Genomic DNA, 144,179 nt, shown 5'->3' with positions numbered 1-144,179 from the left:
TTCTGGCCACAGCTTAGTGACCTGTTAAATTAGATGCGATCTAAAGCAAAACATGGCAATCAAGATCATATTTGGATCAATGAAGCCTCCATTATTGTTTATTGTTTATTGTTTATTGGGTGGTGCCCACCAACAGCACTAGGCCTTCTTGGGTGGTGCACACAAAAAGGAGCCTGAATATGTACAAGTACAAGACGAAATAAAATGTTTTACCAGCGCGTTCAGTTCATGTCACCGACATATTTCAAGGGTACCATTACAGAAGTTTCAACTACAATGGGCAGAAAAAGGGCTTTTCTGGGTTGGAAGGCCGTAAACTGCATCAGTTTAATGCTTTGAGATCTTACCATGGTTCCCGGCCCACATGGGCAGCGTATGACCCGTTCGCAACCTCAACGAGGACGCGGACAGGGCGGCGAGGGCGCTAACCGGACGCCCCGTCGGCCCGCGCGCCGCGTCATCTCGTGCGGACAAGGAAAACAACGACGCCAGAGACAACGACAACGACAACGCAGAAGACGAGGGGGTGGAAGAACAGGAGCCCGCACAGATTACAACGTATGGAGGGGTCGTGGAATGGCACAGGGAGCAACGTAAACGCTACCCTGCGCCGCACCCGGACCTCACCCGGCAGGAGGCGGCACTCCTCCGACAACTCCAAGTTGGAGCGACGTGGACCCCGGTGTGGGCCGTGCATGTCACGCCCGAACAATTAATCACGGACCAGTGCGCGGTGTGCGGTGCCGCGAGGGCGACCATGACCCACATGATGTGGGAGTGCAACGACGCGGAAGCAGAAACGAACATACTACCGCCCCACCTCGCGCGTGCGGTGCGCGAGACAGACAAGGACGCACAGAAAGCCGCCGCGCAGTTTGCGCTGCCGGCGATCACACGCCAGCAGTCGCGACCGGCACGCCCCTCCTAGCGAGAGAGTGAGAGCCACCGTGACCTTTTAGCCGGCAAATAAAGATGTTGTCCCCCCCCCCTCTTGGTGGCGTATGGAGAGAGGCCTGGTTTATTTTGGAACGACATCCGAGTAACAAAGCAAATACTGTTTAAGGAATTAGAACATCGCTTCTGGACTGTCTTGGTCTGAAGGACGGAACAGAGAGTTGTCAGTGAGGTTACAGCCTTCTGAAATCTTCCGCACGTTCCAGAGAGGGAACGCAAGCCGGAAAAACATATCTCCGAGCTCCACCGTCACGGTCAGCTAGCTCGGCGACCGCGGGAAGAGGCAGCGCTTTTGAGGACTATTACTCTCGCGTAATCTATCAACAGACCAAATTAAACCACGTTCCCGCAAACGTTCTTTAAGAGATACCAAGTGTTTATGAAGATCCTAGAGAGCTAAGGAACTTTCCCATCACAGCAGGAAAGGTACAATTTGAAATTAAACAGCATCTCTTAAACAATTCTGCAGGTCCACACGGGATTGTCAGATAATTTTATCATGATTTTCAAACATGTTCAAGCCCGCTCTTCGCAACAGTCCTTGGGAACAAACTTCAAAAGAAGCTGCTCCTTCCTTCAATGCGAAATATCCAACTGGTTATCCTGCCGAAAAGAACATTATCCGGTTCAACCCCAGGCACATCTGATTAATGCGGATTTGCTTTTCGTCGTCACCCTACCAAATCCTGGCTGGGATACTCGCTCAATGACACGAGGCAGGGCTTATTTAACCAATCGCAGTATCACTCCAAACTTGCGATTTTAAAGACCGAACAATGCACTTCAAACTTGCGTTGGATGAGGATCAGTTGTGAGTCGGGAGAGCTTGGGTTACCTCCATTGGCGATGATTTAGCTAGACCTTAAGAAGGAATTCGCCAGCGTAGTCGAGCCATTCCTGTTCGCACTTCTATGACACCTCGGAGTAGGAAACACCTTGATGGAGGGTAATCAGATCTGCTATCGAGAAATCATGATGGCTCGAAACTTTAATAGGCAAGTAGGAATCCCAATCATGGTACATTGGAACCCCGATGACATAAGTTTCAAGGGACGGAGAGAAAGCGTCGTATGACCGGGGTGTCATTAAACCGGGGGTGCGGGTAAAAACCGGCTTAGTAGATAGTCTCACGCGACAGGAGGGTCAGTAAACGTATTTAAACAACTAAAATTAGCGCGTTCTCGTGTGATTTACAAACGTTTAGCTATAATACTATGTTTTAAAAAATAAACGCTTATTTTCTGACCCCCGTCCTTTCCCCGGTGTCCGATCTACCCTGCCAGCCAAGCGCCGCTGGCAACGTCACACCGTATTGTACGGCGCTATTTATACCTTCCCCGCGCGAGATATAATGCCGACGTGGTAGAACGAATTGAGAAGGTAAAAGGCGAGTGTGACACTGCCAACGCCAAGCGAAACAAACGGTAGTACAAGGCGGACGCGAAAAAATGGCATTCTTGTACTGGGCGGAGACACCATTTGAACGGCCCCGTGCCGTCAGTATTGGGTCGAAGTGCTCAGCACATAGCTGTTTTCGTTTCCCACAAGGCCCAGCAACACAAAATAGATAAGATGACTCAAACTTCGCGAGTTAACCATGTTGCACGACAAATTAAAGCACGGTCTTACTACAGTGACTTGCTGCGGCGGACAGCGAGAGACCCAAAATGGTGGTGCCAACGTATACGTGTCTCAACCCTTCCTGTTAACGCGTGTAATTTGCCACCCTAGCATGGAAAAGCGCGGAGGGACAACGCGCCTTTGAAGGACACTGAAAAGCAAAGATAGAGGAAGAGAGAGCTTTGTGACAGGAAGGAACGTAGATCGAGCGGGCGGGGAAAGCTGGGTTCGGTCATCGCCGTGGGGTTGTGTTCCGTGAAATCTCGATATAACAAACTTTCGTGGACTGCGGAAAATTTCTTGTTATTCCTAAAGGTCGTTGTGGTGAAAATCGCAAAATTTAAGAGAAGAAAAAAACATTTCAATGCCTAAAAGGACCTACCTGTAGAGATGTGCATCCTTGAAGTTATTTTTCAGAAATATTGCACAAGTGGTCGTGAAAAAGTGTACCTTTATTTAAAGTAATTGTCAATTTTCTCCTGGTTCACGCAGCACAAGCTTCCTAGGACTAAAGACTCAAACTATTCCAAATTCCAGTAGACTGACTCCGTGGCCGCCCCGTTTTCCCAGCAAATGTGCGAGTTTATTACGCTGTCTAGCACATCCGCAGTCGTCACGTGCTGGTCGCAGTATTTGAGTGGAGTGCTGCCGCGGCTCAATCAGAGGCATCGTCGTTAATGCCGTCCTCGCTGCCTTCTTCATCCGGAACGCTCATTCTCTGAAGATTGTCCTCTGTGGTCAGCTCCGCTGATGTCCGTGAAGATCCAGCAAGCAACCCGAGCAGCGACAGAACGTAGAAAAACTCGAGGTGGGGCGCGAATAGTGCGCCCGTGGCTTTCTTGACGGAGGAGACTCCCATGCTTTATTTTTTTTTCTACTCACCACGACGAAGGCAAATGACGAAGAAGTCACGAATTTTGTGCTCTGTGCTGGTACGACCTTTCCTGGATATTATACCGTTTCTTTGTTTTATCCGGCCGTTGCATCAAGAATATGAACGTCTGCAGTCAAGCGGGTGAGTGGCTGCTAGTGCGAATTGTCGGCTGTTAGGTTTTTATTGACTGAAATCGGCAGTCAGGCTTAGCAGCCGTTGTTTGCAATACCTTCGGCTACCCCACCACCGCTATACAGTTAGCCAGTGATGGAGCCCTTAAATCGAGCAACAAGGACTGTGCGCCAGGAAACGCTTCGATCTGCGTTATCCCAAACTTCTGCTCACGCTGAGGAATGTGACGAGACACCAGCAGAGGGACTCAGCAGTCACAGCTCGGATCATTCCCTCATAACCACGGACTATCTCCCTCATGATCCGCATCAAGATGTCGCGGGAAATCCCCCTGGTAGCTCTCAACACCGCCTACCGCGGACAAATGAAGATTTTATGGCCGCAGACTCTCGGGACACCACGCAAATTGGGAAGGAGCTTTTGAGTTGCCTCTCGGACAATCATTATAAGGTGCCGGTAGTTGTGCGAGAGAAGGTGATGGGCTTGTTTTTTGCTATGCAAGCCACGGTTGTTGGTTTGCAGACTGATCTTGCTCGGGCGGAAGGGTGCATTGAAGAACTACGCAAGCAGGTCTCTGAAGATAGGCGCCACCAGGATTCATATTCCGCTCCTGATGGCGTGTCGCCACCTCAGGCCAGCCATCTAACGTTTGTGAAAATCCTACAGGGCCTTAATCACGCCACAGAGACTACCTCTGCCCACTTCACAGCTCTGCTGTCCGCTCCCACCGCACCTCAACGTTCTGGTTCTTATGGTACACAGCCGTACATGTCCTATGCAAACAACCCTAACCATGTCCTTTTCGTGACCCCGATTCATCCGTCAGCAAATCCAGGTCCTGACACCATAACATTGCTGAAATCAACATTCGGTAACGACCCCTCGGGGATAGGGGTTAAACAGGTGAAGCTCATTCCATCTCGCTCGGGTCTCACTGCTGTCTCTGCCGACCGCGAGTCGATCGACAATCTAGAAAAGGCGATTTCTTCGAATGCACAAATTAAATCTGCACTCAGGGTTACCCGGCCTCCACGTCTCCTTCCGAAATTCAAGATTTCTGGCGTCGACCCCAGCATTGTTCCCGGAATCTTGCGGGCTAACATAAACGCACGCAACAACCTGGACATTCCTGAGGAGGGCTTCCATCATCGGACCTACTTCAGGGATTGTGCTGGCAACAATGTGCACATAATTGAGGTCTCTCCATCGGTATACAAAGTACTCAAAGACCAGGACCGACTCTTGATAGGCTGGACATCCTGCACCATTAAGGAGAATTTCTACGTTGCGGCCTGCCAGAAATGCTGCTCTTACGGCCATGTGGCAACCCGATGCCCAAGTGAACGTGTAAGCTGTCCGTATTGCGCAGAGGCGCACACGGCAGATGCTTGCAACCTAGAAAATAAAAACAACGTGGTGTGCCGGGAGTGTCGTGCTTCTGGGAAAGAGCGTTTCAACCACACCTTTAATGCGCCGTGCTGCCAGGTCTTGACAGCTCGCATTGCAAGACTTCGCGCCAAAACCATTTACGAGGACACTCTGCACGCTTCCCAAATTACCGGCTCAACTTAATGTCACCTCACAACTGGCATCACTACGTTTTCTTCAAGCAAACCTTGACCACACTCGTGCTGCAACTGAACATTTCGTCTCATATATGGAAGCCACAAACATTGACTTCGCGGTGGTTTCCGACCCGTATGTTAGGGGTGGGACTGTGCCAGGCATTCCGCCTCGGTGGTTTATATTTCACCATGCCCAAACGCCGCGTTGCATGGTTGTTTCCCGGTATGTATCTTTGGACCTGATTCCCATTCACGTGTCACCTTTCGTGATCGCCCTCACTTTAAACGCGCCTAACCTGTCAATACTCTTTATTGGAGTGTACGCTGCGCCATCTGTGGCTCTAGACCATATCCTTTCTTCCGTTGGTTCCCTTTTGTACAGCAATAACGCTGACAATGTGGTCATTGCTGGTGATTTTAATGCTAGAAACCCCCTTTGGGGGGGGGTGATGTATTGAATGCGAGAGCACAGCAGTTGTCGCAGTTCGTTCATTCCCGTCAACTTAAAATTTTAAATGACCCGGACTCCCTTCCGACTTTTGCCACCGAATATTCCCAAGCGTGGATCGACGTCACTTTGGCGAGTGGAACGGCTTGGTCTTCCAGAGTTTTCTGGGAAATTCGGGATACTCCGACGCTTTCCGACCACCGTTACGTTGTCTTTGGCATGGAAGATGCCCCCGTTGCACGAAGGAAGCGACTGACAAAGGCTTCTCAGTCACGTTTGGTCGAGGATCTTGTCCAGGATCCTTGGTTTGAAACAGTGCCTTTCAACAGCATCGAATCTCCACAGAAGTTGGAAGACACCGTTAACACGTTTTATGAAAAAATGGCCCGACTGCAGAAGAGATTCGAAAGTGTTCCTAAACCATACAAGGGCAATGCATGGTGGTCGGATGATCTGGCGAGAGAACGGTCGTTCGTGAGATCTTTGCGGCGCAAGTATCAAGCGTGTCGTCATCCGCTACTTCGTGCAGACCTCAGATTCTGCTATTACAGATCGCTAGGTAGGTACAGGCGTCACATTGAGAAAGCCAAGAATGAAGTTGTTAGAAGAAAATTCACCAACACATCCCAGAAGAACTTATTCGGCGTCCCTTTCAAAATTGCGTTTCATGTTTCACTTCACCTTCCGTGTTGCCCCCTCTCCGCTCTCCCGATGATTCAACTACCTCCTCCACCTTGGAATCTGCAGCCCTGCTATTTAGAACCCTTCCGCCGGCTGACGACTACCGACATGACACCCTCGCTCATCGAGCTTTGAGGACACTGATTGTACAAGTTCCGTACGTTCAAGCATCTCAAGACTATGCTTTCACCTGGCATGAACTTCGATCAGCTGCTCGAAATATAAATCTCAAATCAGCTCCTGGACCCGATGGCATAACCGGTAATATGTTGACCCTCCTGGTCGGACGAACTTCTTCATTTCTGCTTACCTTATTCAATGCGTGCCTCGCTCTTGGTCATTTTCCGTCAGTGTGGAAGGAAGCGAGGGTGAAGTTTCTGCTAAAACCAAACCGGCCTCCCGATGATCCTTCATCATACAGGACCATCTGTATTTCGTCCTTGCTTGGCAAGCTTCTGGAGCGCATGCTCAATGGACGCCTTTACTTCTTTCTACACGAGTCGGGTCTGCTACACGTGAACCAGTACGGCTTTAAGCAAGGACAAAGTACCACCTCGGCGCTGCACTCTCTGCGCTCGCGCCTTCAGGCTTGGCGTGACGAAGGATCATTGGTCCTCCTTATATCTTTGGATTTCAAGGGGGCATTTGATTCTATCTGGCACCCGTATTTGCTGCACTTTTTGCGAACACACGGGTGCCCTTCGAACATTTATAGCCTGCTCCAGTCATTTTTGCACCACAGGGTGGTTCATTACAATGGCTATGCTGGGTGCGTGCAGGCGCAAACCGTGAGAGGCAGCCCGCAAGGCTCGCCGCTCAGTCCCCTACTCTGGAATATTGTGATCCACGACCTACTTTGCCTTCCTGTATCGCCGGATGTGCACCTGCAAGCTTACGCTGACGACACGGTCGTTGTAGTCAAGGGTAAGACGCGGCGGGCCATTGAGCATCTTGCCAATGAGACCCTTGAGCAAGTGTCAAAATGGACACGCACGGCTAAGCTGCAACTCAACCCCACCAAATGTACTTTCCTCCTGACTTCTAGGGGAGAGCGGGGAGCGCAGCGGAAGCCGACAATCAAGCTGGGCGGAACAACATTGCAGCAGGTCACAGAATTAAATCTACTCGGAGTTGTCTTGACATTCGTTGCCCACGCGAATCACCTCCGCGGCCGAGTTGAAAAGATATGTACTGCACCCATCGCATTTGCGAGGTTCCACTCGTTTTTAGACCGAAACCACCTCCGGCTCCTCTACCACCGCATTATTCTGCCAGCCATCACTTACGCAGCACCGGCATGGTGGGGTGACCGGCAGCATTACTCGCTTAAGGCAAAGATTCACTCCTTGATGCGCTCTCCGCTTTTTTAGTGACTGGCGCTTACACGACAACCCGTACCGCAGCGCTAGAGGTGTTGGCCAATTCACTTCCCTTGTCCATTCTTTTAGACATTGAAACGCGTCTTTTCAATTTGTTTCACCTTAAACGGCCTGTTGATTTACCCAATACACGTGTTTCTCCAACAGAGGTGGATCACCCTCTAGACTGGACGTGATGTCATCCTGCTCTTCGTTTGGGAATCCCGCACAACAGAATTGACTCTCAAACGGCTTCACGACTCTTTACAAGTCCAGGGTTACACGAATATAAGGACGGTTCCTTCAGTATGACATCTGCTGGTGCCGCATTCGTCGTGTTCAGTTGTCCGGACCTTATACTAACGATCCAACGCTTGCGGATTAGCCCTCCCACAAGCTCCTATGATGCGGAAGCGATTGCTCTACATCGTCTATTCCTCTACCTTCAAAATAACACGCCCTCGAGCATTGTTTTTGTCTATACTGACTGTTTATCCCTTCTCCTTCCTCTTGAAAACCCCCTCAACACATCCGACACTATTCACCAAATTCAGAACTGCTATCGATTGTTGGTTTCCTCTGTTGCCGTTTTCCTTTTTCACGTTCCTGGACACTCGGGGGTGTGGGGAAATGAGCTTGCCGACATCGTTGCCAAAGCTGCGGCGACCATTGGTGAAGAGGTGGGAGCGCGTGCCTCAAAGCACATCGTCAGGAAGAGATTTTCGAGGGCCGGTCGGTTAGAGTGGCAGGAGCGATGGAACACCCACAACGCTGACACTGAGTTGTTTCGTTGGGTTCCCAGCGTGCTCGCTATACCGCGCTGCTTTCCTCCGCTCAGACGACTCGCCCACATATTTACCGGACATGGCCGTTTCCCACACTACTTCCACAGGATCGACTTGCTCCCTGAAAACAGATGTTTTTGTGGACAGCTTGCCTCTTCAGTGAGCCACTACCTCCGGGACTGCACAAGGACAGCCTCGATTATAACCAGACTTAACCATGTCGTCCGCTTGCCTATGGAACCTCCACATCTGCGACAAGTCCTGGACATTTCTCGGGCCGTGCACATCCTCATCGAGCTTATCGATTTTGTGAGCAAGAACATGCCGGACGTTTCGCGCTCATGAAATGGTCTCCGAAGCGATGTGTGTTGTTTGGGGGTGTAGTGCGAGCATCTGTGATTGTCAGTTCTAGTTTGTGGCCTCTCCTAAGGGATTTTAAGGTGCTGTGAGTGGTTGCTACCTGTGCTGAATTAGACAGCTTGTGCTCATCCTCACATCATCGCGTTGGTGCTGTTCTTCGTGGTGAGCTTCTCTGCAGCCGGACTCTGTGGTGGAGACAGACTGCCTGAATTCGGAAATGCGGATACTGCCTCTAGCATTTGTATGTGTTAGAGTTTACGACCTCTTCAAACTGCAGTGTGGTGCTCCCGTGCTCTCTTCGTGTTGTGATTTTTATGTATTTTGGTGTTTTTCTTATTCGGGTATTTGTTTTTTGAAATTTGCATTTTGGGCGCATGCCCCTGTTCATTTATATCTGATTGGCTGCAAACCTGCCATAGCTTTGCTGGTGCGGGTGTTGTTCCCCCACCTTTTTTCTTGTTTTATTTTGGAAAGGGGAACACGGAAATAAATTGGAAATTGGAGTGCTGCCGCGGCTCAATCAGAGGCATCGTCGTTCATGCCATCCTCGCTGCCTTCTTCATCCGGAACGCTCATGCTCTGAAGATTGTCCTCTGTGCTCAGCTCCGCTGATGTCCGTGAAGATCCAGCAAGCAACCCGAGCAGCGACAGAACGTAGAAAAACTCGAGGTGGGAAGCGAATAGCGCGCCCGTGGCTTTATTGACGGAGGAGACTCCCATGCTCTATTTTTTTTTTCTACTCACCTTTTTTTTCCATCTCTCGCATCCGCTCTCCCATTCCGCAGAGCAAGTTGCAAGACATTCTCTTCTGCGCTGCGCTTTGCCCCCTCGTCTGCTAGTAAGCGGCTCCGGTTGCCGGGATTGTTTAACAGAAAACTAAGAATCCCCGGCTTTGAAATAATGAGTTAGTAGTACTGAGGCGTTGTTAACATCACACGGAACTAAACAAAACGAGTGTTATTTTGAAACGTCCGCTATTCTGAAGTACGAAGTAGTGAAATATTTTACATTAATACTATAAGCAGTCGGCGTGGAATTTCTTCAATGCTCAGTAACCTGAAAAGTTCGTTAATGTGGTTTTCGTTGTACCGAGATTTTTGTTGTACCGAGATTATAGTAAATGTTTTTGTGTTCGTTGTGGCTCGGTTGCAGCTTCAAATTCACGGTCCATGTGCCACATAAACTTTGACTTCCAGCAGTTGGCGCGTTGGCATACTGCGGCCGTCTGGTGCCATCGAAGGTTAACTTCCGCTCACGAGTACCGGCCTGTTTGCTTGCATCTGTTCCACAAGTGGTCTGGTCCGTATGCAGACCTTTGGACATCAAGCCGTATCAAAGGGGGCCAAGGATGAAGAAATCTCGGGAGGCGGCGGCGAACTGGTGTTTAAAATATGAAAAGAATGGCGGTTTATCCGCACCAGGGTCGGTCGTATGAAGCAGACTGCGTGCAGCCGAGCTTCATATCATGGGGGTTTTTATACATTGTTTCTAACGGGAGATTCCTTTCCTTTTCCCGTCTCAAACCACAACCACCACCAGATTGCCAGGACCACGGTGGTCTGTCATAAGAAGCGGGTTGGCGTAAGTCCGGATGATGTATCAGCGGGGTTCCTATGTAGAATGCGCGGTTTTCCAAGGTTTTCTGATGTCCCCGCTGCTTTTTCCTTTTATGTGAAACATTCTGCTGCATGGTGGCGTCTTCGAACAGAATCTAAGCCATCAAAACAGATAACTGAGCGAGTTGTTTTACACTCATGTTCACTAGACGGAAAAAGACACGTACGAACAATCACGGCGCCACTCACAATTGCGGTATTCATAACGCACGAGAAACTTCTCAAAAGCGTAAAGGCGTGCATAAAAGAACGGAGTAGAGAAACCAAGTTTATGGAAGGATGTGCCGTTAGGGTTGGTTTATTTATTGAGATTTTGTCTGAAGACGTAGGATGGATGATTATTCCCTGGGATGAAACTTCGTTTGTGCAACACGCCGGAGTATGCATTAGTTCCAGTGTAGCACGCGTTTTGAGCAGTATTTCGTCTTGGCATGGTAGATGCCAATGTAGAGGCGTCGGCTGGGACCACAAAGAAGATTGTTTGCTATGTCGATGACTTCTGTGTAATCGTAGAAAAGCACAAGGTGACAATGTTGTGGAAAAAATTACGAGGTGTTTTTATAAAGTGTGGCCATGACCTTCGTTGCCTCCTTGGACACCCAAAGGAGGAAAGCTACAATTGTTTAATACATTGCTGCGAATGGAGCCACATCATGTGTACTAGAGTTACAACCCAAGGGACCGCCAGCCCTCTGAATTTGAAGTCCGTCCATTAAAAAATAGCGTAGTACAGTACTGTGTAAAGGAAACGGGGACCACTTTAGGCCGGCACACATTGATTGCTAGCCTTAAAGAGCGGATGGCGGGTTAGAGTGGTGCAGATTATCCACAGCACGTACTAAGGCGAGTCAGCAACACAAACGGCCAGATGAGTGAAAGTAGGGGCAGAAACGTCTTTCCCGGTTCAGGAAAATAAAAAACAAACAGGCACACGTGTCTATTCTTTTGCACACCAATTTTCACACGGGCTGAGCAATGCAGTGGCAAGATGTAGGGTAAGAGTGGGACAAATCGAATGTTGGGAGGTATTAGCCATCAAAAAGAAAGGGGAGACTAAGGGTGCAACTCGAAGCGAATGCTGTGGCACAAAACGTCAGCCCCACATTGTAAGATGGGCTAACGGGGTGGTTTACGAGATTAGATAACCAAGTCGAGAGAGCTTTTTCGGAAAAATGGGAAGATGTGTCAAGGTGTGACTAAATTTACATGAACGGGCCATCAAGAACAAAGACAACCTCTCCGAGTTGGCAATGATTGTAAATGCAAGGCGAAGTTTAGCGCTACCACGTGCTTGTACAAACATAGAGATCAGAAAAGGGAACATAATACTTGAAGCCCAAGCAATCAGAAAGCGAGGCGACAAATGCGTCAGCCAGACGATCATACAACAGTCCCAACAAGGAGTGTTGTATTTAGATAAAAACATGAGGCGAAATTCGTAGCACCAATGTATGACATGCGCCGAGAGTGTCTATATATAATAATAATAATAATAATAATGCTTTATTGGGCAAAATACTAAAAAAGTACAAGGAGGCAGGCCTGCCAAAGCCGCGTTGGGCTTGAGCTGCAGCACCTGGCAGGCAACGGAAACCGCAAATATCAAATAAACAGTGACACAAGTACAAATCATAGTATAGCAGAACGCTTAAGTATACATACAAAGAAAAAAAAGGGAGAACAAGTTGACTTACAACACAGATTACACCCGACAGAATACCAACACTCGAGATTTATAATACCAGCTTGTTTCCTACACGGATCACAGCTTATCAGAAATTAGTCTACAAGAGCTCGAACGTCATACAACTCACAAATAGCGTTTAGCACACACCACCTGATATGGTTTGAAAGAACGTGAAGTGCTGATTTAAAAAATGGAATTGTAAAAGTTGAATAGTAACAGGATAGAAAAGTCTATAGCATTCCTTTGAAAGCTGAAGGCATAAACACAATTTCGGCAAGACTAGACCCTAAAATGCAAATTATGTGTTTACACGACGTAACACCTTCTTCAATTAACGTTTCGTTTTTACAGAAAAAATACTGTTTGTTCTTTTCAAAATAAACTTAAGTTGTTAGTGGCGCCGTGTGTTTATAGCTAAGTATAATCCTCTGTCTTCTTGCACCTATTCAATATAAAGAATCAAAGCCTTCGTTTTGAGCGGACAGGAGCAGAGTGCTCGGATATGCCGGTGAGATTCCTGCTCCACTTCCACCCAAGCTGGAAAGCTTCTCAACCTGTCGCACGCACCAGTTCGGCAATTTATCTCGTGCCCAGCTGAACCTCTAAAAATCAGTGTGGGCCTGGTTGAGGAGCTCAAAAACTAGACCACGCAAGTGCTTCAACATGTGGTGGGCGGAGTGAGTTGATTCATATCTACGATTAAAGATCGGACTGGGACAGATGGTGCCAGCTAGATGGAAGTCAGGCGTCAAGTGGTAGAATGGAGGCGTCACGAATAGAGAAACCAGAACAAATTTATTTACACAAAGCGCCTTTTGTGCAAAAGGGTCCTTTACCCGCCTTGTGTGCAGCGCGTGTTATTACCATCGACGCCGGCTGGGTACTGCGGTTACAACGATCGGAGAAAATGTTTTTTTAGCGGTCCCACTACGAGCCCAGGCGCCACACCAATCGATTCTAAAGCATGTAGTCTGGAGGCATTGGATTGATAAACGCAGGACTTAAGCTCGTAGTCCAGCGCTGCTTCGATTTCCACCAACATGTTGATTTGTTCCCTCAAGCGGACACTCAATGTATAGGATACTTTAACTTTCGGCCATCGCTTCCAACGTCTGTTGAGCATGGCTACCGCATAACCGTATTATACAAGGACTTACGAAGCGCGGTGGCTTCACTGTCGATGTATTTCTCGTGGGAGTACCTTCTTGCCGTAAAGCCCGGAAGGCTTTACTTGGAAGTGGCGCTACAGACACTACCACGCTAACTCTTTAGCGTGAGCCTTTTGGCCCTAAGGGAGGAGTGAATGTGCTCAAGCGCGTGAGGGGATCGCCAATTCCAGTCGGCACCAAAGGTGTTTTTCCTATTCAACTCGGCAGTGTTGTCAGTGATGACCCGTCAGCAGAAGTGGGGCTTCTTCCTTCCCTGGGCGCCAGAGTTGCTGCGGTGGGGAAAGCGGGGGACTGCCGAACATGTTTTCCCCGACTGAACCACTGTTTGAGATGAAATCCAATCATGCCTGTGGACCTCACGGCGAGTCACGTATTGTGCTTAAAGTTTCTATGCGGGGCGGCGGAAGACCCCGTTTTTAGTGACTGTGTACCCGCCTAATGCTTCCACTCCCTTTGGAAACCTTGATTAGATGCAGTAAAGTGCACCCTCCACCCACAGCCCACGTGGCAAAATTTCATAGGGAAAGTACACTGGGCGGTTAGTGCACTACGTAAACCAGGCTCGGACACGGAACTGCGAAGAATGCTCGTCGGAGACAGCAACGCACTTTGGAAGTACAAGACAAGCTATGTGAGGCGCAGACATGCACACCTCTAGGCCCACGAAAATGTCGAGATCGTAACGGGTTAACGCATTCCGGCTTTCTCTGATCATTTCCACTGATAAGTTGTAAATCTATTCGAGATTGACAGAAAGTAATACGGCCCATTGAATTTTCTTTCTTCATATCATACATTGTCGTGGTTGCGGTTGTCAGAGCTCTCCTGTTTTAGTGTCGTCTTTCTCAAGTGATCGAACAAGCCACTTCGGATACCAGAGAATAATGCTACGTATTCGTGAATTAGGTTCCCTTTCCTTGTTGTGTGAGGGATGTTATATGGTTCTTATTACCAAAAGTTGTAAGTAAAAACGTCTGATTTCGTAACTACTTCTAAAAAGTATTGAACGAACTAGGTACCTTGTATATCGCGCATATTTAGTGTTTCGATTCTACTGTATTTTTTCACCGCTGCTTACGAGTCCCGGGGGAGTATCGGCACGGAGAAACCGTTCGTCTGCTAAGAACAAACTCCTCTGGGAGTAACCTTTGATCCTCTCGCATTTCCTCCGTAAGAGAGCATTGGATGTGACAGTGCAATTAGTACATATAAAAGTGAATGGCACTTCCCCATGTACTGTTTTGGCTAAGTGGTTACCTTTAGAAGATATGTTTGCATGTTTAATGGTGACAACTTTGGTTTAGGTCCAAATGGTTTTCTACAAACAAGCTTTCCAAACCCAGTTTCGGAAGCAAGGGCTTGTAGCACTCACTTCGTTAACCATACAAATCGCATATAATGTGCTGTAATACTTAACTGTCTTTAGCACTAGCTCATGCGCAATATGAAGTTAAACAAATGGTTTCCTACATTGAACCAGGCAAATACTTGTGCGGTGCACACATGTCTCGAACTGTCAGGCGAGAATTATTTCTTATCGAACTATGCAAACCCCTGGGTAAGGACATCACACCCAAAAAAAGAAAAACAGAAGTATGGCCACTAGATGTGTTTTTCAATTATACGTGATGCGTCCCTTGGAAGATAGAAAATAACTGGCACTGCAATGTGTCTAAGTCGAGTACTCCTAAATGCCCTCGAAACAGAATTTCTCACACAGGCACGAAGCCAATATTTACCCCAGTTGTACGAGCTCACATAGCATAGGCGTCTCGAGGCCTTTAGTGTTCATCTTAGTTGAACATGTATTTATCAAATGCATTTCCAACGACAAGGGCGTTCCAAGCATTAAATACACGCGAAAAACGACTTTTATGATGGTGGTGTGTCACGTTCTTGTTCGGCTCGAACAGGTGTCGTCTCAAGACGGGCTTTGTGGCCGTGCAATGCACTTCGAAGTGGCGGTCGTCTTGACGCAGCTATCCCCCAAGTAGCGCTATCTAAATGGTACAAAATAGTTACGTTTTAAGAGAAACATGCGCAAATTACTTGTTTTACGCTCCACGGAGTCGTGAAATATAACTTTATTCACGTTGTAATGAAAGTTGGGCCGGGCCGCGTAGAAATTCACGAGCCTGGAGTACGTCCTCGCACTCGCACACACAACATATATATTTACTGGATAATGTACAAAGCCGGAACAGACACTATAGCACCCGAACGAAGTAGATGTGGGAACTCTCAAGTGCGGAAGATAGTAAACAAAGTCATGAAGAAAGTAGTTAAATTTCTCCTCTCCATCTTCTCGGCGAACTGATGGAGACGAAATAGGGATGTTCTTTTGATGGGCGAGCCGAGAGGACGATCTCGACTCGCTCGGATGACCGACGACCGATGCTTGGAGCGGGTGAGCGATGAGGACTGCCTTCCTTGCTGGATATTAGGTTTATTTACACTATTTACATTACTCCAAGTTTACATCAGGTCAGAGTGACGGGTACATTGTCACTCTGCCAGCAGCAGCCTGTTCGGCCGAGATCTATACTGAATTAGATCCGTTCTCGACCGACCTTCGACAAAACCCAACATTCCGGATTTGATACCAAAAACCCCGCCTCCAAAAAGGGGGCGTTCAAGAAAGAGAGAAAAACCATTCAAACAAATAATAGAAACCATTGATTGGCCACAGAAACCAGAGAATCACACATGTGTCCCCACCTGCGCGTCACGTGACCCAGCCCTCTCTCTTATGCACTCATAGTGCGTTTCCCACGCACTCTGTTGCACCCGACAAGCAAATACAGGACATCTGTGGCCTAAACTGGCCACCCCATAACGTTCAGCGGGAGGCATCTCCTCGAAAGCCAAGCGGAGGGCTTGGAGCGATCTTCGCGCGGCTGACCGCCCTCCGCGTCCTCGACCTGGCGGTTTCTCTGCGCGCGCGCTGGGACAAAGAGGGAGTCGTTGCTAATCCCCTCCCAGATTAAAGGGGCGCCGCCGCCCGCCTGAACAGATGACGGGAAGAGACGCTGCCAGCCCAGGCGACCATCGTCGAGGCGAACGACCCGTCGAAGAAGAGCGCCCGGCGCTGGCTTCGCAAATTCTAAGAAACTTACAACGTGCGCCTTTTCGACACTATGAGACACACCATCATCCAGCTTCCCGTCAGCTTGTCATGCCGAATGACCCAGCCACCTCCGGCGCGACAGAGGTACTCAGGCTAAGCACCCCCGTCCTTTGACACACAAAAGGACGGGCACAACACACGCTCTCCGCGGCTCCGAACTTGGCGTCCGTGCGGCTACATGAAAGGGACACAGGATCGTAGCTACCAGCGGAGGCGACGCCAATACATGGGCCACCGGCGGCATTCATTAATTGCATGCGGAGCCCGAACTTAACACCTCTGCACTAAGAATGTTGTCCGTACACTAGCGGTACGTACAACATTAACTCTCCCTGCAGGTTCTGTCTTACTGCAGAGTAAGAACTAAACAAAACACGCTCAGAGAGTTACGCGAGACCCACGCGCAACCCCCTGGTAATAGCAACGGTAACAACATTCTCCGCCGCCTAAGACATTACCACAATACTATGGCACACACCAACGCTACCAACACCAACAGCCGGCCAACTGCACCAACAACAGATACCACATGGCACACTTAGTGCCTTGGCCTAGCCGTGACTTCCGCAACATCAAACAATAAACAAAAGCGCTCAACTACAGGGCCCGTGAGAACAAACTCGTGGCACCCTCTACCATAAAGGCAAACAACCCCACGAAGGGTATAAATGTTCAAACTTTACAACTGAATGAATGACACCATCCACTCTTAAACGTTACGTGCATGCAGGAGCATTCTTTCACCATAAGGAAAGGAACAGACACCCGAACAAACCCAAACGCACAAAATAAGGCTAGTCCTGTACAAATAAAAAAACGTCTAAGACAGTTCAGCGTCTCTTCACGCACTCGCGGACGCGTGTTCTTTCAGAATGCACCACAGATTATTCGTCCCAGCTGCGAATCACTTGCTGTCCACATGTGATGTGCTCAAAGTTCACTTTTCAGTACTCAAACACTAGTTCGCACATAAGCGCCACAAGGGCGCCCTACTTGCACATTCCATGGCCCACCATTTCCACATGCCAACGAACGCAAATAATGAGAGACACTCACCTTTGTGCCCAGAGGTAAACTCCCTACCGCGCTGTAACAGCGGCTCGGCTCTATTTCTCAAGGAGACAGTTAAAACCGCCAAGCTGCGCTACTCGTAAATCACACACCTTACGACAGCTGAACACAACCAACACATGCACAAACACACAAAAAAACTAACAAGGGGGAGAACGACAGTACAGGAAACTAACAATAATTCTCATCTGAGCCATCTCTACACACCCATAGAAAAACACACACACAAAAAAAACAACTAAGTGTGCGCCAACCAACACTTAACTGTTCTCTCTAGTACTGTACACTATTCAGCGCAAACGCTCCTTTCCACGGCGGCACACACCGACCATAGCAAGGAAGCTGATGCCGTTTCATGCGCCACCAGCTGATTCTACACGAACCCTGGTTCGGCTCGCGGTGTCCTGTGCTCCTGGGAGAGAAGGAACACCCTACGCGGCCGTAACGCGTACGACGTTGTCCCACCTGCGCCGCCAAACCTGCCCCCGCCTTCCGCGTTCTTGGGTCCGTCGGAATCGACCTAGGCGCAAGACGCCGCGGGCCGCCTGCACCTTCATGCTTTGCACACGGAAGCTCAACAGTTAGGCACGCCGTTCCGCTGCCCTTGCATGCCCCTTGTGCTGCCTCGGCGACAGACGGCTGTTCATTGTCCTCCTCCACAGAAACAAGTTCGGCAGCTAAGACATCTGCCTCGCGAGATTCCACGATCTCATCTGTAGCAGTGGGAATGCTACGGTGTTGCTCAACAACTAGGGTGGCTTCGGCCACCTCCACTGCATTTCCACTCTCCTTATCGCGTGGCGTCCGAAGCGCCCACGAAGGAACGAACACTGTAAAAACATTGGTATCGTCTTCGAGTCTACCAATCCTGAGAAGCTTCGCTTTTTCGTAAGCGATCTCCGCTCTCCCTTGGGCTAATTGAGCGCTAAGCTCTTCAGCTGTCCAATCGGACCAGCTACCCACGCCCCTGCTACCTGCTAGCCTTGCTTTTTCGAAAGCGTGCTGCGCATTTTTGAGAGCTATCTCTGCTCTCAACTCCTCAATCTCAAGCACAATGGCACTAACCTTTCGGTCGGTGCACGACATCCCGTTAGCATAGTGGCCATGGTGAACCCGGAGAAAACAAATCAGGCCCAACTGTGCTCGCTCCGGGTTCGGCCGGGTCGCAGTGTCGCTGATGCAGCAGCTCGTGGACCCGATGCGCCGCTCTCGCCGCTGGGATGGGGCCGTGCTCCCTGGGCCGGAGCCCACCAGGCCTCCCGCTGAGGTGTCGCCCCGTGAAACCGCGGCTTTCGCCGCTCTTGGCCAGGGCCCACGAGGCCTCCCGCTGAGGTTGTGCCCTGTTGAACCGCGGCTTTCGTTGACCTGGCCGGAGCCCACGAGGCCTCCCGCTGAGGTGACGCCCCGTTGAACCTCGGCTTCCATCGCCCTGGGCCGGAACCCACGAGGCGTCCCGCTGAGGTGTCGCCCCATTGAACCGCGGCTTCCGCCGCACTGAACCGGAGCTCAAAAGGCCTCCCGCTGAGGTGTCGCATCATCAAACCGCGGCTTCGCCGCCCTGGGACGGAGCCCACAAGGCCTCCCGCTGAGGTGTCGCCCCGTTGCCGTTGAATCGCGACAGCTGCCGCACTAAGCCGGATCTCACAGGGCCTCCCGCTGAGGTGCCGCCCCGTCGATGCTTGGAGTCTGGCTCGTCGTTGGTCGGAGCCGAACCTTGCGTTGAAGGAGTCTCTCCAGAATGCCCCACCAGCTCCAGCCGATGGTCGTGGTCATCCTGCCGACTGCGCCAGTTAAAGTTCGCCTCTCCATCTTCTTGGCGAACTTATGGAGACGAAATAGTGATGTTCTTTGGATGGACGAGCCGAGAGGACGATCTCGACTCGCTCCGATGACCGACGACCGATGCTTGGAGCGGGTGAGGGATGAGGACTGCCTTCCTTGCTGGATATTAGGTTTATTTACACTATTTACATTACTCCAAGTTTACACCAGGTCAGAGTGACGGTGACATTGTCACTCTGCCAGCTGCAACCTGTTCGGCCGAGATCTATACTGAATAAGATCCCCTCTCGACCGACCTTCGAGAAAACCCAACACTCCGGTTTTTATACCAAAAACCCCGCCTCCAAACAAGGGGCGTTCAAGAAAGGGAGAAAAACCATTCAAACAATTATTAGAAACCATTGATTGGCCACAGGAACCAGCCAATCACACATGTGTTCCCACCTGCGGTCACGTGAACCAACCCTCTGTCTTATGCACTCATAGTGCGTTTCCCACGCACGCTGTTGCACCCGACAAGCAAATACAGGACATCTGCGGCCTAAACTGGCCACCCCATTACGTTCAGCGGGCGTATCTGCTCGAAAGCCAAGCCGAGGGCTTGGAGCGATCTTCGCGCGGCTGACCTCCCTCCGCGTCCTCGCCCTGGCGCCTTCTCTGCGCGCGCGCCGGTACACTGAGGGAGTCGTTGCTAATCCCTTCCCAGACTAAAGGGGCGCTGCCGCCCGCCTGAACAGATGACGGGAAGAGACGCTGCCAGCCCAGGCGACCATCGTCGAGGCGAACGACCCGTCGACGAAGAGCGCCCGGCGCTGGCTTCGCAAATTCTCAGAAACTTACAACGCGCGCCTTTTCGACACTATGAGACACACCGTCATTCAGCTTCCCGTCAGCTTGTCATGCCGAATGACCCAGCCACCTCCGGCGCGAAAGAGGTACTCAAGCTAAAGACCCCCTTCCTTTGACACACAAAAGGACGGGCACAACACACGGTCTCCGCGGCTCCGAACTTGGCGTCCGTGCGGCTACATGAAAGGGACACAGGATCGTAGCTACCAGCGGAAGCGACGCCAATACATGGGCCACCGGCGGCCTTCATTAATTGCATGCGGAGCCCGAACTTACCAAAAGTCATGCGCTCACAGCCGCCGATCGCGCGATGAGACAGTCACTGATGCGACGACGCGGAGGCGTACTTCTCTTGCTGGCCACGGAGCAGGTTGCTGTCGTCATTGTGGAGGTGTCTCAATGTACAGCCACGTGATGGTGGCCGATGGCTAGCGACGGGATGGAAGGGGTTAGCCCTGCGCCACGGCGAGGCCTCTCTGCCCGCGCTCCACGCCACCGGAACACCGCTCACTATGACGGGCGCAGCAGCGCCTTGTCGTCCCGTTGTCGGCTGTCGTCTCGTTGAGAGCCCGAGTGGTGGCTCGGATGAAAGAGCCGGCGACGGTCCTCAGGCCTACACCGCGATGGTGGCCGTCTTGCTGCCTCCGACAACGAACAGCTTCCGACGTCCTCCCTTTTCTCCTTCTCGTTTTTTGCCGGCCCTTGCTCTTCGGCAAGTGCTACACCACTGGTTCGGCGGATTGGCCACGAGGCCTGCATTGGCTCTTCACTACACTACCCCCTCTTCAGAAAGTTCCTTGAAAAAACTATTCTAGAGAAGTCGATGATGGAGTCAGTGTAGCAGAGGGGTCTAAACACCAATCTATTTCGAAAAGTCACAAAGAACAGGAACTAAGTGCGAGTTCCTAAAAAATAAAAGCAGTTCACGCACCAAAAATGCGTGCAAGTCACTATGAAAAGTTCTGATGACATAAACAGAGTTGGTGCTGTTCATTCAAGCTAACTCACAAGTCCTGTTACGCGTTAACTCGAAAATGTTTCTAGCTAACGAACGGAAACGTCTACTTCCGAGAAGTTTTAAGTGCACGAGAAAAAGAAAGCACACGGAGCTATATACAGCTGGGAGTCGTTATTCAGAGTCATTACCATGACCATGCAGCGTGTTTCCAGGAGAAGCTTACGGTTGCCTAAGAAATTCGGCGCTTCTTCCCCGTCGGGCAGCATGACACTTTGCTGTGAAACACCCCCTGAATTTCTTTTCAGCGCCTCTTAGGAGCGTGTTTGTGTTCTGACGATCCTATAGCAAAAGGGCTGTTTTGAAATCTTGGGAACATATTACGCTGTTTGCGCCTTTGGGGATTTTTTCTCTATTTGTGTCTTCTTCTAATCGGCTCGCCCAAAGTCTCGGTAGAGGGGTTTTACGCTGAATAACACTTTGCGCCGAAATCCGTACAGCAGTGTTTGGTCCTGCATAAAAGATGCCCAACCTCACACTTTTACGGAGTAATGAGCTTGTTGAAAATCTCTCCGCTTGGCGCGTCAAATTACATTTGTTTTTTCGGCTCAGTTTAAGCACACAGCTATTCTCGCTACGTTTAAAAAACCCATGACACCCTTGCTGTTGGGATAGACAGCTATGCTGCACAACAGATGTTTGTGTGGGCGAATGCATTGCAGACTCTTTCCGGCTCTTTTGTTTCCACGATAGTGGTTGTGAGATCAGGAACGCCTCATTGATGCTTGGAAGTCTTTTTGCATTGCTGGCTATAAGGTCACTGTTGGAATACGTTTCTGGAATAAACGACCCTGCACCTTGTCGGTCTCAGCACCTCCTACATTTTCGCCGTTAGTTTGGGGTGCTTGTAAATCAAGCTCTCTTTGAGCAGGCACTGGGTGGCTAGGTTTGGAGCCTGGCACACGTACGGGGGGAATAGCTGGGTCGTTAGGATTAACGAGACATGTGCGCCATTCCAGAAGGGCGATCTGTTCCTTGAGCGCAGCTATCCTTCGTTCATCCTCGTGTTTCCACTTCTCATACTCCCTGAGTGCCTCCTTTCCTCTTCATCCTTGTTTTGCTCATATTTCCTCGCGACCTCTTCTTTGTGCAAACCCCTTTGTCTTAATACAGTAACATCGACACCAAGTCGCCCGGACTCTCTGTTCACAGCTAACTCCCCTTTAAGTTTCTCGTGCTCGGTGTCAAAGTACTTCCGAAGCTATTCGCCGGTCAAGGCTAGTCTCTGTCCAGCTTTCATTATTTTTGCCAGTCCCGCAATGTACTTTTTGGTCTTTGGCGATATGCGAGCAGAAACAATAGCAAGGCTCCTCTCTGCAGATGTTAAAATGCGGATCATGGCAGGCTCGCCACTTTTGTAATGAATGTTGGGCCGGGCTGCGCAGAAAGTTACGAGCCTGGACTACGTTCTCGCACTCACACACAGAACATATAAATTAACTGGATAATGTACAAAGCCGGAACAGACACTATAGCACACGAAGGAACCAGATGCGGGAACACAAGTGCGGACGATAGTAAATAAAGTCATGAAGAAAGTCATGCGCTCACAGCCGCCGATCGCGCGATGAGACGGTCGCTTATGCGATGACGCTGAGACGTACTTCTCTGGCTGGCCACGGAGCAGGTTGCTGTCCTCGTTGTGGAGGTGTCTCACTGTACAACCACGTGACGGTGGCCGATAGCTAGCGACTGGACGTAAGGGGTTAGCCCTGCGCCACGGCGCGGCCTCGCTGCCCGCGCTCCACGCCACCGGAACACCGCTCACTACGACGGGCGCAGCAGCGCCTTGTCGTCCCGTTGTCGGCTGTCGTCTCGTTGAGAGCCCGAGTGGTGGCTTGGAGGGAAGAGCCGGAGACGATCCTCGGGACTACACCACGAGGGTGGCCGTCTTGCTGCCTCCGATAATGAACAGCTAACGACGTCCTCCAGTTTCTCGTTCTTCCTTCTTGCGGGCCCCTGGTCTTCTGCAAGCGCTACACCACTGGTTCGGCGGATTGACCACGAGACTGCACTGGCGCTTCATTAAACACGTGTCCAGCTTGGGAACAAAACTAAAATTTGATTTCAGGCATACCACAGACTTTTGCATTCGATTACCCAGTTCGGCCCATTGTCAACAATGATTCTCAAAACGATCGGAATCCAAAATGCCCACCTAAATCCACATACTGTCTTCCATTGCAAGCAGAAACCAGCAAGGCTAAAATACAGGCATACCGCACAAAAGCTGAGTCGCTTGTAGTTTAATCACCTGTGCTTTGTTACGGCATTCGAGTACCAGACCATAAAAAACTCTATACAGGTCACACATAAAAGCGACGCTTGTGACTATGGTGTCCATAGGTCGGGGCCTGGTTTTACCTGATAAAGTTTTATCTTCCCGCTGTTGGTTTTTTAGCCCAAAAAACTTACGTGAATGACCGGTCTGTGCACATAGTAAAAGAAGCATTCTAATGCGGGCAGAGATAGTGTTTGGAATACGGTCCAAACACGAAGAGGTGTACGTATGCCTTTTGTGCAGGGCTCTTACTAAATTGTGAAATGAACGGCACGCCCATGCTTTATGCAATCAATTTGTATGAATATACACGCATGCCTTGAGATCAGGTTATTTAGGAGGTGTCCATATTGCCGATGCCAGATGACACCTCTTATGTTACTATACCTAACAGCACCTCTGTTTGCTCAAAGGGTTGGATACCTGATTAACTCCTCAGTAGGGCCACTCAGATTGCCCGCGGCCACTCTACCGAACTAAAGAACAGTAGCATCGGCTTTCCCCAAGCGCCTTGAAAAGACGTTTTTGTTGTCCTTACATCTCAGAAAGCATCTTCTCTGTGTTTCCAAGTGGGCTATTCTTTTCCACTACATATATTCGCTGAACTACGACAATAACCATTTTTGGCAGAGGCAGATAACACTGGAGAAGACCAAAGGCAGATATACCTCTTTTATAACCCTCCTACAATCACTCATTCGTAATTGTTTCGCCTGTGTCAGTCGAGCCCCAGCCTGGGCTAAGGGGCTTAGTAGTTGTGCTGCTCAAATCTGGAGCCCAGATGCGATTGTAAGGTGGCGCCATGTTTTTCGTGGGAGCGCTAAAGAAAAAGTTCATTGTCGACGGTTTTAATTATGAACTTGCGGGGATAAAGTGATTCGACATCCCTCTCCTACAGCGCAACTTCGAACGCGGTTGCAGCTTCGGCTTCTGCGGCAACTAAACTTTGCAAAAAAAAACCTTCTCGCAATATCTCTACAACGCGTTAGACAGACCTCCAAAGTTTTTTTGCAGGTGCTAGACACCATTAGTCTTGTGGCATTGAGGTGCTTCGCTCATTTCTGATTGACGAGTGTACACCTTTTTTGTCATGCGGTAAAATGAAGGTCAAAATATCAACCCGCCACCAGCAAAAATGTGCTCTCATATCTCAAAACTACACGTATTTGCCGCAGGTATGCCAAACCGAATTAGAGATTTCCTTTGTGACAAGAAGCATTGGGGATATCCAGAACAATTTCCAACTTTTCTTTTAAAAAAAATTTAAATCCTTCAAGAACGGCGTCTACATGCGCGTCCAGTAGAACGATTAGCAGGCCATGATGATTGCACGGCAAAGACTGCTCTGCGCCTCTAAGATAAATGAGCTTTCACTCAAAAATGTTTTTTCTCGCAATCCTTCATTTATTGCTTTATTTTTTATTTGGTCTTGTTTAGTGGCAAAAGAACCCTACGGCTTTTAAATTGGTACAATAATAGGAGCAAAAAGCTTACGTTATTGAAATAATGCCGTAGGCACAAGCCATAAACTTTTTTCGAAGACAAATTTGCATGTACAGAAGAAACTCAACCTACAAATTTGAAAACGTTTTTGTAGATCAATACAGAACATGCATTCATTTCTTCACCCAAAATATAGCATTAGCCGAAACCGTAAACGCTCTGAAGGAGATTAGCTACGTATCCAGTGGGGCGAAAATTACGCACTGGAGTGTAAAGCTTTTAAAATATGGTTATTTCACGCTCATAAGAACGCGTTTTATTTTTTGCATACTTGAGAGGCGTCAGTAGATAATATTGCTGGTTATTCGTCTAGTTATTTTAATTTTAACAGAAAGTTCATTTTGTAGATACATTCTAAAAATCTCAAAGAAAGCAAAAAAGAAACCTTAGGCCGTACCTGCTGTGAAAAGCAACTTAGCCTGGGCGGCTTTGAACGGTACTGAATAAAGCTATGAAGGCCCAAACCAAAGAATGGAGCCGTCTTTGGCAGCCTCACAGCACTTTGTAAGAACGGTACCAGCAGCTGGTATGGCGAGATTGACTGATTGTTGTATTTGGTAGTATTTGAACGCGTCCTGCAACTGACACACAGATAAGGGCATGGGTAACTACGCAGGGTGTCCGTGATTTTCTCCAAAACATCACAAAGGAGAAGAATTGGAATTATACTTAACAAAACCACTGCGATAACAAAAATTGAGGTTGAGCGCACAATTGATGCAGTGTGCAAGTACACACCAATTGTTTTATGGGAGCGAACAGTCTTCCAAGAATAATAATGTAGCCAGGGGATGGGATTGTGAGCCCGTCTTATGAAACATTGTTCACTGTTTTTTTTTCAGAGCGCTGCTATCTACACCAAAGTAAATATTCCATATACATTTGGCGACGCTGTCAATGCCATTTCGGTAAGTACGAGTTTCTTAAAACAAGTTGATATAAGTGAATCAGAAAGTTCTCAGTGTGGAAAATATCGGCACGTCAAAAAAGTATATACATCAGCAACCTCTGGTTGTATTTATGTCCGGGCGTTGCAGTACGTTTGATTACTGAGAGAAACTCCCCTAATATACTATTGAGAGTGTTGTAGCCCCCCAAATTCGCAGAAAATAGCCGCGTCTTTTCGTAATGCTCTATCTTGTAAAGCTGATTTTTGTTGGCTGGTAGTGCAAATAAAGATGAATAATTAAAAAGCAGTCCCTGCATTTTCGCAAGCCGCCTCCTTTTATAAGGGCTATTTCCCGTATACGCCTGGTGAACTTCCGATGGATTGTAGGCGTTCTAATGCGGTGTGAAACTTTTCGCATCAACATTTCGCCGGGTATTGTATTATCTGTGGTGAACAGCTTTATTTTGTAGCACATTACCCTTGATCCGTCTTTCTTCTGATGACATGCGCGGTCACACAAATTTTTTTCTTCACCTTTTCTTCGCCTATGTTTTGCACAACGGACCGCAAGTTGTGGTTAGCTTTTCTAGGCGATCGAGGCTTCTCTGAATTTTTACCTTGCTTCCTTTCGATGTTTCCCACCGCTGTGGCTCAGTGGCTGAGGCGTTCCGCAGCTGAGCCCAAGGACGCCAGTTGGATTCTCGGCCACGGCGGTCGCTTTTCTGATAGCGGCGAAAAGCGAAGAAGCCCGCATTTTCGTTATTTGGGGGCATACTGAAGTTGTCCAGGTGGTGAAAATTAATCCGCAGCCCTCTACTACGGTGTGCCTCATACACTGTGAAGCGTCGCCGGTTAAACCTCATATTGAATCAATAAACCAAAGTTCACCAGCTTTTTTGTAAAGCCGCCAGGTTTGTTTTTAATGGCACCTTTCTAGTACAGTTTTTGCAGGTATGTTAGTTGTATTTCAGCACCTGTGATGTCATACTCTGAATTAGCACATTACCGAAAAACTTCAACACGGAAATGTGATAACTATCTCAAGCAAGTTTCTTAGCATGTGAAACAAATGAATGTTTTAAAATTGTTATTTCAACATGGTGTTTTTTTTACTTTCCGCTCTAGGACTGATAAAGTGTAAAATTACAGATTTTGTGTCTGGCTAAAAATTCTTGTCGTGCGATGATGATGATGATGATGATGATTGGCTTTCCCTCTAATTGGGACGTCGGTTGTCAGCAACCGACTTGCCAGTTTTATTACGCCTACTTGCCCTACTCTCAGCTAACCTAATATATTTGCATCCTCCCTCCCATCTCCCTCTCTTCCCTGTTTAAAAACTCATCGCCCCCCCCCCGTTTTTTCCTCCCCTCGCTGTTCTAAATTCTCGTCCGTATGATTACTGCGCCTGCGTACTCATCTCTTCGCTACTTTTCCTCTAACACCACTCCAGTCGCCTCTTCGTCACCTCTATGGCCTTGAAGTTAAGGTTATCCCTCGCCCCAAATCCCAAAGCTTCTACCAGCGTCGTTTCCCCCTCACCCAGTGGTGGTCGTATCTCTGTGCAGTTCCTGGCAATATGGTCTATAGTTTCCCGATCACTGCCGCAGCACGCACGTGTTTCATCCTGCTGCCTATAGCTACCCGTGTATGCCCGGGTTCTCAGGCACCCTGCGCGTGCCTCGAAGAGCAAAGTACTGCCTCTCGTATTGTCATAGAATCCCTCCTTCTTAATTTCTCGTTTCTCTGCCCTATAAGTCCCCAGGGTTTTTTTCGCTTCCATGTTCTGTGCCCACTTCGTCGTCTCTGATGCCTTTACCTGCTTTTTAACTTTGGTGTAAACCCCGCTTTCCCCTACCGACTTTCCGTACCGCTTGGTCAGCTGTCTGGTCCTCCGTTTCCACCGCGTGTCCACGCTCCTCGTATGCAGGTACTTAAACACCCGCGCGGCCCATTTTTCGTCCTTCATGTCACGACGTCGCTCCTCAAACTTTATCTTGCTCTGCGCCTCCCTTGTCTCGAAAGACGACCAGCCCATATCCCCTTGTACCGCTTCGTTTGTAGTTTTGCTCCGGGCCCTTAGGGCCAATCTGCCTACCGCACTCTGATTTACCTCCAGGCTGGCTCGGGTCTCTGGCTTCATGCACAGAAGCGAATTTGCGAAGGTTAATCCTAGTACAATGACCCCTTTCCAGACTCCCCTTACCACCTCGTATTTGCTGTATACCCAGAGGGCTCTATGCTTCATTATGGCCGCGTTCCGTCTTCCTTTCGTCTTAAGGTGCGCCTCATGCGCCTGCGTGTAATCTTCGCTGTCGTTCAGCCATACTCCTAAATATTTGTACTCTTTCACCAATGGTATTTCTACTTGCTACACTGATACTGTTTTGTGCTCCGCGCCATCGTTAAAGACCATGATCCCCGATTTTTCTCTGCTAAAGGATAGCCCTAGGTGCGTCGCTTCTTCACCGCATATATCCATCAAGCCCTGCATACCTATCCGGTTATCTGCCATCAATAATATCTCGTCTGCATACATTAGTCCCAGAACCCGTTGTTCCACCCGAGCGTACTGACTTGTAGCTTCTTTTCTAACCCCGCCATGTAGATCATGAACATCAGCGGAGAGAGAGGACATCTTTGTTTTAAACCCTTTTAGGTGTATACAGGCCTATTGTATGTTATCCCCTCCCACACTATTTGAACTTGGTTCTCCCGGTATAGCTCCGTGAGTAAGCTAATGAATTCTGCCGCAATTCCCTCGTTCTCCAGGATACTCCATAGCCTCTCCCTGTCTACATTATCATACGCCGCTTTAATGTCCAGAAAGACTAACCCCAAAGGTAGGTTTTGCATCTTCGCCACCTCTATGCATTGGCTCACCACAAATACGTTGTCGTCGAGTCTTTTGTCCTTTCGAAACCCATCTTGAAGTTTTCCTAATATTCTATTTTCTTCCACCAACTGCTCTAGTTCGAACTTCACTGCCTGCATTGCTAACATGTACAGCACTGACGTGACGGATACTGGCCTATACGAACTCGGGCGTGTCTTGATTCCTTTGCCCTTGTACACCAAGTTCATCCTGCCTAATTGCCACGCGGCCGGTATTGCCTTTTCTTCAGTCCTTGTTCTGATGGTTTGTAGTAGCTTTCCCTTGCTCTTTGGTCCTAATTGGTTAATCAACTCCATCGGTATTCCATCTGTGCCTACCGCGGTATTTTTGGGGACCTTTTCCTCAGCTCTTTTACATTTCATCTTGTCCCCATCTATCTCCAGACATTCCGGCCTACCCATCACGACATCTCTGTGTCGCTGCGGGGCCTCTTCATCCATCTTACCGAACTTCACCGTGATGATTTTGTGTAGGTATGACAATGCTTCCTCTCCCTTGAGCATCTGTCCCTGCTCGGTTTCTATAGTACCGCCTTCTGTGGGACTGGTGCGTTTCTCTAATGCCTGCACATGATTCTAAAACCTTTTCGGTGCGTCTCTACCCCTCCCTCGTATTTGCGCTAGCCATCGCTCGCTGTCCCCCTTTATTTTCGCCTGCACTAATTGCTGCACTTCCTGTTTCATTTGCTTATATTAATCCCATTTGAGGTCCACCTCTTCCTGCTGTCTCCCTGCCCTCTTGCCCTGTCTGTGATCTCTAGACGCCTGTTTGCGCCGCTCTATCGCCTCCTTGATTTCTTTGTTCCACCAGCTTTTGGGTGTTTTCTTTCCTCTCCATCGATTGGCCCCCTCTGCATTGAGTTTTTTTCCTGCATAGTTTTGATGAGCCTGTCATATTCCCACTCTTCTCCAGGATTTCTTTCTACGTCAGCCTCTATGCTTTTGGCTATAACCGCAATTTGTTTGCTGTTTAACTTTGTGCGCTGGCCCGGTCGACCCGTTTTGTCGCCCCCCAGTTTTCCAAAACCCAGGTTTATGGGCTTGTGGTCACTGCCCAGACTGTGGCCCCCTTCCTCATCTATGGTCATGCCATCCAACCATTCATAAAGTCCTACCCGAGCCCTTACAAAGGACAAGGCAGGGCAAGGTAGAGCTGCGCCAGTTGCAGCGCCATCTATCCATGATATTCTGCCTTGTGGGACTTGTTTGCCCTCCAATCCTTCGCAAACTTCCTTTGAACTGTGGTATTATGGGTAACGAATACTGTCTTCCGATTATAATTTCTTTAGATGTCTTCCGATTATAAATTTTATTTTCGTTGCCCGGAGGTTGATGTTTCCTGCAATATTACCTTTGTTTTTGTATAGCGTAGGTAACTTACAATATTTCTTCTCAATGCATGGTGCCAAGGGATGTGATCGGCTGTAGAAATGTTACAGTTTTGTATTCGCAGTGGTATGACGTCGTCAAGTTTTATGGGTTATGTGAAGTCGCACTCATGAGAAAGCCGATGTGCAAGATTACCATAAACGTCGTTTTTGCAACACCTGTACATACGTATGTCGGAAATTAGGCAAATCACTTTTGAAATTTATTGCAATTGATTTTTTCGGAAGTTGGCTTTGCTCTTGTACGAGCGTTCATAAGTTATCGCTACTCAATCTCTAACATTTAACTTTGTACTTGTAATTTTGTTCACGTTATTGGAATGCATTTGCGTGTTTTTTATGGCTTTATCTCAACAACTTCAACGCCAGCGGCAGTATTTCGTTCAATAATTTATACGTTCCTGACGTCGTGATATTCACGTTGTGCTTCAATTGAATAGAGGTATTGTGTAGAGTTTTAATATACCTTAATATATGTCTTCAACTTGGACACTGAATTACCTCTGTCAGTCTGCGTCTAGTAGAACCAGAGTAGAATAACAACCAGTCTTCTTCAGATCAGGTGGCAGCAGTTGGAGTTGCCTTACATATTTTAATGAAACGTCCAAGGACCATTCCGACGTTGTAGAACAAAGTTTGCCTATCTCGCCTTTTCGGAGTTTAGTATGATGCTACTGACCTATACGGACCATGCGAACTTCAGGAAATATCACCGGGTCTAGTTTTAGTACCCCCGAAACATTATACCGTGTTCCACTCTAAATATGGCGAGTGAAGCTTTTTGGTATACTACATAAAGCTGACGATTATTTAAGGTGACAGGAAAGGGGAGAACGTATTGCTCTTCAGCGTCGACGTGGCCAACAATAAGACATGGGCATACCCACAAACACTTCTATTTTTTCTGCAGTGATGCGGAAACTCCCGCCTACTGGCATATAATCGACTGAAGCTGCATATTGCCGCGAACCATACATTGGGTTTGTTTATTTGTGTTTTGCTTTTGCCGCCCGGCTGCGCCGGTCTGTGTTATCTCCGTGCCAAGGGAAGCGCGTGTTCCATTCCTTCTTTCTGTGCCGCATGTGTTATCTGTTTTGATAGGGAGAGCATTCCGATTTACGTGAACAGCCCGGAATAATCTTCTTGCATCTACAATGTTCTCGATGCGAATCGATGGTTCCAGAACCACGCGCGCCTAAAGATAAAAAGCCTGCAGAGCAGACGCCGGTGCATTCGATTCTGCGACGCTCGCCGACGCACGTACGTCACTTTGTTGACCGCTGCCTAGCCGCCTCTGTATTCTTTTCAGTTGTTAGGGGAGCACAAGCTCGCTCCAATAAACTTGTTTCTTTTCCAAACAACTGCGTCGTCCTTGGCTTCGTGACATCTGGTGGAGGTGCTGGGTACGCACCCTTCATGCCCACTACAACCTCTGGAAGCCGCCAAGCCAGTCCAACAAGAGCCAGCCTCCGCGTGCAAGATTTACCACCCGAGTTCGGTCTACTACCGGAGAAGACGAAGAAGAAAGACGTCGCAACCAGCACCATGCTCAACCAAGCCAATCCTCCTGTCGTTCTGCAGCAGCCACGGGGACCGCCATCATTCCGAGGAGCCCCCGCAGAAGACCCAGAAGAATGGTTGGAGAAACTGGAGCGCGTCCGGAAATTCAACAGGTGGGACGACGCAGAAACGTTCCGGCATGTTTTCTTTTACATGGAAGATTCGGCTCGCACTTGGTTCGAGAACCACGAGAGCTCCTTGACAAACTGGGCTCAGTTCAAAAGCGAGTTCACTAAGACCTTCACTACCGTCGTGCGGAAAGAAAGAGCCGCCCTTTTGTTGGAAACGCGCACGCAACACCCCAATGAAGGCGTCTTGATCTTCGTTGAGGAGATGAAGCAGCTATTTCGCCGCGCGGATCCCGAAATGACGGAAGAAAAGAAGCTGCGGTTCTTAATGCGCGGAGTGAAGGAGGAACTGTTTGCCGGACTTGTCCGAAATCCGCCCAAAACCGTCGCCGAATTCGTTACCGAAGCCAGCACCATTGAGAAAGCCCTCGAGATGCGTGCTAAGCAGTATGACCGCAACTTTGTTGGCGCGGACAATGCGAACGACTTTGGCAGCACGCGGATCCCGGCCGACAGCCTACGCGAGACTATCCGCGAAATAGTGAGGGAGGAGCTGCGGAAACTGCTCCCGACGTCGCCGCAACCACAAGTCGCTTCTCTTACCGACGTCATTAGAGAAGAAGTGCAGCAAGCGCTCGGAACTTCAACGACGCCAGTAGCACCTCGCGAGCCGCAAGCCATGACCTACGCAGCTGCTGTACATCGCCCTCGCCCACCTGCACCCTATCGTCACGAGGCTCCGTACCGTCGTCCCCTCTCGCCGGCCCGACCACCTGCGGCGCAACCCCCTGCCCCAAGGAAGACCGACGTGTGGCGAACGTCAGACAATCGTCCGCTGTGCTACCACTGCGGAGAGGCCGACCACGTCTACCGTCGCTGCCCCTACAGGAGGCTCAGTTTGCGAGGGTTCTCCGTCGACGCACCCCGCCCCCGAACTGGCCAGCGCCCATCGCAGATCGAAGAGTACCTGTCCAACACCAGCCGTCGACCAGCAGGTTTCAACCGTTCGCCGTCGCCCTACCCATACCAATCGCCGAACCGCCGTAGCAACACTGACTTCGCCCGTGGAAGGTCCCCCAGCCCACGCGGGGGAAACTAAAAGCAGCAACTTCTGGAGGTGAAGTTGCTCTACGATGACAATGATTCACGACATGCCCTCATCAAGACGACCCGACCTAACCCTGACGAGACTCCCGAACACGACGACAGCTATACGCCGCGACGCGTACCCGACCTGACCGAGACGTCCGTTGAGAAGACGACGACCACGACGACGCACAGTGCCCGACCGCCAGCACGCACAAGCCGAGATACGACGCCCCGACGAACCCGGAACTCGAGGAAGACTGTGTCTGACGTCAAGGTGTCCATCGACGGCTTTGACGTAGTCGCGCTCGTAGACACGGGAGCTGACTATTCGATAATGAGCGGACCATTTGCGTCTAAACTGAAGAAAGTTATGACCAGATGGGATGGTCCGCACATACGCACAGCAGGAGGCCACCTGGTGACGCCAAGTGGAACGTGCACATCGCGCGTCACCATAGACGGCACGACGTACCCTGCGGTGTTCGTCGTTTTGCCCAACTGCTCCCGCGACGTAATTCTCGGAATGGACTTTTTGACGGACAACGGCGCAATAATCGATCTGCAGACGAAGTCGATAACTTTTTCCTGCGACCACTCCATGACGCCGGAATCGAACCCCGAACACCGTGCAGCTGTAAGAATCGCCGATGATCACGTCACCCTGCCACCCCGCGCAAGCTTGATGATCACCGTCCACTGTGAAGGTGCTGCTCCCGACGTCGACGCTATCGTGGAGAGTGACCAAAGGTTGCTTCTTGACCGCGGTGTGTCTGTCGCAAGAGGCATTGCAAGGTTTAAGCAGCGCAAAGCCCACGTTTTGGTCACCAATTTCACCGAGGAGTACCAGCATTTAAACAAGGGCGCTGCAATTGCGTTCGTCGAAGAAATGCAACAAGCAAGCGACGTGTTAGCAGTCGCCGACTTTGAACGCGCACCCGACGATACCACCAAGCTTCCGCACCCCTTCGACGTGAATCCGGCGCTACCGCAAGATGAAAGGAACAAGTTATTGGCTTTGCTGCGTCGGTACAGCGAGTGTTTTTCGTCGAACTCAAAGTTACGTCAAACACCTCTGGCGAAGCACCGGATAATAACCGAGGATGCAGCACGACCTACCCTACAGTCACCGTACCGCGTCTCTTCCCACGAGCGTGAAGCCATCCGGACTCAAGTCGACGACATGCTCAACGGCGACATTATACATCCATCAAAAAGTCCGTGTGCTGCGCCGGTCGTACTCGTGAAGAAAAAAGACGGCACACTGAGGTTCTGCGTTGACTACCGGCGATTGAACAAGATCACCAAAAAGGACGTGTACCCCCTGCCACGAATCGACGACGCCCTCGACCACCTCTGCCATGCGAGGTACTTCTCATCGATGGATCTGAAGACAGGCTACTGGCAAATTGAAGTGGACGAGAGAGATCGAGAGAAGACTGCATTCATAACCCCGGATGGCCTATACGAGTTCAAGGTGATGCCGTTTGGGCTATGCACGGCACCAGCAACGTTCCAAAGAGTCATGGACACTGTGCTAGCTGGCCTGAAGTGGCACACCTGCCTCGTATACCTCGACGACGTTGTGGTATTCTCTAGGACTTTCGACGAACACCTCGCAAGGTTGCAGTCTGTACTCGAGGCCATCCGTACGTCGGGGTTAACGCTGAAGCCTGAAAAGTGCCGCTTCGCGTACGAGGAACTGAAGTTTTTGGGCCATGTCGTCAACGCCGCGGGAGTCCTGCCTGACCCGTTGAAAACTTCAGCCATAGCGAACTTCCCAAGGCCGAAAGATAAGAAGGGCGTGCGCAGGTTTCTTGGACTGTGCGCATACTACCGGCGCTTCGTCGCAAACTTCGCACGCATTGCAGAGCCGCTCACGCGCTTGACGAAAGACAGCACCCCTTTCAGCTGGGAAGACGACCAAGAAAAGGCATTCTGCGAGCTGCAAAAACATCTGCAAAGCCCGCCCGTGCTCGCGCATTTCGACGAAAACGCCGACACGGAAATACACACGGACGCCAGTGATATAGGCTTGGGTGCCGTCCTTGTCCAAAAACAAAGCGGGTGCGAAAACGTAATCGCCTATGCCAGCCGTGGTCTGTCGAAGGAGGAGAAAAACTACTCTGCCTCCGAAAAAGAGTGCTTGGCTATTATATGGGCCATTTCAAAATTTCGCCCATACGTGTATGGCAGACCGTTCAAGGTTGTAACAGACCATCATGCGCTGTGTTGGTTCGCCAATTTGAAGGACCCCTCTGGCCGTCTTGGGCGGTGGAGTCTGCGCCTGCAAGAGTTCGACGTTACAATCGTTTACAAATCCGGGAGGAAACACTCCGACGCCGACTGCCTGTCCCGCGCCCCTGTCGACCCGCCACCACAAGACTCCGATGAAGACAGCGCGTTCTTCGGGGTTGTTACGGAGAGCGACCTAGCCGCCCAGCAGCGTGCCGACCCCGACTTGCGCGTAATGATCGACTACCTCGAAGGACGAAACGTCGCCGTGCCTAGAGCGTTCAAGCGTAACTTACCAGCATTCAGCCTTAAAAACTCCGTCCTCGTGAAGAAGAATTTCAGCCCCGGAACAAGAACGAATTATCTACTTGTCATCCCCGCAGACCTTCGTGACGAAATTTTGGAAGCGTCCCACGACGACCCGTCTTCCGGACATCTCGGCACAGCTCGCACTATTGCAAAAATTAAGGCGAAGTACTTCTGGCCCCGCCTTACATCCGACGTCACCCACTACGTTCGGAGTTGCCGGGACTGCCAGCGACAAAAAACGCTGCCGACAAGACCCGCCGGACTTCTGCAACCGATCACCGTCCCGTCGAGGCCCTTTCAACCGATTGGAATGGACCTCCTAGGCCCGTTCCCGACGTCACGATCGCAGAACAAGTGGATTGTCGTAGCGACAGACTACATGACGCGCTACGCAGAGACCGCCGCTCTTCCGCGGGGGACTGCACAAGAAGTCGCCAAGTTCTTTATAAACCAAGTTGTGCTGCGACATGGAGCCCCTGAAGTCTTAATCACGGACCGCGGAACGGCCTTTACCGCGGATCTGATGCAAGGAATCTTACGCTACAGCAACACGGATCACCGAAGAACGACGGCGTACCACCCCCAAACGAACGGACTAACGGAACGTCTGAACAAGACGATGGCGGATATGCTGTCCATGTACGTCGACGTTGAACATAAGACTTGGGACGAAGTCCTCCCGTATGTCACGTTTGCGTACAATACAGCGACGCAGGAAACTACGCGGATGACACCGTTCGAGCTTGTCTACGGAAGACGACCGACTACGATGCTCGACGCCATGCTTCCGCATCTAGAAGACGACGACCTCAACGCCGACGTCCAAGGGTACCTTCAACGTGCGGAGGAGGCCCGCCAGCTCGCTCGAGTTCGTATAAGGGACCACCAGCTGGTGGATGCCGGCCGCTACAACCTCCGACGCCGAGACGCCGAGTACCGCCCAGGGGACCGTGTGTGGGTTTGGACTCCCATCCGACGACGCGGACTCAGTGAGAAGCTCCTGCGACGATATTTCGGACCCTACAAGATTCTACGACGTGTTGGCCAACTTACCTACGAATTGATCCCCGATGGTGACTCCGGCACGTCACGACGACGTACGCGGCCCGAAGTAGTCCACGTGGTTCGCTTAAAACCTTTCTACGGACGATGACGAACTTTTATTTTTATTTTCGGACTGTCGCTTATGTTAGCATCGGGTCGATGCACTCTTAGAGGGGGGGTAATGCCGCGAACCATATATTGGGTTTGTTTATTTGTGTTTTGCTTTTGCCGCCAGGCTGCGCCGGTCTGTGTTATCTCCGTGCCAAGGGAAGCGCGTGTTCCATTCCTTCTTTCTGTGCCGCATGTATTATCTGTTGTGATAGGGAGAGCATTCCGATTTACGTGAACAGCCCGGAATAATCTTCTTGCATCTACAATGTTCTCGATGCGAATCGATGGTTCCAGAACCACGCGCGCCGAAAGATAAAAAGCCTGCAGAGGAGACGCCGGGGCATTCGATTCTGCGACGGTCGCCGACGCACGTACGTCACTTTGTTGACCGCTGCCTCGCCGCCTCTGTATTCTTTTCAGTTGTTAGGGGAGCACAAGTTCGCTCCAATAAACTTGTTTCTTTTCCAAACAACTGCGTCGTCCTTTGCTTCGTGACAATATGCAAGTGATGACAGACATAACCTTTAGGTAAACATCGTACTTTCGAGAGTCAATAACTTTAGTGGTGACCCCCCCAGCGTGTAAATTACACGCCGAAGAGTTCGTCGTCAAACGCCTCGCTCATTTAAAACAGATCGCGTATAAAAACAAGTAGAGGGTCACTACTTTTAGTTCCCGGACGTAAAAAATCATGCATATCCGGCCATCCAAGCTTCACTTATTAATAAGAATTACCAAATATTTGTTTTACTTCGTTCTTTCTAGTCACTCAGAAGTCATACTTATGTTGGCCAGGTACACACATGTACGACTTGTGTTTAGGCAATGTGCCGACATATGAAATACTGAAGTTGAGTTAATTTTGCCATAAACATCCGTTGCCACGTCCATAACGCTTTTTGTCTCTTTGCGTTTCAAAAAGGGCAGCCTTTATTGGCTACAAAAATTAGAAATGTTTGTCTGTTGGCAAGTCTTTATTTGTGTCTGTGTCCCTCGATTCAGATGCCCATTGAAAATTCAAAAAAACATAAAAAGGGAGACGTGCGTATAGCAAAATATTTTATTCACTATAATAAAGACGCTTCACATTCCAACTTTCTTCAGCAAACCGCTAAGAATAAAGGTAGTTGAAAAAAAAAACTTAAAAACGTTACTAGTTCTCGCGATGTTCTTTTGGTTCAAAGTAGAAGTGTATTCTATTCTTGCGATATCAAATTAACGAAAAAACGCTTTGAAAACAATGCCTCATACCTGAAATTCAAAAAAGGCTGGCATCCCATCTGCGCACTTGTGGTTCGATTGATACGTCTCCACTACCCCAACAGATGGCGAGCAAGCAGTCGAACGTGGCAAAACTGCGCTCCACAGCATCCTGTGGGTAGACCAGGACCGGCCGGTAACCGTGTGAGAAGATATCGGGGATGATAAGGAGCCCGCTTACGCGGATGGATTGGAGGAGACCATTGTTTTTCAACAAATTCGCAGCAACGCGTGCAGATGCGCGGCTGTTTTTTCTGCAATAATTATTTTACAGCGCCTAAAAAGGCTCGCCTGTATATAATTGAGCTTTTATAATGAGCTAAATACATCTCGAAGGGCTTCCTCCCACCATACCGCACATTCATTCGCGCTCCCCTTTGACGCGTCATTTATTCGGTTATGGCACTGCCGGCGTTACTCGTGCTTTTACCTATGAGTTGTGGTGTGCCTTCTTGACTGTTTTCCGGAAGGGTAGCGTGAAAAGGTGAAAATATTGTGACAGCAGCGCTATTTTTGTTGGAGCGAGGGCACTGAGCATAATCCCATGGACCACGAGAAGGTTTAAGCACGCAGTGACTACTGCTTCTCCTTCTCAAATGTGTCTCTTTATACTCACTTCGAAGCATTGCTTTGTGCGTGCACTCCGGAAGAAGAACGACAACGGCGATAAGAGTAGCCAATCGCCGAGACATTTATGTTTTGGTGGTCAGAAACATCAGTGTTTTGCTCGAAGAATAATTGATATTTCAGATCAGAAATGAAGGCGATAACGATATGCAACCAATTGTCAACCGCTGACCTGCACGATGTCAGAGAGCTTGGGAGAATTTGGTGCAACTGTAAAGAGATATTGTTACAAGACGGCGACGAGGATGAGAACAAGGAAGAAGAAGTAGGGTAGGCGCGCAGCCAGCGCGAGTTCGGTCTCATGGCTGACGTCATGTCAATAGTGAGAATACAGTGTTCGCCAATCTCATGGTTCACGTCCTTTGTCCTGCCACCACGTAACATATTTGGTGGAGGTGCGGGGTAATCACCTTCATCCTGGCCAACACAGCATCTCGCCGTCTTGACTCCTGAAGCGGTCTTCTTCAGTCTCTTGAAACGCGTCAGCATGCCCCAGCCCCGATGAGCCATCACGGCATCTGTTCCCCAGCCCGGGCCCCAGCCTATGACGGGTCGCCATCAGCCGAGACATGAGAAGCTGCGACCAGACAAGACGACGATGCCATCCCCCTTCCCCATTCGCCGGCGCGTCTTCTCAAGGGCTTTGGACATTGCTTCATTACGTCGGCGGCCATGGGTGTTCTGGGGCCAGTGTTCACCAAGCTCTTCATCCTCACCATGGTGGCAAGGGCGTATCCACTGTGTATTGTAATTTCATCGTTCGTACTCACTACACTCGCTCATCTACTAAAGCCTCTACCGGGACGGTCTTCCTTGAGGGCGGGGTTATGTTACAAGACGGCGACGAGGATGAGAACAAGAAGAAGTAGGCAGGCGTGCAGCCAGCGCCGGCTCGGTCTCATGGCCGACGCATTGTAAATAGTGAGAATACATTGTTCGCCCATCTCATGGTTCACGTCCTTTGTCCTGCCACTACGTAACAATATATTGGTATCCTTCGACAAACTTTTAAACAGCCTACAGGTGCACATCCTAAGAGGGAGTTGCATATTGAGCTAAACAAATATTCATGTCGTATTGGCTGTGCTATACACAACTAATCTTGTCTTTGGAAGAAAAAATATTGTCCATACTCAACTTTTTCCGGACTATATTACGGGATGTGCTTCGCAATTTCTGCGATTTTGAAGTCAAAAGTCTTTCTGGAAAATCACTTAATCAAGTAGTGAAACGTACTGTTGAACCTAGCGGCCACGCACGTTACATCTTAAAAGCCCCCTGGACACTACACTCCAAATTTCGGTGCTCTCTGTCGATATAAACAACAGCGCTTTGTTGATCGGCTTTTGCTTATGTTTACTTCAGCAGAAAGAAATAAGAATGGCAGGGTGCATTACTCATATCACTATAACCACTCACAAGATACTCATGCGTACAACACAGTTTGAGAATGTAATATGGGAGTAACAATATACTATTGGAGAAAAAATTCACAGCGTATGTGAAATGCTTGTAGGTCCGCCATTTCCACACGCCATGGTGCAGACCACTCACCGGAGAATCTTGCACCGGAGCTGCATATTGCGCAGCCATCATTGTAAACACTGAGGTTGTACAGAACACCGCACTGTGCTGCACACAATTTGGAAACCACACCACTGCCACCCCATCCGCGTTCTTTACTCACGGAACGTGGGAATTATGCGCAAGGTTTCCCAGAGGATAAAAACAGGACAGTTGACAAACAGCAGCGCCTATGGGCTTCTGCTGATTGGCCCGATGGGCCGACTGGCTCCAGGTGCGTGAAAGACGAATTTGGGGTCTGGGTAAGCAGGCATAAGATGGGTTAAAGCTGAAGGTTGGCTTGGTTGGGACTGTCTGGAATGCGTATTACCAGCGAAAAAGACACCGATCAAAAAAGAAGCAGCCGGGACCATCATTTGGCGTCAACTGATAAACTTTACTCACTGCACGCAAGACATGATAACACTTGTGCACAAGGATAATATTGAAATTTTTGAAAAACAATAGGTGCTGTATTAACCTCGTGCAACCACAGGCTACGCCTCGCGGGTCCCCCCCGGCAGTGAAGTGAGCTGTTATCTGCCTCCTTGTGGACATGAAAGTCCTCAGATATCTTCCGTATTTCTTGTTTTTTGCAACCCGCCTAAAATATGAGTAGCGTCAAATACGCCAGAGGATGTATGTCACCACGTGTATTCGTGGCCAGAAATCTCCCCGCAGCAACGGATACGCTAGGGCTCGGTGATCCTTTCGGCAGTCATGAAAGCACCGTTGTGTCTGTTATATCACCGCCGATATGGGCGCGCTCGTTAGCTCTGCGCTCCCTCGCAGCCTTTACGGACTGAGCAGCCGCGCCATTACAATAGCTGTTTATATAGTGAGAGCGTAGCGCCCCAATCCTCAGTAGGGTGCACGTCCGCTCGCATCGATGGCTCCTAACAATTCAAAGAGCATTGCACCGCGAACGCCTTACTCCAATTGACGGCTTTCATCGCGCATTTCAACGTGTTATTTCTTGTCACTGGTATTTGAAGCAATACAGGTAGTACAGGCACCTGTTGGCAAAATGAAGCTTTCAACTTTCACTCAAGTCATATAGAAAACTCCTCACCTCACTTGTCAAAGTAGCCTGCTGCCTACGCACGGTAGTTGCGTTGCAATGAGTTCCTCGACACATGTTTCTTTTTTGTTTCTTTGCCTGCCGCCGTTTTTTAAGTCGCTGCGTATGTGCCTTCTACTTCTGGCGCAGCGTTCGCATAGCGCACACATGGTCGTCCATGCCCTATGGACCGTCTACAAATTGCTTGCACACAATCCCCCGCTAATTACTTTGGTGTGACCAGGAACTTCACGCAACATCTCCGACAACACACAAGCGCCGTTCGCAAGTCGGAAACTCAGCGCAGTGAATTGTCTGAACACTGAGAAAAAAGGTTGACCACAGGATTAACTTGGACGAGGCGCCTGTGATTGGCACCGAAACCAATTACTCAGAGAAAATACTACTCAATCCTGGCATACACAAGGGAATCACGAAGACCTAAATAGATCTGTTGCCGCCCTTGCGAGAAGCGAGTGAGGTCAAGATGCGAGTGAAAAGAAAAAAAAGACAACTTACATGACTGATCAGTCACCCCCGATGAAGGAGCCGAGGGGACCCCCAAACGTTGGGACCGCTTTTAGTAAACACCCTTGGTTGGGGATTTGCGTCTTTCTGGTTTACTGTTGTGTCCCTTTTTGCAATTCGCCGGCTCGGAAGACTGCTCGCGTGTCGTTTCGACATTTACCTACCGATGAGGAAATATGCGTGACGTAGCAAATAAAGATTTTCCAAGAAAATCTTGTACTTTATGACAAGTATAGATCTCTTGTAGCAGACTACCTTGCGCATGAAGTAAATGCTGCGAGCAAGCGCAGAGCTCGCGAGCGCGTCGAGACCGTACGGGGTATATGTAGTATTCGCCACAGAGTCAAGGAATGATCTAATGGTGACAAACCTGGTGGCGTGATATGTCGGGCTACCCTGCCTCTTCGGTCATTTATGGCTGTGTGCATTATCATTAGCTTCAAACAAAGAGTGGCCAGCATGTGGACGCCGCATTATTTGCCGACTTTTTGCAAGCTGTGCATCAACTGGGGCACGTACGGCGCTGCTTCTCTCCGCGGCTTGTGTTTACTGGCGCCGCCTCCTCCAATTTAGATCTGGTATTCGTCTTAACCATACTGATGAGGCATTCAAATACTGACGCAACGGACATAATTGCTGGAGGTAACCCAGATATTGACAGGTGGGCCGCTTGCATATCTATGCTTTCAGCGGCCTTGCGGTGTAATGCGTTGTCTAGGTTGCCGTGCAAACAGATCACACATATATCGCACTTGACCCAATTTAACCAATTCGAGCGGAGACATGTATGGTCGCAGTATTTGATGCCACTTGTATTTTGGACAGCGAGCACAACCAAGTAATTCTAGATATAACTGAGGCCATGTATGTCTACAGGGAGGCAGACAATTGGGTAAACGTGCCTTCAATCCCTCTGACAGATATAGCTAAGTTTCCTGGAAGGGCACATCCGGGAGACACAGCGTGGCTGTGTGTCAACTTGGCTTTGTGACACAACAGCCTGAAAGCTAATGCTGATTTGTCAAGACAACCAATAAGAAAAAGTATAAACGTTGCTCTAATAAGCATAGTACAAGGTTGTAATTAAGATTCTTCCTTTTTCTTGCACCAGATGTAATATACGACAGAAGAGGCGACATTTAATTGCCATCGAAAGGGGCATCAAGCAGCAGTGTCTATGGTTGCTTCGGGGCACCCCTAGGCCTACCATTGCAAGCAGTGATACGGATGCCCCCCAACAATTGCTGCCACTTGTATTTTAGATAGTGGGACCTTCTACCAAGTCAATCGAGAGCTATCACGGGCGTTTCATATCTACAAGGAGGAAGATAATTGTTTAAGAGTGCCTTTAATTGATTTTACATAATGAAGAGTTAAGCTTTAGCCAAGGGCGTGTCCGCAGGAACTCACTTCGCTGTGCGGGGTCTCTTACCTTGTGTATTATGTACCAAGTAAATCCTACCAGGTAATATCTAGGGATCCTCCTGTCTGCTTCTTTCATCAATATTGCATTTTTTGCTGGTAAATTGTATTGGAAAAAGAGAACAGCAGGTGTTCCATCGTCTTTTTTGGGCTATTTGGCACAGGTGCGCGACTGTTACCTCAGCTCCGGTATGACCGAACGACTCGGTCGAATCAGTTAGGCCGCCGCCGTATATTTACTCGGCGAGCCCAGCTGCTAATGTCGATGATCAGCGCTAGCGGGGCCCGGCTTCGGACGGTCCATTGTCTCAATGTCGGAGGCCATGACGGTGCAAGCTGCATCAACTGCCGTCGCGTCCTGTGTGAGAGGAGTACCCACCTGGGGGTTTCCCATCGCAGCAGCATCACCTCCCTTATTGCCCCTTAGGTGGCAGTTGGCCAGAAATCGTGGCAGAGTGAAGTAGTAGCTTAGGGAAGCAAAGCTTCCATGCGAGTGACTACACCAGGCAACTCTCGCTGCTGTGCCTTATGGTTCAAGCCTGTGGTGCTTCAGGCTGAATTATGCAAAACTCCACACCAGGCGGGTCTACCAAACAATTTTGCAGCTTCCTCTTCGAGAACCCGAATGACCTCTCTCTGCGCCAGCTAGGCTATTGGTCCCGAGGAACTACAGCAGCTGCCACCCGGCTCAGTACGTATGAGCACAATGCAACCTCCTTCACCGACACTGTTCGCGATGAGATACAGCAGGTGTTGGGACTTAGAAGAATTACAATTCAGGTGCACAAACCATTATTTATTTTTTGTCTTCAAATGTGTCCACTCCCAATTCAACAGCCTGAAGCTAGTGAGCTTTCTTCGACCAAGGGCGACAATTCGAGAAATACGTCTCAACATGCGTTTAATGAAAATCATATATGCTGTCTCCAGCCTGCTGCGAGAAACGCGTGCATAAAGATGCTTTTTTGTGTATCCTTGAGCGTCTTTTCTGACAATAATTCATTTTTCAAACGTGCTCTTAAAAACGCGCGTATTTGATGCTCTTTATGCCCCTCATTACAGTACATATAAAGGATCCTGAGTTACAGTCTTTGTATGGGTGTATGCGTGTGTTTATGCTCGCGTATGTGCTCTGGACACCTATCAACGTGCTTTACATGCATTTCGCAATATGTGTATTCTGAAGTATGTCAGAACATTTTGACTGTTTAGAACTTGAGTGTTTCTAGATGCCTGCGTTTTTTTGGGCACCCTGTCTTCGTGCATGCTGATGTACCCGGCAGTAATATTCAATCTTACATGCGTAATTTGTCCATTTGTGTTTATGTATATGCGTGCGTAAGTGTAGGCTTGCGCGCATGTGCGTGCGTGCGGCCGCGCACGTTTGGGCGTGTGTTTCTCTGTGCGAGGTTGTGTGTGTAAGCATGTGTGTGTGTGCGTGCGTGCGTGCAGGTATTTGGTGCTGCAATGTACTTCGCGATTCCCTGCATTTTGCATCCAGTATCCATACTTCATGGTTTGTTTTTGTCTGGGTGTCGGCCCGTACTTCTAGAGCGCTAACCAAGAAGGCCTAGTGGTGTTGGAGGGCACTCCAAAATAAACAAAAAACCCCGACCCGAGAGACCACACCCGCTGAAATTACGAGGTGACAGCACAGCAGGTTTTGGCGTAGTCGGATGTGTTACGCCGACGGCCATTGGACGTCAACCTTACTAGCGTTTAACCGCACCAGGCAGGAACAGCTCACCTGTGGCGCAGGGCAGCTTGACCCAGCACAACCCGCAAGGAAGGCTTGATAGGTCTGAGAGTCGACCCTTCGATAGGTCTGAGAGTCGTCGAGCAGAACCGCAATTTTAGCAAATCTGCACCACCATCTGTGTTGTCCAATTTTGTCGCTGCTGCGACGCTGAGAGTCGACCCTCGTGCAATCACTGTGGTGAATGAGGTCACGTTCGGCGCCACTGCCACTAATGACACAAGCCGTAGGATCGGCTTACGATGCTTTTCGTCAGATTCTTCTCGACCCCGCTATAGCGAATGTCCTCCTGAGTTCCAGAAATACTTAGCTGCTAACCTGTTTTCTCCATGAACCCCACCGCAACAACTCCAGTCCCGGTTCCCATAGCCCTCACAATTCATCTCTCGTCGTCGCTCACCATCTACGACCATCAACGAGACTGGCGAGCCGTCTTCGAGCCTGCACCGGAAAAGCTGAAGACGGCGTCCTGCCGCGGTAGGGTTGCCACCGCTCAGACATCGCAACATCCCCCACTGACGCGGCCACGTACACTAGAACATGACGACTAGACGCAGCTGATTCGATGACCCGACTCTAAACCCGCACTGAAACACGACGCCTAGCCGCTTCTGATTCGACGATCCGACAACGAACCTGACGTAATTTCGACAACACGAGCCAATGACTTCGCAGCAGCTAGGAAATTGGACAACACAGATGATGGTGCAGCTTTTGCTGCAATGGCGGTTGTGCTAGAGGACTACAAGGGACAGCTCTCGTGGACAGCGGGGCAGATTTCTCGGTTATGAGCGGTCAGCTTGCCTGCCAACTGCGAAACGTGATGACACTTATTCACGCTACACAAATTCGCGTCGCTGGCGCCGATCAGCTTACCCCGATGGGCTCGTGCACAGCAAGAATCAAAATACGTGAGGGTCATTTACCTGCGTGCTCCTTGTCTTCGGAGACTGTTCCAAGCATCTTATTCTCGGATTACACTTTCTTTATGAGTACAGAGCCATCTTTAGCCTAAAGGTGCTGCTGGTGACTTTGTCGACAAACCGAGTGGTTAAACAGATGATGAAATGTGCAGTATTGGCTTACGAATTACCATTTCACTTGATGCTGCCACCCCGAGCAAGTGCAGTTGGATCTGTTTAGTCTGGAAGTGACCTGAATGCCGGATAGCTGAAGCTAATGTGTCCGTTCTGTTAGAATGACAGATCTGTGCCGCTCGGACAGTTGTTCAGCTTTACAGCGATTGCACGGACGTACTTATCACAAACATCAGCGGAGCACTTCTGCTTGTTCACCGAAGACAGCTGTGGCTTATCTCGCGAAACAGTAGATGTTGAAATTTCAGGGTGCAGGATTACGTTAGGTACAAGAACGTAATCAACAAAAAAGCGCCTACGTTTTTCTTACTACAGCCACTTCTGAGCCGTCCAATTATGTGCGAATCAGCCCCATTTAAACTCGCAGCAAAAGCATCTGCTTCAGGCCCCAATCAACTCCTTTCATGACTTCTTCGCTTCATTATCCAAGGACAAAAGCATTGCGTTCATGAAATATCGAATCGTGACCGATGAAGGAGGGAGGCCTGTTCGGCAACAATCGTACAGGGGTTCCTAAAAAGCGCGAGAACCAATCAAACGCCAAGTAGAAGCAACGTCGTGCTTTGATGTGATACAGGCATCAAGGAGTCCGATGGCATCAGCTGTTGTCGTCAAGGAAAAGAAGAGAGTACTCTGCAGTTTTGCGTCGATTACCTAAAGGTAAACAAGATTACTGAAAAGGATGTGTATCCCTTATCCCGCATAGACGACTCACTAGATCGACTGCAGTATGCCAACTACTTCACGTTTATGAAATGGCGTAGCGGGTATTGTGAATATTGATGAAAATGAACGGTAACGCGAGAAGACTGCCTTTATTACGCCAGGTAGACTGTACGAGCGGAAAGTGCTGCCCTTTTTCCATTGTTCAGCTCCTGCTACTTCACAACAAATGATAGGCTGTGTTCTCTCGGATCTGAAATGGCGCTCTTGTCTTTCCCATCCAGATGACGTGGTATTATTTTTCGAAACATTCGCCGAGCATCTACAACACCTCCGCACAGTGTTCGACACGATACGCGCAGCTGGCTTGCGTACCAATACAAAGTAATATCACTTCGCGTTCGAAAAAATGAAAGTTTAATGCACGGTTTCACACATGAGGGCGTGATCCCCCACCCCAAAATGGCGGGTTCTGTGAGCTGCTTCTGGCCGCATTTAGACAAACAGGCTGCAAGTCACTTTTTGGGTCGGTACGCCTATTATTGACGTTTCGTTGAATTTTTTTTAAACTTCAGAGCCCTTGGCTGGTTTGACTAAGGATGATGTGCCGTTTTCTTGGGGACCGGTGTAACCCTGGCTTTAAGGGAGCTTAAAAGGTGATCACAGTCCACCCCACTATTCGGGCACTTCGGCGAAGATTCCGAGACGGAACTGCACACCGATACAAACAATGTCGGTCTAGGTGCTCTTTTGGTACAGTGGCAGAATGAAGTCGAGCGAGTTTTCGCGTACGAAAGCCGTATTCTTTCCGGAGCGGAAGGTAACTACTCAACAACAGAGAAACAGTGCTTGGCCGTAATATGGGCGGTCACTAAGTCAAGACACTACTTATACAGTCGATCATTCTGTGTCGTTACCAACAACCAGTGCTTGTGCTGGCTCGCAAGTCTCCAAGATCCTTTTGACATGCTCAGGCGATTCAGCCTCAAGCTTAAGAATTTACTGTGACCATCGGTTATAAATCCGGGGAGTGGCAAAACGACGCTTATTTTCTCTCCCGGGCTCCCCTTGAGGGGAATCCTGTTGACTAGGAAGACGACACAGCGTTCCTTGGAGTCTTGTAGTTGACAGATCTGATCAGAATACATAAAGACGACACCGAGCTCCAGCCACTCCTAAAGACCATGGCTCGTATTACGTGTACCTTATTAAGCCATGTATTTCGTAGTTCCGGCCGCGGGAAGGTGTGCTCTAAAAAAAGAGCTTCAACCCTACACAAGATTCCCACATTCTTCCAGTGCAGAACTTCCTGCGGCATGGCGTCCTATACGCTTCTCAAGACACACCCTCGTCTGGGCAGTTAGGCTTCACTCGCACGTTAGCGAGGGTCCGCCCAAAGTACAACTGGACTAAGTTAGCCGCCACATGGAAGCAATAAGTCACAACGTGCCGTAAATGTCAGAGTCGAAAATCACCACCTACTGGGTAAGCCAGCTTATCGACACTGATCAATTCACGAATCCTGGCGTTTTAACAGGTGGCATATACTTTCTGGGCCCATTTTCTTTTTCATTACTGAAAACCAGTATTGTGGTTACTACCGAATATCTCACCATAATATGAAGCAAAAGTACTACCTAGAGGAACATCAGTCGAGATAGTAAAATTTTGCGTCCACAGTATCAATCTTCGACAAGGTGCACGGCCGTCGTAATCACTGACAGGTACACAGCGTAAACGTCGGTCTTACAGAAGAAGTTATGAAGCTTGCCGACACCAACTACAGCAGAACAAATGCGTATCATCCCCAAACAAACTGGTTGACCGAAAGACTCAACACAACAAGGCCATTGAACACATGATATCGACGTATGCAAACGTGGAACACAACTGGACGACGTCTTTTTAATGCTGTATTCGTATATCACTGAGTGGTACCAGAAACAACAAGCTTCACCACTGTACGTCTCTTTCACAGTCGAGAAATCACGACTATACCAGATTTCATGCTTTAAGCTAATAAAACAGAAGCGCTCCCTGGAGAGACTGAAAAATTTGTTCAGTGTACGGAGGTAGCTCGGCATCTTGGACGATGTCGGATACGTCACCAACATACGCATACCGGTGTAAGAAACGCCCCAGAGATGTGGTCTACCAGTCCGGCTACCGTGTGGGGATTTAGAGCCCTGTACGTGTTCGCGGGAGATCCAAAAATTTTTTCGGCGTGGCTTTTGTACTTGCAGAGTGGTGCGTTTGCTGAGTATGGTTACGTACCTAGTTCCTCCCGAAGAAGCACTTCAATCTCCGCGAAGGGCTGTTCCGGAAAACCTAAATGTGGCTAGAATGAAGCCGTAATGTTCGCGTTGAGTGATGCTGGTGACTCTAATTGCCTTATTCATTCAACATATTTTTTCCGCAGACGTTTCACGCAAGCTCGCGAGTGCAAGCGAATTTACTCGGCCAGTGAACCGTGCATACACACTCCCTGTTCTGTCTCGGAAGTTAATACAAATTTTACCGCCTTTCTACATTTGACTTTTTTTGCCTTCTTCGGGGGTTTCTTTTTTTCTTGCATCGGGACGATGCTTAACCATCAGGGGTATGCGCCAGTACCTATAAATGCCGCTAGCATAAACAAGTGGCGCGGACTGTAATGCATTGACGGAAAAGGGCTTCCGTAGTTGTTGCTGTTGTTCTGTCTGAAGCCTCGCCCATAAACGAGCTGTATTCTTCAAAGGCGCTTTACCTGTTCTGTGACAGTATGTAGTGTTGAAGAGTCTGTTGAAGATTACGCATCGTCTTTTAACCCTATGAGAGAATCCTGAACTGCGCTCCCGAAGCTCGCTTCGGATGCTAGCCATTTACAGAAAATGTCTGCTTGCCCCATCAGTGCCTCAACCTCTCAATGGGGCTCGTATTGCGTGTGCGAGAAAAACTGCTCTCCGTTGCACAAATGTGTTCTTCTGGATATGATCGGGTGAGCCTCGCGTCCCTTCAAGGCTGAACAACCGGCTCAAGCTCTCCGGCTTGTGCTACTAAAATTTTTTTGAACACTGTTTTCGGTTTTTGATGAATTCATAGCGCAAAAAAGGACGAGGACAAAGAGAGAACACACAACACAGCGCTAACTTCCAACTCTTCTGTAAGAGTTGGAAGTTAGCGCTGGGTTGTGTGTTCTCTCTTTGTCCTCGTCCTTTTTTGCGCTATAAATTCATCAAGATCGCCACACCAACTTGCCCAAGAATCCGTACTAGTGACTGTTTTCTGTAGTTTAGAACGTGATTCCCTCAACAGTAGAGGTTTAGGTATCTCAACTTAAGAAATGAGAGACACCCTATTATCTTGTAAATTATTATGTATGTTAATTTTCCTAGTGCAAAATGCGAGGTACGTAATGAAAGATGTTGCCGTAATTCACTCCTCGATGTAGGCAGAACTCGGTCCCATGTAGTTCAGTAGTGGCAGCAGAGAACTGCGGCCAAACGGCACAATTGCGCAGGCGCCATTAAGGAAGAATGGATAGAAAAAACAGAACAAAATTGAATTTTCTTAATATAGTGCCAAAATATTCTAACAGCCTTCGATAACGTCCCCAAAAAGTGGCATCCTGAGATGTGCCCCACAATTTACTTAAAAATGGAGCCAAACGTGGGCCCATGTAGCCCCGACTTGTCACTTCAAGGTTTGTGTGATAACGTTTGATAAGGTGTGAGAGCGTTTATTTTTACAATTACTTACAAATAGCATGCACAGTTGAATTTTTTTCAGTTCACTTTAAACCTCCATGCCACTGCGTTATTTGAAATACCATTGCGAAACGTTTGTTTACATCAGGTGGGTCGCCTAACCCTCTGCTTGCGCGCATTTATTTGCTTTCGTTTTCAATTTATTAAAGCAAGCTTTTTATCCTGAAGTCCACTGTGCTAGTAGCATTCCTTAGCTTTTCTCGGAATCCACTAAATAAGGAACCAATTGAAGAAATGAAGCAAAAACTTTGAAGTGTGATTTCTCAAAACACCATTTCCGCTGAGAAAAAGAACACTTTCTATTCAACTTTTTGAGTTTCTAAAACTGCTTTTCTGGGAGCTCTTTATCATTCCCATACACACTCTCAACCAGAATAACCATGTTTTCTTCTGAATTTCTTTTTATTCACACTTTTTTTCTCAATAAAATCAAAAAATTTTTTTTGTTCTACGTATACACTTTTTCAAAATCAACGTTTATGGGAACAATTATTACTAAGGCCCAGAAGAAAGCCTGGTGCATTTAACACATATAGAAAATGTTCCATCCCTGTGCCTGTAAAAACATTTCGGAAAACGTTCCTTAAGCCGTGAAAAAAATGTACAAAGTTATTCAGTTCTGTTTTAAGAACTATTACTTTTCTGCATAAAATTTTGAACATATTTATTAGACATCAATTTTACATCTCCCCCCAAATTTCATGTCGATTGCAGGAAAAGCAACGAAGTTAGCAGGAGACCAAGTTCGACACCTACGTTCATATCCATACCCCCTTAACTTGTTCTCTCATATTCCTAAGAGGACTACGCAGCGTGATAATATTTAGTTTAAGGTATAGACAGCACTGCAAGGCGACACCAATTCGCGTACAAATTCTATCAAAGTGTATCGGCTTTGTCAAACCTCCTACGGTTGCAAATCTTGTACTCTCGCTGTCCTTTCTACTCGCTTTCTTTCTCAATCGCTACAACAAAGTGATATTTTTGATTGTTTACTGAATGTCAGAAAGTGGGTGATCGCAAAGCCTCATTCGATTGATACATTGCGTTTTTGATGTTTGAAGCTATACCACTCCAAAAACAATGGCATGCCAAGAACCCATAAATGTCTTTGCAGTCATACTGCATTGACACGTTCCCATTGACAAGTACTTAAGCGAGTGGAAACTTGTGGCAAGAAAGGAGGAATCAAGGAGTTGATTAGTGTGAATGGTTACGGCCTTCAATAGCTAAGTTTAAAAGATCGGAATTTTGCTGATGGAAGCGACGTTAATTAATTAATTAAATTTTTTGTGCATACACCAGGAATTTGGGCCATGGCAGGAGTGATCATTTGTGATGATCTCAGGGCTCGGTAGTGGGAACCACGAGGCGTGCACTAGGGGTCACTGACGACAGAGGCCACAACACGAAGGGGAAACGTAGGAGCGTTGTATTATGTGGCTTAAACGGCTCAAATGGGTAAAGACGGGAAGAAACCAAAACGGTGACACACGCCACAAACGCTAATAAAAAAGGAGAAAAAGAAGAAGCGGGATTCAATCCTGTACATTCTGACAGCATCACGGAAGTCCCAGTTCAGCAAGGGTAGCGAACGCACCACATACGCGTGCAATATGGACTTGGGTCACATGGGTTGCCGCAATCAATGCAGCCGGGGGTCACAGACGTGCTTGTCCAGTTTGGCTGGCCCCACGTCACTCGATACACACGTGGCCCGACCCGCTGGCGCAGCCCAGCAGGAACACGAGGCGGCACCGGCGGATGGTCCTCTTGAACCGATGGCGGCCCCGCGTGAGGGCTGATGACCAGACGCCCCGGCGCAAGGCACGGGTGGCTGGTGTGGTGGCGGGAACAAGAGACCGGCGCTACGGCACGGCCCCCGTTATGCGGCGTTCACTACCGATGTTCCGGCGTGGTAGCACGGGCTCCGTCGGTGGGTGTAGATCACGTTCGGTGCCGTAAAAGCTTCCGACGACCGATGGTGGTCCCATCACGTTCCATTCGCTCACGCGCTCGTGCACCGGGGCATTGTTGTCCTCCAATTGCAAGTATACTCCTTCGGGGATTTGCGGTTGCATTACATAACCCCCGGGTTTGAAAAGGTATTGGGAGCGGAGCCACTCACACACTTTCAGTTTCCCGGTGTTCGGGGTGCGTTGATGAGGGAGGAGAAGAAGAAGGAAAACTAAATGTACACTACAAGGGCTACTCGCGTAACTGTCACCAAAACAGTAATGAAGCAAGCGCAGATATCCGGCATTATACTCGAATCATGAAGTCTGCTCCTACATTATCCGCACCTTTTATGTATTGCACGACAACTGGATACTGTCGAAGGACCAGACTCCACCTCAAAACGTGGGTGTTTAAGTGTTTTTGCGGTTCGTAGGTATTGCAAGTGCTGGTGGTCTGTTTGGAGGACAAACTTTCTACTAAACAAGAACAGATGATATTTCCACACAGCCTAAATGAGCTCTAAGCATTCACGTTGCAAGATAGAATACTTGCTTTCAATCCGGGGAAAGTGTTCGGCTGGCGTACGAAGCAAGGAACTCGGTGCAATCTTTCTCTTGCAGCAGAACCCCCCTACGCTCCTATTCGATGGGTTGGTGCGACGCACGAAGTCATTACGCAGATCTGGTGCTTGCAAAATGATTTTGGAAGATAGCTTCTGTCTAAAATCGATGGAGGCGCGTTCATACAGGCGGGCGTGTCCACTGGATTGCGTTTTTGGCACATTTTTGGTATGAACTGACCAGAACAGCTGGTTAGCCCGAGGAATTACCGGACTTGTGTCTTTTTCTGCGGTCATCTCGACTCAAAAATTTTATCCAGCGATTTGTCCATGGCTTCTACTACTTTGCGCTATCCAACCTTGTTGCCTAAAAAGTTTACCGTTGGACTTCCTATTTTTGATTTTCTTGGCTTGACGGTGAGCGTGGCTTGTCGTATGCGTGTGAATACGGTTCGAAGAACGGAGAGGTGCTCGTCTCATGTTTCGGTAGTGACTAGCACATCGTCCAAGTATTGGAAAGTGTCTGGGATTCCCGCGAAGACATTCCTCATAAGGCGAGCGTAGACTGTTGGCGCTGTCTTCAAGCACAAATGGCATTATTTTAAAGTGACACAAGCCAGACCTGCAAGAAAAACCGATCTTCTCATGGAACCTGGGGCCATCGAAACCTGCTAATACCCTTTCGTGAAGTCAAACTTTGCAAAAATCTTCTTTGGTTCGATTTCTGCGAGCAAAACGTCAATTCGCGGAATAGGTTTGCTGTCGTCCGGAAGTTGCTTATTCAGTACCCTGAAATCCACGCACACTCGGATCATGTTGTCCGGCATCCGGATAGCCAAAAGTGGGGAATTATTTGGAGAAACTGATCTTTCGATGACGACCAAGCGAAACATACCTTGAACCTCATTTTCAATGGGTTCTTTGAACGCAAATGGACCGCACGTTTACCGGTATCTCGCTGGTCAGGTTCAGCTGACATTCCACGAGGTCGCTGTTTCCCGGTAGGTCACTGAATATGTCTTCAAACTGAGTGTGCAAGGATTGTACCTCTTGTCGTTGTTCCTGCGTCAACCCGGGAAATATACCGACGTCCTGAAAAGTTTGCTCCTGTTTGCCGGAATAAAAAGGTATTGCTTCGCTGCCTGTTCCATCTTTGAGGATTTTAATAGCGGCTCCAAACACTGTGGCCTGTTGTCGCTGCTCATTTTTCTTTACCATGATGATGTAAAACAGTTTCGTTTTGCCACGAGCATCCACCTCATAGTCAACGTCGTTGCATTGGCGGAGAACGGCAAACGGGCCTTTCCACTGCATCAACAACTTCTTTTAGCTGCTTGGAAGGAGTACCAGGACCCAGTTCCTAGGTTTCAATGGTCTTGGAACTGCTCTGCTGTCGTAAAAAGATTTCTGTTTGACATTAGCCCTCCCGAGCTCTTTGTACGCAGTCTTGCATGTGTCTTCAAGATGGTACCGGAGTTCGACAACGTACATGTAAGTCGTACGAATATCTTCGTCCAACCCGTCCTCCGTCCAGAGTTCTCTTAACACTGCCATCGGTCCTCGAACATGTCGACCGTAGATCAGTTCAAATGTCGAAAATCCAAAATTGGCTTAACGAACCTCTCTATATGCAAACAGGAGCGGAGCTAGATAACGGTCCTAACATTTTGGTTTTTCTCGGCACATTCTGCGAAACATGTTCTTAAGCATGCCGTCGCATTTCTCCACCAAACCATTGCACGTGGCGCGGAAGGGTGTCGTACGCAGAGATGTCATAAATAATAGTCTGTTCACTTCCTGCATGAGACCGGATATGCAAGTTGTCCTCCTATCCGTGAAGATCTCTTTCGGGAAACCGACACTGGCAAACATTTCCAGTAAACCCTCTGCAACGTGGACACTGTCGAGGCTCGGTAGAGCTACTGCATTTGCGTGCCGGGTAGCGAAGTCTATTATTGTTAAGATATACGTATTGCCCTTTTCTCAGGCTGGTTGTAGTGGCCCAATAATGTCCAGTGCCACCCTCTGGAAAGGGGGGCCTATAATAGGCATATTTTGAAATGAGGCGACACCGACTTTCTCTTTCGGAGAAGTACGTTGACAGACGTCACGTGACTTTAAAAATCGTTTAACGTCTGCATGAATGCATGGTCAGTGGAATTCTCGAGGAATTCTCTCCGCTGTTTTTCTTGTTCCTTGATGGCCCGACAGGATTCCTTCGTGTGCCGTCTTCATGACAGCCTCCCTCAGCGGATGAGGTATGACCCGCAGTTCTTAAACCATTGGTCTGACGCCGTGCATTATCGTAGGTATAGCAATCCTTTTTCCTTCTCATACGTGTACGCATTTCCACTTCGGCAGAAGAACGCCATCCCCGCCTTTTCGAAACAATCCTCAAAGAATTTGTTCTGTTGCTGTTTTTGGATCATATCCCGGCTCGTAATATCAGCGATCGGGATGGAGCTGGTAGGTATGCTCTGTTTCACAGCTGATATTTGTTGGGCAGCTTTGTCGGTCTCCCTGTCCGCAGGCGGGTGGAGGGATTGTACACTGGCCGCCTCTACCGATGAGAGTTCGGAGACTTGTGGCTGGAAGGTGGGGTCAGGATTGTTCGGATCCCTAACACAAGGTATGTTCCCCAGGACCAGGTCATACAGGGGGTCTGCCATGCATTTTGCCAGAGCGTGTCCTGTGAAATACGGTGTATTCACGTAGATATATGCCTCTTCAAAGTGCCGCGTGTTGTTGTCCTCAAACAGAACCGTGGACGCTTGGTACGTGAGAGACCTGTCTGGAATGAGTTCTCGACGCACGATGACGGATATGAGTTGTTCATAGACCTAGCAGGTGGCGACAGGCATGCTTGTGGTTAGACTTCCACTCTGGAGCTTGCAGTTTTCACGCACTGCACGCGTGAGAGCCAGTTTGTCTTTGACGCCATCGTTTTTTCGGGGTCCTTCGGAACGGCGGATTGCAAAGATGCATACCGAAACCTGCTTCTTATTGGAAGGTTTGGACTGGCAGTTTAAGTTTTGTGTGCCTGTTTTCCGCAATTTTTACAGTGAACATTCCGTGCTGCGACCCTGCAGTCTGGGGCACAGTGCCCGGGTTTGCCGCCTGAAAACATTTACGACCTCTCTTGGACCGAAGATTTACTTCCGACTCTTTCTTTTCGTCTCGGGCCTTTCCCAAGTTTGCGAGAGCTTGTGCTTCGAGGAAACGACCGCAAGCTTCAGCCATTTCTCTGCTCGACTTGCAGTCTCTTTCTCGGATGAAAATGGCCATCTGGGATGAGCAACACTTGGACAATTGCTCCACGATCATCATGTCGCGTAATGCTTCGAACGTCTTGGGAACCCAATACGGTTCGAGCTTTCAGTAAAAAAAACTGGAAAGTCACGTCGCGAACTTTATTCCGGTTTCGCCGCCCTCAGCTTTTGCCTGGCGGAATTTTTCATTGTACATTTGAGGGGTAAAACGAAACCGCTGAAGGAGCGCTAGCTTGACTTTTTGGTACTGCAGAGAATCTTCTAGCGTCATCCCCCTGATGACGGCGAGCGCGTCTCCGCTGAAGCATGTGCTCAATCCGACGGCCCATTTATCTTCCGGCGATTTTTGAGCTGCAGCGACCCTCTCGAACCTTAGGAGGTATGCGTCCAGGTTATCTCTGTGCTCATCAAATGAGGGGATAAAGTTATGTGGGCTCGTCGACTTGACAGGCACGGGGTTAGGTGGGGCTGCCACGGAACCCTCAGCTTGTGTGCTGTTTTGCGCGCCTTCCTGTAGCCTTAAGCTGAGCCTCAGGCTCTCCTATTTGCTCGTTCCAGCTCTGCTGCGGGTTTTAAGTTTCCCGTTCTGTCGCCTTTTCATCGCCCAACCGAAGCTGCTCCGATTTAACTCATTCCCGCCGCTCGGCATCGCGGAGTCCCAGCTCCTTTCCGCTGGCCACTAACTTTTCCACCTCGATGTCGGTTTTCTGTCCCCACACCTCTTGGACAAGCCTCGTGACATCTTTCACATGTTGTTGAAGACGTCCTGTCACGGATGCCAACAGTGATAATTTTAGCGCTCAATGGTGGAACCCATGAGACGTCCACACAGGATGAATGACGACAGAGGCCACAACACGAAGGGGAAACGTAGGAGCATTGTATTATGCGAGGGAAACGGCTCAAATGGGCCATAACCGGAAGAAACCGAAACGTTGACACACGTGGCAAACACGATTAAAAAGGAGAAAAACAAGAAGCGGGATTCATTCCTGCACCTTCTAACAGTCAAACGGAAGTCCCAGTTCATCAAGGGTTGCGAACGAAACACATACGCGTGCAATCTTGACTGGGCCCACATGGGTTGTGGAAATCAAAGCAGCCGGGGGCCACAGATGTACTGGTCTTGTTTAACTGGCCCCACATCACTCGAACCACACATGGCCCGAACCGGTGGCCCAGCCCAGCAGGAACACCAGGTGGCCCCCACGGGCGGTTCTCTCGAACCGATTGCGGCTACGCCTGAGGGCTGATGACCAGACGCCCCGGTGCAAGGCACGGGTGTCCGGTTTGGTGGAGGGTACTAGAGACCGGCGCTGTGGCACGGCCCCCGTTATGCGGCGTTCACTGGCGACATCCCGGGCGCAGTCGTTGCGTGTAGATCACGTTCGGTGCTGCCCAAGCACACACCAAACTTCCGCCTACTGATGGTGGTCCCCGTCGCGTTCAATCTGCTCACGCACTCGCGCACCAGGGCAATAATTTCCTTCAATTGCAAGCATAACCCTTCAGGGATTGGCAGTTCTATTACAAAATTGAACAGAACAAATCATAATTGCAATTACAGAAGAGCAACCGAGAAATACAATCAGAAGGCGCAAAGAGGGTTAATCAAAAAGGGCAAGTACAATTGTTCAGAGAGGGTGCGAACTTATTTCACCAGGCCATTCTTTCTGTGGTTTGGTACAGTAAACAACTACATTTGTATGCGTGCGTTCTACGATAAAAATGCTTGATGCTAAAAAAGGTTATTGCTTGTAGTAATAGAATGTGAGGCTTGTATTATGCATGTACCGTCCAACATGCGTAACGCTGAATGAAAAACACAGTGAAACAATTTCGTGGAATCATTGAGTCGGCGCATGGTTAGTGTCGAAAGTTCTTGGAACATTTCATGCAGGAACTAGTACTTAAAAATCAGCCGTTCCTCTTCTGCGGCTTACTTTTCAACAATGATGTGGTTTTGACAATCACAAACGCCCTTGAAATTTGTTCATTATCATACAGACGCGTTTTGAAACAATATTTGGCGTTAGAAGTTTGTCGAGGCATTGCATTAGTTTTGTGGCCACTTTGGTCAATTTGTAACAGAATACTGAAACAGAGGAGTTATTTTTTTCCTGCTTCGATAAGCATTTCCAGGTATTCTTTGTTTTCTAGGCTCATAAATTCTAGAAAAAGTAATTGAGGGAGCTGAGCACTTTCAAAACGTTCGTCTACCTCACTACATAAACAAAAACATGAAATACCTTTTTCAATTTAAACCTACACTCTGGAGAGCTTCGAACGCCACTTATACGCGCACATTTAGGGTGTGGTTGTTTAGGGTAGAGCGTAGAAAATAATGTAGAAAACCGGACAAACCCGCTCATTATTGCTCCCGCACGTCAATTAATCGCTCTTTGCTACTCTAAGTAGAATAAAGTTCCAAAGAATCCATTTGTTCATGCTTGCACACGGGAGCTTCAGACGCCACCGGGTGGTTTTCCAGTGAACTTTTGAGCTAACGTGGAGAGTTGGCCGAGTTGGTTACCAACTAACTCATACTTCGAGCAAATGTTAACACAAAACTAGCGTGTGTTTCGTCTTTTCCTTCTTCGTCCTGTAGTGAAGTAAGTACGACTTCGTTACCTTTCAGCCTCCGTTTTGCCCTATAAAATCTTTTCCAGAGGTACATTGGTGGCAAATCATCGACACTAACTTTGAAAAACTTCCCGATCTCTTAGGCTTAGTATTGAAAATTCGATCTGATCTCGTGATATTTTCAATTAACCATTGAGATCCAAAACTGCAAATAGTCTTGCTAGGAATCACGTCCCCTTCATTGGTCAAGACTTCAAATGAAGCCTTGAATTTGTTCAACTGCCACCTCCTGTTCTACCGTTAAATTTGTTGATTCGATTTTTTATTCCTTCCCGCACAGTAAAGAGTAAATGTAATTACACCTATTTAAGTAGTTAATACAGTCATGTTGATGCTTGGAAGAACCGGAATGACTAAGCCCAAATAAGGGTATATTTGGGTGTTTTGGAACCATTTAGAATATTTTACAAGTAAACCCTCAATGACCATTCCTTCACTTTTTGAAGCTTTTGTTGTTGCACACATAGGTAACCATTTAATAAAATGCTTATTGTTACAATACAAGTACCTGAATTTCCACTTCGGACTCTTTTATGAACAAGAGTCCGTTCTACTAATTTATATGCCGGAATAATTCCGATAGAGGCTCGATTGTTGTACCAGTGGGGTCAATAGCAGCAATTTAAAAATGCAGTTCCAGGTTTAAGATGGTTAGCCTAAAGCACGCACTTTCTGAAATCTGACAAGGCAAAACTGACGAATTCTTCCCTCATCGTACTTTCATGCAAGTTAGCTCCCACTGATGAAGCTAGCCACTCTTATGCACTGTCTTCTGTAGTTTGATTCTAATGTCTAGATGTCCGCTAAGTGAGCGAGGCCGGACCCTTTTCGTCTTCAATGAGTTATCATGGAGATATATTAGAATATACCGAAAATAAAGTATATTTACGAAGTAGGTGAAAATGTATTTTCTTAGGCCGTGGATCACATGAGCTGGTAAAATATAGTTTTGACGTACAGGATTGAAAAACCACAAGTTGCAGGTAGAAGGCTTTGTCACAATGATAGTGCCGGCTGAAACCGAAAAGTGAATTGCTTGAATGTTCGTTTCTTTATATCGTTCCAGGAATGCTTGAGACGGAACAATTTAACATCAGTTCCTTATCAAGTCGCAAAAGACGGACTGGCATTTTGGCGATACGCCGTCCTAGCGTACGGGTCCAACTAACGACAACTAATTCTGTCAAGAAACTTGAAATCATTTTCACTGCGAAGGGAGTCACGTGTCAAGATGTACAATCCTCGAGTTATTCCTAAACAGTTCATGGACTGGGTATTGAGTCTCTTGTGCCACCAAACATACGGCTGGCCACACTTTAGAGCTGTTTATATCGGTGTACACGCGTCCTAAATTTTACTGTTACGTACAGGGTGGGCGATTGTAGACCGCTTCTTGGGTTGTAACAGGATAACTGCACTCACACATATAACAGCGACAGTTGCTTCCACCGTCGAGTTACCCGTTTTTTCTCGCCTATTGCCGTGATGAGCCGCAACGTGCAACTTCCAAAGAAACCGAGGTGCAAGAACAGGTGGATGCGGAACAGTGAAACTGCTTAAGCATTCAACAACACCTTGGTTGTTCGCGTTCTTGGTAATAGTTCTCGGTGCCAAGTTAAGGAGAATAAGCAACAGCGTAACTATGCATTCAAAACCCTCTTCACACAGAGTTTGAGCTCAGTAATCTGGGTACAATGTAGACTAATTTTGATGCCTTGAAGACGAGACCCAAACGTCATATTCCGAGTGAGTGGATGTTTTTGTTCATGTTACGTAACACAGAAGTAATTTTCGCCACCACTACGACTGGTACCAGTGCACCTGTATGCGGCATCGACGAAAGAATGAAACGTTTTAAAACAACGAGTTCTGCGCCAAGAAAAAGCAGGCACCATCCCTTCGAGATGCCTCGTGCAAACTTTTGTTTAGCATAACATTGCAGTGTTCGTTTTATCAATCATCCCAAAACTGGAGCACACAAAAGATACTGCACGGCTCGGGCACAGGAGACTTGAAGGACGCGTTAAAGACGAATCAGCCTCGCCGGGAAGCCGTTGCAAAAAGCGAAGATTGGAAAGGCCCGACGATGATAGATGAAGAAGATGGTGTGGTGCTCGAATGTGACGTACTGATGATGAGTTGCTAGGTGGCGTTGATCATTCCAGTAACAGTTATAAATCAACAATTACGCCGGTGCTCACACTATCCCTCTCCCCCCCCCCCCATGGCCTAAAGCCACCCCTCCGGGTGCTAAAGAGAGGACGGGCACCGATGAAATGTCTTGAGGCACGAGACATGGACAATTTTATCTTCCACGGCGCCGATGGTCGGCGTCGCATCATGACGAGACTTGTGGTCTTCTTGACAAGCCTGGGTGTTCAACTGTGCGAGAGGGCGGCAGTGTTCAAGGCGAGAGAATGGCGCAAAGCCAGTAGTTTCTGTGGGTTGTGGTGTTGCACGCATAAGTTACGAAAGGTTGAACGGTGTCCCGATTCTTGTAGGCAGAACTCATATCAAACGAAAGCCAATCGGAGAGGGTGCTGTGAAACCACTAAATCAGCTTTTCTGTTTGGGGACGGTAGGTCGATGTTGTTTTGTGGACAGTACCAGCAGCGCAAAGAACTTCATTCAGCAGTGTTGAGAGAAACGTGATACAATGTGGGGAGGGCAGTGCGCAAGAATATGTCATTTAGAAAGAAATGAGCCACCTCTGAAGCGCAGCTCGCACGAAGCGGAGCAGTTTCGGCGAACTTGGATAAATGGTCCACCACAGTGACGATCCATTGGTTACCTACTGTAGTCAATGAAAAACAGCCGTTCAAGTCAATACCCACCACGTGAAAGGACCAGATGGACATGGCAAGCTAATGATTCTTGTAATTACAGAAGGGCCCCCGTTCGCTCGGCTTTCCCTTCTGTACGTCACTGTTATAACAAGCATTCTTCAGTGGTTTGTTGTAAAATATGATGTGGTCTACTTTGTAGCGGACGGTTCTTCGTTGTTCGCCATACAATGAACCCTGTCATTAAACTGTGTTATGGGTCTTCACTACAGAAATGAAAATAACAAAGCCTTTCATGTGAAACTGCACATGTAGTACAGGGTTATGTAGGAAAAACAATTATGATGATGAGGCATTATATAGCTTCTACTAAGAAGTCGATGCACCAATGAAGAAGGAGACAATACAGTGCACGATTGCGATGGAGAGACTTCAACTAAAAGGTTTGTAAGAAGCATAAGGGGGAAAGCTCAGTGGAAAACTTCGTTATATTAAATGGCTACATTTGAGAAGACACACTGGTGGGATATGCAGAGAGAAATACCCTAAGTTGTATGAACACCTTCTTGACGCGCGAAATAGTAGGAAATGGACATAGAAAGATACCGGTGGTAGAACAAAAAACCAAAATTGACGTCATTTTAATTCCTTGCCCAGGTATTGTTCAAGACTACAGGTGCTAGTAGGACACGAAGCAGCGGTAAAAAGATGGTAAAATGCAAGCTAAGGGTAAATTTTAAAAGTGAAAAGAGGGAACTCATGAAAACAAAGAAACCCCGCACGGGGTCAGTCACGGCAGATCGCAGGAGTCTGTAATATGCCTTCAAATCAAAATCAGCGCTTCTAGACAACCAGACCGAGGTCTGTGTAGACAGGAAATATGACAACCTAACATCGGCAATTAGCGCGTAAGCAGCTGGGGAACAAGCAACATGTACGAAGAAAACTGAAGAACTAACTAAACAAAGGAATAATCGTCAAACGTAAGAATTTAAAAGTGTCAAGTACGCAGATCCCAATTATTTAGCCGAGCTGTCGAAACGTATTATCAGAAATAAAACGAACGACACTAGTGCATACAACATGGCAGCCATATAGGAAACGTGAAAACGGGGGAAACTGGAAAGCAACAAAGAGAACGCTAGCAATCAGCAAGCCCAGGATGAACTAACTGCGAGACGAGAAGGGTAACCTTAAGCACATCTTGGCGGAGATAGTAAAGGCAGCAGCGCGATTCTACACAAGGCTGTATGCAGTGACGTTAGGTCGTGGAAAATACGCAGAGTACACGCTCACCTTGCGATGTCCCACTACTATATAAAGAGGAGGCAGGGAAGCATCGGAAAGGCATAAAAAAGAAAAACCTACAGGTGGCGATGGCGTACCTGAATCTTTTAAGGGAGGGCGTAGATGTGGTACTGGAAAAGCTTGATGCAGTGTTTTTGGAATGTTCAATGACTCAAAAGTGCCCATGGCCTGGAAGAACGCAAACGTTATTCCGATTTACAAAAATAGAGACGCCAGGAACTGCAAAACGAAAAGGCCCTTCAGCCTAATATCAGTTGCTTCCAAGGGGTTTACCTAAATTATACCTGGCCGCACAGGTGACCGCCTGTATTTAAAACAGCAACGGAAGCATGCTCCGTTTAGGAAAGGGTACGTAACCATTAAAAACATCAACCTTCCTAATGATGGGACAGAAAAGTCCGCAGAATGCACTAAACCCCGTTACATGGAATTCATACACTACAAAAGTGCTTGGTTCCGTACTGAGCGCAGCCATGCTAGAAGCACAAAAAGACCAGGGAATACAGGAGACGTACATAATACTTACGTAAGAGACCTGCTCGAAGACCTATATAAGGGATGCATGGGCAGGATCACCCTCCACAAGCAAATCGATAAATTCCTGATCCGAAAGGACGTAAGGCAGGGAGACCACCCTCGCTAAAATAAATCACTGCTAGTCGGGAGGACGTATTCAGAAAGCTTCAGTTACAATACAGTTACCATACAATACAAGACGCGAAAGAGCCCTTCAACGACAACTGCTGTAAACTGACGGCCACTGTCACTTCTGATGACGCGGGGAGGTCCATGACGAAGAAGTAAATTGCGGAGCAGGAACAGTGACACTTCTGCAGCAGTAGCAGATGGTAGCGCGGCGCTCTCAAAGTAACGGGAAAGGTAGTCAACGTACACGATAACCCAACAATTACCCTTCCATGAGCACGGAAACAGTCCCAGTAAATCGATGCCGACCTTTTCGAAAAGGGCAGTGGGTGGATTGAGAGGGCGAAGCCTTCCTGCCGGAGTGGCAGTGGGTAGATTGTGCCACTGGCATTGTTTACAAGTGGCCACATACTTGTCTGTGGTTTTGCGCATATTTGGCCAGTAAAAACGTTGTTTGGCCTAGTGAAGTGTACGGGTGAATCCCATATATCGAGACGTAAGATCGTCGTGCATAAAATTTAAAATGCTGTTGCGCAGGTTTGGCGGTACCACAAGCAAAAGGCTGCAACCATGTGCAGAGTAGTTCTTTTTGTATAGTAGACCGTCACGAACGCAGAAGCGGCTATCACGCCTGTGGGCACGGGCGCAAATGTATAAGGGCTGCAGACTGTTGTCCCGGCGCTGTTCTATCTTGAAAGTGCAGAGATCGGGGAATGGTGTTGACAAAGAAGCAAGACTGTTGTCGAAACTGTCGTCATCACAGGTCGTGGTTTTCAGTGGCAGGCGAGAAAGGCCGTCCACGTCCGCATGCTTACGGCCGCTCTTGTACGCACGGTGAAGGTATACTCTTGCAGAAAAAGGGCCCAACGTGCAAGACGGCCGCAAGGATCCAGAAGGTTGACGAGCCAGCATAGTGAATGGTGATCAGTTACGATGGTCAACGGGTGTCCATAGAGGTAGGAGGGAAATCTCTGCGTGGCGAAGACCACAGCGAGACAATCCTGTTCTCTAACTGTGCAGTTCCTTTCTGACCTACCCAGTGCCCGACTGGCGTAGGCAATAACATGTTCATTAGGATTATGGCATTGAACTAGCAAGGCCCCTATTCCTATACCGCTGGCATCGGTACGAGCCTCTGTAGGAGCCAAGGGGTCAAAGTGTTGAAGTATGGGCCCCGACGTCAAAACGAGCTTGAGCTGGTCAAACACGGCGTCACATTCAGAAGTCCACGTGAATGAAACATTTTGCTGTAGTAGCGATGTCAAAGAATAGGCTGTGTTTGCAAATCCAGGTATGAACCGGCCAAAAGAAAAGGCGAGGCCAAGAAAACTTCGTAGCTCCTTTACAGAATGCGGCTCTTTGAAATCACTGACTGCTTGGATTTTGCGAGGGGATGGTCTGAAACCATTCTTATCGACGAAGAGGCCCAGCACAAGCGTTTGGCGATCTGCGAATCGGCACTTCTTCGAATTAAAGACTAAACCAGCCTTTGCCAAGCAGTCCAAGACAGCAACCAAGTGACTGTTGTGCTCACTACAGGTTTGGCCAAAAATGACAACATCATCGAGGTAGCACATACAGATTTCCCACTTGTCAAACGCTGTCAATAAAACGCTCGAAGGTGGCCGGAGCATTGCAAAGTCCAAAGGGCATTACTTTAAATTCAACCAATCCTTCAGGTGTTGCGAAAGCAGTTTTTTCCTGATCACTCGGGTCCATGGGAATTTGTCAATATCCTGATCTCAAGTCAACGCAGGAAAAATAGGAAGCTGAATGGAGACAATCAATGGCGTCGTCAAATCGGGGTAACGGGTAGACATCTTTCTTAGTTACAGCATTCAGGCATAGATAGTCGACGCAAAATCTCCATGCCCTGTCTTTTTCCTCGACGAGTATGAGAGGTGCCGCCCACGGACGGCATGATTCTTGAATTACGCCATTCCTTAGCATTTCCTGGACTGGGTCGTTGATTATGTGTCGCTCTGGTCCACAAACGTGGTAATGCTTCTGACGAATTGGTCCTGCTCCTCCAGTACGGATTGAATGGTGAGTGCGATTTGGCGGAATTGGAAAGTGCCGTTGCTTGTGACAGAAGTTGAAAACACCTGCATGCTTGGACAGAAGATCGGCTTGGGCACGGCGCTTATCTGGTTGAAGTGACTCACTAATCAGGTGTAGGATCTTGGAGGAGTCCACTGGGTAAGTATTAGCGGATGCGTTCAGCTCTTCGTTCATAACTGTTATTAAAGGTGACGCATGCGGAATCTTGTGGGCAAGGTTGAGACATTGTGGCAACACGACGGGCTCACGGGAGTACTTGACAGTCCACAACGTAGAGTTACCATGGACAACGGTACCAACCGCGCGGGTAACGATGATGTTTTTCTTGGCGCAATTCTGAGAAATGGGCTCAACTAAATCGGCAATTTCACGATTTGGGGCACCGAAGGACCATACGTGGATAAATATTGCACATCGTGCTGGAATGATGGTGTCCTAAAACACGCAAATCATGTCCAATGCGGTCTGGTGGCCAGCAGAGTTTTCAGCAAGCGCAGATAAGGCAGTGGGAGCTATAAAATTTATCCACCTCTACAGTGAACCGTAGCACCACACTGTTTCAAAAAGTCGATTCCCAAGATGGCGTAATGTGTAGTCCGCGGGAGCACAGTAAACTCTGCTCTGAATAAATGGCCGCGAAAGGAGATATTCACTGAACATACTCCAAGAGGGTGCAGCCACTCACCACTCACACCACGAAATGTAACCACCTTGTCCCACGGAAACATCACCTTACTTCCAATCCTGTTTTTAAAACAAACACTCATTACAGACACTGTTGCACCCGTATCTACTAAGGTCATTGTTTGAACATTATGAACAATTTCAGCTTTGTTTTTTAGCATGAGGACAGGCGAAGCTAAATCTGTTGAAGGCAGTCCGGTGAGAGGAATGCTATACGTATTTTCCCCAGCGACCTCACCTTTATTGGTCACCTCATCTAGTTTTCCGGCGGCGGCGACCTGCGCCGGGGTGAAGGCGAACGTCGCTGTCGGAATGTGGGCGGTGTAACACTCCGGCCCGAAGCGGGCAAATAATGACGTGCGGGCGGGTTTCTTCCCAGAAGAGAGCCTCTCTGCCAGTGGTCATTGTAGCGTGAATCGCCAGCCTCGGAGCGGTAGAACGTGCGTGGTGGTTCGTAACTTGTCGCCTGGCGTCGGCGAAGGCAGTAGAGGGAGATGTGGCCGGTAATGCCACAGAAGTAGCAAACGGGGCCCTTGCGGATGCGGTCAGTGAGGTATTCATCATTCGCGCCGCAGAAACGTGGAGCATAATTGTAGCGTTGGGAATAGCGAAGGAGGCTCTCCGGTGGACTATATACCGCGGACTCACGGCTACCACCCCACCTAGGACTATCAATCCGGGTGGAAAAGTTTCAGTCGTTCATAACAGCGCTGGAGGGCTCAAGAGCGTTCGTTTGCACCTGTTCTGTCAATGAGCCTTCGCGCTTACGGCCGCAGTCGGCACGCTCCTGATATTCTTGGTTTCGCAACAGTTCTTCGCGCACGATATGGCGAATGGTGTCGGACAAGTCAGACGATGGGCAGTCGTCTACATTGGCAACGGTAGTCACGTTAGCCGAACGACCAATTTTGGCTTAATGCATCGCAGCTTCAATGCCTCGAATGTGTGGCATTGCTGAATAACATCCGCTGCTGACTCTTGTTTCTCTCTTCCTATGAGAAAATGATAGACGTCTTCTGCAATTCCTTTTTGCAGAAGACGTCTCGGCCGACTCGGCCGAGCTTCAATATTTGCTGGATGCATGTTGTACACGTTTCGCCAGGAATTTTTGCCCGCTGAAACAACGTCTGTTCGGCTCTTTTCTTTTTAGCGGCGGGGTTTCCGAAGCGACCGGTGATTTCTTCGACGAAGCAGTCCCAAGTTGTGAAGTTGTCTTCGTTGTATTCGAACCAAGTGAGCGCGGTTTTCATCCAGGGAAAACACGACGTCAGCGAGCTGAGCAGGGGTATCCGAGCGATTGTATCGGCTCACCCGCCTGTAATAAGTGAGCCTATCTCCAACGTCTTATTCAGCGTACCCACAGAATTTTCGTGGTTCTCGTTGGGGATACCAGCTGGGCGTTGGCGGTTAGTTGTGAAGACGGCTGTCCGCAGGCGGAGGCATTGTATGGGAGCTGGTGGTTGGCCCGCAACGCGACAGTTTCGGTGAAAGTCTTGGAGTTTTGTCGTCGCTTTTTGTAGGCTTTTTGCTTTTATTTCTGTGTAAAATTACATCATATCTCGCAGCACGAAGGGAAAAATGTGCTGCAGGCATACCCCTTTTTGTATTATTGCTAAAATTAGGAAATTGCAGTGACTTGCAACCTGTGCCTTGTTTCCCACTACATGCCGGCATGTAGCTGTCTGTAGTTACATACCGCACCCAAAGTCATGTTTATATCGTAAGCTAAGGGACAAGGGGCAAAAACACATTGCAATTCAATTTCAGCCTTTCTGGCGCCCCGCGCTAAATGTTACCCCGCACCCCACCAAACTGTTATGTCCGGGAGGGATTTATTCAGGCAAGAGCGCAGGCTCCGAAGGCAGTTGAAAGTCAAGCACCGTTGAGCACGACGGGAGCAGAGAGCGGGCATCTTCTTCCTCTTTTCCAGAGATCCCATCTTCCGCATACTCTTTCTTGTCTTCAGCTGATCCAATCCACTTGGCCAAGACAGTGTTACAGAATTGGTTTACCGTTACAATATTGTTAAGGATAAACGGGGAATACTTGAGCCATTTCAGGTTTGCGGACGACATAGTATTGGTGAGTGAGACAGTAGAACACCAGAAACATTGTTTGATTTACTACAATTAGAAAGCACGGCCTTGGGGCTGAAAAAAAATAGGAATAAATCTAAAGTATTGATAAATAGGCATGCAAATACGTCTTCTTCGGCTTATTAAAACGAAACGCTAGAAGAAGTAAAAGAAAATAACTACCTCGGACAGGACAGATGAATATTGCTGACCCAAAGCACGATAGACAAATCCGGCGCAGAATAGGTATCTTTTGGGAGCACTCGTCTCCAACTTCCAAACAATGAAAAGTAAACTCTTGTGTCACCCGAAAGACAAATCTATAACCAGTGTATACAGCCGGTTATGACATAAGGAGCAGAACGTGGCGCTTAGTAAGCTACCTTAGGTCGCCTCAGCGGTTGGTTCAACAGGTCGGCTCAACAACAAGAAGGTAAACTTATGGCGGCTCAACGGGCCACGGAACGAATAATGTTAGGAGTAACACTCAGGGACCGAAAACTGGCTACCTGGATCATAGAAAGAATTAGAGTAGCAGATACAGTAGTTCAAAAAAAAAATGGACATGGACTGCGTATTTAGTGGGGGGAACCGAAAACCAACGGACAATGAGTGTAAGAGATTGGGAACGGAGATATGTGTGTAGAAGAAGGGGAAAATCATTACGCGGTGGAAGGAAGAAATAAAAAAAATTCCAGGCTTAACTGTGGACTCCAGCAGCGCAGGACAGGAGTGGTTGTAGGTCGATAGTGGAGGCCTTCATGCTGCAGTGGACCTGAATTGGTCAATGAAGATGACCCGTGAAAAAAATGGTGCGAAATCCAGAAATGGGAATGCAGACCAGGTATCGTCGTTGTTTTATCAACGACGACTGTACTTCCCAAGTGCGGGTATGGCAAAGTGATGACAGTATCAAATGTACTGCTAAGGAAGTGTTCGCCGGCTCAAAAGAAAACGGGGATCGGAAGGGCAAGTTTGCCTTCAGAAAAATATATTCAAATTATGGCAAACCTATTAACTTTACCGTTGAACTTTAAATGAAGACCAGGAAAAATATAGCCACACAGGAAGACATGCTGCACCATTAGTCTATTGATATTCCTGTGAAGATGTGGCAGGAGCTACATAAAAAAAGCCGTCGGCAGATGGGTCCATGAATGTTGAAACAAGAACGCCTAAAAAATAAACTGCGGGAAAATTGAAACGTAACTACAAAGATAGGACATTTTCGAAAGTAAAAAATGTCGTTCTGTGATAATTCTGGACTCGAAGGATGCCACACAAACGCCCTAGGCATCCAGACCTTTGAGCTACACAATTGTGTACTCAACTGCCCAGCAACAGTCTTTGAGTTGAGTTTCCCGCTCTATGTTTGAAGAGCGCCAGAAGCATTATTTGTCTTCATTCAGAGTATAAGTTATGATTTTGGTACAGGACCTCTGAAAAAATGGGGAGAGTGTGCATAACGAGATGCAAACATTGTAGACCCTGAAAATATATGAATCAGCTAAGGACATGACGTACGCCTTATCAGAGAGCGGATTCAAAAACTTTGTGCTCTGATCCGCGCCTAGACTGTGTAGAAGAGATCTTGTCTTAAAGGTATGCTTTTAAACACGCCTATTAAGCTAATCAAATGTATTTTGGCGTAAGTTTTAAACGTTACCAGCATGGCGGTTTTTTTGGACGAGTTCTTTGTCTAGCACAAAATATTACGTAAACAAGATATTATCCGGAACACTTCCGCATTCCTGATGTGCATTCATTCCAACCACCTGTTTTACATGACGCTGGGAACCACGCACGCGTTCGATACGTGCCATTTTCATTTACAGACGGACCTTCTTCGATCATATATGTTGTAGTAAATAATGCATTTAGGCAAATTATGCGCGACCAGGTAAGAAGTTCTTCGCACTGTAATCACTAAACTGCGTTGCTTTGAACAAAATCTCGTGTGCGGGTTTTTATGTTTTCTGTGTCGTAGGCTGGAAAAGGTGGTTTTGACTTGTGATTCCGCTGGTATTTTGTAAACCAAAAAACATAGTTTTATATTTGCTTAAAATAGCCTAGGGTATTATAGGAGTATGGTATAGCTGAGAACCTAAAAAAAATACTGGAAATAAACTACACAAAACCAATCACTAAACCTTAAGAGAAGCTGTATCAGTTGAAAAAAATACTACACGATGCTACTTTATGATGACATCAATTATGAATCAGTGCTCGGCGTGTTAACGACGGGCTAGGGGCCCCAACCCACTATTTGGAGCGGTTATTTACAATGCACTGCTAAACAGTTGATAAGTATATTGCGTGAATTACCGTGTTATGTTTTTGCCTAATAGTGGTTAGGCCTCACAAAATTAGGGCAACGGTGTTAAAATTTTATATTGCCCTTTGTTGCCAGAAGAGGAGAATTCAAGGAAAATTTTCCAGATGGTTTCTGCTTTACTTGATGTGAAAACAGTGTGTCTGTAAGAAAGTTCTATTCCCTATAATAACAATGGCTCAAAAACATTGGGGTGGCAAAAATTTTTAGACGGCCTCGCTCGGGGCAACACTAGCGTAGAACATGGCAAACACTCTGGAGTGAACAGACAGATAACAAGTTACAGGTTATAAAACCGCGCTTTGAACCATACACCCCTGAAGCACGCAACAGACACACGGAAGTCGCCTTGGCTAGGCTACGTATAGGGCACACCCATGACACACACTCGTATCTGCTGACGGGATCTTCAAGACCCCAGCGCAGCTGGCGCGGAGATGTCTATCTGTAGTTCACATACTCATTCAATGCACAGCACTTCACACGGCGTGACGCAAACACTACCCCCAACTATACAGACTACACGTCCCTGTACACCCAGCGTTTTTTTTGTCTCACGATCCTATATTTTCTATCAAGTGTGTTTTTCAAAATATTTAGAAGTGGTTTAATTTTTAGACCCCATTTCATACCACGCATGATCACTCCCTGGCCCTATATGCCAGCCATGCTCACTGTCGCTATGTCATTTTACTTGTGTTTCTTCTGATTTATCTTAGTGTTTACGGTTTCACCTCTCGTATATAACCATTGTTGTGGCGCTGTTTGCACCAGTCGGCCTTGCGTCATTAACACCCAACCACCATAATTTTTCCTCGCACGGTTGTGGTGTAGCCCAATCAATCAGCCACATTATATAGCACATCCTATAAGTGTACAAAAATATTGCTTTTGTGAAACATGGCTCTTTCAAGGAAACGCTGTGTCATGCAACATTATTGAAGTTGTAGCAATGACTTGGCCAACCCTGTTTTCTTTAAAGCAACTGCATTCGGAGTGTGGAGACCTCTACCGAACAAATGGCTCAAGTATTCATATGTTTATTCACGGTCATAATATTCATTTTTTCATCATCGGATGTTGGTTTTCGCCGTGTTCAGGCCTGCAGCAGCGAGCTTCCAGGTAAGGCACTCGTAACTTTTTACAGGGCTATTCTTCCCAGCTGCTCTACTTGAAGACGCCAACCTTCTTTAATTGTCAGTGCATCCCCGTTAGTCGCTTACAAACTCATGGCGTTTCAAAACATACATTTGTTTCCAGGTAGCGATACAGAACCTGCTGACTCGAAGTAGGGTTTCCTTTTTATAGTTTTGGATTAAAGCTTACACTTGCAATTGCCTGTCCAGAAGAACTGACACGAGTGCGCCTGTTTAAATGCAAGTGTCTTTGAGAACTGTTTCGAGTTCTTGTACGTCAGATGGCCATTCACTAAACACCGGTTCCTGTGGCTCATCAGAAAACCCAATCTGATTGGCAATCAACTGGGCTTCAGTGGTTTCCGGACGAAGTGATTTTTCTTGTCTCGACAACAAAAGCAAGCATTTCATTCATCACGTCTGATGTAGTTGATGCGGGGTAAAAATGAAGCGAATAAGCTAAGTATAATTACACCGTGATAGTCAGGATTACTGTTCAGCTTTCCCTTGTTGTAACCGGATGGACCATGTTCTCGACATTGATCAGTCAAGAGAACTGTTCTGGGATAGCGAGTAGTTCTTTTATGTGCTTAATTTGTTGCCACAATTGTCTTCACTGTCGCCTTGAGCGCCTTTTTGGATGTTCGCAAATTATGATATCCGTTTTGCACGTAGTCGAACTGGTTCCTTACGAGTTCCGCACTCGCCAGCAAGCCAGCTACTTCAAGAACGTCGATTTATTTGTCTTCGGTCTTTATATTTTGGGGTAAGGTTCGTCAATAAAGACTCAAGCTCTTCAATTAGCAAGTTCGAGGTTACTCGGCATTGCAGAATTAAACAAAATACAAAACAAAGGCTAGATGGGGAGAAAGTAGCGGTTTCAAAACGGGTAAATAAATAATGCTGTACCGAACACGCAAAATGCACGAACTAAAACCGAAGATTACGCGGTCTCCAAAGACTGATACTGTCGCTCCCAATGATCAATCGTGGGCAATAGTGCTCTTTTATACTCCTCCAATAATGTGACGTGTGGTCCGCAGAGCCTAAAGTCGCGTTGAGGAAGGGGTCAAATGGTGGGTCGAGGAGTGCTGCTGGCGACAAAACGCATCGGGCTAGTTTAAGGTACGCCGAGGAAAGCCTGAGAAAACACCGCGAGCATTAGGCGGCACTGAACCACCACTTCTGCAGATGCCATCTAAACATTGAAAGTCTGTCTGTACATTGAAAAAACTCATAGGTTGGTGCATTTTCTCGGTAGGACGATACTGCATAACCTTAAAACACTGTCACAATTATTGCTTCTGTAAGACTGCTAGATGCCACCAATCATTGCCGGTATAAATGACGCGTATACGGAGTATACGGGAAACACACGCGGTCCGATTTCAGCCTTCACTCAAGCTATAAAAAAGCGAAAACCTTGCGCAACATTCCCGTGTTCACAAATCATGTGATTCCCCTGTTGTGGGAATGAATATCTTCTATATTTATACCTCCGCGTGCTGTACTCCGCATAAACTCGGTATTTATATAACAGTATATGCAAAAGGTTTCTGCAAGGGAGTGGTTTTCTAACCGGAGGTGAAATAAAGAAAGGCTAATATAGAAGTTTCAAATAAGTGCGTTGACACATTATTCAATGCATATAAGGCATACTCGTTCTCTTATTTATCCAAAATACGGCTGAATATAAACCGCCAATGGACGGACTTGTTGGGCTCAATAAATTAAGTAAAGAAATGTAAAGACCTCTCAATTCATCCTTATTAGAACTGCTACACGTGTAGAACCGCTACGCGTGTCTGTGTGCTGTACATAGAAAACGTAGGCTTTTTGCTTTTTTCTACGTACAAATACATCATATCTCGCAGTACCACGGGAAAAAATATGCCGCAGGAATAGCCTTTTTGCATTAATGCTAAAATTAAGAAATTCCAGTGACTTGCAACGTATACCTTGTTTCCCACCACATGCCCGCATGTAGTTGTCTGTAGTTATATATCGCATTCTAGGCCATGTTTATATCGTAAGCTAAGAGACTATGGGCAAAAACACATTGCAATTCTAATTCATCCTCTCGGACCCCCTGCGCTAAATATTTATTGCCAAGTTTATTGTCATCACTCTTTTTTACTTTACCTTAACAAATTGTTTGGATGGGGTAGTGACGTTCCTATCAATATTAATTAGAATAAAACCTCGGGCTAAGTGCACAAAAACCAGTCAATGTGATGTGACACGAAAAGTAACCATTTTTGCAGGTGTCGGTCCAAGACAGTTCCGTGCAAAAACATTCGCCGGAAATGTGATGAGATATTGCAACAAGGAAGTTCTTGCTTTAGCAAGGATTATGCCACCACACAAACTCCGAAAAGTATGTGTCTACTTCTCTTCTTTTTCTTCGACCTGACATTAATAATACCGCTCAAACAATGGGTAGTTATAGCGCCATCGCTTTATAAGTTGTTAGAAAATGGCCTGAAAACCCTTCGCACTAGATCCGTGGTTGATAAGTGCTACAATTTGCCATCTTTGCCGTGCTGAGTGATGCCTTCTGGTAAGAACAGCAGGAGCAGTAATCAAAGTGTTGTCCTCGGGGGAGCTGGAAGGGGTGACGGCTGGGCGTCACCAACGCATTTGAGTCTATTAGCAATAAGGAATTACCTACTTCTGAAAATACTAACGCCGCGCATATGCTTGCAAAAAATTGAATTGAAATCACCTTCAATGAGATTTAAAGGGAACGCGTTTAGTTATCCTTAATGTCTCTGATCTGTCACCCCAATGGTAGCAAAATTGGCATGTACTTTCACTCAGGTTAAAATAAGAAAAATTCAATCACCAATCCAATTCGGGATTGTTGTAAAAATACACGTGAACGCTGAGAGCCTGATTATTAGCTCAGAACAAAGCGCGAATATTAAAATTCTAAAACATGTCGCTGATGGAATCACAGGCAAGGAAAATATTTTTTGTACGTTTCACTTAGGTTATTCAATCAATCAGTTACAGAGTACAGTGAACTGTACATTTGTCACACATGAAAGAGACATGGTTGGCAAAAAAGGCAATTTAATGCCTGCCAAAGTGCCGTAATCTGTCCCAGTCAATAAAGCGCACAAAGAGCATGTTTGAAACGTAAAAGCAACGACAGGTTCGCATTTTTTGTAACAGTTTTAAAACATCGCCTGAAAAACATTCATACCTCGACACCTGTCTGCAAGAATTGCTTTATAACAATGGTGAACTGTAACGTTCTCTTTTCAATGATACAAAGCAAGGAATGTGTGGAAATGCCCACACCTATTTAATAGCAGATAATGTCCTTTCTACTACCAGATCATGCATTTCTACTCGCCAAAAATGTTAAAATCTTCTGACTTTATTCCTTACTAAAGTGACAGACATTCATACTCGTCAAGTTTTAAAGAAAACCTCAGTGATGCCATCTAAAATAAAATTAACTAAAGAAAAGAAGGAAAAAATACTTTTGAGGCATTCGTATATTTGTGGGTATTTTCTGTTTAAACGAAATTACTAAGTGGGTTTTTTGCACTATCGTGATGATTGCTGGATGTGCATTCAATAGCTGAGGGATCATATACATTAGCTTTTCTGTGCCATAGTTCGTTCGTATTCTCTCACTACAATATTTTATGCGTCTAAAGCTGTAAGTATGCTACCTGTGAGAAAATGCATCGTGAAATGCAAACGCGTTGCATATGAGTATATGACATGTTCTCATCGCTCTTTTTTGTTTGAAATATTTTCAAAGGTTAATATATTGTGGTTTTGAACGCATGAAGGAGAATGCGTTCTAGGTGGAACACTTTTAATTATCCGTATTATTCTGTTCTGTAGTTATTACTTTCCTTGTTTAGTTCTCGTTTCATGTTAAGAAACAGTAATGAATGCGCAAGTATACTAAAGATGAATACAGGTGCTTCGTTACCAAATTGGCAAAAACATCTAATTTTCCCGATTACGCCAATTCAGCGCAAAAAATCTGGTGAACTTTGTTGATGTGATATGTCTAGTCAAGTGTTTCATGAAGCCTTTGGCATGTGACCCGATCAATCAAATCTCCTTAAAATGTTACTTGAATGTAACGGGTTATACTCCTATTTCTGGCTGAAAAGTAACATATTTTGTTGTTTGTGGTTTAGTTGAAGCCTTTTTATTATTATACACATTGATAAGTGCTTAAGACATGTGTTTGCTTGTTCTTCCAAGCTGTCCATATCTTCGCCAGTAATAAAAAAGACACTTGTATCACGGGCGTATAAAATTATGTCTGGCGTTTCTGGCATATCAACAATGTTAGTTATATATATCAGGTAGCATCGGCGGTAGCACCCGGCGATGCCCAGGTGGACCTATATACTTTGTACACTGACTGGTATAAAACTTGTTGAATTCTCCTAATTGTCATAATTAGTTATTTCACAGTGGAGTCGTGTACAATTCGCAACTTCCGCTTTCTCCCACAACATGAGCTCTACCTGAGGCGTGCGTCTTTGTGAACGGTTGAAACTGGTGTGTTATTGGAGATATCCTTCAAAAAAAATTTATGTGAGAGAATTAAGCGATACTTCAATTTTTACACGTTCAATTTTTAGCAGCGCAAGTAATAGAGCTTTAAAATCACGCCATTTGACGCCCAATAGGGCATCAAAATCACGCCATTTGAAGATCAAGAAACAAATAACTTTTTGAGTTCAGCTGAAACGTTGACACCTATCAAGCCCTTACTTGCTCTTACATGTCGCGCGTCATGTTGAGTGGAGAATACATATTTACTCCCACAAGGTGGCGCGCTGAGCTGAACTCTTTTCATAATTAAGACGAACTCTCCTGGGAAGCCATTGCCACCTACAATTTCTTATTCCATGTATGTAGATGACGTCCAGATTTCCTTTAAATCATGTAATGGGTCAATCTGCGAACGTGAAGTCCAGCTGGGCATCAAGAAACTTGCTGGCTCGGCAGACGAGCATGGTTTTAAACTTAACCCTGGAAAAAGCTCTTGCGTTGTGTTCTCCAGGAAGCGTGGGGTCTATGCCGACCCATGCATTACTCTTAATTGTGTGTCCGTCCCTGTGAACAAGGTCCACAAGTTTTTAACAGTTATGTTTGACCACAATCCTACATTCAGTCCACACATTAAGGAACTCAACCATAAATGTCGCAAAACAATTAATATCCTAAGGTCCTCTCATACCAACCGTAGGATTTCGACAAAGATTTCCTGCTATGCCTGTATAGTGCTTTGGCTGGGTCTCGTTTGGACTTTGGCATTGTGGTGTATGGGTCGGCGACTTAAACAGCGTTGCGAATGCTTGACCCAGTGCTACACGCGGGGTTCGGTCTTGCATCGGGTGCTTTTTGCACTAGCCATTTCCAATGTTTGTATGTCGAGTGTAACAAGTTGCTTGGGAACCAACAAAAATAGATGGACTTGCTTCATGCTTCTAAAACTTCATCGCTGACTGACCATTGTTTTATCCTGTTTTTACAATATCTGCATCATTGCTGTTTGTAACTCGCCCATCCGTTCCTCTGCCCTTTTCGCTTAGGGTGAGAGAGCGAGCCTCGAACCTCGGCGCTTCTTTTTTAGATGTGTACAGATCATTTTTTTCAGACATTTAACCACCTTGGCAAGTTCGCCCCGTGTCCTGTGCCCTTTCTTTTATAAAACATGAGAAAAATTGGGTACCATGAGCTGCAATACTGTAGCATTTTCTGTCTTTTCAGTTTAAATACCCGTGTGCGAAATTTTACAGTGTCGCTTTTAAACCCTCCACTATGGCGTCTTGCGCTGATCATGGTCCGAATTTCAATGCAGCCAGAGCCGTGAGCATAAACACAACCATTCTTTCAGCAGAAGTGTTTAGAATTTTACTCATTGTAGGACACAATTTTCAAAATCAGATCCCCAATTACATCCTCTATTCAGGTTCCTTAACTGGTGTTCGTCCACTATTATCGCACAAGCCCCACAAACACCACATAGTTAATTTCGTGTTAGACACCATTATGTTGGTTTGTGCGCAAAAACATGAGCTCCTGCTCTGCTATAGTGTAATTAGTGCGAATTACAATAAAACACCTCTTGATGATATCGAAATACAAAAACGCAGCCTGATCATGTTTGCGCTTATGGATTCAGTTGCCCTAACACTTGTCAAACCCTTTGAAATTGAAGCAAGCATAAACAACATCCGGAATAATGTTGCCACCGGCTTCAAAAAGATACATGCAATTCCTTCACAATATGTGTCTGACATCCTATCTCTAATTTTAACCACCATCATAACTGTAGCTTTTGAAAACGAAATTTTTTCTGGCTGTATAAAATTAGCCAGAATATCTCCAGAAAATAAAAGCAGTTGTGTAAAAGAATTGTAAAAGATGATGGTTTGAGTTTATTGGCGCAAGGCCAACAATGGCAAAGAGCGCCAAAGACAGTAAAAACAAAAGTGAAGCGAATCTATGAAGATGGGTGGTGTATAGGGCCAGGATGATTTTCCATAATATAAAAGGAGATACAAAAACGACGTATGTTAAAAACTGAAAAACACGCAAAACTGAAAAAAAAACTGAAAAAAACTGAAAACATTGGGTTGTCGGCCAAGAAGTGCGATGTGTGTAGCGGGATGTGTTGTCTGTACAGTTCAGAAAAGTGTTTGCATCGTGTAGTGTCGAGAGCCTTGCATTGAATGAGCATGTGAACTACCGATAGGGCTTCTCCGCACCTGCTGCACTTGGGTCTCGAAGATAACTTGTGCAGAAATGAGTGTGTTGCATGGGTGTGCCCTTTTGGAACGATTGATACGTTATACTTCTGTTTGCTTTGTTACACAAAGTCTGTACTAATCCAGGACTTTCTTGGTTTACTAACGCTTGCTACCTAGCCTGTGAGAAAACGCTGAGTATTAACGTAAACGTTTTTCAAAGCTGAATTGTTGTACTTAGTGTTTGGGTCTTTTCTTCTGAGTATACAACTCTACACTGTATCACAGGTAAGCGAAGTCGGGACAAAATATGTCAATGAGTCCTACCGGTCAATTTGTGTTGTTTTCAGGCCATCTCATTTTTAATTCTTTTTAATAGGGAAAACAAAAAAATAATCGGCAAGTGATCACTTATGGCATGAGATAATAAACCAGCGGCGATATCACGTTGATGCACTTTTGAAATACGCAAGTTCAATAGCGCTGCTGTTTTCCCTCTCAGCCTTGTTGCCTTAGTAATAAGACTGTCATTTCATTTCCTGTCATTTTATTTGCTTTAAGACCTCAGAGGGGGCCTTCTAGAATTGTGCAAGAAACTGATGACTTAGTTACGAAACTTCTCGTGAAGAAGCATATTCTCCCAGCCTATTTGTATTTAAATAACCCATAACTCACTCAAATCACCCAGTGCGATGCATAATCGCTTTGACAATTCTATTTTGTCAAACTTCCATTGTACGAATATCAGTTTAAAGTGGGCGTTCGCAGCACCCGCTCCAATTTGTACTTGAATCATTCATCCCAAATACTGCAAACGAGTGAAAGCACCTTCCAGACCCTATCGCTGCTATCGCTGATGTCACATTGTTTAAGAACTCCCTCTGTAAATCTCGTGTAATTTCGCCATGCCTATGACTCTGTTTTCTCTTGTTAGTGTATTTTTGTGTGTGTGCGTCATTCAAAAACGCAATCATGTTGAAAATTGCTGTTAAAACTACCCTCTTTCTGCTTCATATGATGCAGTCATTCTTTTTGTGGTTTTTAGACTGCTATGGCGTGCATATAATTTTTCTCTGCCGCATTTCTTGTTTTCTGTGCGATGTAAACCCACTCCTCACTAGAATGCTTTGGCCTTGAGAGTAAATAAATAACTACAATAATGGATGTATAAGTAAATAAACTGCAAAAGTCCGTGGTCACAGCAGATTGACCGAATAGGTCTTCTAGGAAATAAAAAAATGAAATTTGTTACGAGCAGGTGGCCGACTGATAAGAACGTAAAGATACCCATGGTCAGATTCAGGCATTCGATGTCGGGCTTGAATATTTACGTTCAGCAAACAATACCTTATTAGGTAGTACCAGTATTGGTTTAATAATTCACTGCCACGTGAACACGTGAGCAAATTACATACGTACTTGGGGAAACGTGGAGCACTTTCACCACACAGCCTTGTCTCCGAAAAAAGCAAAACACCAAAAGGGAACGAAAAGGATTGAGATAGACTGCATAATTAACCTTCGATGTTCTCGACGCCTCGTGCGTTCAACTGAGACCAAAAAAAAATGCTTAAAAAATTTAGAGGACACAGATCAGAATAACAACTCGCTTCAGAAACTGCCATTGACGAATTAACACTCTAATGGCAACGTCATGTTGACGAACAACATATACTCCAGCACCGATAGAATCTCTGCCCGGCCTTCCTGGGCAAGATGACTGCAAAATTTCTTGAAGTATCTTTCCTTTCTACATTCGTATAGCTATTTTTGGAAAAATGTTCACTAATTTTATGTAAATTTAAAAGAGCAACCAAACGCACTTCTTTCGTAAAAGTGGTTTTGTGGCAGGTAGCTCCTCATTATAAAATATCATTCATTCATTCTTCAGTTCAATGACTTCCCGACAATCTTGCCAAAGATTGGAGTATTTGTAGTACCACAAAGTGTAGTATAAACCTCTCGCAAGTTAGTATGTTTCACTGCCGGCCCCCTTCATTGCAAAATACCTGAAAATATACAACCCCTTTAGGGCTGCGTTAAAATCACGCAAAATGTTGCGGTTTTTTGCTACTTCATCAATCACTCTTTTTCGGCGGCATTGAAGGTCATGTACACTTTAATAGATACACTTAGGGCGGTTCGGTATTGCGTAATGCATCATTTTATGCAATGTTGTTTCACAGCCTCTTTTACCCACTTTCAAATTGTGTCTACCTTGTCTATCTTTTCACCCAAACAACATGCGTGAGAACACGTAGCAAGACTGGGCGGGAAGATGGCTTCTCAGGAAAGGGGCAAAATTGTCGAGATAGAATGCAAGAGTGAGTACGTCCATGGTGAGAGCCATATGTGCAGAAGCGTACTCAGAAATGTACCCTTCTAAGTCAGAGGTGGAAGTGCACTTAGTACACGATAAATCTTCCACCCAACCACAGAAGCATTTTCAATGGAGACAACCCAAAATCAATGAGAACGATACACCGTTTTAGAAAGGTAAAACTACAGCAGACAAAACACAGAGGATGATGGCACTACCGTGCTTTTGATGCAAAGCCGGGATACTTCTCTTGGGCAGCAGTATTCTGTTGCCACCTTTTCAACTTTATACGTAGAGTTGACAGTGCCTCCAGTGGTCAGGTAACGGTACCATCGCCTATAATGAAATCTCCACACCCGAAGAATGATTGTTACCGTTCCGGAAATACTGACCTGCCACGTCTTAGGTTCTATTTCAAATGTTTTTTCTTTTATCCTATCAAATATACTTTTTATGGTGTTCTTAAAAGTGCCCCCTATCGAACGTAATGTCCATTGACACACAGAAAGGTAGGCTATAATAATGAAAAGAGGGGGGTCTGTGGCTCCGATTTCTTTCATTATATCTCCGTTGGAACGTCTCTAGAAGAAGGTCAGTATAAGTGGTTGCCAAAAATTGACTACCACTTTTTTTTGTGTACTTAAGATATCCGTATGGCAAATATATTGCGCATGTATGCGATGGTTTCTAAGGTGTTTTAAAAGTGTTGACTAGTTGGCTTGAATTTTCTCTTCCAGGCTATGACTGCGTTTTGCGAAGTGGTAAATGCCTGCATGAATTCATTGCCGGAACCAACAGTTGGCATGGTAGGCAATCTTTTTGCATTATGAGTGCGCAAACTGCAGTTCAATACCGATTCATCTCCAAATAAATATTTTTGGAGTTACGAGACCAATTTTATAAGTGCTAACATACATTTTTACAAGACCACTAGAAGCTATTGTATGCACTCACTGAAGATAAAGCGCTGAAATTCAAAGCATTTTTGTTACATGTGACAACACAAGCATACCAAAAGAATTATTTCCTCAAGATTTCCTGACACACAATAAAGAGGACAGGCTGTATATAGAAGTACATGCCGGGTATGTGTTCTGATTGTGGGAAAGGCTATACCGAAGGACGAGGCAAATGACCGTCCTACAGAACAGGGGCTGCACACGTCGTCATTATCTTTGAAATTCCGTTGTGGAATCCGACTTCGCGAATAAAACGGTGGTCTAGAAACCCCAGCTTTCTTGCTGCACAACAGCGGTAATAAAATTTTTCTTGAATAAGGCCTCGCATGGCGCACCAGAGCAAGCAATATAGGGAGTACTGTGATTCAGGATAAAATATTGTTTATTTGGCTAATGCGCAACAAATAATTCTCAAGTACATATACAAAAACTTCACACAAAGTGAATGGTCCCCTACATTTGTTTGAGGACAAATGTAACTAGCGCATAGACACATCAAGGTTTCGCAAATCAATAAAACTACTCGAAAACCAATCCCGAAAGAGCGAAAACTGCATCTAAAATATTTGGATACTCGATTACGGGTCGTACATCTAAAATCGCTCAATCAATGTTGAGGAGAGCGATTTTCCTTTCGAGGAGGGTGAAAGACAGCAGGATTAAACCATGCAGGCATACGCAAAAGGTGGGCAGATTTTCGCTTGTTGAATAACTTGGAGCAGTTCTACACCACGTATCGGGTTGCCTGTATAATTTCAACAATTTTGCACTTTTTTGGCGCCACATCATTCTTCAGAGCGCGCCTCAAAGGACATTCCAAATATTTTTTCTCTGTACCTATTCTGCATCAGACCACTCGTCGCCAGCCTTGCGTATTTCTTGTTTGTACGCGAGACTGGAAAAAGGCGCGTGAAGCGTCCGACACCTCCCACCATCTAATTGCTGAACTCCAATTGTCGGGCAGGGTACTGCTGCAGGCAAGCTGAGCAAGACATAGTGGGAAAGCCTGGCGAAACAGAAAGCGTGAAAATGGCATATTGATTACACTAAATGCGTAAACTGCGGTCTTTTATAAAATGTTACTTAAAGTAGTTAGGGCCGATATGACGGTGCATATATTTCGTCTCATGGAGCATAGCATCAACAAAACAATGTTTCCTTCATAACAATTTTAAACCTACGTATCAACAAGCAATGGGAAAGACTGCACACATCGCATCATGGAGTTTGCCTTTGCTTGAAATTTTACAGCCTTCGTATCTACGGCATAATTTCATTCATTCTATCATCTGCGCTGAAGGGCCCACACAAACAGCCTAGCCGGAACACCACGGATAGCGACACTGAGGGACGAATTCTCGCGAAGCACCCGTGAGGCCCTCGGAAACTGAATTGGTTCACGTGTGTTGATGCACACGCACAGACAACCGGCGCTGAACGATCAGGCTCAGGCAAATGAGCCGTTCCACCCTCGTGTTGTCACTGGCTCTGGGAGCTGCATGGCTTTGAGCAAGCGAAGCCATAGGAAAAAAAAAAGCCGGAGCTACTCCACCGGCTGCTTATTGCACGGCCGAATAGTTAAAGAACGTTTTTTATGTGCTACGAATAGTTTTTTGTTTCTGGTAAGGAATTTTCTTGGAAGAAATAAAAAGGAACCTCTGCTTATGTCTTACACTTTTCATCCACAGAATTTCCGTGAATCTTTTTTGGCTGGGAATATATCTGAGTAATGACAAAACTCGAGTGGACTTTCGCACCTTTGTGGCATTTGGTTTATCAAATATAAGTTTTCGAGAAGGACAAAAAAGGTAGCCGTAATTTTACATCCACGGCCTTAGTAATTTCGCCGACCGCTTTCAATACTTTAAATATATGCTCTCGGTGGAAAATTTAGGGACCGGAAAACGGTATGCAGGAACTATACGCCCCATTGTCGAGGAGAACTTCGAATGGACAGAAATAGGCTGATGAATAATAAATAAATAATAACTAATTATCATTGATGATTACCCAGCAACAAGGGATCTAGTATGTGACCCATAGGCCCTTCATTGCTTCTTTGGTATAGAGCGTTTCGACTTCGTACTGCAATATACGGCCATTCCACTGTGTCCCGAGGACTCTGTAGGGCTAAGTTCCGAGCTAGCGGCTCTGATGTCGCGCGCCGCGCGCTGCACCCCTGCCAAATTTGGCCTCTACAGCTAGAGCACAGTATCTAATAATCACCTAACTAACGAGCCTGCAGCCAGGCAGAGGTGTTTCTTATAAATCTTGCATTTTAAAGGTTCGTCGCACTGAAAAACAATAAAACTGAGCGTGTTAGAATTCGTGAAGATGTTTGGGAGCTCGTTTTAGCTCAGACACAATACATGATAGTTTATTCCACATTGTGAGAAAAAGAATATCTAAAATGCTTACATGAAAAATCGCCCTAAAATAATCTATTTTTTTCTTTAAATCATTTTTAATACTTTGGTACAGCCGTAATACCTCATGAAGAATTTGGATACAAAATTCCCGACCGAGTACAACCGCAGCTGCGTTTTGCTTCCCATGACACTCTGTGCAGTGGTGGTAAGCTTGTAAATAGTAGATGAGCAGTGAAAAGTTATTTGAGGTGGTTACCAGAACACTCCTTGTAGCGTCATTGAGGCAGACGGTGTCCGGTAAAAGAAAGTTTGCTGTCCAGGTTTTCTAGAGCTATCAAGATACCTCTGTCAAAAGTAACCAGCCATTTCCTTAAAAAAGCAGCATGGGAAGTCAACCAGTGCAACGATCTGTGCTTATCAGCTTTGGACATTACCAGAAATGCGAGGATTTCTCAAGGCTAACTTGAAATTTGAATCCGGACGAGTACACTCATTTGGTGGTATTACTAGATTGCATAAGAATTATCGTTAGCAGTTTTGTTGGTTCCTCCACGGTTCTTATGCTATTCATTACTGCCCCATTCGACGGTCGTTAATGGCAGGACAAAGGAGAATTTCCCTCTGGGAGACATATTCAAAAACTGTTGAATAGAGATGTGTAATAATTCCAGAACCTAGAACAGAAGAATGTGTGGAACTCGAAGCTCAGACCAATTTTAAAACACTAGTGTCAGCCAGGAGTGTTTAGTTATCTGCGCGCATCATTCAGTACGCCATCATATTCCTTTACAGCGTAGCTGCCGCTTTTGCGTCTTGTGCGTGAGATTGGGGGGAACGTAAGGCATTCTAAAGGCGGAGATTATATTTATATATAGCGTTGACGTGAAAGTTCTTTTAAGCATTGAGTCATAATGAATTTAGCATATGTACTCATTTTGTTTGCGGTGTTTGTGCTGTTTGTGCTGTGTTGCTCCTGCAATAAATGAGTTGAGTAGTAAGAATTACCTAATATTCCTACAAATATTCGGGGCGACAACGATATCGACTAAAATACTGAAAACGCAAAACGACAGTAGTAGTTCGTAGAGAGTACTTTGTAGATATAAGCACAGATAAGTAAAAAGAAAAACGAATGGTTTTTTTTGAAAAACACCTACGGCGGAAATCTCACATTTTTAGCAAAACTTCAGGAAATACAAGGGCGTTGTGGTGTAAATGGTCTTTTTTCCAAAAATATTATGGCCCCAGATCATCCGTGACGTGTGCATGAGCGTTTGGGCAAGTTATAGAAACAGTAAGTATTATTGTTGATAAAAAATATTTTATTTATTGTAGGTTGTGGACTGCTACACTGAATCCTTCCTTAACGAGGTAAATAAGAGACTTGACTCACTTAGAGTTTTCTCGTGGAAGCACTTTTTTAGCAACCAAAAATTGTTCATTCAAATTTTCAAAGCAGTGCATGCAATAATGTTCGAGCCAGTGCAACAATTATGTGTTCTTTTTCTTTCTCGCTCCTATGAACTCTGAAGGGACCCTGCCACACTCTTTGAGCAGTGCATGTAAACCTGAGCGACGTTAGAATTACACTGCCAGGAATACCTGAGCAAAATAATACACGGGCACGTGAAGCGGTGAGCGCGCAAATCGCTGTGAAAGACACGAAAAACCCAACCGCGCTCTCCTAAGTTCTCCTCATTATGCACTCCTGGCATGGCCTAAATGAAGTCACTGGTCAACTTCGGGGCTAATTTCTCCCATTTCCGCCGTCGTCAGCACTGTGTACGAACCTTTTCTATCCCTGAACCTGTACGCAAAGTTTTGTCGTTTCTCTTTTATTTTGAGTCCGCGCGAGGTTTGATTGATGACCTCAATACTTCCCTTTAAACCAGACCACTCGGCAACAAACGTTTATTGCTTCAAGAACGCCCTCCCAGCCCGAGTGTGCGCTTGCGAGCAGAAACTCATGCCTGCTGTTTTTTGGCAGCAGACCGGAAATAAGCCCCTCCACGTTGCGGAGAACATGAGAAATCTCCCTTGCCAGCGATATATCGAAGGCCGCGGAAGAGAACGCTGTGAGCCGGTCCGCTCTCCGGGAGGGAGTGCGCAGCTTTCGTCGCGTTGTCCGTAGTGGAGTCGAGAGGGAACGATTATGTGCCATTCCTCATCGCGCGCAGTTTCGGTGATAATGAACCGATTTTCATAGTTCTTGCGGGAGGAGATTGCTGGGACAATAGAGTTTACCCAAAAATACACACCCAGTAGTCGATGGTAAGTGTTGCAGGGTTCCTTTATAACAACGCGGAGTCATTGCTTCAGAAAGTTTTAACATCTTTTGTCCGCAGTTTGCTTTTAGTCTCTACGCGTCTGAAGGGAAACCGCTGTGGTTATTTGCACACGAAACTGTCAACAGCCAAAATGCGTTGTGAAAGGTCGCACGTAAGTTACGTAAATATTATAAGCGAAAACCCTATTTTTGAAATATATTCAAGGTATAAACGAGCGCTGAACAAACTATCCCCGATGCCCTCTCCTCACTTAAAAGTCACACCTTTCTGGATCATTTCGTTCATATTCGCGCTTCCGATGCACGCCGAATTATTATCATGTACAATTTTACCTGTCCCCCGTTTTCCCAGTTTGCTAATACAATGATGTGCCCACTGTGAAGTGGATACTTGCTCTTGCAATATTGTCTTCCGGCAATGACCTGATTTTACACTTTTATTTTCTTCCGTGAATGACCTTATTTTAAACTTTGTTGTCGTTTGGCATGTCTCTCCAGTGCTGTGTAAGAGCGGGGCGACATACCTATACACTGAATGGTTTTCCTGTCTGAGCGGGCGCCTGATTTTTGATTGACGCTACAAGGTTTGCAACACTGCAGTTACATTTTTAGGAGCACTTATTGCTTCTAAACAAAACCACATCACCGCGTAACCTGTTCATGCCTCCACCAAGAATTTTTATACAAATAAAAATAACCCTACTTGCCTTGTCAATTTAGGACGACGTACATCGTTCTCGAAGCGCGTGGTTAAGAATTTCTAGAAACACAAATGCACTAGCACCTTTGATGACTATCGGTTATAAAGATATTGAAAAATGGGGATGTTACCTCATTGCACTCAAAATTGGGCGTACGACACCTCCTCCGCCATTTTTAAAGCCAAGGTTGTATTAATTAACTCGTCTCGTGGGAGCTCGTCAGGATGCTTAAAAAACAGACACATAAGGACAAACCCGCTTTTTGTGGCCTAATTGAACATGCGCCCCTCGCTTTATGAAGCAGACGTCTATCCGACTGCACCATTTGGACACAGCATTCACATGAAAGTGTAGACCCTGTGGCCGGCCCGTTTTCCCAGCAAATGTGCGAGTTTAGTACGCTGTCAAACACATCCGCAGTCGTCACGTGCTGGTCGCAGTATTTGAGTGGAGTGCTGCCGCGGCTCCCTCAGAAGCATCGTCGTTCATGCCGTCCTCGATGCGTTCTTCATCCTGAACGCTCATGCTCTGAAGATTGTCATCTGTGGTCAGCTACGCTGACGCCCCTTAAGATCCAGCAAGCAACCCGAGCAGCGACTGAACGTAGAAAAACTCGAGGTGGGGCGCGAATAGCGCGCCCGTGCCTTTCTGGACGGAGGAGACCCCCATGCTTTATTTTTAGTTTCTTCTACTCACTTTATTTTTTCTATCTCTCGCATCCGATCGCGCGTTGCGCAGAGCAAGTTGCAAGGCATCCTCGCCTGCGCTGCGCTTGGCTAGCAAACGGCTCCGGTTGCCGGGATTGTTTAACACAAAACTAAGAATCACCGGCCTTTAAAATATGAGTTTGTAGTACTGAGGCGTTGTTAACATGGCACGGGACTAAACAAAGCGTTTGTTAGTTTGAAAAGTACTTTGAAAAAAAAAAGTTTGAAAAATTCTGAAGTACGAAGTAGTGAAATAATTTTACATTACAAATATAAGCAGTCGACGTGGGATTTCTTCAATGCTCGGTAACCTGAAAAGTTTGTTAATGTTGTTTTCGTTGTACTGAGATTTTATTGTAGTAAATGTTTTTGTGTTCGTTGGCGGCTCCGTTGCAGCTTAAAATTTATGGTCCACGTGCCACATGAACTTTGACTTCCAGCAGTTGGCGCGTTGGCATACTACTGCCGTCTGGGGCCATCAAAGGTTAACTTCCGCTCACGAGTACCCGCCTTCTTGCTTGCGTCTGTTCCACAAGTGGTCTGGTCCGCATACGGACCTTTGCGCATCAAGTCGTAATAAAGGGTGCCAAGAATGAAGAAATCTCGGGACGCGGTGGCGAACTGGTGTTTAAAATATGAAGAAATGGCGGTTTATCCGCACCAGGGTCCGTCGTATGAAGCGGACCGCGTGCAGCCGAGCGTCATATCATCGGGGCTTTTATGCATTGTTTCTAACGTGAGATTCCTTTATTTTCCCGCCTCAAACCACAACCACCACCAGAGTGCCAGGACCACGGTGGTCTGTCATAAGAAGCGGGTTGTCGTAAGTCCGGCGGATGTATCAGCGGGGATCCACTGTACAATGCTCGGTTTTCCAAGGCTCTCGGATGTCCCCGCTGCTTTTTCTTTTTATGTGAAACATTCCTCTGCATAGCGGCTGGTTCGAACAGAATCCAAGGCATAAAAACAGATAACTGAGCGAGTTAATTTACACTCATGTTCACTAGACGGAAAAAGACACGGAGGACTAATCACGGCGCCACTCACAATTGCCGTATTCCTAACGCACGAGACACTTATCAAAAGCGTAAAGGCGTGCATAGCAGAACAGAATAGAGAAACGAAGTTTATGGAAGGATGTGCCGTTTGGGTTGGAAATTTTATTAAGATTTTGTCTGAAGACGTAGGATCGATGATTAATCCCTGGGATGAAACTTCGTTTGTGCAAAACGCCGAAGTATGCATTAGGTCCAGTGTAGCACGCGTTTTGATCAGAATTTTGTCTTGGCATGGTATATTCCGAAGTAGAGGCGTCGGCTGGGAGCACAAAAAAGATTGTTCGCTATGTCGATGACTTCTGTGTAATCTTAGAAAAGCACAAGGCGACAATGTGGTGGAAAAAATTACGAGGTGTTTTCTAAAAGTGTTGACATGACCTTCGTTGCCTCCTTGGACACCCAAAGGAGGGAAAGCTACAATTTTTAAAGCGTTGCTGCGAATGGAGCCGCATAATGTGTACTGGAGTTACAACCCAAGGGACAGCCAGCCTTTGCTGAATTTGAAGTCCGTCAATTTAAAAATAGCATAGCGCAGTACTGTGTAAAGGAAACGGTGACCAACTTATGCCGGCACACATTGATTGCTAGCCTTAAAGGAGCCATGAAGAGAAAACACAAGTTTGGTTCATTCGAAAGATTGCCTCATTAGAACCATAACGACACCACTTATAATGCAAACTTCGCTCAAATAAGCTACATAATTGGGAAAAACGGAAATGACTATTCGACCCACCAGCTTATTTTCCGCAACAGAACCTATGATGTCACTCGAGAATGCTCTGCGATTGGCGGAGGCCGGCAAAAGCAAACGCATGTTAGGCAGGGCTTACAGTTTGCATAGCCAGCTAAATGCCCGTGAAACATACTGTACATTCTTTTTATGACAAAGAACGGTGGAGTAAACGGTTGAAGTTCCGAACGAACACGCAAGCGTGTATGCCAATGCGTACGAAACTACCGCCAGCCGAACTCGACATCTCGTCGTCGCCACCGTCGCAAAGACGAATTTTCGTGTAGAAGGCTCTTCGGGCCCACCGAACCGTCCCAGCACGCACAGCCGCGACCTTGCTTGGTATAGTAATCCCTTTACAGGAGGTTGGTCGTCATATCGCCAACCACCAAAGGTAAAAATAGAAACAAGGGGAGTAAGGAACACAGAGCAGCAACGAGATAGTGCCACTGGTCGCAAAGGTTTCGGTATGGAGGGCGTGTTGCCTTGCTGCTGTCGTTACGAGCTCGTTTACAGTTTACAACCACTGAAAACTTCAGTTTGTTCGAGTACTTTACGATGAAATTTCGTTGCTGTGTTTTGAAATGCCCATGTAGTACGGGCAAATCGTCGAGGGAGTGTGACATCCCCGCCGGTGAGATCTCCTTTCATGTGCTGCCCAAGGACGAACCTCGGCGAAGCAAGTGGCTACATTTTGTGAACTTTGCAAACGGAGGAGAAAGAGAGCTAAAGGAAGTACGAGTGTGCTCGCTTCATTTCCGATGAAGTGATTACGGCAGGGACCCGGACATGCTGGCGTTCGTCGACGACTTCGTCAAAAGCGCTCTGACTTTGGCGAAAAAAATTGCCGTACACATCGCGCATGGACGCTCGAATCTTTCTGGTCGGAGCAGAGAGCTCCAGCGAACGGCTTTCCATACACGATACCGGCATACTGGCATAAGCGATACTGCTACTGAAATTGAAAATACGGCATATACGTACCAGTCTGTATTCATCCGTCGCGACGGGGCTGACGAGGCAGCGGTGCCGACGGCTGGGCGTCCGTCTGTTGTGGCTATCGCGGAATGGTCGCTTTCCCGTCTACCGCGTATCCCACAACTCTTGCCGCTCGTGCAGTTAGAAGCATTGAGTGGTCAAGTGGTGTGAGGTTGTTAAATGCAAGCCCGAGCTCCTCGGCGAGATTTTTTTTATTCGGATCAGGCGATTCCATGACTAGGGCTGCGGGTGCACTGGGTTTTACTAGTATTTTTAAAATGGCCGCCGTCTCGGTAGACTCCCGCGGGTGGGTGCTATATGGAGTCGACATACTAAGTATCTATTTCATGGACCGGCTCGTGTGAAGCCATTGTTCACGTGACTAAATGTGCAATTTTAGCGGGAGATTAAAAATTTTGGCTTAAATTGCCTTATTTCTCAGTGAATAAAGCATCATTTGCTTCAGGGAAACCAATTGGAGTACTATGAAACACCTAATCTTTCGTATAAAACAAACTTTTGTTTTCTCTTCATGGCTCCTTTAAAGAGCGGATGGCGGGTTCGAGTGGTGCAGATTATCCACAGCACGTACTAAGGCCAATCTGCAACAACAACGGCCAGATAAAGGAAAGTAGGGACAGAAACGTCTTTCCCGGTTCAGGAAAATAAAAAACAAACAGGCAAACGTGTCCATTCTGTAGCACACCAACTTTCACGCGGGCTGAAAACTTCAGTGGCAGTTTTGATGTGGGGTAAGAGTAGTGTTTAGGGCACAACGAAAGTTGGGAGGTATGAGCCATCAAAAAGAAAGTGGAGACTGAGGGCGCGACGCGAAGCGAAGCCTGTGTCACGAAACGTCAGTCCCAGCATATAAGATGTGCTAATGGGGTGGTTTACGAGAATAGATAACTATGTCGAAAGAGCGTTCTCGGAAAAATGCAAAGATGTGGCAATGCAAGTATAAAGTTACATGAACAGGCCACCAAGAATAAAGACAACCTCTCCCAGTTGGCAACCCATTGTGATGAGTGTAAAGGCACGGCAAAGTTTAGCGCTACCACGTGCTTGTACAAACATAGAAATCTAGAAATCAGAAAAGAGAACATAATACTCGAAGGCCATGCAATCAGAAAGAGAGGCGACAAATGCGTCAGCCAGCCGACCAGCAAGGAGTGGTGTATTTAGATGAAAACGTGAGGCGCAATTCATAGCACCAATGTTTGACCTGTGCCGAGAGTGTCTATATATGTTTGTTCTTTTCAAAATAAACTTAAGTTGTTCGTGGCGCCGTGTGTTCTTACCTATGTATATTTGTCGATGTCTTTTGGCGCCTAGTGAATATGAAGAATCAAAGGCTTCGTTATGGGCGGACAGGGGCTGAGTGCTCGCATATGTGGGTGACATGGTCTTAGTCTGCTCCACGTCTACCCGAGCTGGCAAGGTTCTCAAACTGTCGCGCGCACCAGTTCCGCAGTTTATCTCGTGCCCAGCGGAACCTTTAAAAATTAGTGTGGGCCTGGTTGAGGAGCTCGAAAACTAGACCACGCAAGTGCTTCAGCATACGGTGGTTAGAGTGGGTTGAATCGTGTCTACGGTTAAAGATCGGTGTGGCCCAGACGGTGCCGCCTAGATGGAAGTCAGACGTAAATTGGCAGCATGGAAGCGTTACGAATAGAGAAAACAGAACTTATTATTTACACAAAGCGCCTTTTGCGCAAAAGGGTCCCTTACCCGCCTTGGGTGCGGCGCGTGTCACTACCATCTACGCCGGGTCGGTACTGAGGCTACAATGATCGGAGAAAGTGTTTCTTTTGGCGGTCTTAATACGAGCTCAGGCGCCACACAAGTCGCTTCTAAAGCATGGAGTCTGGAGGCAGTGGATTGATAAACACAGAACTCAAGCTCGTAGTCCAGCGCTGCTTCATTTGCGCCAACAGGTTGATTTGCTCTTCAAGCGGACATCCAATGTATAGGATACTTTACCTTTCAGCCTTGGCGTCCCACATAAGTGTCTGTTGAGTATGGCTCCCGCATAACCGTATTCTACAAGGACATATAAAGCGCGGTGGCTTCACTGCCGATGTATTTTTTGTGGTTGTACCTTCTTGCCGTAAAGCCCAGAAGGCTTTACTTGGAAATGTACTACCGACACTACCGCCAACTCTTTAAAATGAGCCTTTTGTCCGTCAGGGTGGAGTGAACGTGCTCAAGTGAGTGAGGGGATCGCCAATTCCAGTCGGCACCAAAGGTGTTTTTTCGGTTCAACTCGGCAGTGTTGCCAGTGATGAGCCGTCAGCAGAAGTGGGGTCTCTTCCTTCCCTGGGGGACACACTTGATCCTGTGGGGAAAGCGAGGACTGCCGAACACGATTTTCACGGCTGAAGCACGCTTTGGGATGAAATCCAATCGTGCCTGTGGACCTCACGGCGAGTCACGTGTGGTGCCTAAAGTTTCTATGGGGGGCGGCGGAAAACCCCATTTTTGGTGACTGTCCCCGCCATATGCTTTCACATCGTTTCGATAGCTAGAGTAGATGCACTAAAGTGCGCCCTTCAGCCACAAACGGAATGGCAAAATTTTATGCGGAAAATGAAAGTAAGCTGGACGGTTAGTGCACTCGTTAAACAGGCTCTGACACGGAACTGCGAAGAACGCTTGTCGGAGACAGCCACGCACTTGGCAAGTACAGGGCGAGCTATGTGAGGCGCAGACTTCTACAGCTCTACACCCATGCAAAATGTCGAGTTCGTAACGGGTCAACACATCCCTGCTTTCTATGATCATTTGTTCTGATTAGTTGTAAATCCATTCAAGATTGCAGCGAGTAATGCGGCGCATTGAATTTTCTTAGTTCATTTCTTACATAGTCGTTGTTGCTGTTTTCAGAGATCTCCTTCTGTTTTAGCATCGTGTTTCTCAAGTGATCGAGCTAATAAATTTTGCTACCACAGAATAATGCTACGTATTCTTTAATTACGTCTACTTTTGTTGTTGTGTGGGTGGATGGTATGTGGTTCTTATTACCGAAAATTGTAACCAAAAACGTTGAATTTCCTCGCTGCTACTAAATACTATAACCTCCTAGGTACCTTGTTTATTTATATGCAGATAGAGTTTTTGGTAGAAAAGAGACATTGTGGTCAAGTGGTAGTGCGTCTGGTTTGTGTTGGGGTTGGGGGGGGGGGGGAGCGCAAATTCAGTGTTGTGATTCTCCTACATTTTTTCACCGCTGAATACGAGTCCTCGAGGAGTATGGGAATGACCAAAGCGTTCGCCTGCTAAGGACGAACTGCTCGGGGACTAACCTTCTGTACTCTCGCATTCCCTCCTTAAAACAGCATTGGTTGTGACAGTGCAATTAGTACCCATAAAAGCCAATGGCACTTCCCCGCTGCACTCTTTTGGCTTAGGGGTTACCTTTAGAAGATATTTGTGCATGTTTAATGGTGACAACTTTGGTTCAGGTATCAATTTTATTCTACAAACAAGCTTTCCAAACACTGTTTAGAAGCAAGGGCTTGGTGCACTGATTTCGTTAACCATACATATCGCCCATAATGTGCTCTAATGCTTAACCATCTTTAGTACTGGCTCGTGCACAACGGGAATTTGAACAAATTGCTTCCTACATGCAAGCACGCAAACTCTGGTGCTTTCCTCATGCGTCACGAACGGTCAAGGCGAGAATTATATATTTCCGAATTATGCAAACTCCTGGGTGAGGACACTGCACACACAAAAAAAGAAAAAAACAGAAGTAGGGCCACTGGTTGTATTTTTCAATAATGCGTGATGCGTCCCCTGCAAGATAGCAAATAAGGGAAACTGCAATGTTTTTAGGTCGACTACTTTTAAATGCACTCAAAACTGACTTCCTCGCACAGGCACGAAACCAATTTTTACCCCAGTTGTACGAACTCACCTAGTATGAACGTCTCGAGGTTCTTCGTGTTCACCTTAGTTGAACATTTATTTATCCAATGCGTTTTCAACAGCAAGCGTGTCCCATGCATCGAAATATACGCTACAAGCGACGTTTATGACGATAGTGTGTCACGTTCTTGTTCGGCTAGAACAGGTGTCATCTGAAGACAGGCTTTCTCGCCATGCGAAGAATTTCCAAGTGGCGGTCACCTTGATGCAGCTATCCCCCAAGTAGCGCTAATTAAATGGTACCAAATAGCTACACAAAACATGGGCCAATTCTTGTTTTATGCTCTACAGAGTGGTTAAATATAACTCTCTTCAGATGTCTATCTTTGGAACAAAATCAAAATTTGATTTCAGACTTACCATAGACTTTTGCATTCGATTACCTTGTTCGGCTCATTTTCAACAAAGCTAATAAAAACGTTCGCAATACAAACTACCCACCTAAAGCGACATACTGCGTTCCATTGCATGCAGAAGCCCGCAAGGCTAAAATACACGCATACCTCACAAAAACTGCGTTCCTTGTAGTTGCATCTTCTTTGCTTTCTTACGGCTTTGGAGACACTAGACCACGTAAAATTCTACACAGCTGACGCATAAAAGCCAAGCTTGTGACTACGGTGTTTATACGTTGCGGCCCGGAGGTGCCTGATAAAGATTTGTATTTCCGCTGTTGGTTCTTAGGCCAAACAAACGCGCGTGAATGGCCGTTTTGTGTACATAGTAAAAGAAGCATTCCAATGCGGGTAGAGTTCGTGATTTGGAATACGATCCGATCCGGTTGCTTTAAGAAATGTACGTATGACCTATAGTGAAGTGTTCTTACTAAAGTGTGAAATGAACGGCACACCCACACTTTATGCAATCGATTTATTTGAATCTACACCCATGCCTTGAGAAAAGGTTATTTAGGAGGGTGTGCATAACGGTGATGCCAGATGACGTTTGTTATTTTTCTATACGGAACAGCACCTCTGTTTGGTCAAAGGGTTGGTTACCTGGTTAAGCCTTCAGTAGGGCCACCGATATTGCACGCGGCGGCTCTATCGAAAGAGAGAACAGTAGCATCGGCCTCCCGAAGCGCCTTGAAATCACATTTTTGTTGTCCTTATAGCTCAGAAACCACCTTCTCTGTGTTTACGAGTGGCCAATTTCTTTCCACTACATATATTAGCTTAGCTTCGACGATAAGCCAATTTGGCAGATGAAGATACCACTGGCAGATATACCTCTTTGAAAACCCTCCTACACTCTTTCATTCGTAATTGTTTCGTTGTGCCTGTCGAGCCCGAGCCTGGACTCAGGGGCTAAGTCGTTTTGCTGCTAAATCTAGGAGTCCAGATGCGTTCCTATGGTGGCCGTGTTCTTGATGAAAGCGTTAAACAAAAATTCCAGTATAGACGGTTTTGAGGACGAAATTGCGGGGATAAAATGATTCGGCAGTCCTCTCCTACAACGCAACTTCGAACACGGTTGCATATTCGGCTTTTCCGGCAACTAAATTTTGCGGAAAAATCTTATCGCAATATCGCTACAGCGTGTCGGACAGACCCTCAAAGTTTTCTCGCAGGTGCTAGACAGCATTATTCTTGCGGTCTTCACGTGCTTCGCTCATTTCTCATCGACAAGTGTACACCTTTCTTCTCATCCAGTAAATTGAAGGTCAGAATATCAACCCGCCACCACCAAAATTGTGTTCTCGTATCTCCCAACTACGCGTATTTGCAGCAGGCATGCCAAACCGAATTTAGGATGTCCTTTGGGACAATAAGCGTTGGGGATTTCCAGAACAATTTCCTAATTTTCTTTTTAAAAATTCTAAATCATTCAAGAACGGCGTCCACATACGCGACCAGCAGAACGATTGATTGTACGGCAAGGAAGACTGCTCTCTGCCTCTGAGATAAATGAGCTTTCGCAATCGCAATGCTTCTTTTATTGATTTTTTTGTTTATTGGGTTTTCTTTAGTGCAAAAAAACCCCTACGGCTGTTAAATTGGTACGGTGATAGAATAAACAGCTTGAGTAATTGAAAATATGATGTCGGCGCAAGCCATCAACTTTTTTCAAAGACAACCTTGCATGTACGGTAGAAACGCAACGTACAACATTTGAAAACGTTTTGGTAGATCAGTACAGAACATGCATCAATTTCTTCGCCCAAAAGATAGTATTAGCCGAAACCGTAAACGCTCTGAAGGAGATTCCCTACGTATCCAGTTGGGAGAAAATAAATCAGTGGAGGGCAAAGCGTTTAGATATATGTTTGTTTGACGTTCACAGGAACGCTTTTATTGGTTCGTATTTTTTGCGTACTTGAGACGCGTCAGCAAATATTGTTGCCGGTTATTTGTCTAGGTAATTTATTGTAGCACAAAGATCATCTTATAGCCAAATTCCAAATATCTCAAGGAAAGCAAACGAGAAACCTTAGGCTCTACCTCTGGGACAAGCGACTTAGCCTGGGCGGCTTTGTACAGTGCTGAATGTAGCTATAAACGCACAAACCGAGGAATTCAGCCCTTTTGGCAGCCTCGCAGCAGTTCCTTAAGAACGTTACGAGCAGCAGGTATGCCGAAATTGGCCGATTGTTGTATTTTGTAATATTTTAAAGCCTCCTGCAACTGACACATACAGAAGGGCATGGCTAACTGCGCAGGGTATCCACAAGTTTCTCTAAAACATCACAAAGGAGAAGAAATGGAAATATACTTACCAAAACCACCGCGCTAAAAGAAATCCAGCTTGAGTGCACAAACGATGCAGTGCGAAATTACAGACCAATTGTTTTATGGGAGCGATTACTTTTTCAAGAATAATATTGTAACCAAGCGATGGTTTTGGGAGCCCGTCTTATGAATCATTGCTCACTGTTTCTTTTTGCAGAGCGCTGCTTTCTACACGAAATTAAATATTCCGCACACATTTGGCGCCGCTCTCAATGCCAGTTCGGTATGTACGAGTTTCTTAAAAGACTTTGATACAAGTGAATCAGAGAGGTTCACAATGTGGAAAATGACGGCGTGTCGAAACAAGTATATACACCAGCCACCTCTGGATGTTTTTGTGTCAGGATATGATAGCACGTTTGATTACTAAGAGCATCTCTTGTAATATAATATTCAGAGTGTTGCTCCCGCCTAAATTCGCAGAAAATAGTATCGTTTTTTCGCAATGTTTTATCTGGCAGAGCTGAGTTTTGTTGGCTGGTAGTACCAATAAAGAAGATTATTTCAGAAGCAGTTCCTGCATTTTCACAGCCACGTCTTTTCATAAGGGCTATTTCCCGTATACGCATGGTGAACTTCCGAAGGATTGTAGGCGTTCTTATGCGGTGTGAAACTTATCGCATCAACATTTCGCCGCGTATTGTATTATGTGTTGTGAACTGCTATATTTTAATACATTACCCTTGATCCGTCTTTCTTCTGATGACATGTGCGGCCACAGAAATTTTTTTCTTCATCTTTCGTTCGCCTATGTTTTGCACAACGGACTGTAAGTTGTGTTTAGCTTTTTTAGCCGATCGAGGCTTCCCTGAACACGTACTTTGCTTCCTTTTAAAGTTTCCAATCCGCCGCTGTGGCTCAGTGGCAGAGGCACTCCGGAGCTGAGCCCAAGGACGTGGGTTCGATTCCCGGCAGCGGCGGCCTCTTTTCTGATAGAGGCGAAAAGCGAAAACGCCCGCATTTTCGTTATTTCGGCGCATGCTAAAGATCTCCAGGTGGTTGAAATTAATCCGCAGCCCTGCATTACTGCGTGCCTCATCTAATGTGAAGCGTCGCACGTTAAACCTTATAACGAATAAATGAACCAAAGTTCGCCAGCTTTTCTGTAAAGCCGCCGTGTTTGCTTTTGATGATACCTTTCTGGTACGGTTTTTGCACGTATGTTAGTTGTATTTCAGCACCTCTGATATCATAATCTCCATTAGCACAGTGCAAAAAAACTCCAACACGGGAATGTAATAACTATCTCAAGCAAGTTTCGCAGCATGTGCAAAAAATCAATGTTCTAAAATTGTTTTTTAAACATGGTGTTTTTGTACTTTCATCTCTACGACTTTGATAAAGTGTATAATTGGAGATCTGGTTTCTGTCTGACAATTCTTGTCGCGCGCAGCGCCAGTTGCAGCGCCATCTACCCATGATAGTCTGCTTTGCGGATCTTGTTTGCCCACCAACCCTTCGCAAACTTCCTTTGAACTGTGGTGTTATGGCTAACAGATACTGCTATTTTTTAGATGTCGGCCGATGATAAATTTTCTTTTCGTTGCCCGGAGGTTGACGCTTCCTACATTATTACCTTTGTTTTTGTATAGCGTGTGTAAATAATATTGTTTCCTCTCAATGCATGTTGTCAAGGTATCTATCGGCTGTAAAAATGTTATAGCTTTGTATTCGCAGTGTATAACGTCGGCAAGTTTTATGGGTTATGTGAAGTCGCGCTCATGTGCAAGTCGATGCCCAAGATTTCCATAAACCTCGTTTTTGCAGCAGCTGTACATACTTATGTCGGAAATTAGGCAAATCGTTTATGACTTTTTATGCTATTCATTCTCTCGGAAGTTGGTTTTGCTCTTCTACGAGCGTTCATAAGTTATCACTACTGAACCTCTCGCGTATCACTTTCTAATTGTAATTTTATTCACGTTATTGGCCAGAATTTGAGTGTGTTTTATGGCTTTATCTCAACAACTTGAACGGCAGCGGCAGTACTTCTTTTATTCTTTTATACATTCCTAATGCCACGATATGCCCATCGTTATTCAGTTGGATGGATTTATTGTGTAGAAATTTAATATAAAGCAGTAGTTGTCTTCAACTTAAAAGCCGAATTACCTTCTACTGTCTGTGTCTAGTTGAAGCAGAGTAAAAAAACAATCAGTCTTCTTCAGATCAGGTGGCAGGAGTTAGAGTTGCCTTACGTATTTCAATAAACCGTGCAAGGACCCTTCTTACGTTGTGCAACAAATTTACCTATCTCACTTTACCGGAGTTTTATTGATTCTACTGACCTATGCGGACCATGCGGACTTGGGGAAATTTCACCTGGTATGGTTTTGGTACCCCTAAAACATTATGCCTCGTTCCACTCTAAATATAACGAGCGAAGCTTTCTGGCATATGACATAGAGCTGACGATTATTATAGGTGACAGCAATAGGGAGAACGTATTGCTATTGAGCGTTGACATGGTCAACAATAGGACACGGGCATACTTACAAGCACTTGTATTTTGTCTGCAGCGATGTAGAAACTCCCGCCTACTGGCATATAATCGACTGAAGCTACATATCAAAGTCGTGACAGTTATAACCTTTCGGTAAACATCGTAATTTCTGGAGCCTGTAACTTTAGGGGTGACCCTCCAAGCGTTTATATTACACGCCGATTGTTTCATCGCCGAACGCCTCGCCAATATATAACGGATCGCGTTTGAAAACAAGTAAAGCCTCACCACGTTTAGTTCCCGGACGTAAAAAATCATGAATACCTGGACATACAAGCTTCACTTACTAAATGAGAATTATGTAATGTTTGTTTTAATTCGTTCTTTCCAGTCACTCTGAAGTCATACCTAAGTTGGCCATGTACACACATGTGGATCTTGTGTTAAGGAAATCGCAAATGTCTAAAATTCTGAAGTTGTGTTACGTTTGCTATAACCATCCGTTGCCACGTCCGTAACATTTTTTGTCTGTTCTTTGCGCTTCATAAACGACAGTCTTTATTGGCTACAAAAATTAGAAATGTTCGTCTGTCTGCAAGTCTTTCTTTGTGTCTGTGTCCCTCGATTTAGATGCCCCCCGAAAATTCAAAAATATTTTGAGGAAGCCCTTCGTATAGCAAAATATTTTATTCACTCTATAATAAAGGCGCTTCACATTCCAACTCTCTTCAGCAAACCGATAATGAAAAAAGTACTTGAAAAAAACGCGTAAAAACATTCCTAGTTCTCGCAATGTTCTTTTTGTACAAAGTCGAAGTGTGCTTTATTCTTGCGATATCAAATTACCGAAAAAACGCTGTGAAAACAATGCCTCATACCTAAAATTAAAAAAAGGCTGGCATCCTATCTTCGCACTCGTGGTTCGAGGGATACGTCTCGACCGCCCCAACAGATAGCGGGAAAGCAGTCGAACGTAGAAAAACTGCGCTCCACAGCCTCCTCTGGGTAGACCATGACTGGCCGGTAACCATGTGAGAAGATATCGGGGATGAAAAAGGAGCCCGCTTAAGTGGCAGGATCGGAGGAGACCATCGTGTTTCAACAAATTTGCAGCAACGCGAGCAGATGCGCGGCTGTTTTTTTACAATATTTTTACAGCGACTAAAAAGGCTCGCCTGCATATAGTTGAGCTTTTATTTGGAGCTAAATATATATCGAAGGGTTTCCTTCCACCATACCGCACATTCATTCGTGCTCCACTTTGACGCCTCATTTATTCGGTCATGGCACTGCCGGCGTTCCTCGCGCTTTAAACTTTGAGTTGTGGTGTGGCTTCTTGACTGTTTTCCGGAAGGGTAGCGCGAAAAGGTGAAAATATTGTGACCGCAGCGCCATTTTCGTTGGAGCGAGGGGATTGAGCATAATGCCATGGAGCACAAGAAGTTTTAGGCACGCTGTGACTACTGCATCCCCCTATTCAAGTGCGTCTGTTTATAGTCAATTCGCAGCATTGTTTTGTGCGTGCACTCCGGAAGAAGAACGACAACGGCGATACGAGTAGGCAATGGCCGAGACATTTTCGGTGATAATTGGGTGGTCAAAAACCTCGGTGTTTTTGCTCGAAGAATAATTGATATTTCGGATCAGAAATCAAGGCGATAGCCCAATGCAACCATTTGTCAACCGCTGACCTGCGCGATGTCAGGGAGCTTGCGAGAATTTGGTTGAACTGTAAAGCGATATATTGGCATCCTGTAACCAATTGTTAAACAGCCTACAGGTGCACATCCCAAGAGCGAGTTGCATATAAAGCTTGACAAATATTCCTGTCGTGTTGGCTGTGGTATACACAACAACTAATCTGGTCTTTAGAAGAACGAATATTGTCTATACTCAACTTTTTCCGCACTATAATACGGGATATGCTTCGCAATTTCGACGATTTTGAAGCCAACAGTCTTGCTGGAAAATCACCTAATCAAGCGGTAAAACGTACTGCTTCTGCTGACCCCAGCGGCCACACACGTTGCATCTTAAAAGCCCCCTGGACACTCGACTCCAAATGTCGGTGCTCTCTGTCGGCATCGACAACAGCCCTTTGTTGATCGGCTGTTGCTTATGTTTACTTAACCAGAAAAAAATAAGAAGGGCAGGATGCATTAGTCATATGACTATAACCTCTCACAAGGTACTCATGCGTACAACACTGTTCGATACATGTAATATGGGAGTAACAAAATAGTATTGTAGGAAACGTTCACAGCGTATGTGAAATGTTTGTAGGTCGGCCATTTCCACACGCCATGGTGCAGACGGCAAACCGGAATATCTTCCACCGGAGCGGCATATTGCACAGCCATCACTGTAAACACTGAGGTTGTACAGAACACCGCACTGTGCTCCACACAATTTAGAAACCACAGCACTGCCACCCCATCCGCGTCTTTACTCACGGAACGTGGTAAGGTTGCGCAAGGTTTCCCAGAGGATGAAAACGGGATAGTTGACAAACAGCATTGTCTATGGGCTTCTGCTGATCGGCCCGATGGGCCGACTGGCTATAGGTTCGTGAAAGACGAATTTTGAGTCAGGGTAAGCAGGCATAAGATGTGTTAAAGCTGAAGGTTTGGCTTGTTGGGAGTGTGTGGAATACGTATTACCAGCGAAAAAGACACCGATCAAGAAAGAAGCAGCCGGGACCATCATTTGGCTTCAACTGAGAAACTTTACTCGCTGCACGCAAGACATGATAACACTTGTGCACAAGGATAATATTGAAGATTTTGAAAAACAATAGGTGCTGTATCAACCACGTGCAACCACAGGCTACACCACGCGGGTCCGCTCTGGCAGTGAAGTTAGCTGTTTATCTGCCTCCCTGTGGACATGAAAGTCCTCAGATATCTTCCGTATTTCTTGTTTTTTGCAACCCGTCTAAAATATGGCTGGTATCAAATACGCCGGAGGATCTGTGGCACCACGTGTAATCGTGGGGAGAATTCTCCCCGCAGCAACGGTTACGCTTCGGCTCGGTGATCCTTTCAGTAGTCGTGAAAGCACCGTTCTGTCTGTTATATCACGGCCGATATGGGCACGCTCGCGAGCTCTGCGTTCTCTCGCCGCCTTTACGGACTGAGGAGCCGCCACCATCACAAGAGCTGTTTTTATAGTGAGAGCTTAGCGGCTCAATCCCCAGTAGGGTGCACGACCGCTCGCATCGATGGCTAATAACAATTCAAAGTGCATTGCACAGCGAACACATTACTCCCATTGACTGCTTTCATCGCGCGTTTCGCGTGTTATTCCTTGCCCCTGTTATTGGAAGCAATGCAGGCAGTACAGCCACCTGTTGGGAAAATGAAGCTTTCAACTTTCACTCAAGTCACATAGAAAACTCGTCACCTCACTTGTCAAGGTAGCCTGCTGCCGGCGCACGGCAGTTGCGTTGAAATGAGTTCCTCGACACATGTTTTTTTGTCTCTTTGCCTGCCACCGTTTTTTAAGTCGCTGCATGTCTGCCTTATACTTCTGGTGCAGCGTTCGAATAGTGCGCACATGGTCGTCCATGCCTTAGGGACCGTCTACAAATTGCTCGCACACAATCCCTCGGTAATTACGTTGGCGCAACCACAAACTTCGCCTAACGTCTCCGACAACAAAACAGTGACGTTCGCAAGTCGGAAACTCAGCGCAGTGAATTGTCTGAACACTCAGAAAAAGCTGACCACGGGATTAACTTGGACGAGGCGCATGTGATTGGCACCGAAACCAATTACTCAGTAAAAATACTACTCAAATCCTGGCATATACAAGGGAATCGGGAAGGCATAAATAGATCTGTTAGAGCCCTTGCGAGAAGCGAGTAAGGGTAAGATGCGAGTGAAAGAAAAAGAAGACAACCTATATAACTACTCAGTCACCCCCGATCAAGAAGCCTAGGGGACTGCCAAACGTTGGGACCGCTTTCAGTAAACACCCTTGGTTGAGGATTTGCTTCTTCCTCATTTACTGCTGTGTCCCTTTGTGCAATTCGCCGTCTGGGAAGACTGCTCGCGTGTCATCTGAAGTGATTATGAAAAACAAGGTCATTGGACCCATGATATCGACGTATGCAAACGTGGAACACAACTGGACGACGTCTTTTTAATGCTGTATTCGTATACCACAGAGTGGTCTAAGAAACAACAGGCTTCACCCCGGTGCGTCTATTTCACCGTCGAGAAGTCACGACTATACCAGATTTCACGCTTTTACTTAATAAAACGGAAGTGCTTCCTAGAGAGACTGAAAAATTTGTTCAGTGTACGGAGGTAGCTCGGCATCTTGCACGATGTCGAATACGTCACCAACATACGCATACCTGTGTAAGAAACGCCCCAGAGAGGTGGTCTACCAGTCCGGCGACCATGTGGGGTGTTAGAGCCCTGTACAGGCGATCCGAAAATGTTTTACGGCGTGGCTTTTGTACCTAAAGAGTGGTGCGTTTGCTGAGTAGGGGTACGTATCAAGTTCTTCCGGAAGAAACATTTTAATCTTGCCGATGGGCCGCTCCGGAAAACATTAATGTGGCTATAATGAAGCCATAATGTTGCGTTGAGTTCAACCTATTTTGACCGCAGACGTTCCACGCAAGCTCACGAATGCAAGCGAATTTACTCGACCAGTGAACCATGCAACCACCCTCCCTATTCTGTCTCGGAAGTTAATACAAATTTTACCGCCTTTGTACATTTGACTTTTTTGCTTTCTTCGGGGTTGCTTTTTTTCTGCATCGGAACGATGCTTAACCCGCAGGGGAATGCACCCGAACTTATAAATGCCACTAGCATAAACTGTAATGCATAGACGAAGTGCTTCCGTAGTTGTTGCAGTTGTTCTGTCTGAAGCCTCGCCCATAAACGAGCTCTATTCTTCGAAGGCGCTTTACCTGTTCTGTTACAGTATGTGGTGTTGAAGAGTATGTGGGAGATTACGCGTCGTCTTTTTAACACTATAACACCATCTTGATCTGGCGTCCCCCGAAGCCCGCTTCGGATGCTAGCCATTTCCAGAAAATTTCTTCTTGCCCCATGGGTGCCTCAACCTCTCAACAGGGCTCGTATTACGTGTGCGGGAACAACTGCTCTTCATTGCGCACATGTGTTCTGGATATGCTTGGGTGAGCCTCTCGTCCCTTCAAGGCTGAACAACCGGCTCAAGTTCCCCGGCTTGTGCTACTTCAATTTTTTTGAACACTGTTTTCTTTACTTTGCAACGTGATTGCCTCAACAGTAAAGGTTTAGGGATCTCAACTTAAGAAATGAGTGACACCATATTTTCTTCTAAATTATTATGCATGTTAGTTTTCCCAGTGCTAAATGCGAGGTACATAATGGAAGATGTAACCGTAATTCACGCCTCGATGTAGGCAGAACTCGGTCTCATGTAGTTCAGTAGTGGTAGCAGATAACGACGGACAAATGGCACATATTGTGCAGGCGCCGTTAAGGAGGGATGGATAGCAAAACAGACTAAAAGTTGGATTTTTTTATATAGTGCCAAAATATTCTAACAGTCTTCGGTAACGTCCCCACAAAGTGGCATCGTGAGATGCGCCCCACAAGTTACTTAATAATGGAGCCAAATGTGCCACCATGTGGCCCCACCTTGTCACTTCCAGGTTCGTGTGATAACGTTTGATAAGGTGTGAGAGCGTTTATTTTTACAATTACTTACAAATAGCATGCCCACTTGAATTTTTTTCAGTTCACTTTAAACCTCAATGCCGCTGCGTTATTTCAAATACCATTGCGAAACGTTTTCTTACATCAGGTGGGTCGCATAACCCTCTGCTTGCGCGCATTTAATTGCTTTCGTTTTCAATTTATTAGAGCAAGATTTTATCCTGAAGTCCACTGTGCTAGTAGCATTCCTTAACTTTTCTCGGAACCCGTGCAAAAAGGAACAAATTGAAGAAATGAAGCAAAAACTTTGAGGTGCGATTTCTCAAAACACTATTTCCGCTGAGAAAAGGAACACTTTCTTTTCAACTATTTGAGTTTCTAAAACTGCTTTTCTGTGAGCTCTTTATCATTGCCATACACACTCTCAACCAGAATAACCATGTTTTCTTCTAAATTTCTTTTTATTCACACTTTTTTTCTCAATAAAATCAATAAATGTTTTTTTGTTCTACGTATACACTTTTTAAAAATCAACGTTTATTGGAACAATTATTACTAAGGCCCAGAAGATGCCTAGTGCATTTAACACATATAGAAAATGTTTCATCCCTGTGCCTGTAAAAACATTTCGGAAAACGTTCCTTAAGCCGAGAAAAAAATGTAAAAAGTTCATCATTTTTATTTTAAGAACTATTACTTTTTCTGCATAAAATTTTGAACATATTTATTAGACATCAATTATACATCTCCCCCCAAATTTGATGTCGATAGCAGGAAAAGCAACGAAGTTAGCATCAGCAAAATCAGGAGACCAAGTTCGACACCTACGTTCACTATCCATACCCCCTTAACAAGTTGTCTCATATTCCAACGAGGACTACGCAGCGTGATAATATTTAGTTTAAGGTGTAGACAGCACTGCAAGGCGACACCAATTGGTGTACAAATTCTTTCAAAGTGTATCGGCTTTTTCAAACCTCCTGCTGTTGCAAATCTTGTACTCTCGCTGTCCTGTCTACTCGCTCTCTTTCCCAATCGCTACAACAAAGTGATATTTTCGATTGTTTACTGAATGTCAGAAAGTGGGTGATCGCAAAGCCTTTTTCGATTGATACATTGCGTTTTTTTATGTTTGAAGCTATACCATTCCAAAAACAATGGCATGCCAAGAAGCCGTAAATGTCTTTGCAGTCATACTGCATTGACACGTTCCCATTGAGAAGTACTTAAGCGAGTTGAAACTTGTGGCAAGCAAGGAGGAGTCAAGGAGTTGATTAGTGCGAATGGTTACGGCCTTCAATAGCTAAGTTTAAAAGATCGCAATTTTGCTGATGGAAGCGACGTAAATAACTAATTTATTTTTTGTGCATACACCAGGCATTTGGGCCATGGCAGGAGTGATCACTTGTGATGATCTCAGGGCTCGGTAGTTGGAACCACGAGGCTTGCACTAGGGGTCACTGACGACAGAGGCCACAACACGAAGGGGAAACGTAGGAGCGTTGTATCATGTGGCGGAAACGGCTCAAATGGGTAAAAACGGGACGAAACCGAAACGGCGGCACACGCTTCAAGCGTGAATAAAAAAGGAGAAAAAGAAGAACCGGGATTCAGTCCTGTACCTTCTAACAGTACCACGCAAGTCCCAGTTGAGCAAGGGTAGCGAACGCACCACATACGCGTGCAATCAGGACTGGGCTCACATGGGTTGTCGCAGTGAAAGCAGCTAGGGGTCACAGACGTACTTGTCCCGTTTGGCTGGCCCCACGTCACTCGAACCACACGTGGCCCTACCCGCTGGCGCAGCCCAGCAGGTACACGAGGCGGCTCCGGCGGGTGGTCCTCTTGAACCGATGGTGGCCCCGCCTGAGGGCTGATGACCAGACGCCCTGGCGCAAGGCACGGGTAGCCGGTGTGGTGGCGGGTACAAGAGACCGGCGCTACGGCACGGCCCCCGTTATGCGACGTTCACTGGCGATGTTCCGGCGTGATAGTACGGGCGCCGTCGGTGGGTGTAGATCACGTTCGATGCTGTACAAGATTTCGCCGACCGATGGTAGTCCCCATCGCGTTCCATCCGCTCACGCGCTCGCGCACCGGGGCATTATTGTCCTCCAATTGCAAGCCTACTCCTTCGGGGATTGGCGGTTCCATTACATCACCCCCGGCTTTGAAAAGCTGTTGGGGGCGGAGCCACACACATACTTTCAGTGTCCCCGGTGTTCGAGGTGCGGTGATGAGTGAGAAGAAGAAGGAAAACGTCATGTACACTACAAGGGCTACTCGCGTAAATGTCACCAAATCAGTAATGGAGCAAGCACAGATATCCGGCATTATACTGGAATCATGAAGCCTGCTCCTACATTATCCGCACCTTTTATGTATTGCAAGGCAACTGGATACTGTTGAAGGACCAGACTCCGCCTCAAAACGTGGGAGTTTAAGTGTTTTTGTTTTTTTATGTTCGTAGATATTGTAAGTGCGGGTGGTCTGTTTGGAGGACAAACTTTCTACTACACTAGAACAGATGATGTTTCCGCACAGCCTAAACGAGTGCTAAGCATTGACGTTGCCCGATGGAATACTTGCTTTCAATGCAAGGAAAGTATTCAGCTGGCATACAAAACAAGGTGCAGGGTGCCATCTTTCTTTTGCAGCAGAACCCCCTACCCTCCTATCCGATGCGTAGGTGCGCAGAACGAAGTCGTTACACAGATCTGGTGCTACAAAATGGTTGCGGAAGATAGCTTCTGTCTCAAATCGATGGAGGCGCGTTCATACTCCTCTATCCACTGGATTGAGTTTTCGGCATATTTTTGGTATGGACTGATGATAATAGCTGGTTAGCCCAAGGAATGACCGGATTTGTTTCTTTTCTGCGGTCATTTCGACTCTAAAATGTTATCCAGCGTTTTGTTCATGGCTGCTATTTTGCGCTATCCAACCATGTGACCTAAAAAGTTTACCGTTGGACTACCTATTTCTGATTTTCTTGGCTTGACGGTCAGCGTGGCTTGTCGTATGCGTGTGAAGACGGTTCGAAGAACGGAGAGGTGCTCGTCTCATGTTTCGGTAGGGACTAGCACATCGTCCAAGTAATGAAAGGTGTCCGGAATTCCCGCGAAGACATTCCTCATAAGGCGAGCGTAGACTGCTGGCGCTGTCTTCAAGCACAAATGGCATATTTTTAAACTGATACAAGCCAGACCTGCAAGAGAAATGGATCTTCTCACAGATTCTACGGCCATCTGAACCTGCCAAAAACCTTTCGTGAAGTCAAACTTTGAAAAAATCTTCTTTGGTTCGATTTCTGCGAGCAAAACGTCCATTCGCGGAATAGATTCGCTTTCGTCCAGAAGTAGCCTATTCAGTACTCTGAAATCGACGCACACTCGGATCATGTTTTCCGGCATCCGGATAGCCAAAAGTGGGGAGTTATATGGAGAAACTGATCTTTTGATGACGACCAAGCGGAAATTACCGTGAACCTCATTTTCAATGGGTTCTTGGAACGCAAATGGAACGGGGTATTGCCGCACGTTTACCAGTATCTCGCTGGTCAGGTTGAGCTGACATTCCACGAGGTCGCTGTTTCCCGGTAGGTCACTGAATATGTCTTCAAACTGGCTGTGCAAGCATTGTACCTCTTGTCGTTGTTCATGCGTCAACCCGGGAAAAATACCGACCGGCACAAAAGTTTGCTCCTGTTTGCCGGAATAAAAAGGTACTTCTTCGCTGCCTGTTTCATCTTTGAGAATTTTAACAGCGGCTCCAAACGCTGTGGCCTGTTGTCGCTCCTCATTTTTCTTTACCATGATGATGTAAAACAGTTTCGTTTTGCCTCGAGCATCCACCTCATAGTCAACGTCGTTGCATTGGCGGAGAATGGCAAACGGGCCTTTCCACTGCATCAACAACTTGTTTTAGCTGCTTTGAAGGAGTACCAGGATCTATTTCCCGGGTTTCAATGGTCTTAGAACTGCTCTGCTGTCGTAATAGGATTTCCGTTTGACATTAGCCTTCCTGAGCTCTTCGTGCGCAGTCTTGCATGCGTCTTCAAGATGGTACCGGAGTTCGACAACGTACATGTAAGTCGTACGAATATCTTCGTCCAACCCGTCCTCCGTCCAGAGCTCTCTTAATACTGCCGTCGGTCCTCGAAGATGTCGACCGTAGATCTGTTCAAATGTCGAAAATCCAAAACTGGCTTGACGAACCTCTCCATATGCAAAGAGGAGGGGAACTTGAAAACGGTCCCAACATTTTGGTTTTTCTTGGCGCATTCTGCGAAACATGTTCTTAAGCGTGGGGTTCTATTTCTCCACCAAACCATTGCCCATGGCGTGGAAGGGTGTCGTACGCAGAGATTTCGTAGTTCACTTGCTGCATGAGACCGGATATGAAACTTGTGCTCCTATCCGTCAAGATCTCTTTCGGGAAACCGACACTGGAAATCATTTCCAGTAAACCCTCTGCAACGTGGACACTGTCGAGGCTCGGTAGCGCTACTGCATCGGCGTACCGGGTAGCGAAGTCTATCATTGTTAAGATATACCTATTGCCCCTTTTCTCAGGCTGGTTGTAGCGGCCCAATATTGTCCACCGCCACCCTCTGGAATGGCGTGCCTATAATAGGCATATTTTGAAATGTGGCGACACGGACTTTTTCTTTCGGAGTAGTACGTTTGCAGACTCCACGTGACTTTACAAATCTTTTAACATCTGCATGAATACCTTGTCAGTGGAATTCTCGAGGAATTCTTTCCGCTGGTTTTCTTGTTCCTTGAGGGCCCGACAAGATTCCTTTGTGGGCCATCATTATGACAGCCTCCCGCAGCGGATAAAGTATGACCACCAGTTTAAACCATTGGTCTGACACCGTGCATTATCGTAGGTACAGCAATCCTTTTTAGATGCAGAGCATCTGATTCACTCGCGTTGTCCCTCCGGCGTCGTTGTCGTTGTCGTCGGCATTGTCCACCCCTCCCCCATTCTCCTCGCCGTGCCAGCTGCGCTCTCCGCCGCTCACCCCCTCTCCTCTCCGATAGCGAACACTCTCTCGCGAGGGGCATTGGATGGAATTGGATTGGCTTGGATTGGATTGGATTGGATTGGGATTGGATTGGATTAAAGTGGATTGTGTTGGATTGTGTTGCGTCATAGCCGCGGCACTTTGCGTCATAGCCGCGGCAGACGCGCTGGGGCCGGCGCATGTGCAGTACTCTCTCTTTCGCGGTTTCTTTTCCTTCGGGCGTGCTGCGCATATAACCGGTGTGCCGTTCTCCGGCGAAGCAACATCCACGCTTGGCTGAAACACCTACAGTCCACGCCGCTTTACAAGTACGCCAACGTCGTCCTCGATTGGGACCGGCTTTCGCAGTCCCCTCAACGTTATGCGCGCTATAAAACGCGGTCCCTTCGCCGCTCCGCCTATGCGTCGCATCTACACAGGGGTTCCCGCGAGGGGAGGTGGGAGTTTTTTTTCCTTTTCATACGTGTACGCATTTCCACTTCGGGAGAAGAACTCCGTCCCCGCCTTTTTGAAACAATCCTCAAAGAATTTGTTCTGTCGCTGTTTTTGGATCATATCCCGGCTCGTAATATCCGCGATCGTAATGGAGCTGGTAGGTGTGCTCTGTTTCACAGCTGATATTTGTTGGGCAGCTTTGTCGGTCTCCCTGTCCGCAGGCGAGTGGAGGGATTGTACACTGGCCGCCTCTACCGCTGAGGGTTCGGAGACTTGCTGCTGTGACATGGGGTCAGGATTGTTCGGATGCCTAACACAAGGTATGTTCCCCAGGATCAGGTCATACAGGGGGTCCGCCATGCATCTTGCCAGAGCGTGCCCTGTGAAATACGGTGTATTGACGTAGATATATGCCTCTTCAAAGTGCCGCGTGGTGTTGTCCACAAACAGAACCGTGGACGCTTGGCACGTGAGACACCTGTCTGGAATGAGTTCCCGACGCACGATGACCAAAATGAGTTGTGCACAGAACTTACCGGTGGCGACAGGCATGCTTGTGGTTAGACTTCCAGTCTGGAGCTTGCAGTTTCCACGCACTGCACGTGTGAGAGGCAGTTTGCCTTTGACGCCATCGTTTTTTCGGGGTCCTTCGGAACGGCGGATTACAAAAATTCATGCCGAAACCTGCTTCTTATTGGGCGGTTTTTTGTGTGCCTTTTTTCTGCAATTTTTACAACGAACATTCCGTGCTGCGACCCTGCAGTCTGGGGCACAGTGCCCGGTTTTCCCGCCTAAAAACAGTTACTACCTCTCTTGGACCGAAGATTTACTTCCGACTCTTTCTTTTTGTCTCGGGCCTTTCCCAAGTTTGTGAGCGCTTGTTCTTCGAGGAAACGATCGCAAGCTTCATCCATTTCTTTGCTGGACTTGCAGTCCCTTTCCCTGATGAAAATGGCCATCTGGGATGAGCAACACTTGGACAATTGCTCCACGGTCATCATGTCGCGTAATGCTTCGAACGTCTTGGGAACCCAATACGTTTCGAGGTTTCAGTAAAACAAAAACTGGAAAGTCACATCGCGAACTTTGTTCCGGTTTCGCCGCCCTCAGCTTTCGCCTGGCGGAATTTGTCATTGTACATTTGAGGGGTAAAACGAAACCACTGAAGGAGCGCCAGCTTGACATTTTGGTACTCCAGAGAATCTTCTGGCGTCATCCCCCTGATGGCGGAGAGCGCGTCTCCGCTGAAGCATGTGGTCAATCCGACGGCCCATTTATCTTCCGGCCATTTTTGAGCTGCAGCGACCATCTGTAACCTTAGAAGGTATGCGTCCAGGTCGTCTCTGCGAGCATCAAGTGGGGGAATAAAGTTATGTGGGCTCGTCGACATGACAGGCACGGGGTTAGGTTGGGCTGCCACGGAACCCTCAGCTTGGGTGCTGTTTTGCGCGCCTTCCTGTAGCCTTAAGCTGAGCCTCAGTCTCTCCTATTTGCTCATTTCAGCTATGCTGCTTGTCTTTAGTTTCCCGTTCTGCCGCCTTTTCATCGCGCAACCGAACCTGCTCCGATTTAACCCATTCCCGCAGCTCGGCATCGCGGAGTCCCAGCTCCTTTCCGCTGGCCACTAACTTTTCCACCTCGATGTCGGTTCTCTGTCCCCACGCCTTTTGGACAAGCCTCGTGACATCGTTAGGATGTTGTTGAAGAAGTCCTGTCGCGGATGCCAATAGCGATAATCTCAGGACTCAGTGGTGGAAACCACAAGGCTTAATGACGACAGAGATTAATGACGACAGGATTAATGACGACAGAGGCCACAACACGAAGGGGAAACGTAGGAACATTGTATAATGCGGCGAAAACGGCTCAAATGGGCGATAACGGGAAGAAACCGAAACGTTGACACACGCGGCAAACGTGATTAAAAAGGAGAAAAACAAGAAGCGGGATTCATTCCTGCACCTTCTAACAGTGAAATGGAAGTCCCAGTTCAGCAATGGTAGCGAACGAACCACATATGCGTGCAATCTTGACTGGGCCCACATGGGTTGTCGCAATCAAAGCAGCCGGGGGCCACAGATGTACTGGTCTTGTTTAACTGGCCCCACATCACTCGAACAACACGTGGCCCGACCCTGTGGCCCAGCCCAGCAGGAACACCAGGTGGCCCCGATGGGTGGTCCTCTCAAACCGATTGCGGCCCCGCCTAACGGCTGATGACCAGACGCCCCGGTGCAAGGCACGGGTGTCCGGTTTGGTGGTGGGTACCAGAGACCGGCGTACGGCATGGCCCCCGTTATGCGGCGTTCACTGGCGACATCCCGGCGCGGTAGCACGGGCGCCGTCATTGGGTGTAGATCACGATCGGTGCTGCCCAAGCACACACCAAGCTTCCGCCGACTGATGGTGGTCCCCGTCGCGTTCCATCTACTCACGCACTCATGCACCGGGGCAATAATTTCCTTCAATTGCAAGCATAACCCTTCAGGGATTGGAGGTTCTATTACAAAATTGAACAAAACAAATCAAAATTGCAAATACAGAAGGGCAACAGTGAAATACAATAAGAAGGCGCAAAGAGGGTAATCAAATAGGGCAAGCACAATTGTTCAGAGAGGAGGCGAACTTATTTCACCAGGCCAACCTTTCCGTGGTTCGGTGCGGTAAACAACTCAATTTGTATGCGTGCTTTCTACAATAAAAACGCTTGATGCTTAAAAAAGGCTATTGCTTGTAGTAATAGACTGTGAGGCTTGTATGATGCATGTATCGTCCGACGTGCGTGACGCTGAATAAATAACACAGTGAAACACTTTTGTGGAATCATTGAGTCGGCGCATGGTTAGTGTCCAAAGTTCCAGGGACATAGGAAAGAAGGAGGTGAAAAGTAGCCTTCAGGAGTTTACGTAAGTTACTATTTTTTTGGGGTGTTTCATGCAGGAAATAGTACTTAAAAATCAGCCGTTCCTCTTCTGCGACTTACTTTTGAACTACGATGTGGTTTTGACAATCGCACACGCTCATGAAATTTGTCCATTATCATACAGACGCGTTTCGAAACAATATTTGGGGTTAGAAGTTTTTGGAGGCATTGCATTAGTTTTGTGGCCACTTTGGTCAATTTGTAACAGAATACTGAAACAGAGGAGTTATCTTTTTTCTGCTTCGATAAGCATTTCCAGGTATTCTTTGTTTTCTAGGCTCATAAATTCTACAAACAGTAATTGAAGGAGCTGAGCAATTTCAAAACGTTTGTCTAGCTCACTACATAAACAAAAACATGAAATACCACTTCAATTTAAACCTACACTCTGGAGAGCTTCGAACGCCACTTATACGCGCACATTAAGGGTGTGGTTGTTTAGGGTAGAGCGTAGAAAATAATGTAGAAAACCGGACAAACACGCTCATTATTGCTCCCGCTCGTCAATTAATCGCTGTTTACTACTCTAACTAGGATGAAGTACCAAAGAACCCATTTGTTCATGCTTGCACACTGGAGCTTCTGACGCCACCGGGTGGTTTTCCAGTGAACGTTTGAGCTGGTTAACAACTATTTAACTCATACTTCGAGCAAACTTTAACACAGAACTAGCGTGTGTTTCGTCTTTTACTTCTTCGTCTTCTAGTAAAGTAAGTACGACTTCATTACCTTTCAGCCTCCGTTTTGCCCTATAAATTTTTTTCCAGGGGTACATTGGTGGCAAATCATCGACGCTAACTTTGGAAAACTTCCTGAACTCTCAGGCTTAGTATTCTCATTCGATCTGATCTCGTGACATTTTCTATTAAGCATTGAGATCCAAAACTGCAAATAGTCTTGCTAGGGATCACGTCCTCTTTATTGGTCAAGACTTTTAACGAGGCCTTGGATTTGTTCAACTGCCATCCCCAGTTCTACCGTTAAATTCCAGGGCTCTTGAAGGGCTCTTCAAGGGCTCTTAGGCTGAAGTTATTTCATAATATCTTTCACTCCAGGACTGGCATAGAGCGAGAAAAATACTTGTTTAGGCCTGATTATGTCTCTTCACGCTTGGATCATGTGAATAAGGTAAGAGAAATGAAGTGTAAAACAGATGTCCTAAGAAAGTCTTTTTTCCCCAGGACCATATCGAATTGGAATCGGCTACCTCGAGATACTGTTGCAGTCATGTCTAACGATGCATTTTTTTTTTCATGTTATGACCCAATTTGTTGTAACATTCAAGTTGTGCATTCAAGTTGTGTATGTTGTTTAAGTTTGACTCTGCATTTATTGTTAAATCACTTGCATTGATTAGTGTATATTTCATTGTACCCCCCCCCCCACACTGTAATGCCACAGGCGCTGTGGGTACTGAATACATAAATAAATAAATAAATTCGTTGATTCGATTTTTTATTCCCTCCCGCACCGTAAAGACTAGAATGTAATTACAGTTATTTAATTGGTTAATACAGTCATGTTGATGCTTGGGCGAACCGGAATGACTGAGCACAAATAAGGGTACATTTGGTTGTTCTGAAGGAACCATTTAAAATATTTTACAAGTAAACACTCAGTGACAATTCCTTAACTTTTTGAAGCTTGTTGATGTTGTACACATAGGTACACATTTAATAAAATGCTAATTGTTACAATACAAATACCTGAATTTCCACTTCGGAATCTTTTATAAACACGAGTCCGTTCTACTAATTTTTATTCCGGAATAATTCCGATAGAGGCTCGATTGTTGTACCAGTGGGGTCAATAGCAGAAAATTAAAAATGCAGTGCCAGGTTTAAGATGGTTAGCCTAAAGCACGCACTTTCTGACATCTGACAAGCAAAAATAACGAATTCTTGCCTCATCGTACTTTCATGCAAGTTCGCTCCCACTGAAGAAGCTAGCCACTCTTATGCACTGTCTTCTGTAATTTGATTCTAATGTCTAGAGGTCCGCTAAGTGAGCGAGGCCGGACCCTTTTTGTCTTCAATGAGTTATCAAGAAGATATATTAGATTATACCGAAAATAAAGTGTATTTACTAACTAGGTGAAAATGTATTTTCTTAGGCCGTGGATCACATCAGCTGGTAAAAAAAATTTTGACGTACAGGATTAAAAAACCACAAGTTGCAGGTAGAAGGCTTTGTCACAATCATACTGCCGGCTGAAACCGAAATATGAATTGCTTGAATGTTCGTTTTTTTATATTGTTCCAGGAATGCTTGAGACGGAACAATTTAACATCAGTTCCTTATCAAGTCGCAAAAGACGGACTGGCATTTTGGCGATACGCCGTCCTAGCGTACGGGTCCAACTAACGACAACTAATTCTGTCAAGAAACTTGAAATCATTTTCACTGCGAAGGAAGTCACGTGTCAAGATGTACAATCCTTGAGTTGTTCATAAACAGTTCATGGACTGGGTATTGAGTCTCTTGTGCCACCAAACATACGGCTGGCCACTCTTTAGAGCTGTTTATATCGGTGTACACGCGGATGTCCGTCCTAAATTTTACTGTTACGTACAGGGTGGGCGATTGTAGACCGCTTGTTGGGTTGTAACAGGATAACTGCTCTCGCACATATAACAGCGACAGTTGCTTCCACCGTCGAGTTACCCGTTTTTTCTTGCCTATTGCCGTGATGAGCCGCAACGTGCAACTTCCAAAGAAACCGAGGTGCAAGAACAGGTTGATGCGGAACAGTGAAACTGCTTAAGCATTCAACAACACCTCGGTTGTTCGCGTTCTTGGTAATGGTTCTCGGGGCCAAGTTAAAGAGAATAGGCAACAGCGTAACTATGCATTCAAAACCCTCTTCACACAGAGTTGGAGCTCAGTAATCTGGGTACTATGTAGACTAATTTTGATGCCTTGAAGGCGAGACCCAAGCGTCATATTCTGAGCTAAGTGAGTGGATGTTTTTGGTCATGTTGCGTAACACAGAAGTAATTTTCGCCACCACTACGACTGGTACCAGTGCACCTGTACTGCGGCGTCGACGAAAGGATGAAACGTTTTTTAAGAACGCGTTCTGCGTCAAGGAAAAGCAGGCAGCATCACTTCGAGATACCTTGTGCAAACGTTTGTTTAGAATAACATTGCAGTGTTCGTTTTTATTAATCATCCCAAAACTGGAACACACAAAAGATACTGCAAGACTCGGACATGGAAAACTTCAAGGACGCGTTTAATGACGACTCAGCCTCGCCGGGAAGCCGTTGCAAAAAGCGAAGATTGAGAAGGCCCGACGATGATAGATGAAGAAGATGGTGTGGTGCTCAAATGTGACATACTGACGATGAGTTGCTAGGTGGCGTTGACCATTCTAGTAACAGTTATATATCAACAATTACGCCTGTGCTCACACTATTCCCCCCCACGGGCTGAAGCCACCCCTGCGGGCGCCAAAGAGAGGAGGGGCGTCGATGAAATGTCTTGAGTCACGAGACATTGACAATTTACCTTCCACGGCGCTGATGGACGGACGATAGTTGATTGGAGATGTCTGCTCCAGAACAGCGTAAGGACCGATGAAACGGGGAAGGAGCTTTTCGCATAATCCCCCTGCACGCCAGGGAATCACAAGTTACACTTAGCCACCTGGGTGAAATGAAACAGACTGATGCATCGCATCATGACGACACTTGTGGTCTTCTTGACAAGCCTGGGTGTTCAACTGTGCGAGAGGGCGGATGTGTTCAAGACGAGAGAATGGCGCAAAGCCAGCAGTTTCTTGGGCTGTGGTGTTGCACGCATAAGATACAAAAGGTTGAACGGTGTCCCAGTTCCTGTAGTCAGGGCTCATATCAAACGAAAGGCAATCGGAGAGGGTGCTGTGAAACCACTCAATCAGCTTTTTTGTTTGGGGAGGGTAGGTCGATGTTGTTTTGTGGACAGTACCAGCAGCGCAAAGAACTTCATTCAGCGGTGTTGGGAGAAACGTGATACAATGTGTGGAGGGCAGTGTCGCAAGAATATGTCATTTAGAAAGAAATGAGCCACCTCTGAAGCGCAGCCGGAACGAAGCGGAGCAGTTTCGGCGAGCTTGGGTAAATGGTCCACCACAGTGACGATCCAATAGTTATCTACTGTAGTCAATGGCAAACGCCTGTACAAGTCAATTTCAACCACGTGGAAAGGAGCGGGCGGACATGGCATGGGTTGTAACACTCCTTCAGCCACCGTAATTTTATGGTTTTGGTGCTCGCAAGCAGCACAAGATGCAACATACTTAGCGACACTGGTGGTGAGGCGAGGCCAGACGAACCGTCCCTTGACGCGGTCGTACGTTTTGCGAAACAACAGATGGCCAGCGGTGGCGGCATCGTGCAGAGTGTCTAGGATCTTACTTCAAAGCGAACGGTGAATCACAGGAGCCCATCTGTCCCCGGAAGGGTGGTAATGGTAATGGTGCAGAGCGCAATTCAAAAGACGAAACTTGCAAGCTGTCGACGCGAGCGCGTGTTACAAAGCTGCGCCAAGCCGCCGAGGCGTTTGATGAGGTCTCGGCAGTACGTGCCGGCCCGCTGCAGAGAGATCAGGTTAGCCGGCAAGTTGTAGGCATCGGGATATGCAGGTTCCATAGGCAAAACTATGCAGTTAACACTAGGGCGCTCATCACCTGACTGCGGCGACAGCGAGCAGCGAAAAAGAGCGTCCGCGTCCATCATAGAGTTTTATACTAATATACACTAGAGGGGACACTGGCGCTAGTGTCTATGCGAGCTATTGCTTCAACCCCCATGAGGGCGGCCATGCCTGATAGACGTATAATTTTCGAACTTGGCTTGACTCAGCCGTCATCTTGACTTGACCCAAAATACTTTTTTTAAATTGAAAAGCTATAGGTAATGTTTATTACTGTATATATTATGAGTCGCGTAAACAACCTGTAATATACGCTAATTTTTAATTAAGGTTCAGAAGTATTCTTTTATAAGACAGAAAGTGATTTGTGAACGGTATACACGGCTGATCGCTAACATACCTGTCGAAACAAGTGACTCTTATAAATACCTTGGTGTAACACTAACCCCCGATCTTTCCAGGCGCACGCATATTACTAATATCATTTCATCAGCTAACCGGTCATTAGGATTTCTAAAACGCCATCTGCGTCACTCGCCCTATCACGTAAAACTTTTGGCTTACCAATCGCTAATACGACCCAAACTCGAGTACGCATCACCCATTTGGAGCCCTCACCAAGTTTACTTGATAAACGCCATGGAAGCAGTGCAAAATCGTGCTGCTCGTTTCATTCATTCTTCCTATTCATATGATATCAGCGTGTCATCACTTAAAAATGAATCTGGTCTGTCCACTCTTTCGTCTCGACGCAGAATCGCTACACTATCACTTTACCATAAGTTTTATCACAGTTCTTTCAGCCAACCACCTTACATCGCTCACGCCGCGCGCATTTCCCCCCGTACGGGCGATCCACTACAAGTCTCCCGACCCCGTTCTGGCACCACAACCTTTTCTGCTTCTTTTTTCTGCCGCGCAGCTGCAGAATGGAATGGCCTTCCCCGCGACATCGTTTCTATCACCTGTCCATCACATTTTGTTCAAAGTGTATCCACGTACCTGTCTTGTTAAAAATTGTGGCATTTGTTACATCTCTGTACAACCCACCCCTTATGTAACACCCCCTTGTGGGGTCTTTGAGGTAATAAAGTGAAGTGAAGTGAAGATTGTAGCGGAGCCGGCGATTCGGCGGCGAAGCGTATTTTCTTTTGTTTTTTTTTTGTTTTTTTTTTGTGCGTGCGATTCGGTGGTGGCATGCGTCTCTAGAAGGGCCGCTGTACTGTGTTCATTTCGTTCTGGAAGACTGCGAGTAGCAGAGCGACGCGTCATATAACCCCAAGTAAGTACATGGCTGTTGATTATTTCCACTCATAACTGTAACTGTTGTCGCCTTACCCGACGTGCGGTCGGCACGCTGACAAAATCGTGAAAGGACGCTGAGTAACAACTGATCGTTAGCTTTTGTGCCTTAAACGAGCCATAACAGCAAACCCGACCATATCTCCTCTGTTTGTCCCTAAGACATAGAAGATGTTTTATTGACCGGATGGTTAATCGGGTTCTTTCTTTGGTGTACTATTCGTCTATTCTTGTATATCTTGACGCACTGTAGAGCTGTTTCTGTGAGCAAATGTTAATTTTATATGTCGAGAGCCACAAACGTAGGAAACAGGTTATCTTATCAGGCCACGCAGGGAAAAAATTCTCGTACTTCATTCGTGTTAACCTTCCAGAAGACGGCCTCGTCTTGCTAAGAGCGGCAGGCATGCAGGGCCTTCTGGACCAGTGGGCGGCATTTTACTGGAGTTCCTAATTCTGCGAAAATTCCAGTATAGAAAGTTTCTATTAGATGACCAAAAACGCGCACTGATATATCTTAGACCGTGCGTGTACATTACACGCCCAAAACACTGCTCTCGAGCGGTAACTGATCATCACCTGTCTAACCGAGGTCTCACGCCCAGATGTAGCCAGGTACGCGTGTGAAATTGAAGGCACCGTATTTTTCCCAGTGCCTCCATACAAGCGCGCCGTACCGCAGTTTGAAATTACGTGCGAAGGTTGAGAAGGTGTGAAACAGTGTAAATGTTGCTGATCAGACGGTGCTTGCCCAAATAACAACTAAATAGTGCGTCTGGGGTACCATTTTCATAATACACAAGGTGCCTTCATGCATTCGTTGTTCCGAAGCTGTAGCACAATAAGTTCAGAACATTTACTCATTTTGTGTGGTTGTTCAGTCTTGAATAATCCAACTGCTAGAGTCATGTCTTGCTAAAGCACGACCTTTGAAAACATTGTTTGCTTCTTGTGAGTTCATTGTATGTGTCTTCTCTTTGGTTTAAGTAGTGACTTCAGCGTCAAAGCAGCAGCGCGGAGCTGATCGTAACTGTGTGTTTTTATGAGAAAGCCAAAGTCATTGAATATGTTATGTTGGTGGAACCCTTTTGGTTTATAAGCATGTTAGTGTGCTGGATTTTAGGAGCACATAATTGTGTTCTAAATATCTGTACAAAAGCCTTGCAACACCTTAAATGATGCCATCCATTCCGATACAGGTACCACCTGTGTCAGCAGTGCAAGGAGTGGACCAGCAGGCAACACAAGAAGCTGCACAAGGCATGCAACCAGTTTCCAAGTCAGGATCATTGGATGGATCATCAGCAGCGCAAGACAAGGCAGGCATGCCACCAACCTGTCAAAAACACCAAAAGTCTAGCAATGCCCATCGTTCAAAAAGCAAAAGGGCTTGGGGAGACGTTGATTGCAGCCTAGGATATGTAAATAGTAAAAACAATCCTGTACATTCAGCTGCACAATGAATAGAAAAACAAGTGGTGAGGAGAGTGCCTTGTAGTGCATGAAAGACGTTCTTTGAATCTTGCTCTTTGGGCACTCAAGATTATAACTAATTTTCTCGGGTGCAAAAAAATTAGTTGTTCGAAACCACCCATTGTATGCATAAATGTGACTTATAGCAGTGGCTTCCTTTGCAATAGCCTTGGCACAGCATGATACCAACTTCATTTAACTACTATGAGCAGCTTTTGAAGACTTCTGTACGTGCTTATTGAACTGAAAGAATGAAGAGGAAGTATTCTGCGTGGTATTTTAGCCCACTGTGTTCCCGAAGTGGTATTAACTTGAGGGACACTGCTTGAGGGAATGTGTAAATCTTCATTGAAGCCAGGTTCGATTGTGCACCTTTCACGAACTTTTTGCGGCACCGCCACCTCCTCCAGCAACATATTTATGAAGGTGTGACGTAGGGGATCAGCGTTCACCATGTGAATGTCATTTAAAACTTACAATATACGTTGTGGCTGCACCGTTTTCTTTATGCACCTGTGATGTCTGTCCAAATGATGGATTGAAAAATGTTAAGCTGCCCTTTCTCATATTTCACTGTTATTACGGCTCAAAAGGATCTGATCAATGTGGTAGAAGGCTACTTCACCTACTTCTCGTGGTTATCAAGTTGGAGATTGTATCCACCCACTGCTTTTCACTGCGACTGTATATTGTCGTGCCGAGTGTACGCTGTTTGAGAACCTTGTTTTGTTCATTTATCAGATATTGTTGCTCTGCTTCTACTATACTGGCAGATGCTGATCAAAACACTTCTGCTCTACAGCTATAAGCTTTTTTAGGGTTTCTTTCATGCAATCTTTTTACCGCAACCTAACGTTGCATTTGTTCGCCACTTACAGTAACCATTTTGTTGGTTCCTGCATAAAGCACCCTGCGTACATCAGTATGCTGGTTGCGAAAATGGCACTGCTGGTAGGTAGCTACAAACTAATTCCTGGTACCAATATGCTCACAGTGGCTCTTGGATGTGACAATAAATACATTGATGGGACATGCTAATGCCTGCACTCATTTTCACTGCATAGTTCGCATGTTTACTGCTCACCAGCCTTCAAAATTTCAAAACTTTAAGGTAAGCTTGCACTCTTGCTTTTGATGTATTAAGCAATGGTGTTCTTATTTTATTAGCGTACAGAGTATGACTGTAGTGAGTGCTTTTTTATAGATGAGCGAAACTGAATTCTGCACTTTGCTGTTGGCACAATAAATTGACACAACACCCGCCAAGTGCAGTCGCCAACTTTTTCTGTGTGCTCAATATGCCTGTCTCCAGGCGCTGAGCCAGGATTCCACTAACGCAAACAGTTGCTACAGCAACCCCTGCCACTGGATGGAAAAACATGACAAATGTAGACTCGCAGCGACTCCATTGAATAGCAAGCATTCATGCCGGTGATCGCCTTTTACAGGCATATGGCTTCACCAGTACATAGCTATGTAAGCCATAGTTTATGGCCCAAACGTACTGCTAGGCCTCCAAGCAATCATTTGGCCACGTTCTGTTGCAATAGGTAAAGCCGTTCTACCTTTGCAGAGGTACAAATTTTTCTCTCCCTGTCTGGTGCGTATTAACGAGATCATACTGCACTGCATAAACAGAGTATTTATTTCATTACATTGTTTTTGCCTTAATCTTCAAACACCAAATATGCGTCCGCCGCTGAAACTATTCCACAAGTTGCATGGTTACGGGCGGTCAAAGCGATCGCGCTTGAGCCTTGGTTGTGCCGGTGAATACACGCAGCTCATTAGCAACGGAAAGGGACTGTGTCAGCTCTGTTGTGCTTACGGGAACTGCCTAGCAGACGACGGTTGCACTGGCGGGATCGTCCTATGCATGCGGACTACCCTGACTTGTTTCGCCTCTTTCTCCCATGATAAAGTGCCGACCCACCCGCTAGTGGACGCTCTCGCAATTATAAAATTAATCACCGGCTGTGTACACATACTTACTGCTGATTAAAATTTTTACTTGTCTTCGGCGCTACCGTGCTCGTATTATAATGGCAAGTTTAGTCATGACCGAGACTAGGATGCAACGCACTACCCGGCGCGGAATACTTCCCGTATCCATTCATTCCAGCCGTGCAGTATTTGCTCACTGCAGTCGCTGGAATCGGACGCTAACAGCAATTCTGCCCCGGAATGACCAACCAACGCTTTCGACGCCGAAATCAAAACTGATGGCGCGGAAAAGTACGAAGCCTAGTACATATAACAATTGTCAAGCCTCAAGTTAATCCAAGTTCGAAAATCACGAGTCTACGTCACACAATAAGCTCCAGGGGGGTTGAACGATTGCAGCGCCCGTGTCCCCTCTAGTTTCATTAGTATGAAACTCTATGGCATCCATATGTTTCTTTCCTGACCTATAGGTCACAGTAAAGTCGTACTCCTGGAGAATCCAACGACAGAGGCGGCCCGACAATGTTTTCAGTGAGGACAACCAGCTAATCGTGTGATGGTCAGTCACAACCAACAAAAGACGCCCATACAACTACGGTTCCAATTTTTGGGCGGACCAAACAACGACCAGGCATTTATTTTCTGTTATAGTGTAATGTTGCTCGCCAGGTGTTAAAGACCGGCTTGCATAGTCGGCAATTTGCTCTACTGATGATTAGTGGCGTTGTAGGAGGACCGCGCCGATACCGTGTCCACTGGCGTCCGTGTGGAGTACAGTGGGAGCACCATCGTTGAAGTGGCAGGGAACTGGTCTAGAAGTCAAGGCATCTTTGAGGGTCTGTAATTCCGCTTCCCAGTCAACTGACCAGGTTAAAGGGGTCGCGGACGCTAGTACTTTGTTCAGTCGAGATGCAAACTGGGCAAAATTACGGATGAACCAACGAAAGTACGACGGCAAGCCCAGAAGACTTCGGAGGTCTTTTTGACAAAGAGGTTGCGGAAAATTAACTACGGCGATAATCTTTTCGGGAACGGGGTGAATCCCATAACTGCTGATGACATGCCCCAAATCTATGATTTACTTGCTTCCAAAGCGACACTTTTCGGTGTTTATTTGCAAGCCAGCACTGGCGAGGTTCGTTTAAACTACGTACAGATGGTGAATGTGTTCGTCAAAGGTAGAAGAAAAGATAACAATGTCGTCGAGTTAGCAGAGGCAAGTCTTCCACTTTTAGCCACGAAGAACATTGTCAATCGTTAACCCGAAGGTCATAACGTAAACTCCAACCGACCATCTGGCGTGGCGAAGGCTGTTTTTTCTTGGTCCGCCTCATCCATAGGAATTTGCCAGTATCCTGACCGAAGATCAAGACTGGAGAAAAATTGTGCACCTTGCAAGACATCAAGAGCGTCATCAATACGCGGCATCAGGTATACATCTTTACGAGTAATCTCGTTTAGAGACCTAAAATTGACACAAAATTGCACGCTTCCGTCTTTTTTCCAACTAGTACAACGGGTGATAACCAAGAGCTCGATGGTGGACGAATGATGTCCCGATACAGCACATCATCCATGTTTTCCTGAATAATTTTCTTCTCTGATAGAGACACCTGATATAGGCGACAACGGACGATGCAGGTGTTGTTCGTTTCGATTCGATGGGTTGTGTCAGACGTCTGGGCAAGGACCGAAGAGTAGCAGTGAAATGATGCTTGATGCTTTGTCAACAACTTCACCAATGCTTCGTTTTAATCCCAGGTCAGGTCAGAACTGATTGCACTGGCAAATACAGAGCGCGAGAGCTTTGATGCGAAGAAGAAAGCGAAGAGACTGGAAGAGCGACTACGGGATCATCGAGGAGCAGATAAGCAACACTAGCGCCTTGGGTTAGCAAAATGAGTTCAGTCGTGGTGTTCACAGCGCCTAGGAGAGCTGACGCGAAAGAAAAACGGACAAGGCATGCCGGTATTATAAGTCCTTTCGGAATGATGTGTCCAGCAGGCACGATGATCACATCGCTATCGACAATGCTGTCAGACGTGATGAAAAACGCGGATTCTGCAGGAGGCAGAACAAAATCACATGTTGACACCAATTGATGTATTCGCCCATCCGGTACCGTGTCGAAAGCCGCGTCAGTAATAGAAAGGGCGGGTTCCCGACAGGAAAAAATAGCAGATGCTGATGACAAGAAGTCCGAACCTTGGGTCATCTGATCAGCACAAGGGGCTAATACTGCGCAGAGAATGTGATGAAGATGCCTTCGGTGAATACACGCGCGGTACGCTGCCCGAAGGCTGAATATACTTTTTGTTGGCGCCGTGTAGAGCAGGACCAACATAAGGAGTTCTGACCTTCCGTAACCACGAACACACATCCGCAAGAATAATGAAAATGCTCGCGCTAATGTTCACTAAAGCTTCTACGGGAATTCCTTCGGCTACAACTTCCAAACTATTGCATGGCCGGTCAGGATGACCAGTCTTTTTTTCTGTGTGGCGCAGTTTTGCCTCCCTGAACGGCTGCTCCTGGTTTTCCTCGCACCGGTCGACGTTCTGAGAGGCTTGACGGGGAGAAGACGAAAATTGACGGAAAGGTGAAGGGGATCGGCGGCGGTCAGACCTGCTCATGACACGCTGATCAACGGAGCCAGGAGGAGTAGGTGAGTGGGGGCGAGAATAGGCAAATGACTGCGATAGGTAGTCGTACGTGGACCGGGCATCACCCCGTGGCGGAGTTGAAAATACCGGACGTTTATCTCGCTTGCGCCGCCAGCAGAACTTGGAAATATGGCCCCGGATGCACCAGTAGTAGCATGTTGGGCGAGGCGGCCGCCACGGTGGGTAGTACGGTGCATGGTAAGTAGCTGGTTGGCGTGCAGCGGAGACGGAAGCCAGGTAAACATAGGACGCCTCAGTAACGGAGGGCGAGGAAGGAATGTGTGGCATCACAACCATATCAGAGTTTGCAGGCCCGGTGCGAACGTCAGACTTCGGAGGTGAATAGAACGGGACTGAGGCCATTTCTTCCTTTATATTCTCCCGCAATCTGGAGCCTGATGTCTGGGGCTGCACCGCTGAAACGCTCGATAACGCCTGCACATGCAGCTCTTTGCGAATGATTGATCTTATCATGGCTCGTAGGTCGCCTTTGTCAGCTACAAATGTGCCGGAAGATGATGACTGCGGGAGCAAGGCCTGGAGATAAGTTAGGCGACAAATTGTCACAATGTCATCCCTGGTGGTCGGGTTTTGCATGGCGGGTGCGTTGAAGGCAAAGGAACAAATGCCCTTGAGGGTGTGCTTAACTCGATCAGACTCAGACATTTCTCGGTTCACTCGCTTACATACAGCCAAAACATCTTCAATGTATGACGTGTACGATTCGGCAAGGTGCTCATAGCGTACAGCAAGCTTCTTCTTGGCCGCTTCTGAGCGCGAAGTGGACGTTCCAAGTACTCTACGCATTTCTGCGGTGAACCGCGACCAGTCAGTTTAGCTCTCCTTGTCATTCAGGTACCACGACTTAGCGACTTCAGTTAGACAAAAATTGATGCTGGTGAGCTTGAACTTATCATTCCACCGACCTATGGAGCTCACCGGTTAAAATCGTCGAGCCAATCCTCTGCGTCGTCTCCAGGAAGTCCCGCAAATATCTGAGGGTTCCGGTGCCGGCTGGTGATCATCCAGGCTGAGGCAAGCGGGCTTGCTGGTGCTGGGCCATGGGCAGGGTTGGTCAGATCGACTTCTGGCAGGCTGAGAGTAGGAAGATGGACACGCCGACCTGAGCGAAGCTGCAGGGAAAAGCCGGGGCGAGCGTACGTGGATCGAAGTGCACCTCCATCATGTGCAAGACTCGGACACGGGAGACTTCAAGGACACGTTTAATGATGACGCAGCCTCGCGGGAAGCCGTTGCAAAATCGAAAATGGGGAAGGCCCGAGAATGATAGATGAATAAGATGGTGTAGTGCTTGCATGTGACATAGTGATGATGAGTTGCTAGGTGGGATTGACCACTCAAGTAACAGTTATATAGCAACCATTAGGCCTGTGCTCACAATAGTAGAAAAATGCTATCCACGTGCTATCATACATGGTGCATTGATCCCCCTCACATCTTTAATATCCTTGCTGTTGCATAAAGACACAGGCAATATTATGTTGCCCACAAGGTCACAAAGCCTGCCAGGTAAAGGTATGCGTACGAAGAAATATTATTAAGACGATGTTGTATTCTCGTTGCTTTAACGTCACTTTCCCAGACATGTTTTACGAACGAAAAAGAAGGCATTCCTAAAAATATTTTACCTTAATTTGAGTAAGCTTATTTGTTATTATGTACGTTGGCTCTCAGAACGGGTTTTAAGATTAGTTTGTTAAAGCTCTTGAGGTCGTTTCCATACACTGATTGTTGTCGCCCAGCTCAGGATTAGTAGAGTTGCTGGTAGATTGACTAAAAACCCTGGATCCCACAATGCGCAAAATTTCCTGCTCCCTAAAAGCACAACATGGTGCATTGAAAGCACAAAAACTCTACAGCACGCGACCGGTCACTGGTTGAACAAGCTCTTGCATACCGGGCGGCTCTATGAAGGGTGAAAGTGCGTGAATGCTGTGTTTTGGCCGTACAGATTCACTAGAAAAACCAGGCACACGCGGCTCGAATCCATTAATGGGCAATGCATTCAAGATGGGCAATCGGCATATTTGCTAATCGTATATAGTTTTTGTTTGTAACCTAAACCCAAAGTGCAGCTGCAGTAAAATTTATGTGAAAGCAGTGGGTGGCCTCTGCATATACACATTATTTATATTTGCTTTAGAGGCCCCAAAGCGCCCCTCCTTTTTAGACCCTTTAAAAATTGTGAAGGTATAAAAAAAACGGTTGGTTGTTTTAGTGACCAATTTTTATGAGTTCTGCATAGTTATTAAGTGCACCTGGTCGCGCGTGCCTGAAGATGAACGGTCCTCCATTCCGGAGCACTCGTCTAACAAGATTTTCCGGTCATATAAATGCATTAAGGAGTTCTTAGCATTCAATGCACGTTTTTTTGTGTGCTAAGAGAAAACCAACTACGTTACCAATATTAAATTTAGAGGCAAGAGGGCGAACGTAAAACGTAGCGGGTTGAAAAATCTGCTGGGGAAAATATGCTGGGGCATGGGAGCTCTGTAAGGAGCAAATGTTAGAGTAATGTTAACGTAGTTTCAGTGGGTTAATGTCATATAATTTGCTTCCAGATTGTTACTTTAAACAACCTCTAGCGGTTTTCTGTAACCATGCTGCCTTTCCTAATGTACCTGTATCGAGAGCAAACTGCAATACCGTAACATTTACGGACTCGCTGTAAACGAATTACTAAAATAGGACCCGGCATAACGGTAGCGTAGGCTTAGCGGCTACTTGTACAATTTGTTTTGGCATATTTTTGATAGCACAAAAGTTATAGCCGTTTTTTAGAATCATACTCTCTTAGCAGATCGCCATGTTTCAATGCTCAACAGGAAATTGGGATTAGCAGCATATGAAAACCTTGACTCCGCAACTTATATATACGTTGGCTTTGCGTATAAACACAAATGCGCAGACGTGAACGCATTTTTAAAGGCATGATAAACCTTCTTATCCCAAAATATGGAAGCCCTGGGACTTTGTTTTTTCAATTTGCAAAATTTTCTATAGCGGGAACCAGTTTTTACGTAGCGGAGAAACTTGCTCCGGCGAGGACATAATTCACAAGACAACCAAAGGATTCCGTAATGGCCATTTCTAGAACAGCTACCCCCTTAATATTTCTTGTTTGTTTTATATTTCAGTGTTTTAAAGCAGTGCAAAGTACGCGCCCCTAGCCACTTCTCGACACCTTATGCAGAGCCGCGGCAGTATTTTAGAAATGCAGTTAAAGAAACGAATATGGCAGAGACATAAAGCTGTTTCTTATTCGGGGAGCAGTGTGGTGGGTTTTGTATAGTTGTCATGGCTTATTAACCATTTATTTTTAAAAATTTACTCAATTGTTTATTTTTATGTTTATTTATTTATTTATTTCTTATGTATTAATCTTTATTTGTTTATTTATTTTATTACTTATTTATTTATGAATTATTTATTTTTATTTTAGTATTTATTTATTTAATCACGTGACGTGCTCTTTAGGAGCCACACCGACCATTGAACATCTCATTTGGACGTGTCCAGGACTGTACGCGGAGTGCACCTCTTGCAAACACAGCAGCGTTACGTGTTTGACGGACTGGCTCTACCCACCCGCAGCCACAGCAGAGCAGGTGTTTGCCTCCTTGTGGGACTACGCTCTCGCTACTGGCGTCCATCTGAGATTGTAAAGTTTTCCCGAAATGACAGCACGCTCCCCACCCGCCCCCACATAGGCCGAGTCGCCATCCTTATGTCAATAAAGTTTCATTCATTCATTCATTCATTCATTCATTCATTCATTCATTCCTTCATTCATTTATTCATTCACGCGCTGTGCGGGCCTAGGGGCCACGTCGAAAGGAGTGGCTGATCACAAAATAATTTCGGCATTAAAGAGAAAGCAATATTGCAATAATAAACTGCTTCTTCTACAAAGAGGCCCCACGATAAAGACTTCTAGAAAATAAAAGGATTCTGCTTCGGGGTGCTGTAATTATATTTTAGTGAATCGTAGAGAACAAACTCCTGATTAAAGGCAAACTATGAAGCAATGCGGGCAAACCATGCTTCAAAATTAGAGTGTAGATTTAAAGAACAATATATTTTTAACTAATTTATTGCCAGTTGAAATAAACAATTCACACGAGTAAGTTTAGCTCACAAGAACCCTCCATAGTAGGTATGTACAATACTTTAGTATGCACATACCACCCGCAGCCATATTTCACGCCTGATTCGACTTGAGCCTATTCATGAAAGGCCAAGGCACAGCACACGCTAAAAAGACACTGCAGATTGTCCAGATGCATCCCATCTGCTTTCAATTCCTTTACTGGCATGAACCATGTTTGTGTCCGTAGCGATGTATTTTAGTATACATTTTGGAGTTACCCGAGCCATGAGAAACATCTGTGACCTCCTACGGTAATTTCTTGTTCACTACATCAGTGTACATTGGTGTTCTCTACAACAAGTGGTGAAAATTTATGCTAGCTGTTTTTATCGCAGGTCACCGGAGATATCTGTCGTTTTGGAGTTACAGAGTTCCAATGCCAAGGAGTTACAATGAAAATATTGCGCCCACCTCACCGCGAGTGGAACCCTGTGTAGATGCGACGCATCGTGGGGTTCACTTGGTGTTTCAGTTGGATTGATTCTTAAATCGCGTGAAACGTGTCGGGAACGCGTAAGATTATTATGTGTTATGATTATTATTATGTTTTATTGGCCAATCTTGGTCAATCTCTCTAAGTGGTATGCTTGGGGCGTCGCGGTCGCAACGACCTTTACTCCATCATTGTTGCTGTAAGTGGGAGCTTCTTTTCTTTTATTGCAAGTGTTAATCATTGCCCCATCATGCGTTGTATCAGTATCTTCTTGACGTAGTTTGAATGAGTCAAGGATATAAGGCGGGTTCGTAGCATTTGATTCTGTCTTGGTTTTGTGTCGCAGTGGGAAGAGCAACATGTACCTCGCGTTCTGCCCACAGGGTCGTGGGATCGAAACCGGGCACCGCTAACTATTACTTTCTTTATAGTGTAGGAGGAGGGGTGCGGACGGACAACAACGCCGTATGGAGGGACAAGGCGAATGAATGAGATGCCGTCAATGCTAACAGTGATCTACCCCAAAATTCCCATCAACAGACGCTTCCTGAAAGGCTCTCTATGAATGGCTCTGACGAAGACACATTTTTTACTTACCCATGCCTTAGTTTTTCCGTGCTTATATAAATCGTCAAGGCACAATATTCGTAGCATTTCTCTCTCCTATCTCATCTACATCATCGCAAACTAAGTAACGCTATTCTATTGCTGCTTCCCTTCTGTGAACTGGTGGCCACTCCTCTGCTATATTCCCGCACTCACTCGGTTGGGCAATTCCTTTCCGCACACCCGCCACAGCTCCAAACCAAGCCGAAAGCAGTTTACATCCGGCAGCACCAAATCAACTATTTAACCCAGGCCCTCTACACGCTACGGTGTCCCTATGACTGCGTAGGCTTGTCCGAAAATATGGTTTCGGATACACCAATGCACTTCAGCTTATTTTTAATCCCACGAAGGTGACTTATGTCATTTCCACCACTCGCTGAAAGGCGTCTTTGCACCACCCGCTAAAGTAACTGTTGACGTCTTGCGCATTACGCTCAGCTGGCTGAAAAGCTACGGTGTACCTCCGAAACACACTGTGCGTTTGTTACCGCTACCATTTCAGGCAGCACAGAAAGTGTGTCCCAAGGCCGGCACATCTATGGCCGTTTTCAGATATGCCCGGACAGCATCAAGGTTCTCGCAGGCATTGATTGTACGTAGAACTGCGAACGTTCCGCCACTAGCACTTCGGTATTTCTCTGGCTTCCCGTGTTCAGACGCACACGTGAAGGCACACGGCTGCCAGATATCCACTTTTCTTTCGGCAGCCGGTGTTAAAAAAAGCACGGCCGACATACGGCCCTAGACATCTGCTTCGTCATCGGGAAGCGCCGTTCAGCCGGCGTTCATCGGGAGGCGGCCTTTAGTGATTTGTGTTTCATTATGTGTGTTCCTTGAAGTTTCCTTCGTGGCAAAAAAGCACAAACCGGAGGTACCGTTACATCTAATGTTTCAGAATTTCATACTTGCCAGAAAGCTGTGTCCCAATACCTCCAGGCACACTACTCACCCTTAAGTGTTAACAACATTTTCGTTATTCCCAATTCAAGTGCGCTTGTTGGCCTCCTGACTAACAATAACCCCGGGCATTGCTACACCTTCACTGTGGAGATTAAAGGTTTCTTCTATTCTTTACCTCATTAAAGCCTTATGCAGGGGGTAAAAACTTGCACTACGGAAAATAATGATCAACAGGCCTTCAGTTACAAAATCGGTATTTTCCCTGAAGCTTTTCTGGAGCTACTTGGCTTCCACCTGCGATCACTTTCGTGGGTTGGCAAAACAGGGTGTACGTACAGGCTTAGGGGTGTGCATTGGGTCGAACGTGGCACCGCTTTTGAGCGAAGTCATCTTTAAAATTAAAAGCTATCTAACCCGACTTCACGAAAAGATATTTGGATATGGGAACGATCCCTTCATTTTCACGGACGTGGCAAATTACAGCAAGAAAGTCGCTGAGATACTAAATGTTTTACCGGCGAATGGTTCGAGACTACACTTCACGGTTGGTGTTCTCAAGAAGAATTGCCTACAATACCTTGACCTCAGCATAAAGTTCAAGGGGCAGCATGTATGTTTTGGGTATAGAACCTGATCATCGAAGCCACTCCTCAACCTAATATCCGCGCATTCCAAAAATATCAAGAACGGCATAGTAATGAACGCGTTTCGGTCAGCTTTAAGAATGTCGTCTGTGCATGAGATTGGGGTCAGTGTTGCAGCCAAGAATAATAGGCTTAATCCAGCGGCGTACCACGAGAATGCCGTTGCGCGAACCCGCGAAAGGATAATAAAACTTCTGAAATGCAACACGGACCATGGGCAAAAACAAGGTAATAAGAAGCGTAAAGTACCAGTCATTTAAAGCATGCACCGCTAATCACATGGTTTAAAGAACGTAGCAGGAAGATACAGGCTGAATGTCGCATTTTTAGCTACACTGAGGCTTAGCCGTGTTTGCCCGGCGATACAGAGGAAGATAGATAACAAACCGAGAAAAATCAAAACGAGGCTGAAGCTTTGAACACGATGATAAATTTGTGCCCTGTCGCACGGGTGTTGTGTACCGGTTGCCCCTCGATTTCGGAAAAGTATATCGGGCAATCGGGTAGATGTGTTAACAGGTGTCTGCGGGAACATTTGAATAACCTAACAAAGGAAACCTCTTCCGACTTATCAGCGCAGTGACGAGCATGTGACTGGACGCCGTGTTTTGATGAATGTGACATTTCGTTCACACTCAATGACCAGCTGGCCCGAGAAGTTGTTGAAGCTTATCATATCAAGAAGAGGTGAACCGTAAGTGTAATACAGCCTTCCAGCACACCACTCCCCCTAGAGTGTTAACGAAATTTTCATTATTCCCAATTCAAGCGCGCTTGTGAGCCTCCTGACTAACAACAACTCCGGGCATTGCCACATCTTAAGTGTAGATTTGAAGACCTCTTCTATTATTTACCTCATGATAGCCTCAAACAGGCGGTTAAAACCTGAGGAGATTGCATGCCGTGCCCATGAAATCTCGCGAGTGCTCTTCAATTTGTTTGATATTTATGAAGGTTTTGAACCGTGCCGCAGTGTTCGGAGCCGTCGCCTCATCAAGTCGCCTCAACCTGACGCTTCTAACGCCGGCCCCCTGCTTTGTCCAAAAGGAAAATAAAGACTTTTGACTTTGTTAACTAATAAAGCTACACAAAATAAATGGATATTTTCTCAATTCGTGGATAAAAGAAGCACAGCAAGTATGGGAATGACAAGTTGTGCGCGATATTAATTAGGTGTATTTTGCTGTCAACTTACGCCCATCAATAAGCAAGGCGGCTTTGAAGGCTGGATGGTTGGGGGTATCAACAAGATGGAGAATTGGCCGACTTGGTACCTATTCATGACCGAATGTAACAGCGCAATAAACGACAAGAGACACAGAAGAAAATTCACAAGAAGGCCGTTGATTCAGAACTAGTATTTTATTGGAAAGTAATAGAAATTTATACGCGACACGTACAATCTGATGTGGTGAAAACAAACAAAAATTGAAACCTCTGATAAAAAGGCTTAAAGACCTGACCACCTATCACACATTTAGGTGTCATCTAAAAAGCTTTTTTTTTTTCCTCCTAAAGCGTCAGAGAGGGCTGGATTACCCTTACGGTTCGCCTCTTCTTGATATGATATTCTTCAACAACTTCTCGGGCCAGCTGGTCGTTGTGAGTTGAAAAAATGTCGCATTCATCAAAACACGGCTTAAAACCATATGCTCGGCACTGCGCTGATAACTGGGAAGAGGTTTTCTTTGTTAGGTTATTCAAATGTTCCTACAGACGCGTGTTAACACACCTACCCAATTGCCCGATATACTTTTCCGCAATCCAGGGGCAACCGGTACACAACACCCGTGCGACAGGGCCAAATTTATCATCGTTTTCTATCCTGCAGCCACTTTTTGATTTTCTCGGTTTGTTACGTATCTTCCACTGTATCGCCAGGCAAACACGGCTAAGCCTCACTGTAGCTAAAAATGCGACATTTAGCCGGTATATTCCTGCTACATAATTTAAACCATGTGATTAGCGGTTCATGCATTAAAATGACGGCTACTTTAACCTCTGTTTTATCTAGTTTTGCCCATGGACCGGTTGGCGTTTGAGCAGTTTTATTAGCCTTTCGCAGGTTTGCGCAACCGCATTCTCGTGGTACCCCGCTGATTTAAGCCTATCAACCTTGGCTTCAAATCTGACCCCAATCTCGTGCACACACGACTTTCTTAAAGCTGACCGAAACGCGTTCATTACTATGCCGTTCTTGACATCTTTGGAATGGGCGGATCTCTGGTCTGGGAGTGGCTTCGATGATCGGTGACTAGACCCAAAACATACATGATCCCCTTTGAACTTTAAGTTGAGGGGAAGGTATTGTAGGCAATTCTTCTTGTAACATTAACCGTGAAGTTCAGTCCCGAACCATTAGCCTGGGTAACATTTGTATCTGAGCGACTTTCTACCCGCCGCGGTGGCTCAGTGGCTAAGGCGTTGGGCTGCTGAGCACGAGGTCGCGGGTTCGATTCCCGGCCGCGGCGGCCGCTTTTCTGATGGAGGCGAAAAGCAAAAACGCCCGTGTGTGCGAGATTTCGGCGCACGTTAAAGATCCCCAGGTGGTCAAAATTAATCCGGAGCCCTCCACTACGGCGCGCCTCATCACCTGCGTTGCGTCGGCGCGTTAAACCCTACAATCAATCAATGAGCGACTTTCTTACTGTAATCTGCCACATCCGAGAAAAGGAGCATATCGTCAACATATCTAAATACCTTTTTTCTAAAGTTTGGGTAGACAGCTTTTACTTTTAAGAAAGATTTCGCTCAAAACCGGTGCCACGCTCGACCGAATGCATACCCCTCAGCCTGTAGGTAGAGCCTATTTTGCCAGCACGCTAAAGTGGATCGCAGGTAGAAGCCAAGTAGCCTCAGAAATGCTTCAATGGAAATACTGATTTTGGATCTGAAGACCGGTTGATCATTATCCTCCGTAATGCAAGTTTTTACCGCCTGCATGAGGCTAGAATGAGGTAAAGAACAGAACAGGTCTTCAAGGTCCACACTGAAGGCATAGCAATGCCCAGGATTGTTGTTAGTCAGGAAGCTAACAAGTGCGCTTGCATTGGGAATAACGAAAAGGTCGTTAACACTCAAGTGGTGTGGTGTGCCTGCAGGAATCGGGATAAAGCTTTCTGCCAAGCATGGCGTTCTGAAACTATAGCCTTAAATGGTACCTCCGGTTTGTGCGTTTTTGCCACGAAGGAAACTTGAAGGTGGTTATTCTTAGTCTTTTTATCTGGCGGGTGCACTCATTGATGGTTGAGCATTACTTTACTTTGGTTTAGTTTTGCAGCTTTGACTGAAACCATCGCGAAGCTTAATTGCACTGGGGAAGTACATTCTCTTGAAACTTACCCTCGGTCATGACTGGAAAAAAGCCCTCTTTATTGGATTGCACAATTCGTAATTCATTGGCTGCGAGCCAGTTCCGCTCGCAACTTAATTGACAGGATTGGTCTTGGAACTTCGGCCTTTGTTTCACAAAATAACACTCGGGCACTCAACCCCACAACGAGCTCTAACCTCCGCCTGCACACTCCTATCAACTGCTCTTGGCAAGACAACTTTCTCCGGCGGGTTCAGTGAAGGCTAAAAGCAGTTCTTGGGGCCAAGTTTCGGAACATTACGGTATATAGGAACGTCCATTTGTCCGAAGATCAGTACCTACCGTGACTTCATACCTTAACCTAAACTTAAAGTTTGAAAAGGATCATGTATGCTTTGGGTAGTCCCCGATCATCAAAGCACTCCTAGACTAGAGACCCGCCCATTCCAAAAATGTTAAGAACGGCCTAATAATGGACGCGCTCTGGTCAGCGTTAACAAATACGTATGCGCACGAGACTGGGGTTAGTTTTGAAGGCAAGGTTTGCAGGCTGAAGCAGACGGGTACTACGAAAATGCCATCGCGCGAACCTGCGAAAGGCTAATGAAACTCTTTAAACGCAAACCGTACCATGAGCAAAAACAAGGTAAAAAGAAGGTTAAAATAGCAGTTGTTGGATACGTGCAACGTTAATAACCTGGTTTAAAGAATGCAGCAGGAAGATAGGCTGAATGTCGCATTTTATATCCACTGAAGTTAAGTCGGGTTTGCCCTGCGATACAGAGAAAAATACATAACAAACCGAGAAAATCAAAAAGAGGCTGCAGCATCAACGAAGATGATACATTTTTGCCCTGTCGCACGGGTGTTGTGTACCTGTTGCCCCACGATTGCGGAAAAGTATACCGCACAATCGAAGAGATGTGTTAACACGCGTCTGCGGGAACATCTAAATAATCTGAATAATCTAACAAAAGACACCTCTTCCCACTTATCAGCGCAAAGCCGAGCATGTGGCTGGAAGCCCTGTTTTGATGAATGCGACTTTTTGTTCACACATAAAGACCAGCTGACAGGAGAAGTTGTTGAAGCTTATCATATCAAAAGAGGCGGAGCGGATGTGTAATCCCGCCTTCTCTGACGCTGTACGAGGAGAGAAAGCTTTTTTAGATGCCACCTAACTCTGTGAACGGTTATCACGCCTTTACGCGGTTTTGTCAGAGGTTCCATTTTTTTTGCCACATCAGATTGTACGCGTCGGCTACAAAATATTGTTGCTCTCAAATAAAATAGCAGTTGCGAGTGAGCACCCGTCTTGTGAATTTTCTTCTGTGTCCCACGTCGTTTATTGCGCTGTTACATTCTATCATGGTGGTGTCATGCGGCCTCACTTTCAAGTGAGTTCAGCAGACCCAAAATGGTGGGTTTGGGCTGTGGCACAGCGCAACTTAGTATCTGCTTGTGCGGCATGCAGTGGTCATCCACCGGCGTCAGGGCAGTAAATGTACTGTGGCTGAACTCCAATGCCCGTAGCAAGGTCGAACTTCGGTCAGCTTTAGTTCGGCTGTAGTCGGACGACCGCATCTCGGCGGACCGCGCGTGGCCGTGCTTCGACCGCAGATGGGTGGCTTTCGAATGGCCGGAGTCCTATAGCTCGAGTCCGGCAGCAGGAACGTAAGCTGCTCTACTCGCCGAGGGAGGCTGGCCGTTGGATATCCATGAGAGCTCGGCCGTATACGTCCAAAAAGCCCACATTTGGACACGGACGAACGCGTTTTCCGGAAAAATGCCGAATAGAAAATCACTGGCCATCGCGCACCAGGTTGAGTTTGACGGAACAGTTCGGTGCTGCCTTGGGTAGCGACCATCTCATGCTGCGTAAGCTTTTCGGTTCCTCCAGCGTGTAAATATCAATTCACAGTACCCTACCAGCAAGAAAGCACGTGATATTACACAGAAAAGTGAATGATACACGTTGTTTTGCTAAGAATTTGAATGCGTTTCACAAACTTGCATAATAAGTGATACCTTTTAAGTAATAATATTGTAGTGTTTTGTAAAAGAAATGAGCTTTCTAAATGCATAATACATGCACACCGGTGCTAACGCTTCAGGTTATCATACACCGCAATAACTTGCTCTGCATGGCAAAAAATGTTGAACTGGGAACTACAGGAAGCACTGAAAATTGGGGTGTATTTATGCGCCACCCTGATAGCATTATTTTATCAGCGCAGGGTTCTCTGAGGAATAAAAGGAATGTCTCCGCTATAATCCTTGAATACGAACCAATGACCAACCCGAGTGTGTACTCAACGCTCTGCGAGGAGCCATGAATATATGTGCCTCTCTGCGTATGTTTGAACAGCCTCATGCGAAATTCTGAAAGTTTGTTCCGGGAAGAATTTATGGACTGACAACAGAAGCATTAAAACAGAATTGATGGGAGAAATTGCAAGAAGAGAATAATATGAACTGATAATAAATGCAAATGAGTGAAGCCATAGTAGGATACGACTCCTCGTTAAACAGAGCCTAAACTAGGACACTATTCTCCCGTTCCTGGAGCATGCAGTACTGAAGATAGCTTTTCTATGAGGTTGAGGTACATATTCCCTAATATTCTAATAAAAGCCTATTTCCGCTTACATTGATAGTAGTTCTCCTTGTTCTCAACTTATGCAGCTCGGGGTTTACTTGTACATAACAGTTTGGAGTAGCAGAGAAAGTAAGGGGAAAGGTCCACGGCCGAAGACATTTTTCAACAATATAAAACCACCACATGCACACAAGAGGCCAAAATACGCAACGACACACTGCGCGCTACCCGCTGTCTTGCCATTTTAAGACCCTCGCTTTTCATTGCCCCTTTCAATGTTTGATGACATGTGCGAACTAGCGAAAATAAATACTACGGCGCACATGCCTGTTTGTGTCAACGTCTATTCGCTTCCACTGGATACTTGAACAACATATTGCACTAGTACCACAAAGGCGGCTCATCTGCACAAACGATCATTTGTCATCAGGAGCACCGAGTTTTAACTCCAGTACTACTAGAATAGGTTGCATTTTTTACCCAGTTAATGGTGAAAATAAACCATGTCATAACCATACGTTAAGCTGACTACTATATTTTTGCCAGCGTATTAAAAGCTCCTCGCTTGTGGCTGTTTTCGCGTGTAGAAGCTGCGAGCGCACACTTTTTACACATTTACCGAGTAAAGAAAAGTCCTCTAGGTACTGCTTCAGTAAGTACTGTGTTGCAGAAAATAGGCCAGTTTTAGTACTTATCACACACCATTTGCTAAATTCTACTTCACAACAATGGAAGAACCGTACCAAAAGTATGACAAGAATTGCTCAAGTCCCAATAAAAAGTGATATCTTAAGACACATGCAAAACTCGGCACCAATCGTTTTACTTGTGTCTAGCTTCTATGAAGATGTCATACAATACATGATCTAATATCATCGAACGTTACATCGCTGGAACCTTTATATATAGATCATCGGCACTCGTGTGTTATAGCATTAACGGCTCGTGTGTGGGTTGTTTAGTATTTTTGGATAGTTTAAAACTCTCTCATTGAACCAGCCACAATATGTAAAATTGGGTGATTTTTACTTTTATCGTGTGTGTTCCTGCTGCAAACAACACCACACTCGCCGATTGGAATAGCTTCAAACAATTCCAAACAATAACTTGCTTTCTTTCTAATCGGAGGCCAGTTGCCCGCTTCGCTTGTTAAATGTAATTTTTCCAATAGCTGACTTTCTTCATTGGGTGATTTTTGTATGTGTAAATATGTCAGATATTCAATTTTGAAATGACATTGAGACAAAGTGCATTCTTAAAAATTATCCCGTCTTTTCGCGTGATAAAAATATTCAATTTGTTTAAACAAATCAAATTTTTTATAATGCTGCTAACCCGCCCACTGTTGCCAAGAAACCTAACATGTCAGCAGATCAAGACGTTGTCACGACATAAAGTTTGCTCTTTTTCTATTTTCCTGTATTTAAAAAAATGGTGGCGGCTGTTCAAGTTTAAACATTGACTTCAAACATACATTTTTCTCTAAGTAACGCACATTGGCACAGGGCTGGTGGGATTCCAAGAGATGGCAGCAATAACCTTGAGGTTTTTAACCCTTGTAAACTTCATTTTACTATCTCAAATATGGTGTCGCAGCGTACGCAGGCCAGCAACAGTCAGTTTCCAGGTGAGGTGATGCATTTTCTAAAGATGCCTTGTTAGACTACCGGATAAGTCATATATGTCATATTTTATACTTTTAAATGCGCAACCTCACTTGTTTCGTTTTACAAGGCGCCTCAAAGAATGCTCAATAGTTTGTATGGTTCACGTATTTCAGCAGAATAAGTATAATACCATGCTCTTATTTGTATACCTCGTATATTCCACCCATTGAATAAACTACTGGTCCCAGGCACTCATCCAACTTCTCTTTATTTGGTTTTTTTACCGCAAATTGTCACAATAATAAGCTTGAGAGACGACACTTTTACTCCTCTACAGTTACCAAATAAATAACCACAGTGTCACAAAAGTCGTTCTTCAAACTTTTAGTTCGCCCATTTTTCTTATATGGGCGAATATTATGGCCAAAATTTTGGTGTCTGGGTTATTACTATAACTGGTACAGGCTCGCTGCTTCAAGGCTCAATCGTAGGATAGCAGTAGTGATTTCATTTTTCAGCAAACACTCCTAAAAATATAACCTTCTTCTAAACAAACAGTAGCAGAAGAAAAATAATTGCAGAGAATACTAACTTTGCACGCGATGTTGCATCCAGCATTTCACTGTAACTATTGAATCATTAATATATGGGCATGCAGAGAAAGCGAAAAAAGTCAGGTATCTCCATAAAGTGAAATATGACGAGTGGGCGAAGCACTAAGAATCGTCCTTAACGTAAATCTCCTGTGACATTGACCACTCGAGCATGTAAATGAGTGACAACGCCTGTCTACAGTACAGCTTGTTGTTGGCGTTGCCGTTGAGCCGCTACTTCCCGAGCACGGAACGCCGGGTCCACTTGACGTTTTTGCTGTTTTGCCGCCGCTTCCCGAGCTCTCGCCTCCGGGGTAGCTTGTTGTCTGCGTAAACGTTGAGGCGCGACATGCCGCGCCATACGTTCGTTTTTATCAGTGGCAGAACGAGAATGTGTAGTCTGGAGCGCGCTTATATACGCATTTGCACCTCAGCACTCTCTCTCTCTCTCTATCTCCCTCTCCAATCTGTAGTAAACCTTTCTTTTTGTACTTGTTACCCTTTTGTAAAACTTTTGTTCACGCATGTTTCAGTTTACACGGTGATGTGCATCTCTCTGTCTTTTTCTCTCCCTTTGTCTCCTTCTCTCTCTCTCTCTATCTACACTTTTGTTAAGCTTTTCTTGCGTTCTGGATAACTTTTTGTGAACCTTTTTTTCACAGATGTTTCAATTTACCTGGTGCTGTGCCGTGAGCACGCACGCCGGAAGAACGCCGGACGGACAAGCCTCGGCCCTAAGGTGCTTCGCCTCTAAAAACAGAACATTCCCTTTAACGTAGCCTAATGCCTGAAATTGCACAATGAACCTTCTGATAAACAGCCAGTTAGCAAGCAAGCAAGCGATCTAGCCGCATAAAAATCAGCGTTCAGTGAAATACGTGGAATTGCGAAATGAATCTGCGGGCGTAGAGCAGGCAAGAAAGATTCTTAAAGATCTTGTCGGTGTGTAAGTGAGAGTGCCGAAAGTTTTTATACATTCTTCAAGTACGATTATCGTGCATGTACTCCAGTTGGAGCTTGAGGAAGCCTCTCAGAGTTTCCTTTTATCGATTCCGCACAACTTAAAGCTTCGCGGAAAAAGCGATTCCCCGTGGAGTCACGGACACAGCGCATCTGAAGAAGAGACCACGAGAAAAGAAAGGGGCGAGAGCGGTAGCATAAAACCCAGCAGTAGGCGAAGATGGTGGTAGCGGCGACTATCGTGTGACTCTAGCGCCCTATTGCACGAGACAACGCTAGAGATGAAAACTGCATCGGTGCCAGAGTGTCGGTTGTTTAGATCACGCTCTCCAGCTGTGATGCGCAGTGTGAAGTGCACATTTGAGAGACTATTGGACCAAGTGGCTTGCCGTCTCCGTACCCTTTTACCGCCTTGTGTCAGTTCTCTGGCCTGCTGCTGCTATGCCAGCGCACTGATGAAGCAGTATTAGCTAACGCGGTTGCCTGCATGGTCTGCTTTAGACGTTGTGGTTTTTTCCTCAGGTTGAACGCTGGGCGTTGGAGGCGGGGACACAACTGGCAGAAACTTGTGTTGATGGTACATCGAAGGAAATGGGAACGAATTTTGGCCAAGATATTTAAGAGGAGATGGGAATAAGTAGGCTGGCACTGGCAGACTGTGTTCAGAGAGCCAGTACGACTTTAGTTAAGTATGAATACTCACCGTGCAGCCGGAGAGGCATTTGGGAGTTTATAAAGTAAAGCTGTACTAACCTAGTCGAGCCGAGTTGTGCCGTCGCCAGGACTTTGACCTTGATTTCGAAGCACCTACGCCGTATCCTTTGCAACGTATCACGTGGCTCTGCCAAGTAGAGTTCTACCACCGCCGCCTAGATGCATGCGATTCTGCCACCCGATGGCTGCCTGACCACGTGACTGGCCGCGTTCCTGGTTACGTGAAAGGCCGAGCGGGGCAGTCATTGCGAGCTTGGTCATGGATTACGGCGAGCCTGGGCAGTTTTCTCAGAGCGTTGCGTGGGAGCGAGACCGAAATAGAGACAATGAACTTTACTGAAAGAGAATAATTTTATTTTTTGTAAGGCTTAGTCCTAGGGAGTGTTCCTTATGTGAGGGAGGCGCGCCGGGTAATCTTGAGCCCTAGTAGAGGTCGGGAGCTGTTGCTCGGGTGAGGAGCTCCCGGTCACCTCCAGCCAAGTAGTGGGAGGTTGGGTAAACAGAGTCGAGGTAAGAATTGGCATTCCGAAATGCAGTGTGGCGTGGTATCTCGAGCACCACATACTAGGCTGTTCGGAGGTGGATATCATGTGGGATAGGTATGGTGGAGGACGTGACTGGTGGGGATGAAATGGGGCTATAATGGTCGCCAGAATCTGTTTAGAGGTGAACAAACCGACGTATGAGGGGAGTTAGTGCTTGTCCCTGCAGGCGGTAGTTTGTTGTAGTGTCGGTAAAAGTAAGCAAGGGTTCGCGGGCGTTTCCTGCGCCATGCTGTGAGACCTACATGTCTGGGGCTTGGTAAATTAGTCCTCGAGCGGCCAGGTGGGCCGTTCCCGCACCGCCAAAGCCGACGTGGCCAGGGGCCCAAAGGAGGATTATGATTTTGCTGGGAAGAGGGCGGGATAGGAGAAATTGATGAGCAGAGAAGATGTGTCCCCGCGCGAAATTTTATGCAGTCGGTTTAGATTCCAAGGTTATGTAAGGTGGCGGAGGTTGGTGTGTTATGGCCAGTGCTATTGGCGCTTCATCTGCCTCGGGGGGGGGGGGGGGGGGAGGGGCGGGGTAAGCCGTGCGGATGCTGGCTGCCGCTGCTGGGATAGGTCTGTCTCCTGCAAGAATAGTGACAGCAAAATCTGGTTGGTGTCTATATTCTGTGCCGCCTACCTAAATGTAGTCAGGAGACGGGGATCAAAATACCTGTGAATACAGCTCGGGCTCTTCGTCGGGCTGCGTGGTGGGTGGGATGCACGTGACGGGGAAGAAGGAGAAGTTCGAGATTTTCGTATTGGGATGGGGGTAGGGGCGAAGGTGGGTAGGGGGCCTGCAGCAGTGAGGTTGAACTGGTGCAGGAGGATCAAACCTGTGGAAGTTGTGGATAGACGAGCGAGTTGTCTAAGACGGTTGGCTTCGACGCAATCAAAGACCATGCAAATGTTCCAGTTCAAAGGGTGCGGTTCGTAGAGGTGTTGGGTGGAATAAGTACTACTGCTCTGTACACCCTGCGCTGCGCAGCTTGCAATTTGTCGAATTTCGCTTTTGTAAGCGATAAGTAAGGAAGGGAATTTGTAAGTAATGAGGTGAATAGAGCTGTGACAAGTTCTAATATATCTCTTTAGGAAGGGCCTTGGCCGCAGGCGGTTATTCGTTGGATAAACCTTGAGTTTGTGTCGCGTGTGGGCTAGGTGTATTGTGGAAGAGTTGCCTCGATTTTGCTTTAGGGTCAGTACGAGTATGGTGAGGGTTGGCGTAGGTGTTATTCGCTGGTCATTTATGTTAATTTTTATGTGAGGAGGCCAAGAGGTGAGCCGGCGGCGCGGAGTTAGGAGGATCATGTGGGGCTTCTCAGGGGCCATGATAGGTCTGCCGAGTGGTTGAAGTTGTGTATGGTGTCCAATGCGATTTGAAGGCTGAATTCATTGTGGGCTTTACTGGCGTGCATTACACAGGCTGTTATGTCGTCGGCGTATAGGCTGC

At 46.5% G+C, this 144,179-nt stretch overlaps 1 long non-coding RNA gene across 1 annotated transcript; it reads left to right on the top strand.

Moving 5' to 3' along the window:
- The first annotated feature begins 73,896 nt into the window (after positions 1 to 73,896).
- On the top strand, positions 73,897 to 116,062 carry LOC144142109 (uncharacterized). Its single transcript, XR_013316841.1, has 5 exons — positions 73,897 to 74,015; positions 81,433 to 81,501; positions 85,359 to 85,394; positions 97,304 to 97,369; positions 115,905 to 116,062. It is a non-coding gene; the product is annotated as an uncharacterized LOC144142109 (long non-coding RNA).
- Positions 116,063 to 144,179: the final 28,117 nt, after the last annotated feature.

This window comes from Haemaphysalis longicornis, unplaced genomic scaffold (genome assembly GCF_048455015.1).
Source record: "Haemaphysalis longicornis isolate Haplotype H1 unplaced genomic scaffold, Haemaphysalis longicornis Haplotype H1 scaffold_6, whole genome shotgun sequence".
Classification (NCBI taxonomy): domain Eukaryota; kingdom Metazoa; phylum Arthropoda; class Arachnida; order Ixodida; family Ixodidae; genus Haemaphysalis; species Haemaphysalis longicornis.
This window is presented reverse-complemented; position numbering and strand designations above follow the sequence as displayed.